The sequence below is a fragment of the Tiliqua scincoides genome, chromosome 9, assembly GCF_035046505.1.
Source record: "Tiliqua scincoides isolate rTilSci1 chromosome 9, rTilSci1.hap2, whole genome shotgun sequence".
NCBI classification, from domain to species: domain Eukaryota; kingdom Metazoa; phylum Chordata; class Lepidosauria; order Squamata; family Scincidae; genus Tiliqua; species Tiliqua scincoides.
The window spans coordinates 188,503-327,805 of NC_089829.1; the positions used below are offsets into that span (position 1 = coordinate 188,503).

The following is a 139,303-nucleotide window of genomic DNA, read 5'->3' on the forward strand; positions in this document are numbered from 1 at the left end:
GGAATATTAGGTCTGGTTGGGTGAGCTGGAGTGTCAGATCTCAGGGCTGTGAAATTCCTACAGAGCATCTTTGTGAGAACCCCAGGTGTGTGGAGGAGGAGGAGGAGGAGGCAGGGATGACATTTCTAGCACCAGTGTGAACAGATATTTAGTTGGGGTCAGAACCAGGTGAACTGCAAGGCTTTGTGATATTCAGGCTACAAAACACCTGGACTCACAAGTGAAGCAACATCTGTCCCTCCTGCCAAGCTCACTTCAGCAAAACCTAATGGGCTCCTACATCCTGAACTTGTTTTTTAAATGCACCTCTCCCTCCAGACCAGATAATCCTTTCAATTCCAGAAGCGCTCCCATCCACACAACAGAAACTGACTGAATTTAGTCTCTTACCTGGACACTGGTTATGGGCTTGGCTCTCCCTTGATCATGGGTGAAGAGAAGGAAGAGAAGAAACCCACAGATGAGTTTGGGGTTCATCTTTGCCTTGCAACACCTCCCGTGCTGGCAGAGGAGGGGCTCCCTTGCTGGTGCTCCTCTGATGCCTTCCCGTGACAAGGTGAGCCTCGCTGCTGCCCCTCCTGGCTTTTATACCTCCCTTGACCCCTCCCAGACCCACCTCCAAGAAGATGCCAAGGATTGGCTTCAGGGGGTCTTAGCCTTTGTTGGGGAGGAGGGAGGTGAGCACATCTCTCTCTCTCTCTCTCTCTCTCTCTCTCTCTCTCTCTCTCTCTCTCTCTCTCTCTGCAGGTAGGATTTTTCCTCCTGGCTAGTCAACTCATATTCTCAGTTTGGTCCTCCTTTTTCATGTTCTAGGTGCTGCCGGTAGCTATTGGTGAAGGTGAATCCTCTGCTGAGCAGCTGGCAGGCAAAATTCTTTTTGGTGGGAGAAAAAAAAATAACTAGCAGAGAAATAGCGCAAGGAAAAGGCACTAATGGATGCACAAAGAGCAGAAAATCAAGGGATGCCTGGAATCTCATTGATGCTTGCTGCACCCTGAGGTTGATCATGAGACAGATTCAGCTGCAACTGAGGAAAAGACAGAGGTCTTGTGAGGAAGAAGATGATGAATGAGCTGTGTTGGTTTGCTCTCTTGTCAGAAGCAGAAAGAAAGAGTGCAAAGGGAAGCACTGCGAGTGGCTTTGGGGGCATATGATGAATGTCTCGGAGCCTCATTGACACACATGGTCCTTAGCAGGCTGCAAGGACAGGTCCTTGCTGCAAGGAGCTTACAGTTCAATTTTTGGCAGATGAGAGGAAAGAAGGAGATGCCCAGGGAAGGGCAAAACACTCAGTTGTAGGCTTTGTTTTGGCTTGGGATGAAAAAACCAGAAGGATTATGCCAAAGCCTTGTCGGAAAAGAGGAGTTGAGTCTGGAAGAGCAACAGTCAAGGAGGGAACATAGCTGGCTAGGATAACCAAGAGGCTGAGAGGGCTGAGGCCAGGGAGGGTCTCGAGAAAGGATTCGGAGCTTGTGCTGGATTTGGATGGAAGGAGGGGTGTGGTGTACAAGTGCAGTGGGGAAGACACAGGATCTTGGCAGTGGAGTGCTGGGTGGATGTGAGGGTACTAAGATGAGCCAACCAAAGACCAGCAAGGAGGGGACAACAGTAATCAAGATGAGAGGTGACCAGAGCATGAACTGCAGTTGTTGCTGAGGGGAGAGAAAGGCAGGCCCATATTCTTGTAGTGCTGCACATTCACCTGCCTTCAGAGCAGTCAGGAAAAGGACCACTCAGAGCGGTGATTTCCAGATTGACAGCAGAGCATCCTGGGAGGCCAAAACAACCTGTTGCTTTCAAGAGTCTCATCTCAGCCATCGCAAAGCTTGACCTTTAAAATTGAAAGCCGATGTTCTGGGAGAAACCATTCAGCACCACATCTCGACTTTTCTTCCACGTTATTGCAGAGGCGCCATCAGCAGTCTTGAGCATCATCTAGTGCACCCCATGTGCCAGTAAGCATAGCAGGAGACAGACAGTTGGCTGCTTAATTGGCTGCTGCTTCCTGGGCTTTGGATGAACATCAAAAACCTGTAGATTAATTTTTCACAATGGCTCAAGAGGCTGTTGCTGTGGCCGGTTCTCTGATTAGGGTTCTGAGACTCCCCTGCCAAACCCCCAACCGCTGGAAGCAGGAACTGGGCTCCGTGTGCTGGTCTTGACATCTAGAAGAGGAATTCACTTTTGTGAACATGTGCTAACATGCCATTGGGGTGTGTGTGTGTGTGTGTGTGTGTGTGTGTGTGTGTGTGTTTCCTCTGGGAAATGCCTTAGGAGACTTTGCTGCTCTGTGTAGCTCCAAAAGTGTTTCTGCCTTGGGAGCCTTTGTTCTGCCTTTAGATCACTGCTTTTCCAATGGATTTTAACAGCTGTATAACAATCCAACAGGTGAAGTTTTTCCCAGCACAAAGATGCTGCAACTCAGGAAACTTGACCTGTTGGATTCTCTGCCTAGTAAAACAAGTTACAAGTATATAAGACTTGCTATTACCTGCACTCAGGAAAGCCCACCTGATGTGCATGCCTAAGGGCGCAATCCTAACTTCATGTTAGGAAGCACACTAAGCTACAAAGCATGTTTGCACCTCCTCAGGAGGAAGCTGTGCCAGCGCATGTAGGTGAGCAAGGAGACTGCATCCAGTTAAGTTGCATCTGCCAAGCTCAGCTGATGCAGGGGTCTGGGGAGGTGGGATGGAGGCGTTCAGGGGCAGGGGGAGACCGTGGGGCATCGGCAGGTGGGTGGGGAGCGGGAGGTGGGGCTGGGATTTGGCTGTTATGTTGGATTCCAACCCCCATTCCCAAGCAGCGCAGAGCAGCGGCAAGCCACTCCACTCTCCTCAGACTTATGCCACCTCAGGAGAGTTTCAACAGGAAAAATCCTTGGAGGGCAGGTAACCTGCTGCATTGGGAGTGAGCAAATGCTCCAAACTTAGAGGTGCAAGAAGAGTTACTCCCAAGCCTAGCAGATTACCCAAGACTGGTAAATCTGCTGCCTCTTTTTCATGGGAGCTGACCTGAATGCTGATAAGAGCACATAAACTGAATATAAACTGAAGAGTCCTGCTGGATCAGGCCAAAGGCCCATCTAGTCCAACTTTCTGTATCTCGTAGTGGCTCACCACATAGTGGCACTTGCTTTGGGGGGCACACAAGACACAACCTGCATCCTGGTGCCCTCCCCTGCATCTGGCATTCTGAGGAAGTAATCATCTAAAATCAGGAGCATGCACATACCTACCATGACTTGTAACCCATAATGGACTTTTCCTCCAGAAATTTGTCTAATCCCCTCTTAAAGGCATCTAGATGCCATCACCACTTCCTATGGTAGGGAGTTCCACAGACTAATTACACGTTGGGTAAAGAAATATTTTCTTCTGTCTGTCCTAACTCTCCCCACACTCAATTTGAGTGGATGTCCCCTGGTTCTGGTGTTATGTGAGAGGGAAAAGAGCATCCCTCTATCCACTCTATTGATCCCCTGCATAATTTGTATGTCTCAATCATGTCCCCCCAAGGCGCCTCTTTTCTAGACTGAAGAGCCCCAAACGCCGTAGTCTTTCTTCGTAAGGAAGGTGCCCCAGCCCAGTCATCTCTTTCTGGCCGCTCTCTTTCAAACTCATCTTATTTATTTATGTATTTGTTTATTTATACATACATACATACATACATACATACATACATACATACATACTTTGTATTGGCAACCTTCAGTCTCGAAAGACTCTGGTATCGCGCTCTGAAAGGTGGTTCTGGCACAGCGTCTAGTGTGGCTGAAAAGGCCAATCCGGGAGTGACAATCCCTTCCACACCGGGAGCAAGTGCAGTCTGTCCCTGGTCTGTCTCCCTGGCTATGGGCCTTCCTTCTTTGCCTCTTAGCCTCAGACTGTTGGCAAAGTGTCTCTTCAAACTGGGAAAGGCCATGCTGCACAGCCTGCCTCCAAGCGGGCCGCTCATACATACATACATACATACATACATACATACATACATACATACATACATACATACATTGTTGTTGGCATCCTTCAGTCTCGGAAGACTATGGTGTCGCGCTCTGAATGGTGGTTCTGGAACAGAGTGTCCTCTCTAGTGTGCGAAGCCTGGGTAAAGTAGGTATGGAGGATAGGCTGTTACCCATGCAGCAAATCCCCCCTCTCCACGTCCCTGGAATGGTCCAATGGAAAGGCAGAGGCCAATACGGTTGGTTCCAGCAGCGTCGCAGGAGTTGCCAGAACGTGACTGTGTTCAGCCATGAACTGCCTCAGGGACTCCGGCTCCTGATTTTGCCTCGAGGTTGACTCCTGAAGCCTTTTCCATAACTGGATGTAGCCACAAGGCAGTGGAGGTTTGGGGTCAGAGTTTTCCTTCTCTCAGATGAGCTGCCTTCCCAGGCTGACGAGTCCCATCGACCCGGTGGCTGTTTAGTCGCCTCTTACGACAAGTACAGCCAAACTGAGGGCCTATTCTTATCCCCAGCCCCCAGGGGAATGTACATACCCCCAGGGTATGTACATACATACATACATACATACATACATACATACATACATACATACATACATACATACCCTGCCTTTCTATCCTGCTAAGGGCACTCAAGGTCGCTGATGCAGGGGCAGAGCAGAGATACCTGCCCCCAGCAGTGTCTGGTCATAAGAAGCGGAGACCACACCGAGAAGCAGCAGGCGACAGGGGCATCTCTAGGCTTAGGCGACTGGTGTGAAGGCCCCGTGTCCTTCTGATTGGTGTCACCACTACCTGACCAGGCAGTTGCCAACTGTTCTTTCTCCATCCCTGTTCCAGTATACAGCAGCCTGGCTGCACTTGGGTGACTAATGAATAGCCTTTGCCAAGCACCTTTGTATTTAAAAGAAACAAAGCAAGTTGACTGCAGGCAATTCTGGAAATAAAATCACTGATGTAACGGGAAGGGGTCAGGCCGGGTGTTAGATGGACGGGCTCGTCGTTGAGCTCCACGAGGGACCTGCCTGCTGACTGGCCCTTTGTGAAACCAGCGTTTCCCCTGCTTCGGATTGGCACAAGGAGGGAGCTGCACTTGGCCCTTTTGCCACACCCCACAGCTGCACCAGGCCCCCTTTCTCTGCCAAGGCCTTGCTGCCAGCTCAGAATGGAACCTGAAGGCATCGAGAAGCCCAGTGAGCCAATTCAGCAGGGTAATTACCAGCAGAAATGCAGACGGGTGACGCTGAGCACTGAACCTTAGCACGGCCCTGCGGCCCCACAGCGCTTTGGGGCAGGTGGGTGATGCTTCAGGCACACAAGCAAGAAATGCTAATGTGCCGTAATCAGGGAGAGGGGGAGAGCCCCTGTGCCAGTTCCTGGCGCAGGCCAGAGATTCTGGGTTGACGAAAGCCCTGCTGAGTGACGTCAGTGCCCTTGAAAATAAGCCATGTGGGGCAGGTGGGGGGGCACCTGAAGGTGGAAGGGAGCAGGTGGAAGGGTGGCTTAGGGCAGGGAGAGGAGTGCCCAAGGGTGGTCGAATGATTTTAGGGGAGGTCGGAGGCGGCACTTTTTTGGACTCAGAGCAAAGGCAAGAGAGACAGACAGCAGTGAGAAACAGGCCTCCTTCATGGGAGGAGATTCCAGGAGAACTTCTTAGCACAGCAGCTACGTTGTTGGTAGAAGAGGCAACACTTCACTGCCATACCCTCAAGCAGAGGTGTCCAAACTTTTTGACAGAGGGCCACATCATCTCTCTGACACTGTGCTGGGGGCCAGGAAAAAAAAAAAGAATTAATTTATATTTCCAATTTGAATAAATTTAAATAAATTTACATAAATGAATAAATCAGAGATGGGACTTATATGACTGAAACAGCTCAAGGCTTTAGGCCTTGCGCAAACAAGGTTGGCCTTTCCTTTGCTGCTGCTGCTGCTTCACAAACGTGAAACAGCAAGCAGTGGAGGGAGCCCTCGGCCTGCAGCTCAAGCGAGAGGTTGCACAGTCAGGCCTCATGCTGAGAGCAGTTGCATCGGGCCAGTGCGGGCTCCAGCAAGTCTCCAGCGGGCCAGAGGCTCATTAGAGACTGAGGGCTCCCCACGGGCCAGATTGGGGGTTCCCAAGGGTCGCAAATGGCCCCCGGGCTGGGATTTGGACACCCCTGCCCTAAAGGGTTTACTGTCAGAGGAGGGAAAGGAAAGAGTTACTTGTCCGCAGTGGAATCCTGGAGGGTTCTGTGCAAGTTATTGTCCTGGAAGGACCTCCAGAGTGCAAGGAGCTTAGTTAGTACAGGACATCAATCAGGCAGAGACACAACACGAAGCCCCCTCCAAGTGCACATGGGGTGGCTGAATGCTGCAGTCATAGCTGGCGCAGAAACAAGACTCTTCCCCTGGCAGAGGCTGATGGGAACATCAGGGCAGAGATGTCATAGACGGCCTCCTCTGAGAGTGAATACTTTGGGACTTGCGGAAAAATCTTTTAATTATTGCCATCCTGCCTCTGTTCGTGGGGATTCTTCTAAGCTGTCGATAGACCTGTCCTCCCGTCCCTTTCAGAAGAGTGTCTGGTGGGCATCCTGTTTGTCTCCAGCATTTGATCTTTAGGTTAGACTGCTCCTGGGCCTGGAGGTTCCATTTATGAGTCACCTCCACATGCCTTTCTCTTGAACCTGTGCCTCCCTCTTCTCCATCACCGTGCAAGCCTAGTTCTGCTGAAGGCATCATCGGCCCTTCTCAGCTTTCCTTCTCTGGCATGCAGCTGGCTGCAAAGTGCCCTTGGCTCCGTGCGGTGGGGATGACGGCACTTTGGAGCTTAATAGCAGGTCAGAGGTTGTTCTGGAGTGTTGGGTTTGGACGGCAGAGGCCTGTGGATTAGGGTTGTCAGGCCCATTTATCACAGTTTGCTGACGCTAATGAAGCCCAGTGGGGAGATGGGAGGAAGGAAAAGTCTCAGGAAAGGCCAGAGACAGAGTTGAGGTCCAATAAACACACGAGTGGGCTGCTGTGAAGAGGACAGGCTGTGTGCTCAGCGTGCCAAGATGGCCCTGATGGCTTTGGGGCAGCTCAATTCCCCAAAAGGGTGTCACAGAAACGGAAAGTTAGTCAGTCACGAAGCAGGCAAAAGTCTTTGCATCAGAAGCAGAGCCCTGCTGAATTGCACCAAATTGCCACTTGCCTCGCACCCTCCTTCCCATGGTGGCCAGTTGGGTGCTCCCAGGAGACCTGCGAGCAGCATCTCAAGCAACAACCATCCACTGATGTTTGTCCCCCAGGAACTGTTCTTCAGACGTAGACTGCTTCTCTACACAGAGGCTTCATTCTTAACTGTCATGGCCAACAAGAACATAAGAATTTCCCTGCTCGATCAAAAGTTCATCCTCCTGGTTTCCACGTTGGCCAATGAGTTATTGGCATCCCGTTATCTGTTTCCGGGGGCTGGGAGTCAGAGGGATATTCCCACCCCACAGCAGCTTCTTTCCTGCAGATTTAAAAGCCAGGCATGTGGCGGCATTTGTGACTTTGGTTAAACCAAAAAACACAACTGTCCTATGTGAAATTGGCAGCCCCAAATACTCTCTGCAGCTGCTGTGTGCATGAAAGGACTGGCTGTGCACTGCCAACTGCCCTTGCATTCATGAGCAGGCACGTCTTTCACACGCACACTTGAGATGAAATGCGTCTTGGGATGGGCAAGTCCAGCACAGCTTAACTCAAGTCGAGTCATGAGTCTCCACTCCCCACAACTCGACTCGAAAACAAGTCCTAATGGGTGGACTTTCCGAGTTGCCCAGAGTGGTTTTGTGACTCAGAACGACTCATGAGTCTTTCCCCTTCAAGAAGCCAGTCACGACTCCATGGGAAAAAGTGAGGCTGCTGCTGGCTGTGTGTGTGTTTCAGAGTTCTCTTTAAACACTCCCCTGCTGTCCCCACCCTTCCCATCTCTAAGGCAGCAGTGCAGAACACACCGATTGGTTCCCTTCATACGATTCCACCCCAGCCACAACAAAATCCACCCCCCTTCACTTCAGAGGCACAGGTGGACTTACAGGGAGGAAGGGGATGCATCCCAGTTTGGCAAGGCAAGAGGTGACGGGGCAGCATGAGTGATCAAGCAAGGGGACAGAGCAGTCACAGGCAGGCAGGAGGTGTTGCTTGCCTACAGCAGCTGTGAGGTTAGCTTATGACCCACCCACTCCTCCTCTGCAGATCTACTCAGAACTCATTGCACCATTCAAAGACAGGGGCTTCCTCCTCCTCCTAGGTCAGGGGTGTCAAACTGGCCTGGGGGGCGGATGCAGCCCACAGAAGCTTTCTATCTGGGCCTTGGGCTCTCAGTTGCTGAGCAGTGCTAAGGTGTTACTGCTGCAAGGGTGGCCCACATGATATTTGGGCTCCCCCATATCGTGAAATACGATCAAGATTTGTTTTTTTCTCTTTGGTCATTTGCAGCTAATGTGTTCCTAAGCGAGAAAAAGTGCTTGTTTCTGGTTATGGCCTGTTAATGACATCACTTCCTGCCTAATGACATCACTTCTGGCCCTCAGCAGGTGTCATAAATGCCATTCAGCCTGCTGTATGAAACGGGTTTGACAGCCCGGTCCTAGGTGACTGTGGAGGAGGAGACTAGTGAGGGTGGAGGACATTCATTCATTGCAGCCTAGCCTATGGCACACAGGCTGAGCAGTGCCAGAGTGGGCAGGCAGGAGGGTGGGCTGCCCAAACCATGCCCCCCCGGCTTCCCCCTGCCTCCTCCAGCCCCTCCTGTTTGTAAAACGCACTTGTCTCCATGGTAGAAAACGCTCCTCCTATCCCCCTCCCTCTCTCGGAGACACATCCTTCATCCAATGGTGGTCTGGGGGACAAGAAGAGCCTCCCCCCCATGTTCTGTACACATACAGGACCCTCACATGGACTTTTGCAAAAGTTATTGCAAGTTCTGCAAACCAGGATCCTGCCAGTTTTAAGCCCAAGCAAAAAAAGGGTTAACCATTTTGCTCCACCTCCCCAGCCTGTCTCTGAACATAATGTACCCTGTTGCTGGTGCTGCTGTTTGCATGCGCAAAGCCCGGCTTCTGGATCAACACAAGAGGTTTTTCAAGTAAGACGGAGGAGGCGCCTCCCCTAGCCATTTGTGGGCGACTCAAGTCACCCAAACCCATGACGACTCCTGAGTCAGGAGCCCCAGACTCAGCTGTTTCCACAAGTCTTTGACACACATGACTCGAGTCTGCACAAGTCAGTGAAAAATGCACATTTTTGCAACTCGAACTTGACCCGTTCGCATCCCTGAATGTGTCCACCTTCCCACCCAGAGATGTCACTTCTGAAGATCATGTGAAGGGAGTGGAGCTGTGGAGGATGGCAATGTAAGCAGCTCACACACAAATGGCGTTTTGAGAAGGCATCCCTGAGCACTGAAAATGGGAGCAGTTCCCAGGAAATAGGGATTGTCCCCAGCAATGAAGCCAGCTGAAGTGTTCAGGCCTACTTAACCCTGCATAGACCTGGGTCCCCTTGCTAAATTTGGAGTGCCAGGGAAGAATGACTTGGGCCTCTGTAACACGACACTGACCCTTTCCTGACTCTTCATAATATGATTTTTATCCCCAGCGGGAGCTTTTGGCCCCTAACCTTTCAAAAGGATACAGTTCAGGGCCCAGCTTCTCCGTGCCCACAGTGATCTCTGCATACCCCGCTGCACACAGAAATGTCTCAGCAACAAATGGCTGGAGGTGGAATGAGAAAGTGCGCTGAGAGACCAGACGGTTCTTAGCTCCCCTCCTCCCCTCAGAATCATCCCTAAAAGGGCTAAGGGACCTGTTGGCAGGTGGGATTTGGATTTCAGCTGAATATTCAGCGTCAATGTTGAGCAAAAGCATTTATGAATGCTATTTAGGGTGCAATCCTAACCAACTCTCCAGCACTGAGGTAAGGGCAATGCAGCTCCGGGGGAAGGAACAAACATTCCCTTACCTTGAGGAGGCCACCGTGACTGCCCCTCAACTGCAAAATGCAGCACACACCACATTGGCACGGTTATGCCAGTGTTGTAAAGTCGGTTAGGTTCTGGGCCTCAGATTCACATTCCTGCAGGGTATTTACCCTTCATTGTGGCTTTCGTCAATGTAAGCTAAAGTCCACTCTGAGCATTGCAAAGTGACACAAAGCACAGCTCGGTTCCTCCGCCAATATGGTAGCTTGGTTGCACTTTAGCTGAGATTGCTCTGCTGCAGCACCGCTGCTGAAGAACTCGAAGGTCTTGCGAGCAGCCAGAATGGCTGAGCAACTTAGCTCGAAGGTCTTGCAAGCAAAATTTGCAGGGGAGCAAGGATGCAGGCAGTGCTAGTTCCCAAACAACACATCCAACCACCGATCTGAGCTAAAGTCAAACACGTTCTGCTACAACCTCTTGGTTGCAGTAGTATATCACTGGGCAGCAGCTCCCTTCTCAGAAAAGCCCTCGAAAAGTCATGTCAGACTCCTGAAAATAGCACGGTCTGCTGCACTGGAGAGCTGCAGGGGCAGCAAGTGGGCATGGATATTTTAATGGTTGGCTGTCAACACTGGCAGAAGAGGTGGTTGGGCTTTAAACCTCACACTCCGAGAGCACTGATAAGGGGCTCACAGCCCTCTAGCTCTGGAGCCTGGATGGGCTCGCAGATAAGCAGAACTGTCAGCTCTGTGTTCACACCTTGGCAGGCCTATTAAGCCACCCTCTCCCTTTCATTTCTCAAGCGACCAAAAGCCTCGGCTCAAGATGCACCTCACTCCCAACTTGCCCGTGAGCATTTAATGAGGACTTTGGAAGCATCGTCCCCTTCTGCCTCTGCTGAACTCCCCCACTGTCAGAAACCCACCATCTGTCCATGGGCTTTGGGCACTTGGGTCACTAATCCAATGACAAGTCAGGCTCGTTTTGGTCCTTTGAGGCTGGAGTTTTTGCCTCTCACAGCTACGGAGGTTTCCCAGACTGCAGCCTCTGTTTTCGGGGGGTGATGGTGGTCAGGTTTTCAGGCAATTTGGGTGATAAGCAAGCAAACCCACAGAGTTTCTAAAATTTCAGCGCCATGTTCCGTTCCTGCTCTGTGAGATGTCCTTCTCTGATCTACCAACCTTCAAAAATGCATCCACAGTTGGATTTTGCTTACCAAATAGGAACAAATTTATTTATTTAAAGAAATTTATACCCTGCCTTTCCCATGCCAAAACAAATGCCCAAGGCAGCTTACAAAGCTTTATAGTCAAGCACAGAGTATCACAACAAGTAAAACATCAAACGAGACAACAAAACATTAATTTTAACATTACATGGTGAAAAATGAATATCCAAACAGAGCACAGCTGAAGGGGAAAAGAAAAAAAAAGAACTTATTGAGCCTGTGGGGAACACAGAAGGCGAGGGAGGCTGTCAAGTCACAACAGGAAGACAGAGGCATAGAGGGCAAATATCTGCTCAGCAACCAAATGCCGGAAGAAACAGGTATGTTTTGAGCCCTCACCAAAAACCCATGAGCAAGGAGCAGTTCTCAGCTCCCTCGGAAGCGCATTCCACAGCTGTGGCGCCACCACAGAGAAGGCTTTCCTCCAAGATGCCCCCCCCATTTGGACAAAGGCAGCTCTTGTAGAAGAGCCCCTTCTGCTGATCTGAGAGGGTGGGTTGGAATGTATGGAAGGAGGTGGTCTTCCAGGTAGCCTGGACCCAGGTCATGGAGGGCATGACTAGTGAAACGGAAAATTTCCATTTTCAAAAAATTGTATCAGTGCCTATATTTGTGCTGGTGCCGTATTGCTGGAGGCCCCAGAGCAGCAATTTTCCAGTGTTTTTCTTCTCATGGCGCACGGACTTCTGTGGTCTTCTCTCTGGTCTTTGCCTTTTGTGATGTCACTTCCAGCTTCTGGGAGACTCTTCTGGGTTCTGTGGCTCTGTTTCTAGGGCAACTGTCTGTAGTATCAGATTGTCTGTCCTGCTTCCTCTGCCAGCAGAGCCAAAGGGACAAGCAATTCATAACAGTTGCCCTAGAAACAGAGCCACGGATCCCAGGAGAATTTTTCAACAATTTTCAATGCTGTGCTCCAAACTCTGGCAGTAACCTGCGGATCTTACAGCACACCAATGTGCCACACCAGTTGAAAATCACTGCCCTAGAGCAAGGCACCACGCCCAGGTGGCTGCCCCCCTCCGCCAATGGCACATTGGGCCATGAGTAGTGAGGATCCAAGGCTGGCCTGTCGAGGTGGCTCCTCGTCCAGTGTCTGACCAGCTGCCCCCGGCCCACTTATCCTTGCACATGACCCTGTCTCTTCCATTGGCCAAAAAGAACAGATGGAATGAATGGAACCCAGAGACCTGAGACCTCCTCAGATTCCTTGTCACCTTCCCAGAATTCCTTGCATAGTTGCCTTCTTAAGTGTTTCCTGCACTGTGATCTCCCCAGGGATAACGGTGCAGGCTGGTTTGGTGTTGACGTGTGGCGATGGTGAGTGCCATCCCATGACATCACTGGCCTCCAACTCAAGGAGCCCAGGAAGTGTGCCTGCAATCAGACTCTCTGAGGCTGCAATCCTATGCACACTTTCCTGCTGTAAACCTTTTGAAGGCAATGGGACTTACTTTTGAGTAGACATGCCTAGGATTGCCACTGGAGCCCAGGGCCTCTCCAGTTGGAACCAAACACTCAAGAACCTTTTCTCAGTAATGGCAACCAGTGGGATATGGATACATGGCCTGGAAAGAGACAGGCAGAGAAAGAGAGGAGTTTTTTCTCCCTTTCTCACAACACTAAAACAGGGTGGGGGGTCGCAGGTGGCAAGAAAGACTGAGCTGGAAGTTGGGGCTTCCCCGGTTCAAATCTGTGGCACAAGGAGAAAGAGTGAAATACACCTTCCCTGTGCACCAGTGTTCTGACTCTGATGAGCCACACTGCAGCTGCTATTTTAGCTAAGAAAAGAACTTCAGGTAATGTACAGTTTGTTTCCAGGGCCGGTCAATCCATGAGGACAACTGAGGCAGTTGCCTCAGGAAGCAGATGGGTAGTGGGCACCTCTCTCTGTTGGCCCAATTGCCTCCACTCTTGCTGCTGCTGCTTCCTGGATTGAAAAAAAGAGGAGGGGGTGGAAGAAGTAGTGTGGAGGAGAAGAGAGTAGTAGGCTAGAGTGTCAGAGGCAGAGACATTCTAGCCCAACTCTCTCTTCTCTCTTCTCCATCCCCCTTCTTCCTTTCCAGTCCAAGGAGCAGAGGCTGTTGCATCCCTAGATAAAGTGGGCAGGATTTGGCATGCCATTCCAGGCACTGGGAGCAATTTAATTAGTCAGTTTAGCCCTTATTAAAGTGTGTAGGAAACATGTAGAACAGAATGGAAATATAATAGATTCAGTATGCAATCCTATACACACTGAACACACTTCTGAGTAGACCTGCATGGGATTGCACAGTCAGTTATGTTTTGTGACAGATGCTTTTTTAAAATGCCAATTCTAGTTGGCTTTGTTGCTTTATCTTGCAGTTCTGGTCTGTTTTAAGGTGTTATGAGGATCATTTGATTGAAAGGTAGAAAAGATGTTTTTAAAATAAGTAGAGAGAAAGAAAACTCAGTATAGAATGTTGAAATGGTATTTTCATATATACACAGGGCCCTATATAGACTTCAGAACATAAGAATATAGGAACAGCCCCACTGGATCAGGCCATAGGCCCAGCTTCCTGTATCTCACAGCGGCCCACCAAATGCCCCAGGGAGCACACCAGATAACCTCATCCTGGTGCCCTCCCTTGCATCTGGCCTTCTGACATAGCCCATTTCTAAAATCAGGAGGTTGCGTATACACATCATTGCTTGTAACCTGTAATGGATTTTTCCTCCAGAAACTTGTCCAATCCCCTTTTAAAGGCGTCCAGGCCAGATGCCGTCACCACATCCTGTGGCAAGGAGTTCCACAGACCAACCACACGCTGAGTAAAGAAATATTTTCTCTTGTCTGTTCTAACTCTCCCAACACTCAATTTTAGTGAATGTTCCCTGGTTCTGGTGTTGTGTGAGAGTGTAAAGAGCATCTCCCTATCCACTCTGTCCATCCCCTGCATAATTTTGTATGTCTCAATCATGTCCCCCCTCAGGCGTCTCTTTTCTAGGCTGAAGAGGCCCAAACGCCGTAGCCTTTCCTCGTAGGGAAGGTGCCCCAGCCCCGTAATCATCTTAGTCGCTCTCTTTTGCACCTTTTCCATTTCCTTGGTAAGGTACATTCATCTGATCACCCTTGGCGACTGAGAATTGCCTCTTGGGTGACCAAACAGAAAATCCTTTTCAGAGTTGATTTAAAGAAAGGGAAATGTTGACCTTTTTAAAGGTAGTTTAAAAGGCAAGTTAAAAAAAAAATTGGTAGCAGAATAATGTTTAGTGAATTCTTAGAAAGAAAACCTTGGTGGCTCAAAGCCTAGCTCTGTAAAAAGCAAAAGCGCTTGTTCTGTTGCTAACTTGGAAGTTTCCTTTATCTGGGCGAACTAAGAGGGCAAACTTTATCTGGCCGCCTGCAGGCACGTGGTTACTTGACCACGTTCCAGCTCTTCCTGTTGGCCTTTCCCATGACTCCTCCTCTTCCTCCAGCAGCTCTCATTGGCTTGGCACAGAGATTGCATCATCGCCCTTGGCCATAGAAGTGCTTCCTGTGTGACATTCCCAACTTAAGAGCCTCTTTCCAAAATATGGCAGCGGGGGTGGGGGGAGCGTGGTCTCTGTTTTTAAAGCAATAACGGAGGACTAATTTTAGATCCTCTCTTCTGCTAAGAACCAACTGACACCTTCTTGAAATAGAATGTGATCTGCTCCTGATATGTGTATCTTTCCAACAAAAGCAGCACCCAGAAACCCACCCCCATTCCAGGTCCAGGTCATTAACCAAGGGATAGAAAGTGAGGTCTCCAAAGGGTCAAGGTAAAATCCAGGAAAAAGGAAGGTGACTTCAAAAGAAGACCTACAATATTAGCACAACATCTCCCTCCAAAACATTACTAGCCGGCGGACCTCTATGCCACAAGATCCTACTGTCTTCAATCACCTTAAAGGGAGAATTAATTTTGCAGAGCAAAACTCTGTCAGTGGGTATATCTCCCACATGATGTCTCCTTGGCTAAAGACAACATTTCTCTGAGTACAACACTGCTTCTCACACATTTAGCACAGGGATTCACTTTTTAAAATGAGAATCTGTCAGGACCCACCAGAAGTGATGTTCATGACCCAAAGTGACATCATCAAGCAGGAAAATTTAAAAAAATGCTGCAATCCCACCCACACTTACCCAGGAGTAAGTCCCATTTACTCTCATTGTTAAAAGAATATACTTAGTAGCTTGTTAAATGTACAGGTCTGTAACATTTCCCCAAATGCAGTCACAAACTATGGTAGCATCATCTAATATATTAAAAATAAAAGATTGAAATGAATGGGGACCCACCTGAAATTGGCTCGTGACCCACAGTTTGAGAAACACTGGAGTACAGTATTTAGGAGGAAAGTAACAGAGGTGTGGATGCTGTTGGCTTGTCTTCATGCCCTGTTTGTGGGCTTTGGTGAGGGATCTGGTTGGCCACCATTGGAAACAGGATGCTAGATCATGTGGATTCAGTTTAGTCTGATCCAGTGAGGTAAGTTCTTTTGTTCTTATTATAATAAATTAGGTAATAAATTAGGAACAGAAACTCCATGTTCAAAAGCCGTCTATTTCTATATTCTAGGCGCTGGAGACAAACAGCAGGAGAGGCTGTTAACTTTGTGCCCTGCTTCACGACTCGTTCAAGGCACTCAGCTTGCACTCCGGTTTTTTTGAGTTGCCTCCGGTTTTAGCCATCATGGTGAACAGCCATTTAGAGCTCTTCTCCCCTGATGATTTCTCCAATTCACCTTTAAAGGCATCCAAGCTAGAAGGCACAGCTCTTGGGCCTGTGATTTCCATCTATTTATTAGAGGTCAGGACAGTGACATAGCTAGCAAGGGGCAGGGGGGTGGTCTGCCCTGGGTACCAGCCTTGTGGGGGGGGTGACACCACAAATGACCCAACATCGCTAACATCGTGAAGGTTAGGAGTAACCCCATCATGCCATATACCGTTGGATGCGGAATGTCCAGCGGAATGCAATGCAAAAACCACCAGAAACCCAAAAATGCATGGAGCCCTATGGAAAGTGAAACCGAGCCATATCGGAGTAGGCGGACTTGCCTTAGTCCATCGGAAAGGGCAGGCTGACAGGAATCCAAAGACACCAGAATGGTTTCTGCCCAATGAAAGCAGCCCCCAGAAAACACCCAAGAAGAATGTCCCTCCCTCCAAGCCGAGGAATGTACTGAGCCCTATGGAAAGCGAAAGGAAGCCACACGGTCGCGTTTACTCATGAGTAGGCAAACGTGTCTTGGTTCCTGGTCAAGTTAGGCACAGGGGAATGCAAGATTGGCTGCATGGTCCCAATCTGATAAATGTGGAGCTCAACAAATGCTCCAGAAGGCAGCACCCTCCCTCCCCCAAGAATAAAACAGAGGCTTCAGCTGTAAGGTGAATGTTTACTTGTTTGTAGACATGCAAAGCTGGGTGAGTCCTGATAGTGATATGCTTACTCTCCTCCCTCCAAGCCTGGATCCCCCACAATCTCTCCCCCCCTCCAAGCCTGGATCCCCCACAATCTACCTAGTGACCAAAATTCTGGAAACTGTGGCTTTTAGGAATAATACCATCATGTTCTATACCATTTGATGCAGAATTTCATCCATTGCTTGTGGGGAAATATTCACTGCATTTATTTTTCTGACCATTATTATTATTCATTCCATGTCATGACTATTACTGTCTCTGTCTCACCTACCTTACAGGTTTGTTGTGAGGACAAAATAAGGGGAGGAACCATGTACACCACTCTGAGCTGCTTAGAGGAAGGGTGGTATAAAAATGTGAATTAATTAATTAATAATATAATAATTAATTTCCCCTGGGAGCTGTGGATAAGAATAGGTCCTCAGTTTGGCTGTACCTGAGGCAAGAGGTAGATGGGACTCAGCCTGGGAAGGCAGCTCATCTGAGAGAAGGAAAACTCTGATCCAAACCTCCACTGCCTTGTGGCTACATCCAGTTGTGGAAAAGGCTTCAGGAGTCAACCTCGAGGCAAAATCCGGAGCCAGAGTCCCTGAGGCAGTTCAGGGCTGAACACAGTAACGTTCTGGCAACTCCTGCGACGCCGCTGGAACCAACTGTATTGGCCTCTGCCTTTCCATTGGACCATTTCAGCGACGTGGAGAGGGGGGTTTGCTGCATGGGTAACAGCCTATCCTCCATACCTACTTTACCCAGGCTTCACGCACTGGAGAGGACACTCTGTTCCAGAACCACCATTCAGAGTGTGACACCATAGTCTTCCGAGACTGAAGGATGCCAACAATAATTAATTACATTATATGGGGTGACAAACTTTTATGGGCCCTGGGTGTCACATGTCCTAGCTACGCCTCCGGGTCAGGAGTCTCAGGGAAGGACTGGTCTGAGTTCTCCAACCCAAACTGTAACAAAAACATGACTTGGGGCAGTAGCATAGCTATGGGGGAGCATGGCAGATATTGCAGGTGCCCCAATGCACTGGGTAAGTGACTCCTCCCACTCACCATCAGAGCCAATTGTAGGCTGCCACAGCAATTGTGTTGCCGTTACTGTAAGCCCAGAATGACAGCTAGTGGGCCACTTACATGGCGCATTGGGGCACCTGCAGTACTTGCCACCCCACCTCCAGAGCTACGTTACTCTTTGGTGGGCCAAGCATTTGGCTCCGTGTGGCAGCTTCTGCTGTAGCCCGGGATGAGACCTGCAACCTTCCAAGAGCCGATTCCAGTTCTCAGGCTCCCACCACCTCCTCCTCCTCCTCCAGTATGTTCTGACATTCACAAGAACAACTCAAGAAGCCATTATAATGAGCTGAGTTGGAGGAACTCAAAGTCTGAGTTTCCAAATGGCGAATCTCATTAAAGAGGAACAAAGCTGACTTTGTCCCACTGCCTTTTGACTGGGAAACCGCCACTCCCATCTCTTGCGTTTCTCAAGGCTGGATAATTAACCCAGTTCTCCTTTCTGGGGGGTGACTCAATCAGCTAATGGACGACCTGCCAGCACAAGTACCATTGCCTGGACCACAAATAGCAGCCGGCAAAGCCCCCCCAGCTGGGCCTTTCACCAATTGACATTGGAAGGTCCTTTGCAAAGAGGCCTTAATGGGGTCTGCGAACAACGGCTCCGAAGATGGTGTTGAATTCTCTACCACCAGGACTCCGGGGCTGGATGACGTTGTCCCGGCAGGTAACCCTGGTGGTAAACGGCCGCTGTCTGGGCCAAGGTGAGAAGAGTCATCCAGTTAATGTCAAGACTGACATGGGCCAGTTCCGTTGCTGGAAGATTCTGCGGCAGGTGTGTGGCTGTAATGGGCGAAGATGCTGGCTGTCCCAGTGATTCACAGGGAGCCAGTGGTTTCTGAAGGCCTTGCAGGAGACCCAAGTGGCACAGGCTTCTTGCAGAGCTCCCCTGGGTAAGGGGGCCTGCAATTCCCCCTACCCCCAAAACAGCTTGCCTTCTCTTGCAAGAATACAGTGCTTGTGCCATTTACCCAACATTCCATTCCCCATGTCCTCATCTACTTTGCCCCCCCTTCCTTTTCCAAGACAGGGAGGGGGAGGAGAGGGAAACGGTGGAGGTAGGTGGGTGGACAGAGGTGAGTGTCCCACACCAGTCTGTTCCCTGAGGCAATATCCTCATGGATGGGCAAGCTCTGGCCTAAGGATATTTAAAAAGCACCAAAGGAACTCACTTGCCAAAATCCTGAAAAGGATATTCTGAACTCCCCCCACCTCAGATGTGGGTGAGCCTGAAATGGACACCTGTGTGGATGCTTCCCACCTTTCAGAATCCCTCAGCTCCCTCACCTTCTTAAGAAACACCTCCATCCCCTCTTTTGGGGAAGGGCCACAGGAGAGCAGCCTGCTTTGCACACAGGAGGTCCTGGCTTTGGCCCTTGACATCACCAGGCAGCAGGACAAGACCTCGGAGATCCCCTTCACTCCACAGTGGAGCAGACTCCCCTCTTCCCTGTGGTGGGCTGTCCCACAGAAGCCAGCGTCATCCACACCAGCCTGGCGGATGTGCCTGGGCCCATGTGGAGGTGAGCTGTCCGGGAGTGTGAACCCAGCCCCTCCAGACTTTCCTTGTAGTGGCATCATCTGACATGCAGAAGTGGTGACATATGTTTGCCTGCCTCCCCCCAGCACTTCACTTCTTTCAGCCCTTATTGGGCCTGGTAATGCAGAGAAGCGTTTGTGCAACAACCAGCCCAGAATTCCTCTGTGGCTAGCTAATGCCCACGCTCAGACTGTCCCATGGCCCAGAGCCTCCCAGAAGGAAACAGACAATATTTCCGCTTGATGCGGAAACAGTTTTTTTGGCCCAAGTGCAAAACCTCCATCTCCTTCAGAAGAAGGGGGCATGCCAAAGATTTTCTGTTTCCATGTGTGATTTTAAAGTAATTCCATTTTTTAATTGCAGTTTACAGTTCTTGCAAAATGCAGCCACAGTTCACCCGTTTCTCGAAGAAGGAGTGCCCGTCTCACTGCTGCAGTTGGAGCCTTCTGTTCAGTTTTCACATTTTAAATGTCCTTTCAAACTATGAGACACCTAGAAAAGTTTTTGTTTTTTGTCTAACCTGAAAGGCAAGGGGAACATGGCTTGAAGTACCCAAACAGGTGTGATGCAGTCATAAGAGACAAAGATGGCCCTGAAGCCCTGACCAGAGGTCTTTGGCTGTTCTGAACAGATCTCTGTGGCTACTGTGTGGAAAATGTCCAATTCATGCACAATGATCACCGATGAGCTGCTGTTTTGAAGAGCTGATATGATCCTCCAGGACAACAGTTGGATTTTCTGGCCCACTAAAAGTTGGCAACCTTCGGTCTCGAAAGACTATGGTAGAAGCCTACAGCACCCGGTATTCCCAGGTGGTCTCCCATCCAAGTACTAACCAGGCCTGACCTTGCTTAGCTTCCAAGATTGGGCATGTGCAGGGTAATGTTTAACACAAATAACAAACAGGTGCTTTGCTTGTAAATCTTTTTAGCACACGTTATTGCAGGCCCTGAGGCACCTTCAGCAATATCATCTGTGATGAAGTGGCGGGTGGGGAGTGGAAGCCTTGGGCAGTGATCTTTGGAGGAGACCAGAGAAGTTACAACAGTGTATATCCCCTGCAAAATCTGCAGAATTTTGCTGCATAGGAAATAGCCTCTACTTCCTCCTTTGGTTCTTGCTGGGGACAGGCATGAAGGGGGCCCTTCAGTAGTGGCAGCATCAGAAAGAAAATGCAGGGGCAAAGGGCATTTCTGGAAAGGAGCATGTGCAATGTGTCTTTCCATCAAAGGATTCACAGGAAGTCCTTAATGGTGATGGGGTAAACTGTATTCATTTATTCATTCATTTATTTATATATTACTTTTCTTGAAGACTCATAGATTTGAGTCTCGTAGATTCAAGGCAGTTTACATAGGCAGGCTGACTATAAACCAAATTTAAAAAAATTTTTTTTTTTTTTACAAGTGTTATTCTATGAAAGAAACTTATAGGAACGTCCATTTCTCTATTAATAATAATTTTTATTTATTTAAAAAGGATCTTCCATTTCTCCAGATGTTTACCTTCATGGTGCAATTGTCATCCTGGCTACACAGCTCTTGCACTTTCCAAGCTTCCACAGGCTGCTGCAAAACACAACCCATGCTGGTTCCCAGAATGTGATCCATTTCTTGCCAGTCCATGTTCCTTCATCTCTAGCCACCTATCTAATTACCTATCCAAAGCAAGACGCAAACTGATCCTGCTTAGCATTTTCAAGCAAGGTGCAATGACTCAACCTTTTTACTTCCCCCCCCCGCCTCCTGTCATGCCACTCCAAGAGTAGTCACCTCCTCACCTTGTCTCTTAAGGGCTCTGACTACTGTTGACCCAAAGAAACTTATCCTTTGCATCAAGGATGACAGCCAATCCAATTGGAAATAATTTTCAATTTGCTGCAAAAACAATCTGAGGTCAGAGCTTGGGTGTCACCTAGTGGTTGTTCAGTGTAAGTGCAGGACAAATGCTATCCATTGTTGGTTGCTATCAACTCTCCAACTAGAAGACCACCTAAAATTAACCTCCAGTTTTGCTAATATAAAATAGGTTTCTCTTTTGACTCCTGCTCTCTGCTTCTCAAGGGGCATGTGTTTTGACTGGTGCTCAGACAAAACCAAGTAGCTGCTAGATATCAGTGACATGCAGTCAGGGTTGGTGGGGGGGGGACAGAAACAACAAATTAAAAAAAAAATCATTATTGCTCCTCTGTCCCAAGAGCCCTGGGCACATCCTGAATTATAAAACACACATTTTTGAGCTTTTACACCATGACTGGTTTGCCTCTACTCTCACCCACTCCCCCATTTACTCTCTGTCAGAAAATTCTGTGGAACTCCGGAGTTTGCTGCCCTTCCAGTGGCAACCTCACAAAACCTTCAGCAAACTGTGACTGAAATGAAAATCATAAGCAATAGAAGGACTGGTGACCTTATCCAAACAGGCACTTTTTAAAATCTCCCTACATTTTCTAGACACAAACACACTTTCTACATCAGTTTCTTCAAATATTGGTGCTGTGGGAAAACTAGTGTCTCCCATTCATACTTTGTCCACACATCCCGGGAGGCTCCCTGTCTTTTCCAGAGATGGCCTCTCACCACCTGGGTGGTAGCAGTGGTGAGCCAATAAATCAGGTCCACTTTCTTCTTCTCTCAGACCTGGGGGTTCAGGTTGGAGGAGATGACTCCTCTCGAGGCCGTCCTGGAAACCAGGGTCATTGCCTGTAGTGTGGACAGCTGTGCCAATTGGATTCATTCCAGCATGGCTGATGGAGGCCAGTTGCTCAGGAGACATGATGGTGGTTTTGTCACGTGCTAGCATGCACGTAGCGCCTGGACTGGACTGTAAGACACAAAAGGGGAGACAATAGAGAAAACCAGAGTGTGTGAGCATTTGTGGGAAGAACACAAGTTTTGCTGCATCCAACCAAAGATCAATTGAGTGCAGCATCCTGTTTACTACATAAGCCCACCAATTGCCTCGGGGAAGCCCCACAAGCAGGACATGAAGGTAACAGCCTCCCCTCCACCAAGCCTTCACTGAATCCTCTTTAAAAGCTGTCTAAAGCCAGTGACCTTCACTGTATCTCATGATGACAAGTTCTAGGAGCAACACTATTTGACCAACAGCAGCCATCTTTTGGTCTCATGAAAGTTTGAAGAACCAAGAAACATTGCCTCTTGCTTCTGTTGGCAGGCTTGATTTGCTGTTCATTGCAATGCCCTCTAAAATACATTTTAATGAACGGTCAATTGCAGCAGAAAGGCACTTCACCTGACCAGTTCAGTGGGGATTGAACCAGCTTGGTTTTGCTGAACATATTCCTGAAATTAGCTAGAAGCAGTGGCATAGCTAGAGGGGGTGCAAAGCACTAAGTTTTGCAGGGAGCCTCACTGAAGCATGCAAGTGACTCTCCCCCCTCCCCTTCAGAGCCATTCCAGGTGGGGGGAGCAAAATGGAGGTGAATATAGGATGGAGCGCAGTCAAGGCAAATGCCTCCATTTTGCTCCCCCCACCCAGAATGGCTCCAAAGAGGGGGAGGGGTCGCTTGCATGCTGCTCCCTGCAAAAGTCCTCTCTTCAACCCTCTATTTCAGACAAATACACACCTGCTGAATGGAGGCAAGGCTGTTTTCCATCTTCTTCTTCCTGGATATTGCTGGGTTCCAGTGGCACACCAAACTGTCATTTTGGACACTGTAATTCTTGTTCCCAAGCAGCCAATAGGTTTTCATTTTTCCTTTGCCCTGTGCAGAAAGGGAGAGAGGCAATGCGAGTGCACAGAACCTCCAATCTAGCCAAGGTTCTGTTTGTTTGTCCATATGTTTGTTCAAGTTGCCACCTCTTTGGGAGATAGTCCTCCTGTGCCTTTAAATGCATAACAGATAGATCCCCCCCCCACCCCAAGCACAGATATGTAATGATGGACAAGGCTTTCGCCTGCTGAATTTCTACCTGCCCTGCAGCTCTTATATGCACAGAGGATCTGCCAGAAAAAAGCTGGCAACTCCCTGTGGGCCCTCTTTAAATGGTGTGGAATTATAAACCACACCACAAATAATGATAATGTTGATGGATTTCACAGGTTAGGTCGGAGAATAAAGCTGATTTGGAATGGATGAAAAACTACAGCTGTCTCCTGATTAAATACAGCTTAGTCAGTTATTCATAAGAGTTTTAGTCCATCTATCAATTTCAGACAGTAACAAAAAAGAATCCAAGATCAAATGGCCTGCTGTCGTTGCTTTGAGACAATAAATGCGTGTCCAAGGATTCTTAGGAGATGCATTCCCTCCTGTGTGAGAGTGTGTGTGTGGGGGGGGAGGGAATGCCTCTTTTCAGAAGGCACCAGCCACCCAGTAACACTGTGTGCTTTCTCCTTCCCCAATTCACCCCCTCCACACTGTCAGGATGATAGATTGTGAGCTCCTTGGGGCAGGAGCCCACATTTCTACCTGTCTTTCCTTTCCTCTTTCTGCTTCTCATTTTGTTCTGTAAAGTGTCATGTATGGTGAGAATAGTTAACAAACTCCTACAACAAGCAGCAAGAACAAATAATAACCTTCACTTCAATCTCCCCTCTCAATTCGATGTCATAGGCGTCCTCTCCGAGCAGCGCGAGATGCGTTGCAGAGCTGATGTGGATCTTCTGAGCTGGAAATAAGTTAAGTGTCATTTTACTCAAACTGGGTCCGATTCCCTTTCTGAAAGCCCTGGGGATCAAGCCCTGACCCACTGAGCCGCCTCCTGGTCAAGTGGAGGAACCCTGGGCAATTCATAGCCCACAGTCTTCCTGGCCTTGGTACAAGTCAGATGATACTAGTGGTCCACTCCAGTGCCACTGGCTGGTATAAATTTGCCCAGAACTGCTGCCTTCCTCCAGTCCAATTTGTTGCTAATGATAATGATAATAATGTTGCCATTTGTCATGGCCTCATTCCGTGCCGCACTACTAGCTTGTTACCCAAGATATTACTGCCCTAAACACCCAAATCAGCCTTCTGTAAGCGGATGGTTGTGTATACAATTGTTCTCTGCACATGCTCAGAGGAAATCTTTATTTTCACATTCCAAGCCCATTTCAAGCAAGGAGGAATTGTATAGTAATATTGTATAGTAATTGTATAGAATTGTATAGTAATAGTCCTGCCTTCCTCTTCCCTGTGCCCCACTGCCTTATGGAATGGGGAGTAGGGGAAACTCACGCAAACTGGTAGACTCCATACGCGACGCTGTGTTCACCGTGTCTCCAAAGAGGCAATAGCGAGGCATTTTGTATCCAACCACACCAGCCACACATGGACCTGTGAGGGAGGGACATATCACGGGAGGTGCAGAAATTGTGTGGCACGTGGGAGGGGGGGAACTGGTCTCAAACTAGCAATCAGGCCAGTGGAGTCCAGGAGCACGAGGTGCGAGGGAGGCTAGAAAATGGCTTTTTCCAATCCATACATGTTTAGGTATGAATTGCAGTGCCACGAAAAGAAAATGGTGGCCAAAATGGCAGGCGGGGTCAGGCGAATGAATGGAGCAATCTCGCTGCCTTGCGGGGATGGCCTCCCCTGTGACTTGCCCACCTGTGTGAATCCCAGCACGTAGCTGCAGCTTGCCTGTTGGCATGTGGGGGATCACGACCTGCCGGACGGCTGCCACCAAATCCAGAGACATTTTTGCAATCTCGTCAGCGTGCTTTGTCCCATTTCTCTCAGGTAAGCCGCTCACGACCATGTAGGCATCTCCGATGGTCTCCACCTAGCGCGGCCAACAAAAAGAGGAAAGAACAAAGTCTCTTTGGGCTCCAGGTTTGCACCCCTGGCCGACCATCTCAAAAGCCTTTGCGACAGCACACTGGAGGCAACAAAAACCTGAAGGCATGCTTAAAGGCCCTCCAGAGGCTTCAGGCTCTCTTCAGGGGATGGTGCATGAGGGTCCAAAACTGACTGGCAAGGGGAACAGCACTCTCCTGGGGATGACGACGACGCAGCACTCTGTGGCCCTGGCCCCAGGCAGCACAAGGACCACAAGTGATCAGGCAGAAGTGCCTATTGCTGCAGCTCTTGGGGTTCTGGGGGGAGTGATTTTCTAGAGCAGTGGTTCGGCCTTTGATCAAGTGAGAACTCTGGCAAGATGCTGGAAACGATCAAAGGCACTCCCCCCACGGACCACCAGAGGGTGGAAAATGGACTGCTGCCGCTGGTGCTGAAATGACTGCAGCTGTGGGCAGTCTGTTTGCCATCTGCTCTGACAGTCCATGGAGTAGCACTCACTTGGGAGATGCTCTCCCATGAACCACCAGAGAATGGATGTCCACAACCTACACTTCCAGCATCTTGCAAACTGCTCCCTCACAGACTATTGTAATTGCATTTTTTTGTGTCTAAAGGGGTGGTGGGTAGGGGTTTGCATGTGGTCCATGACAATTTCAATTTTTGCCTCAGTGGTTTGCTGGCTCCTAAAGGTTGGGAACCATGTCCTAGTACAGGGGTGCCCAAACCCTGGCCCAAGGGGCACTTGCAGCCCTCAGGGTTAACCAGTCCAGCCCACAGGGAGCCTCCAGTCTCCAATGAGCCTCTGGCCCAACGCAACTGCTCTCAGCGTGGGGGGCGACCATTTCACCTCTTGCCTGAGCTGTGGAACGAGGGCTCCCTCCACTGCTTGCTGTTTCATGTCTGTGATGCAGCAACGGCAGTGAAGGAAAGGCCAGCCTTGCTTTGTGCAAGGCCTTTTATAGGCCTTGAGCTATCGCAAGACTATCATTCATTCACATAAATTCTATCTCTAATATAGTCATTTATGTAATTTATGCAAATTTATGCAAATTTGAAATGTAAATTCTTTTTCCCCCCAGCCCCCAACACAGTGTCAGAGAGATGATGTGGCCCTCCTGCCAAAAAGTTTGGACACCCCTGTTCTAGTGCATGGAGGAATCAGGAAATTGACTCGGCACTATTTGGTTCACTGCTCTTGCACACTGTGGTGCCAGCTGGCTAGTGTTTTTTGTTTGTTTGTTGTTGTTTCTGTTTGTTTTACATCTTTCTGTGCTGAGCTTAGACTTCAGTAAGCAAATTGGTGGTTCTTTGGTCCCTTTGTGGGACCCAAGGGAAGCACAAAGGGAGGCTCTGAAACCAACCCAAAGGGTTGACCAAAGTGATGGTCTGGTGGTCCGTGGGGGACTGCTTGCTTGGCAAGACTTGCTTTTCCTTTCAGGAGATGCTCCAACCGTTTGGTCATTGGGGTTATTGCTTGAGCATTTTTCCAAGGCCTCCCTCAATGATGACTTGGCTCTTCTGTAGAATGCCACTCACTTTGTAAACCCCGTAAGACTCTATTCTGGTATCAAAGCAGATGTAGAGATTGTTGAGCATTTCTACAACTTGTAACGGGGTGCAGGAGGCGGCGATGTTAGTGAACCCCACAACATCTGAGAAGAAGATGGTCACCTGCAGGAGGGAGGGGGGAAAACAATTAGATAGTCACGTTGGCCCATTAGAAGAAGAAAGAAAAAACATCCCAACATTGCCATCTGGTAACGCCTTTCTTAGGATCAAGCAAAATCTTAAGCAAACTTTCAACTTCCACCCAAGTCTTTGCAGGTTGAATGACAAAGCAAAAGGGGAAGGTGCAGAGCATGGCGGAAGCCCCCAGAGTCTGCAGTGAGCTCCTGTCCTGCAATGGAGCAGAGGAAACATTAAGCAGATTGGCACCACTTGGTGCTTTTCCCCAGAAGCCTTGAATGCAAACTGGGATCCTGTCTAGAACACTGCGCAGCTGATCCCGTTTCAGCTGTCTTTTGTATTCATTTTGATTTCCAGGTGGGCTTTCTTCAGATTCCCCTCTGTGTGGGTCAGGGTTGCTTTGATGCCCTGGACTTCAATCTCTGGAGACATAATTGCCCAATTAAGGACCTTTTTCAAGGTAATGACACCTCTCAATCACATGTAAAAGATTCAGTCCCTGGGTGAGTTGAGAGGGTCCCTTCTGCACCCCAGATGAAAACTGCTCAAGAAAAAAAGGAGATCTGAAAGAGAGACAGGATGAAAATGGAAATAATTGCAACCAGGTGTGACAGCTTTGATGATGGGCCAATCAGGTGTAAATGGAGTCATTATTGGGTGTGGGGGGGACTGTTTGCAAGGCAGAGTTCTGGGGAGGAGGAGACGGATTGCAGAACTGCCATTCACAACTAGGTTTGGGAGCTGAGACAAGGGGCCTTAAACTGGACCTTGTGTTCCCGCCACCAAATCTCACTTGCTTCCTGTCTCTCTCTTCCATCAGCTGTCCAGTATAGCATCAAAAGAATAACAGATACAAACCTTTTCTCTTTCAGATGTTTTGAATGAACAGCTTCCAAGAGAAAGGCACTTGTTAAAGAGTATCTGCTTGGGGTGGGGACTGACCGGGAATCTGGGGTTCATTAGGAATTAATCTGCAAAAGAAGAAGTGCAGAATTCACCTGGTCGTAGTTCTCTGCCTCCACATGGCCACCTTTTCTCAGTTGCTTGGCCACAGATTTGGGCAACATCTGATGAAGAAGGTCCTCAGCCAAATGCCTCTCCCTCTTCAACTCCTCTGTCCTTTCCTTGAGACTCCTGGCATAATTTTGGATCCAGTCCGTCATTTCCTTAAAGGACACCAGGACGATGGGGTAGATGAGGCTGGCAATGGCCAAGAGGCTGATTTTGAGACTTACCAAAGAGAGGATATCTTTGGACTTCTGGCTGAGTGTCTTGTGACTTTTCTCCAGCAAGCAGGCCTGGAGGAAATCAAGCTCCTTCTCCAAACGCTTGATGGATTGTAATGACGAGAAGTCCAAGGAGGGGGTGAAGACATGCTCACCTTTGTGCTGGGCAAACAAGACGGAGAGCTCTGGATTTTCCTTCCAGCATTCTTGGACACTCTCTGTTGGAAAAATGGAGTAAGTGAGGATGATGGATACCCAATACCAAAGTGCTCGAAAACCTTCAGATGATGGCAGCATATCATGGGACTTCAGGGTGGCCGCCTTGATTCTGAGGATCAGTCTGAGAGAGGCCACATCAGCCCAATCGGGGTTGGACTTCATCGCTTGGAGATCCTCTTCAGGTCTTCCAAACATGGCCAGAAGTTCTGAAATCAGCCTGGAGGGCCCTGCCCTTTGAGTGCTGTTCAGCCTCTCTCTCATCTTATTGACTATAATCTCGCACTCAGCATCTCTCTCTTCCTGGCACTTCGGGTTTGTGCCATGGATCTTCTCTCCGGATTCTTTGCAGAAAACAGCCAAGTTTTCCAAGGTGTGCTCCAGCAAAAATGTGTCCTCAAAAGCATCACTGCCTCCATTTTCCTGGCAGCAAAAAGGCCTCCCGTGATCTTGGAGATAAGCAATGAGATGAAAAGCCAAGAGACTCTGACACGATGGCAGGCCTGCAAGAGCCTTCTCAGCATTTCTCCATGATTCCAGGGTTTTGCTTAAATCGAGAGAGATGTTCCCCATCAAGGTCAGCAAGGAGATCAGGCAAGCAGCCAGAATTCGTCTCACTGTCTTATTGGTACTGCAGTTTGAGGGGGGTAAACGAAAGGGGGAGTGGTTAGTTTGGCCCTATCTGCAAGGGTTATTTCCTCATTGTGGTGTAGATTCACATGTGTGATAGAACCCCAAATGCATTACAGTGGTAACTCTTGAATGTAGGCAAAATACTTCAATAGTGGGAACCCATATCTGCCCCTTCCTTTGACTCCTAGAGACATATGCCTTTTTCCAGACCAGACCATTTTCATCTAGCTCAGTACTGTCAATATTTTGTTGAAGCAGGTCTATAGGGTTTCAGCCCTACTTAGAGATTCTGTCAGAGACTGAATAAGAACCTTCTGGATGAAAGCAGGGACTCTGCCACCAGCCACTAGCTTTTACCTCACTTCATTGATAGGAAAACAACCAAGAGTTGTGCATCCCCGTAAAGGTTAACCCATTTATTTCAGCATAGGTTTTCATGGACTCCTCTTCAACTGATGCAAAGCAATTAATGGAGACCATTACAATCATAAATTTTACAAGATTACCAGAAATCCCTCAATTCATTATAGTGCATTAACATGAGCTACTGTCAAATTCAAGAACAGTGGAATATTTTTTTAAAGAATGCTCCAACAAACTTATCTCACTCATAGTCTTTTATAATGAGGTTACTTCCTTCTGAGTGTAACAAAATTAATAGGTCAATCCTTATAAATGCATCAATTGTCAATACCAATAATATAGAGACAGATGACTGCATTTAATGTTTTGATATGTGGAAGGAAAGGGTGAGGCTAGACACCTGGTACGGGGCTGTTTTGCAAGATGTGCGTCTGATATTTGTTGATTGACAAAAGATATCGGACAGAGTGGACTGCAGTCCGTGAAATATTCTGCTATAATAAAATCATCTTTCTGCTACCACAAGACACCTTGTTGTTCTTAGTTAAGTTTATTGTTCCTTGGCTTACTAGAAAGTCACTCCTGCCCAACGGATGGAGAAAACATTTGGAAAAACATGAAACATGTCCAGCAGGTGAAATCAGAAGAGGCTCCATTGATGTGAATTGGGATGGAGATTTAGTTCAAAGTGGAGGCCATTTTAAAGTAAACTTTAATTTTAAAATTAAAAACCATTTTGAACTACACTGTTAAAGAAGAATCTTTGGGGTGGGGAAGGGAAATGGCATTTATCTGTGGTTTTCATTGTCTGTTCTTGAGGATGTTTTCTGCTTTTACCACAGTTGTGTAAGCTGGTGATTATAGATTCTAACAATGTGTTGTTAAAACGCACTAAAGACCACCTCATAATCTTGACTTATTGTAGGCTTGGAGGAAAAGTCTTATTGACTGTCACAGTTTCTATTCTTTTGCCATCCCTTCCATGATTTTTACCTTTAAATCGTTCCTACATTATTCCATATTCATGTACTGTATATATATTGGACTGGTGAAGAAATGAAGATGAGGTAAATCTAATGAAAAACACTGTATAACTTGACAGTTTCTCTCCATCTTTAATACAAGCAGATTCCCCTCTAGTCTCTTTATTTTTTAAAAAACTATTATAAAATATTTATCACTTTCTAGCAAGGATGTTCATAAAGCAACTTATTTTAGATAAGCCCATTGAGAAACTGAATTTCACAGTGAACATATTGCATTAATCTTTACTTGATAATTAAAAATATGAAGTTATAAACAATTAAGGAATAGTAGAATGGGTAAAATAAGAGAAACAAACTGATAAAGTCACAAACTAAACAAAAATACAGAATGCTAACATTATTGGATCAGGAAAAAAATTAACTAATGTATGTTAAATAAGAACAGTAAAAAGGCCACAAACTGCAGGTGCTTCAGGTATTGCACTTTTTCACTAAAAAGCACTATATTCATAATTAGTATTAGTAATAATTTAATGTATAGTGTTTACCTGTTCAGGTACAGATCTTGGATTGTTCTTTTAGAAAAGGTTTGACAAAATTGAAGAAAAGGGGCTACAAGAAAATGGTTACTTACTTTACTCAGAAGTAAGCCCATTGTGTTCAGTAAGACTTAGGGCCCAATCCTATCCAATTTTCCAGTCCTGAATTAGCCATGCCAATGGGGTGTGTGATGCACCTTGTATTGGGGGGAGGCAGTCCTGGAGACCTTCTCAAGGTAAGGGAACATTTGTTCCCTTACCTTGGGGCTACATTGCAGCTGCATTGGCGTTGGAAAGTTGGATAGGATTGGACCCTAAGGCTGTAATTCTATCTTACCCTATATCCTATCTCAATAATCGGTTTCATAGCCTTCGTCAGTTTCAAGATTGCTGTAGAGATGGTGTGGATAAAACACTTTTTGTTAGAAGAAAAATGTCTGCACGCTGAATGCATTTTTCTCTAAGGCAGCCCAGCACATCCCCAAAAATTTCCTATCCAAAACTTCCAAGACCTTGAGCATTTTTCTCCTCCGTGGCTATATCATTTAGCTCCACCTCCTGCTTTTCTTTCCTCCCATAAAATTCTGCTGAGTTTTTTCACTGTTTCTTGTTCCTTTCTAGCTCATACCTGCAAATTAAGGTGGTGTTCTGAGAGTTCTCCTTCTCTAAGATCTGGACTTCTTGCTTACTTGCCTGCCTTCGGTGGTGTTTCTCCTTGAGCGAATTAGAGGAGAGGAACAAGAGCTGGCTGTCTGCCCCTGACATGGGATCCTTCCTGGCTCAGGATCAGACAAAAAGAGATGGTGGAAGAACCCACAAATGTTTGTTCAGAAGCTCTTCAATTGCTGGTGCCTGAAAACAAATCTTCCCCTCCAAGGGATTTCTTTCTCAAAGGACAGCATTGATAGAAACATGGGGCGTTGGAGACAACTGGAGATGGTGATAACCCAGCAAGATGCTGTGGAACCAGAAGACTGTAAAATCACTGTGCTGCTGTCCCACTTTTCCCATATCATTGAAGTCTTCTTCCCCTCCCATTGCAATTTCCAGGCCACGTAGGCTTACCTCCACCCCTTTTGCTTACATAAGTAAAAACAGAATCACCAAGCTGGGGAAGAGAGATAATTGGGTATCAAACGCGTTTGAAGGATGGATTCTGATGCAAACCATTTGGTTTGTTTTTAGATTTTTAATTATTTGTAATTTGTTTTAATTATTGTTTTTAATGTTGTATTTTTAATTGCTGTAAGCCGCCTTGTGTGCCCTTTGGGCATAAAGGAGGGATATAAATTAATAAAATAAATAATAATAATAACAACCAGTCCCAGCTTGTTTTCTTGCACATTTTGAATGTATTCTTCTTCCAGTTGACTTTTACCATCCAGCACTCCCAAGTTAAGGGTGCTGTTGGATTTAGGAATACAGCAATACCTTGACTTTCATCCACTTTACTCTTTCAACAGTTTTCAATTATAACTATATTTCACATTTCGTCGACATGTTTTCCTCTTTCGTCCGATTTCATCCAACCTTCCACAAAGTTCACTGACATTCTTATGCTTGCTTTTCTTTCTGTTTGTTTAGGTTTCACAGGCATTCACATGTGTTATACAGTTATTTTGTGTTTTTTGCCAGCCAAACTAAATTTGCAAGCTCAATCAGGTTCTGCTTTGACATTCATCCATTTTTTACTTTCGTCCAGACTCTGATCCCTAACCAGATGAAAGTGCAAGTTACTGCTGTATAAAGGAAGGGGGGATGTAAACATTTTTGAATGTGGCAAGCTGATCTATACAATTTTCTTAAAATCAATTCAAGATTGACAATTTATGAGTTTTAAGGAGAGCTTCAACATTTAGTCAATTCATCCTTTAGGTTAATTGGATAAAAAACTTCTCAAATGACTAAAAGGTACTCTGGGAGATTTTTTTTTTTTTTTAACTGCTAAGTCAGCCCCTGTGTCTGTCTGAAGCTTGATTCCCATAAACAGCTTCACTCAGTATACTGTACAGGCGGCCCTCGTATGTGCGGATGGGTCCACACGACCTCCCCCTCCACTGATGCGCCCCTCCGGTGAGTGCCTCTGGACAGTACCCTGAGCCCAGCAGAGACTACAGACATCCATTCACCGCCTCTGCTGGGCTCAGACCGAGCCTTGGAGGCGAGAAAAGTGCCACTTTTTCATAAAACTGGCTTTTTTAAGGCCTTATAAGTTACTGGGAGGACTCGGGCCTCCAGGGCTCTGAAGGGTGGGGGTTAGGCATCCTCTCATATCCAGGGGTGGGGGGTTCCGGAATGGAAATACCACAGATAAGGGGGCACACCTGTACCTTTAAGTTACATTTTTAAACTATCAGCCCTGCTGGGAGTCTACTAAAGCTAAAAAGCACAACATAAACATCATAAATGGAATGGCCTGCAGGCCTCATTAAAGCTTGAGATGTGGGTTCCCTGTTCATTTCAGAAATCCAACGCATTCGAAGAGCACACTTGACCCAAGCGAAGCATGAAACCAAACTTCAAAAGCATATCCACAAAGCCAGGCAGTGTAGATTTGAAAGGAATTTATTTCTTTTAAAAAACAAACAAAACCTTTGGTATTTCAAAAATCAAAACCCATCGTATTCTAATCACCAGGAAGCCAGTATGTTTCTCAGTATGATCCAGAACCTTAGAAACAGGCATTGAAACAAGTTTGGAACAAGTCAACCCCCCAATAACCACTTTTATTAAAGTTGACTATTTTGTACATTAACCTCACAAAAGGCTGAAAACCTATTATAACCACCACTTAATTAATTAATTAATGTGTGTGTGTGTGAGAGAGAGAGAGAGATCTATATATACATTCTTTCACTGGCTGTTAGTTACTCTCAAAGTAGCATTGTAGTTAAAGAATCAATGTCCCAGAACCACCAACAATAAATTAAACGTACACACAAGAAGTGAGGCAACATTCAATTCAAGGGAGGGAAAATAAAGAAGGATTCTCCAGTTAGACTGAGGACCAAAAAACAAAACAAAGCAGGGAGAATTTGCTGCTTACTTTTTTTTAAAGAAACATTAAGCATCAAAACAAAAAAATTATAATTTTCAAGTATTCTCCACAAAAAAAGAGTAAATTTTAATGGAAGCCAACAGATCTTAGGCAAAGGTGGTTAAAAAAGAAAGAGATGCCAAGGACACAAGTGCTCATATAAATTCTTGAACCACCAGAATTTTTCCATTTCCCCTCCCAACAAGGCACAAAAGGGCTGTGTTGCTTTCTCTAGCTGCAGGCTAATTCGATACTCTTGTCACTTTGCACAAAGAATGTGAGAGGCCATCACAGGTCCAAGTAAGAGCACAGAGCATCCTGGTTCCAGACCATTCCTTCTGGAATGGCAGCAAAAGCCATGGCAGCACTGGCAGCAAAGACACTCTGTGGACTCCCCACCCCCACCTGGCCTTTTAACTGGTCTGTATTAGGACGAGGTGCGGCAAACACAAACAGAGCCTCAGCTCTCAACTATGTAAACACTGGCAAACTGATCTCAACAATTAAATAGAAGGTCTTGCAATATAAACTCTTTGTGTGAAAGAGAAAGGCAGGGAGAGAGGCCGCGGGAGGCGCAACTCTTTCAGGGGCTAAAGGGCAGGCACACCTATGTGCAGAGTAACTAAAAGGAGACACAGAGAAAGTCCAAGATTCCAGTAATGCGCACACTCTCTGCAAGGGACTTCTAGATACTTGTTTGCATTTGGAGAAAAAAAATGAGCAAAGGGCAACACTGGATGTTGCTGCTCTCCTGCACCCCAGATCTGCTGTCTTCCTTTCCTTCCTTTTACATGGCATTTGCTCCATGCAGAAATGAGGAAGAGGACAGAGGCTGACAGGATCTGCAGCCTGGCTGGGTGCCAAGGTCTAAGTCTACATGTTCTGCAAGCATTACCTGCAGATAAGACAAGAGGTTTGGGGGACGGGGACGGGACTGCTGGGACGTGGGAGGGGAAAAGGCCTCTTTCCAAAACAAATGCCATCCAGATGACAACCCTAAGCCTCTCCAGCCTACAACTTCCAGCACACTTCTCTGTCCTGGGTTTATTAAACTATCACCAGACACTGAACGTCTGATCCTGGCTCACGAGTGAAACTTCCTCCCTTAACAAGAATGCAACAGAGGGAGAGGCAAGGAAGACGACACACACTGCACACTCAATTGCCAGTCTTCCTGCCTCCAAGAGTTGCAGCAAACCCAGATCCCCCACTCCACAGCCAGTTTCCAAGGAGCGCACAGCCACACACTTTCCATACAAGTGACACACCTCTGCCCCCTCAGAAAGTGAACTTAATGCAACCCGAAAGAATTGCCAGTGGATGCAGGATTTGTGTGCTTCTTCACACGCACCCCTTCAGAGCTGGACATGGGGATCCACCAAGAGGACAAACTGAGCTGAAGAACACCCCCAACCCTGAGTGTTTTTGTATAGGATCAAACAGCAAAACTTCTAAAATGGATTATTTTGGGTTTCTCCTTTACCACCCAGATCTGGTTGTCGTTTGTGAAGACAGACAACTCACAGCAGGTGCGTGTGCACACACATACGCAGGCACACTTTGCTTGTCCGCAGGACATTCAAAGCCCCTACACGGACTGCCAGCTTGGGGATCACACCCCAGGTCTACCCAGCACCACCTGGTTCACACCTTGCTCCGGAAAAGCGGCTTGGCCCCCGGCCCGCAGTACTCGTTGTAGATGAGCTTGAAGAGGAACAGGTGGAAGAGGGTGATGAGGGAGGCAACGCTGAACCAGAAGAGGAAGGGCAGGCCGGGGTCCTGCTTGGCCATGTGCTCTTCGTGGGCCAGGATGGCTTTCAGGTGCAAGGTGCGCCGCAGGTCCTGCAGGTGGATCAGGTCCGTGGAGATGTACAGCAGGGGCGTGATGGGCTGCGTCACCATGACAGGGAAGATGTGGCCCCGCGGCTCCGAGGTCAGCTCCACGGGGTCGTTCGCACAGCCCCCCTCGCAGCCATACAGCTTCACAGGCTTGTCCTGGAACTTGACGGAGACGTGGAGGAAGGGCTTCCCCTCGGCGTCCAGCAGCACGGCCAGATTGATCAGGTCCTTGTTGTAATGAATCCCCCGCAAATGGTAGCTGTTGTGCAGCACCCCGGGGTCGGCCTGGAACTGGAGGTGGTTCTCGGTGAACTGCAGCCCCCCAAAGCTCAGCACCAGTCCCTGCATGAGGCCATGGGCCCCAGCGGCCAGCAGGCCCCTGCAGCCCCGCTTCTGGAGGGTCAGCTTCCACAGGTCTGAAAGCTGCAGGATCTGAGGGACGCTCGTCAGCTGCCCCGGCCACAGGTCCTCCGCATGCATCGTGGCGTGGCCACTGAAGCAGTGGTCCGCGTAATTCAGGGTGGCCTCCATCTTCTCTCGCTCCTCGCTGCTGATGCCAGGGTCCAGAAGTGGGGACGGCGTGGTCGAGAGGATGTAATAAAGCGTCATGTTGACTGTCTCACTGGAGGGCGTGTGGGCATCGGTGATCTTCTTCATTTCAACCCCTGCAGACCAAGAAACATGAATTACACTTCTGTCCTGTTTCCTCTCCTCGTCCAACAAAGCCAGCAAGGAAAACCAGTGATGAACAAACAGCCTTTACTCAGCAGTGGCACTGGTTTCTAGTCTGTTCCCAGGTGTGCTTCAAGGTGCTGGTTCTGCCCTTTAAAGTCCTAAATGGTTTGGGAATACCACCAGAATATTGCCCCCCACCCCGGATCATCCTGCATGTCCCACCACTGACAGGGATGATGGTGGTAATGCGCAAGAGGGCATTCTTTGCAAAAGTATTGTGGAACTCCTTGTCACTTGATGCAAGGCTGGCTCCAGTACTCCCATGGCCTCACAGAACAACTTTGCTCTGTTCTGCTTTCAGGGCCCAAGTTTACACTGATCTGCTGACCTTGTTTTCTCCTCATTTACTGATCTGGCATTCTGATTAGCTTGTGTGTTCAATGTTTTTTGTGTACTGAATACAACATAATTGTATAGTGTTAGCCATTTCAAAAGCTTCCCTAGTAGCAGAGAAAGACTGGATATAGAATATTCTAAATACATATGGGGAAGTAGATGGCATGTTGGACTAGGATTAGGGGAAACCTCGGTTCAAATCCCTGCTCAGCTTTGAATCTCACTGCATGATGCTCAGCCTGCTGCTTCCTAACCCACCTTAAAGGGTTGGTGTGGGAAGGGGGGAGGGGGGAAATGGGAGGAAGGGGTGTGGGAAATGGGAGGGGGGAAGATCTGTACATGGTGCCTTCAGGTCCTTGGAGAAAGGGTGGGATAAACACAGATAAAGGGTGGGATAAATACAATAATTTATACGTAATGCAAATTAAATCCCTGTAGGCTAAAACACTATACACACTTATCTGGAATCAAGTCCCACTGAAATCAACGGAGATTACTTCTGAGTAAACAAACCTAGAACTGTGCTGTTCATTTATTTTAAATTAAACTAAAAGACACCTTAAAGGTGGCAAAGAACACAAGCTGGGTGCACATCTCACCTCTACTGTGGACTCTTGTACAAAGACTAAGACCATAATGCGAAGCGTCATAACACAAAGTGTCACTTTCAAATGACTTTTACAAGTATTCAAACCTCTTTTTTATCTTTAAAACAGCCCTGCAAAGGTTTTTCCTGACTGACAGGAAGCGACCTACAAAGGTCACATAGCCAAGATCAGGGTGGACCTTGGAGTTCCCCCTGGCTAACTGCCCCATTCTCACCCAAACAGTTGCCAACTCATACCAGCGAGGAGACAAGATGCCTGTCTTTGCATGTGATCTCAGAGAGCTTAGTCATTAAACTGGTGGGGAGGCTGTGTTGGAAATTAAAGGGAATTAAAGAAAAGTCACCCAGGAGCTGCCTCTCAAAAGACAGATGCCTCCCATGTTCACCTGCCTTGCAATACACCTAGATCAACCAGGTGCCCCTCTGACTCCAAGCCACAGCTTTTCAGTTCTTAAACTGGAAGACAAAGAAAGAAGAAAATATAATACTCTTTTCCAGGGGTGTCAAACATAAGGCTAGTGGATTGAATGTGGCCCCCCGGAAGTTCTTTATCTGGTCAGCATAATTGTGCTGTCCCAGCACCACCCTTTTGGCAGCAATGCTTCTGCCAAGGCTCTGGGAGGGAGAGACGAAAGGAGGCCTCAGAACACAAAGAATGCTAGGGGGTAAAGGGCAGAGCCAGGGCTCGTGAGGAGGTAAAGGGAGTAATTTGTGCCCAGGTCCAGGGTCAAAAAGGGGGCCCAGGAACAAAAGAAGGGAACCCAGAAGTTTCCTGGCATTTTATATTTTCCTATCTCACCTGGACTCACTGCCCACATGGGATGCTGGGTGCGCAGGTGCTGCTGCTACCGAAAGCCATATGTGCAGCTAGGGCAAGGAATGCTTACATGATAGTCCTTAACACAAATCAAATCTGGGAGGAAACTGGTCTGCTGCAGTCGCTCTTTGGCACATAGATCTACTTGCCATGCAGGAGTGTCGAGGAGCTCAGGGACTCAGCTACAGGGCTACAGTTGCTGCAGAAGTACGTTTTGGTATACTCTGGACACTTTCCCTTCCAGTGGGAGCCTAAATACAATGGTGCTCATTTTCTGCAATGATTTTCTACATTTAAAGATTTTAGGGAAACTTGGGAATGTGTTTGATTTTCCATATTACTGTATCTAGCTGCCAATGCTGCTTGGGCAGGTAGACCTAAGAACATAAGAAGAGCCCTGCTGGATCAGGCCAAAGGCCCATCTAGTCCAGCTTCCCGTATCTCACAGTGGCCCACCAAATGCTTCAGGGAACACACTAGACAACAGACACAACCTGCATCCTGGTGCCCTCCCCTGCATCTGGCAATCAGAGGCAGCCTGCCTCTAAAACCAAGAGCTTGCACATACCTATGACTTGTAACCCATGATGAACTTTTCTTTCAGAAATTTGTCCAATTCCAGCACTGGAATTCCAGCACTTTCCAGCACTGACATCAAGGCAATGCAGCTCTGAGGTAAGGGAACGAACATTCCCTGACTTTGAGGAGGCCTCCGTGAGTGACACCCAACTGCAGGATGCAGCACATGTCCCATTGGCACCGCTATGCCAGTGCTGGAAAGCACTGACATAAGGGGTTAGGATTGCACCCCATGTGTTTTAAGATTTTATCTTGGATGAGGCATTCCACCATCTCACCCGGTATAGATTTAGGCTGACCAGTCTATAGTTTCCCGGGTCCCCTCTCCTTCCCTTATTAAAGATAGGTGTGACATTTGCTATCCTCCAATCCTCTGGCACCGTGGCCGTTTCAAGGGACAAGTTGCCAAGATGGTGTAGTGGTTTGGGAGGTGGACTTAAACCTGGAAGATCCAAGTTCAAATCCCCCCTCAGCCATGAAGCTTCTTGGGCCAGTCACTTTCTCTCAGTCTCACCTACCTCACAGGGTTGTTGTGAGGACTAAAGGAGGGGAGCAGCTGTGTATACCATCCTGAGCTCTTTGGAGGAAGGGCGGTATAAAAGTGTGAATAAATAAAAATAAATAAGTTGCATATTTTAGTCAAGAGATCAGCAACTTCATACTTCAATTCCTTCAAAACTCTTGGGTGGATGCCATCAGGGCCCAGACTTATTGGTCTTTAATTTGTCAATTAGGTCTGAAACATCTCTTTTAACCTCTATCTGACTTAATTCCTTGGTCAGGAGGGGCCATTCGGGCAGCGGTATCTGCCCGAGGTCTTCTGCCGTGAAGACAGATGCAAAGAACTCATTTAATTTCTCTGCCATCTCTAAGTCTCCTTTTATCTCCCCTTTCCCTCCCTCACCATCCAGAGGGCCAACCGCTTCTGGCGGGTTTCCTGCTTCTAAAATATTTGAAGAAGCTTTTATTATTCTCCTTAATGCAGCTGGCCATGTGTTCCTCATAGTCTCTCTTGGCCTCAAAGCACCTGGGCACCTCACCTGGGCACCAAAGACTTCTCCAGCTGTCACCACCCTCCCCCTGCCCTGTTTTGCCCCCTCCCCACCCCTGTTCTGTCCACCCTGGTCACCTCCCGTTTCATCCACTGCCCTTCCCCTTTGGGAAGGGGCCCAAAAGAACCTGTGTACCACCTGATAAAATTCCTCTCTGAGGCTTTGGGCAGACCAGGAGGGCTGAGAGAGAGAGATGCTGCAGTGGTGCTGAGGGAGCCTGATTATCATGCAGGCCGCCCTTTCTGTGAAGGTGTCACTTCACAGACCACATCTCAGCTGCTGAACTTGCAAAGTGATACACATTTTTTCTTTTGCAGCTAATGAGCTTCTATCCGAGAACAAAGTGATTATTTCTGGCCATCTATGTGATCAGTTTCTGCTTAATGATGTCACTTCCGGCCCTCAGCATGTGCTAAACATGCTATCTGGCCAACTATATGAAACTAGTTTGGCACCTCTGCTCTTTTCATCTCATTTTAAAGCATGTTTTAAACCAGATGCAGCCAGGGAGGAAAGAAAAGAGAGAGATGGGAGTGCCCAGTATCCAAAGACATGATTCTGCAGCTCAGAGTGGCAACAGACACCTCTTATTTCATCTCACTAACAGAGGAGCTATGGGGCATCATTTGGTCTTCAAAGAGCAGTGTAGCAAATTTGCAGGGGTGCCCACCTCTGTTGGAAAGGGACATGAGAACAGAGCAGAAGAGAGAAGGGCATCCGGCACATTCATCACTCTCCTCTACACTTCCTTTCCCGCTGCACCCCCGTCCAATCCAGAAGTCGCCAGGTGAGGAAAGGCAGTCTTTGACCAGCTGCCCTCAGGCACCAAGAGGCCTTGAGCCAGCCCTGCACACACTCACTACAAATACTCCATCCCAGTCCAGAGTCCAGATCAGAGCCAAGCTCTCTGGGATGCCCCAGCATGATGTTGGCCACGCTCCTCCTGGGGAAGAGGAAGTGAGCCGGTGTTGCTTTTGCATCAGCAGAGACTAACAGGCCGGCCAACAACTGCGTAGCAAACCTTCCAAGCCTGCCAGCCTGTGGCTCGGTGGCAGAGAACAGCCAGTGCCTGCAGAAGGCCCTGGTCCAGCTCCAGCCTCTCCAAAGGCCTCTGACCTCGGGCAGCTGCTGCCAGTCTAGGTGGACACCACAGACTCCGCAGGAAGTGGGTTTCTGCCCTCGGGAAGGAGAAGGTGCAGCTGGCGGCGCAGAGCGGCCTGGGCGCGGGGCCTTGGCAGTGCAGTCCCCGAGGGCGCCAGCCTCACCTGAGATGAAGAGGTCGGCCCAGGCCTGCCGGTGCTCCTGGACCAGGTCCTCGGTCCGCATCTCCATCACTTCCAGGAGCTCCTTCCTGGCCGCCTCGCGCAGCCTGCCGAAGGCCTCGTCCAGCCGGGCCACCTCCAGCACCTCGGAGGTGAGCACCACCGACAGCAGCGTCTCCTCGAACTGCGAGCGGGGCGCCACCTGCACGCGGCCCAGCAGCCTCCTGGCCGCCGCCACCACCACCGCCACCGCCGTGGCGCCGCCGGGCTGCAGCACGCGGCCGCGCGAGAGCAGCAGCTGGTGCTCGCCCGCCTTCTCCAGGCCGGTGGCGAAGCCGCCGGGCGCGGCGCCCGGGGCCGGGCCGGCCACCTCGAAGGCCACCAGGCGCTCGGTGGGGTTGGCCACGGCCAGGCGCTGCAGGAAGAGGTGCGGCCGGCCGCGGTGCGCCAGCAGCTCCTCGCGCACCACCACGCAGTCCCCCGGCCCGGGCTGGACGCAGCGCGCGCTCCGCACGGCGCCCTCCCGCAGCAGCACCGCGCGGGCCTCTGCCTCGCAGAGGGCGCCGGGCGGGGCGCGCAGCCGGGCCAGCGGCGCGTGGTCGGTGGGCAGGGCGGGGGCGCCCCCGCCGGCCGCCGCCACCCACAGCCGCCCGCCGGCCGCGTCCAGCAGCAGGTGCCCGTTGCCCGCCAGCGCCGGGCCGCGCACCAGCCGCGCGTCGCCGCGCTCGGCCAGCGCCAGCCAGGGCCGCGTCTCGGCCTGCAGGCAGCGCTCCGCCCGCGCCGCCCCGGCCGGGCCGCGGGCCCAGGGCAGGCGCAGGCGCGGCGCGGCGCGGCCCAGGTACCAGCAGGCGGCCAGCAGCACGCACAGCAGGCCCAGCAGGCGCCGCGCCCACGAGCTCGACAGCAGGCCCGGCAGCCCCTTCAGCCGCTGCTGCAGCCACATCGGGCCGGCCGTCCGGGCCCAGCCAGCAGGCGCGCCTCGCTCCCTCGCTCGCTCCGCCTCGCGCCCGGCCAGGCAGGCAGGCCGCGTCCCTCGGCCGGGAGGGGCGGGGCGGGGCGGGGCGGCAGCTGAGTGACGGCGCGCCCTCCGGAAGAGCCTCCCAGCGCCTCCCGCGGGCAGCCCGCCTCGGCACCGGCAGCGCGTCTCTGAGCGCGTGCAGAGTGCCTAGAAACAAAGTCTGTGGACTGACTGTCTCCAGTTCCTGATGAGCGCCTGCTCTCTGAGCAGTGGACAGCTTTGCCCCTGAGCATGTGCAGAGTTCCTGAGCAGAACAAAAGGGGACAAAATATCTCTGAGCACCTGCAGCGCGTGCAGAGTGCCTAGAAACAAAGTCTGTGGACGGACTGTCTCCAGTTCCTGATGAGCACCTGCGGGGCGCCTGCTCTCTGAGCAGTGGACAGCTTTGCCCCTGAGCATCTGCAGAGTTCCTGAGCAGAACAAAAGGGGACAAAATATCTCTGAGAAACGTCTCTTGTGCTCTTGGAGCCGGAACTCTGCAGGTGCTCAGAGATATTTTGTCCCCTTTTGTCCCAGGAGCAAAAGCAAATGTTGTTTTCTCAGACCTTAAGACCTGAGTGTTTCTGAGAAAGTGCAGAGTGCTTTTTCCTTGGAGAGCCGTTTTCAAAGAGCCGGTGGCCGTTTTCTGTTTAAAATTAACCCTTTTTAAGGGCCTGTCTTTGTGGTCCTGCAGGGCGGGCTGTGCAGGACCCAGAAAGCTGCGACCGGCTCTCAGGAAAGGCAGGCGCTTCTTTCTGAGCAGAGCGGGCGTCCCTTTTGGCCAGAAAAGCGCCAGACCTCTGGGAGGGGAAGCGGTGCCTCGGAACGCCTTTGGAGAACTGCAGAAGGCCGCGTGCTCAGAGAGGAAGAGACGAAGGGGCCGGACAGGACGGGCCCGGGCTCGAGGGGGGAGGAGGAGGATCGCCCCTCGAGGGGCGTGTTCATTGCGTGGCACAGCAGCCCGGGGATGGCTGGGAGGGCCTCGAGCGGAGCGGAGCAGAGCTGACGTCCCGGCTGCCTCCGGTCTCTCCGGAAAGCTGGTTTTGCCCCGAAGAAAGACGAGCCTGCTGCAGGAGCTGACCCCAGGATGCCTCTCTGCCTGCTGCTGCTGCTGCTGCTCTTGCTGGACGGGGGGAGCTCCAGCGCCAGGCAGCAGGAAGGTAAGGCTGGCCAGAAGAACTCCGAGGGTGCCCGGGGCAGGCGTGGCTCCCTTGCGTGGCTAGAGGGATCCATCACCCATGGCTGTGCCTTTTGACCCCCTTTCAGGTCACCTGGGGTCACTGCCACCAGTGGCCCCATATTTAGCGTGCGCACACGTCTGAAGCTGTGTGTGTATTTGACAGTCAGTTCTCTGAAAGTGGCCGGGACCCCTTCAGATGAATGTAGCTCTGTCTACTAGTCAATTGTAAAAATCCCTACGGGGGTTTAGAACAGCCTGCCTTGGATTAAAGTCTGGGGAGAAACCTGACGACCAAAGAAAAGCGGTATATAAATACCTGTATAAATAAAATAAATAAATAGTCTGAGGTCTTGGGAAGGTGGCTTAACACAGAACAGTTGCTTTTTTAGACTTGGGGTGTCTACGGATGCAAACGGTGGAAACGGAGTGGTAAAAAGGATGGATTCATGCATCCATGTGCTGATTGTTTTAAATGGGAGTACAGGACTAAGGGGGTAGTATATATTCCATGTTAATTAGCACAGAATACAAAGCTGTGATCCTTTCTCTGTGTGTGTCTGTGGGGACAGACTGGAATCCTGCCCTCCACCCATTGTGGAATGTAAGTCAAGGTGGTAATTTTGTCCAAAGAATGGAATAAAAATCCTCTACAGTTTTTTCATTCAGTTTTTTGTGTTTTTTGGGGGGGGGGGGGGAGGATCCCACAGCTTCTTCCCATCTGGCACAAAGGAGCATGGGACAGCTGCTGTCAGGGCTGCAAAAATATTTTAACACCCTTACAAATATTTTTAAATGATGACTTTTTCCCAGCTGCGTCGTGGCCTCAGCATTTCACAAATCGGCTGAATGCTAAAGGAAGCAAAATGGCAGCTCAGTCGGGCTGGAGAGATTATTTAATGCTTTTCACCCGGGGGCAGTAGATTTTGAAAGAAGCCTGTTCGTGCATGTTTGGTGTGCAGGTGGGCAGCACTTGGGCTGAGTGCAGGATAAGGACCTGAGGCACCCATTGCCACCTCCTCTGCAATCACGCTCCACACGTCCGCTCTGGAAAGCAGCAAGTTGCGTGGCCAAAAAGTTTGCCATGCAAGGTTTTTTTTTACCGATTTGACTCCTCTTTGGAGTCTAAAATGTACCTCCTCCCAGTCGCCTGTCCTCCACCCCCTGCTTTGGAATTGAAGGGATTTATTGCACGGGGCAGGCAGGGCCTCTCCACTCCAGCTTTTCCTCATTCCAGCCTTTGGCAGGCTTCACAGTGAGACCTTCTTTCCCTGACTCAGAAATCTGATACTCCCATCTGCCCTTCAGAGAGGCTGCAGATCTCATGCTGTAGCTACACATCACAGAACTCTCTGGTGTTGCATTGAATGGTCAGCACCCCAAACATGCCTTCCCAGCTAATTGGAAAACAGTTGTAAATTATTTCTTTTTGCACTTGCTGCCTTCTCTTGTCTCAGACTGAGAAGCAGGAGGTTAAAGTTCATACTTTAAGACACACAGACCACAGTGACCTGGCTGAACCAGGCAGGTCCATTTAGAACGTTATGTTTCCAATCAAGGCCCAGCCAGATGCTTGGAAACTCACAAGCGAAGCACAAACAGCAGCAACAGCGGATGTGAAAATAACCTAACGTAGACATAAACACATCCCCCTAAGCAGCCCAGCAGCACTTTCCTGGCATCCCGCCTGGCACATCCGGTGTCTCTCAGTCTCCTGATGGACACACCAGATGTCTTTCCTGGACCTATAGGGACCAACGTCTGGGAGTTTCGAAGAGTCCAGTGTCTGAATGGGGCTGTGTGTGTGCGCGCAAAGTACTATAAACAACCAATAATCAAATCATTTTGGAATAAGGAAGAAATTCATGCATCAGAATTTCCCAGAAAGAATAAAGTTTCCTGGATCTTTTTTAATGTCATTAATATTTAGCTCCAGTGATGTCTGGGCCTCAGATGGTCTGCTGCAGATGATCAGCCCAAGCTGCAAAAGACAAAACATAATCCCACAATATGCATGCCTTGGGCCAAGGTCCCTGGTCCCTTACTCCTCGTCAGAGTCAGGGAAGGGTAAACAGGGAACGACAGGTCCTCTACGCAAAAGCTCAAGCCAGCTGGCATGTTTTTGTTTTCATTCCAAGTGCAGAGGAAGAGCACCATGGCTGAGCAGAGAACTCTTCACTCTTTGCATGTTCGGTTTCTGACTTCTCTTTGTGTCTTTGAAAAGCTTTTATGCTCCGTTTACTCCTTGAAAATCCTTAGCGTTGTTAAAAATAACTCTTCTTGTGTTCAGCCGGGAGAATCTGGTGGAGGTCACCAACCAGTTTGGAAGTGCTTCATTCCACCTTTATTGGCATAAACAATCCAACAAGAAAACAAAATTAAAACATTCAGGGTAGCCACCAATCATTGATCAGGCAAAGAAATACAGAGGAATTTACGCCTTGACAGTACCTTAAATATATATATTTTGCTACATTTGATGAGCGGCACTCATTTCTCCCGTCTAACAAGTACCAGACCAAGTCTGTATCTGAACCATGAAAGCTTTCCAGAAATGGATATAGAAATCGATGGTGTAAATCAATATAGTGGGTACAGTACAGAAGTACATGGGTCAAGGACTCTTTTGAGGTCAGGTCGCAAGAACATGACTGGGGACCTTCCAATGGTCTATTAAATCTTGCTTAGTACATTTGTAGGTAAACCTACCCAGTGTAAAGGCTCTACGAATCTGAGGTGAACACATGAACGATAGATAGCTTGAACCCAAATTAGAGGGCCATGAAAGACCAATATATAGAGGCGAACAAGACTTACGGGCTGCAGCTTGCAAATCCTGTTTCTCTATATCAAATAATCGGGTCCGAATAAGATTGTAAGCTGCAGACATGGGTAATCCTCCTATCAGATCAGTTGATAGACCTAGGGTGGAAGTGCTTCAGTGGCTGGGTGTGCTGTAGGTTTTCCAAGTGGTGAGGGATGGTAAAGCAAATTTTATTTGTTCTCTCCGTCCTTGGGAATATACCTGCTGGGTCATACAAAAGGTTCATATGTAGCTTTCTGTTTCTTGCGTCTAACCAGATGGTTCAGGGAAACTCCTAGGTAAGGGGTAAGGTAGCAGCGCTCCCTTGTTATTTGTTCCCCAGTACCTAGAACTCAGGGGTAGATAGCTCCTGAACATGGAGGTTCCACTTAACTCTCATGGCCATAAGCTGCTGCAGACCCATCCAACAGCATGAGAATTGTCTTGCCAAATCAGGCCAAAGGCCTTATCTCCCCCAGTGTCCTGATTCCAGCAGCAGTCACCCAGGTTCAGCCAGGAACCTCACCAGTTGTTCTCATCTTGCATCTTGGTCCTAGGAGAGAAAGAGGCTGGGGCACTCCTCTTGATCCAAACTGTTGATTTAAGGAGGGAGAATTAGAACATTTAAGCAGCACTGGCTTTTCAATGGCTGAAAAGTGGGTGTGATGCCACCCACCTGCCTCTTCCTCCCATTCCCTGCATTTAAAAAAAAAAAGAGGGACCTGGAGCAGAAGAGGAAGTGTAGAGGAGAGGGAGGTACTCTGGCCCCCTTCTCCACTGCTCCACAGTTCCTCTTTCATTCAATGAAAGGACAAGCAGTGGAGACAGTGGGGGGGCTGCCTTTGGAGGAGCTTCAGAGGTGGGGTGCAGCACTAAACTTCTTGCCTCAAGCTCTGAGAGGTCTTGGTGGAGAATACAGTGAACACATGTGACTAAGTTATGGAAGGGGAATTGTCAGAGGTAGATGATTTTCCCTGTCCAGAAGTGTGCCCTATGCGGCATTGTTTGGAGAAAGGGCAATCACTCTGAATAACCAGAGCATGGTTACTAACTATCTGTTTGGTTAAAAATGCACTACAGTTTGAAGCCTGTTAGCCTCCTGCATTTAATGCTATCGGAATTTGATTCTTACAAATGGGCCTTATTGGTGAGGGAAAAAATCAAAACAATTCAATTCTCACTCAATTTCCTGGGCCTGCACATTTATCCAGCGATTTATAAGACCATTCCCCTGGGGGCTGGGGATAAGAATAGGCCCTCAGTTTGGCTGTACTTGTCGTAAGAGGCGACTAAACAGCCACCGGGTAGATGGGAAGGCAGCTCATCTGAGAGAAGGAAAACTCTGATCCCAAACCTCCACTGCCTTGTGGCTACATCCAGTTATGGAAAAGGCTTCAGGAGTCAACCTTGAGGCAAAATCCGGAGCCGGAGTCCCTGAGGCAGTTCATGGCTGAACACAGTCACGTTTTGGCAACTCCTGCGACGCCGCTAGAACCAACTGTATTGGCCTCTGCCTTTCCATTGGACCATTTCAGCGACGTGGAGAGGGGGGATTTACTGCATGGGTAATTGCCTATCCTCCATACCTACTTTACCCAGGCTTCACGCACTGGAGAGGACACTCTGTTCCAGAACCACCATTCAGAGCGTGACACCATAGTCTTCCGAGACTGAAGGCTGCCAACTTGTAAAACAAAGAATGCTGGATACTGATTTCCAAAACCTCCATGAGAAGACTTCGAGAAGTTGTTCCCCCCCTTAACTTTTCCATCCCATTATATCACGCTCATGGCATCATAGCTCTCCTTTATGACCAACCCAATCGAGCAACATGCTATTTCTCTAGCAAGATTTAATCTGCTGCCGTCCACGGTCACAGAGGGGAGGTATAGCAAGATCCCCCCTGCAGAACGTATCTGCCGCTGCAAGCAGGGTCAGATAACCATCCAATATATTCTGTTTTACTGTCCCCGTCATGCTAGTTCCTGCTCCATCTATGTGGCACGGTGGATACTTAATAGAGAAAGGTTTTCTGATTTAGAGAATTTGAAACTTTTCCTCCAATCGATATAATGGTCTCTAAATTCTTAGTTTCAGTGTCCTCCAAGTACACCTAGACCCAAATCCTAACCAACTTTCCAGCACTGGCCAATGGGACGTGTGCTGCATCCTGCAGTTGGGTGTCACTCACAGAGGCCTCCTCAAAGTAAGGGAATGTTTGTTCCCTCACTTCAGAGCTGCATTGCCCTTATGGCAGTGTTGGAAAGTGGGTTAGGATTGCGCATTTAGTCTCTCTGCTACTACAGATAATGTTCCGTATCCCATTTTATTTTATCAATTCTATTTTTAACCCTACCCTATTTGCCCTCTATGTTTTCTCTAGTAACAGGCTGCTGCCACATGTATGTATGTAAAGGGGATTGGACTGGATTCTCTTGTATGCATCTTAACTTTCTCATGGGATTTCTCCTCTGCATAGATAATTTAATGGTCCTGACTGTGGCAACCAAGGAGACAGAAGGATTCAGGCGCTTCCGAAGATCAGCTCAGTTCTTCAATTACAACTTCAAGGTGAGGCTGGCAGGTTGTCTCCAAAAGAGAAGTTTTGCTGAAATATAAAATAATAATAATAATACAGGTATTTATATACTGCCTTTCTTGGTCTTTATACAAGACTTTATTCAAGGTGGTTTACATAGGCAGGCTTATTTAAATCCCCGTATGGATTTTTACAAATGAAAGAAGGTTCTTTCTTTCAAGAACCACAACATTCAGGTGTTTCTATCTGATCTGGCTTCACATTCTGGCCTCCATCCTCCCACGCTCAGAGCAGATGGAATACCTCGGCTTCAGCTTGTCAGCTGCTTCAAGGTCGCACGGTGCCGGTGGCCTCAAACTGGCGACGTTGTGGATGTTATCTTCAGCCAAATGGAGGCTCTACCCTCTAGACCAGACCTCCTGCCTATATATTTATACTTTATACTAAATTGGATACATTTCCCCAATTCCAGAGTGACACATCTTGAGATCATGTTCCTGGAAATGCTCCATTTATAATGTGATTGAAAAAGACGGCTTTTCACATATATGTTTTATTTTAATCCATGGGAAGGCTCAGCAGTTGTTCTAACAGCAGTTATTTTCTTTCCTTGCTGGAGAATGAAAACGACTGCTGTTAGAACAGCTGCTTAGGCTCCTTTATCTTTGTGTTTGTTTTAAAATATGCCACCACCACCTCATTGAGACAGAATGAAGGCTTTGTCACAAACCTGTTTTAACTCACTAGGTCCTGGGACTAGGGGAGGACTGGCATGGTGAAGATACCAAGAAAACAGCAGGAGGTGGCCAGAAGGTTCGTCTGCTGAAGTCAGCTTTGGAAGAATATGCTGATAAAGAGGACATGGTGATCCTCTTCACAGAAAGGTACACAGACTGCTTCTGGTTCAGAAATCATGTGTATCTGGTCTGATGCAGCCATAATTCTAGTTCCCCACAAGTCAGTTTGAAATTGGGAGATGGCTTCCAAATAATGGGCACAACCTTCATCTTTCACCTCTTCTTTCTGGAATGAATGCTCTCCTGTTTAATAATAAAAATAAAAAATAATAAAACTTTATTTTTATCCTGCCCTTCTCCCTAACGGGACCTAATGGGAAACCTAACTGTTTCTTATTAGCTGTAATGACAGCTTATCATTTCATCTGCATGGACACTGACCATGCTTAATAGTAACCATGGTTTGTTAGTATTAACAGTACTAACAGTAGCTGTTGCAGTATAGGGACTGGCAGCGTGATCACAGACATAGCTATTCAGAAGTAAGGTCTGTTGAATTCACTTGCTCCCAGGAAAGTGCACATGGGATTGTACCTTAAGAGGCTGAGTTGTGAATCAGGAATCCTTGGTTTGAATTTCACCACCTCTGCTATGAAGTTATTTGCCTGCTGCTTAATCGATCCCTCGAATTCACTGTCATTCACTGTCACAAGATTAGGTGACTGATGGCCACTGGGTTAAAGTGCTTTAAAAGGGGGTCAGGCAAATTCTTGGAAGACAGAATGCCTTTCTACATGCTTTACTGACCCTTGATTTGATTCAGCAGGGCTCTTATACTGAGTGTACCCTAAGCAAGGTGTTCTCTGTCTTGGCCTCAGTCTTCCCCATCTGCAGTATGGGGATTATAATACTAGTTTATCAAACAGGTGTGTTTTGAAATTATGAAGCCTGAATAAGAGCATTTGCAAAGCTCAGCATGAGTGCTAAGAATGAGTTATTACTCTTGCCTCAAGTATATTTTTGTAAGTGCAAAGGGAGATGGAGGAAATGCATTCTGTAAATTGTCAGAGGCAATTCCATGTCAGAAAAGTCACATAATGCTCCTGGTCTTACTGATAGTGTACATTCCTCCCCCGCCCCAAAGCTGCAAATGCGTTCTAGGGCTTAACCCCGGCCATTAAACCCTAAACAACTCTTACCCACCAAGGCTCTCCAAATAGCAGGCTGTGTTGTTGAGTGTCTGTCTGTCCATCAAACCCCTTTAGCTTGCGGCACAGTGAAGAACTAAGTTGTTAAATCAGCAAAAGTTGTGCTCAGCAAAAGCACCTCCTTGTGCCCTTGCTCTTGCTTTCTCACCTCAACTATTCTCCCTTTTTCTCCCTTGTAGCTATGACGTCCTCTTTGCATCAGGTCCTGTGGAGCTGCTGAAGAAATTCAGGCAGGCCAAGTCCAAAATCGTTTTTTCAGCGGAGACACTCATCTACCCTGACCGAAGGTTGGAAGCCAAGTACCCCCAAGTCCATGATGGAAAGCGATTCCTTGGATCTGGAGGTAAGAGAGAGGAGGCTCTTGACACAGAAAAGGAGGAGTTGAGCTATTATAGGACTCTGGGTGAGCAATCCTGAGTCATAGGAAGGCAGTTGGGATCAAGTTTGGGAGCTGAGGGGAGAACCACTATGGCTGTTGTGACTTCTTCAGACCCTTAGTTTCGAACAGAAAGCACTAATTTTCTCTTTTGATGCCTCAAATAATGATTAGAAGTTTATAGTACTTTTCTTTTGTTACAGTGAAGAATGGCTGCTACTCTGAAATGACTCAGCAGCCCTTTGGGATGTTGATTTCATAGAGGCCACTCCTTAGGGAGTAAAAAACAGGGGGAAATCTGGTTTTTCACAGGTAGAATTTAGAAATCCTCAGGGAAGGCGAAGGGAAAGCACACAGGTTGTTTGCTGATATGTCTGGAACACAAAACATGGTTTAGAGTCTGAACCATGGTCAGCACAAACAGTGGTTTGGTGTTGCGTCTGAACTGACTCCCTCTTTCCTGCAGCCTTCATGGGTTATGCTACACATCTCAGTAAGCTTGTGGCAGATTGGGAGGGACTCGACAGCGATAGTGACCAGCTGTTTTATACCAAGATTTTCTTAGATCCAGAAAAGAGGGTAAGTACAGGGTTGGCTAGCGGGTCGCTTGCGTGGTTTGGCCTTGTCTGGAATTGGACTCCTGCACTCCCACTGGTCCATCTGAGCAGCAGCTTGCCTTGGCATCATTTAAGGCTATGGAAGCTGCACTGGGACAACCCACATGGCTCCCATCTCTGCCCACTCATTCCTCTGTGGTCAGGGGGATGGAGTCAGGTCCCGGGGAAGAGGAAGGGGTGAAGCAGCCTCTGGGAAGCAGGCACAGTGGGTGGCAGGATCAAAATGCTCCATCACTGGCTCACAAGGAAGGGCGGAGGCAGCTGGGCCCTGAGGGACAGGCAGGTCAGCCTAGGTTGGGAGACGCTCCCTGGCATGTGGAAAAGGGATGTAGCCACAGCCTCCTTTCCAGAGACACTGTGACACGGGGGGGGGGGTGCCCCCCTAGGTCTGAAAGCTTCTGCCCCTGCATGCCTCAATGGATGGTTGGAGGGCAGTGTCCATCCCCCTGCACCCATCCAGGTGGCTTTTTAACTTTTCAGATTCTGTCATTTTATTGTTCACCTCTACAGGGGAATATCAACATCACTTTAGATCACAGGTGTCGGATCTTCCAGAATTTGAATGGAGCTCTAGGTAAGGAGTTGGGAAGGGGGGAGTAATGTCCTCCCCTTGGGACCATTGAAATGGCTCTGTGTTCCCTGTGAGATAGGTCAGGATGGGAGAGAGAAGTTGACCCCAGGCTGTCCAGTGAGCCTCACAGTTCAGTGGGAATTTGAGCTGGAGGCTTCTGATCTTAGCCTATACAGCAAAAGGCGCCAATCATGGCTAAAGCTTATAGATGAAGATCTAAAGAACCAGTGAATGCCTATTGATACAACCAGAATCATTGCCATGGATTGCAAGGCGTTGTGACTAATGCATCGAAACCTGCAGCACCTACAACAGCGTATTGGCTTAGAAGACGACCCGTCGTCCCAAACGCCAGCTAAAGGAATAAAGAAAGAAGAAAATTTTAGCTTGGTGCTGAATGCATGTGCCACACTGGCTCATTCCACAAAGTAGCCTTGTCCTGGAGATCGGGTATGAGAGAGAAACCCCCAGAATCCTTTGCATTCACACCAACACCCCAGCCCAGTCCAATGACCTTGTTCCATCAGGCAGAGGGGTGGGTGTGTTTTTCCATTGTATTGCTGCCATCCTGCCTGGCCTTGCTCATTGCACAGATTGAACAGAGAGAGACAGCCAGTGCTAGGTGTGGCCAGTGGGTGAGGTGTTTATGCAAGTTACAACACAGCTTTAGCCAGAGCAAAAACTGGACAAAGGTTTGCAGGGTGATCAGGGGAGAGGAGGAGGAGAAGGAAGGGAATCTGCTTTGTATGGTCGAAATGTTATGAAGTTGGGCAGCATAAAAATTAGAGAGATCTAGGGTAGCTGCCACTCCAAATCAGACCTTTGGTCCATCTAAGTCAGTATTGTCATTCCAGACTGGCAGCAGCTGTCCAGGATTTCAGAGAAGGCATTTATCTCTGTCCTACCAGGACAGAGAAAAATCAGGGATTGAAACTGGAACCTTTTATATGTAAGCAGGAACTCTTGCTGAACCATGGCCCTTCCCCAGAGATGCCTTCAGTTGACCTGCTCAGTTGTCTGTTTCAAACCATATGTTTTACTTCAATGTAGAGTACTTTTGGGTTTAACAAAAGGTATTGGAAAGTAGGGGGTGGTGGGTCAATTATCCACAAAGCGAAGGATTCTGTGTTGGTGATATACTGCTCCTAGAAGAGGTTCCATTTGGTGATTATGGCTCACAGACACTAGAGAGGAATGCTGTCTCTGCACCTGGAGGCTGTCTTGTTTAAGCTGTGTATCTTCTGGGTCATGAATTCTTTTTAAAGCCACATAAGCTAGCTTTCATTGCACCCGTATATTTGTAATCACTGTTAACAGCTCAGACAAATGTGGCAACATGTTGAACCCATTCTCTCCCCCCCCCAAAAAAAAACCCCTTTCTCTCTCTTTTAAGATGAGGTGGTTCTGAAGTTTGAGAACAAGCGAGTGAGAGTGCGGAATCTGGTGTTTGACTCCCTCCCAGTCGTCATTCATGGCAATGGCCCCACTAAAGTAAGCTCAGAACCTTCTAAATCTATCACAGAAAGTAACTGCTCCCAAGTAAACATGCTTGATGTTGTGGCCTTCGTGGTTAATCTCTCTTTAGAACAGCCTAAATGCAGCTCAGGGCAAAAGGCAAAGCCAAACATTTCTTTAAGAAAATGCTTTTACCAGAGTAGAGTTGGTAGCTTTGTGGCAAAACATACAGGAGGGATATGGCTCAGAAAACCAACATTAGTGCTCTAAAAAAGTAACATTGACTCTTAAAAGGGTCAGCATATTGCTGACATTTGCAGATCTAAGATGTTTCTTCCTGCTAATCTCTCAAGCCACCATGTCTCCATGTCCAGAGGCAGTCTGCCCTTAAATACCAGCTGCTGGCCATAGCCTTCATCTTCTGCATGGAAAAGCTTGTGGGCTTTTCCAGAGGTTGCTGTTGGGCCGGTGGGGGAAAGAGGATGCTGGATTCTCAATGCTTTCTTTCTGATCCAGCAAGGAAGGGCTTCTGTAAAAGTATTTCTGCTCCCTTCTACTTTGGTCTGATCCTTCTCTTCAGCTTTCCCCAGGCAGTAGAGACAATGTGATTGCTTGGGGGGGTGTGGAGGCAGGGGGGGGTCACATGTACAGGGGAAATAGCAAATGTTTGCATTCAGCCTCATGAACAAGGTTTTGTGCATCTTTCTCACCTCAAAGCTGCAGCTGAACTACCTGGGAAACTACGTCCCCCAGACCTGGACCTTTGAGTCGGGTTGCTCTTTGTGCAAGGAAGGCTTGAAGAGTCTCACAGGCTGGAAAGTAAGGGTTCCTGCTGATTGGGGCATTTTGGGTTTTGGTTGAATTGGGAAAGGAAGGCTTGGAATATTTTTGTTCTTACTGTGCTGGCTCTGAGCTCTTTATTTATGACTTGGTCATAAATCCCTCCTGGGATTTGTGGCCCTTGATAAAAAAAAAACTGCTGTCTAGAATTATTGTTTGCTAAACCAATATAGGCAATAGCAATCATGGAGTACTTTCTTTAGAGAGGAACTGAAAGCGATGCCATCGCATCATTGCAAGAAATATTATACAGTTGCCGCGGATCCTGAGACTTGGGTGGTTTAACCACTACAATGTTGCAGCTTGTTCTGGGGGCGGGGAGGTTCTCTCTTGAGGCAAATGGCAACTTGTGGGAAGGGTTGACAGGGCTGTGATACAGTGGGAAAGTCCAAGCCCCCCCCCCCCCGCCTACATGGTGGTTCAGATCCGAGCCGCTCTTCTCCTGCTATTTACAAAAAGGGAAACCTCAAGAGGAAACGACCCACTTTGAACAGAACATGTTGTTTGGTCTTAATAGCTGTCATGGGGATCAGGCAAGTTTATGGTGGTGGAGAAGCCTGCCAAGCAGCTCGGGTCAGAGGCAGTGTACCTGAGGACGCGGTTGCAGGAGATAATCAGCAGAGGCAGGGATGTTGCTTTTGTGCCCGGCTCATGGGCTTGCCAGAAGCACCTGCTGGCTGCTGTTTGGAAGCAGGCTCCTGGTCTAGAGAGTGATTTGGGTCTGATCCAAGAGTGCGTCATCTGCCTTTTGTCGTGCCACTTCTTCCCAAATGTAGGATGACACACTGCCGCTGGTTCTGGTTGGCATCTTCATCGAGCAGCCCACTCCTTTCCTCTCCCAGTTCTTCCAGAGGCTACAGGCTCTCCACTACCCAAAGAAAAGGATCCAGCTGTTTATCCACAACCACGTGAGCGATGTTACTCGTGGTCGGGAAGGCCTGTGCACCTTCCCAGAAACTTCTGCTGCTTCCTCCCACATGACCAGTCTCCAAGGGGTTGGGCTGACTTTCAGGTTTTGGGCACTGTGGACAGTAGCAGACCTGCCATTATCAGAAAGGGGCAAATGCCCCAGGGGTGGAGCCTCATTTCTAGGACCATGTAGTAGCCTTACTGAGGCTCCCGACATGGTCAGAAACTGTGCTTCCAGTTTCCTCAGGGAAACCTCAGGCGGGTTCTCCAGTTGGTCCTGGAGTTGTGTGAAGCTCCGTTTCACTCCAGGTGAGTGGGGGAAGCGGATTCGTGCACGGGGGGGCAGCATCTCACAGGGAGCGCCGTGACGGACCTTTGCCCCGGGCACGGGGTTGGGAAAGTCCGCCATTGACTGTGGGAGCTTTTGTGCGATAAGCGCAGGCAGGTGTTGCACTTGTTTGGCATCCCGAAGCCAGCCTGGACTCAGAGCAACTGGCTGTGTGACTCCCGTGAATCACAGTCCACTCTGCTTCATATTCAGGAGGAGCATCACCTCTCCCAGGTGGATTCTTTTGTGGACGAGCATGGACAAAAGTATCGCTCAGTCAAAGTGATTGGACCCAACGACCATGTGAAGAATGCTGATGCTCGGAACATGGGCGTGTAAGCACCGAATCTGCCATTGCAGAGGGACAGCAAAAGCAGGAGTATTGCAGCTCCTTGAAAGATCGGTGCCTCAATCTCATTTTCACAGTTTTTCTTCTCTTTGCCCCTCTAGAGATCTGTGCAGACAGGACCCTGTCTGTGAATATTATTTCAGCCTCGATGCCGAAGTGGTGCTGAAGAACCCGGACACCTTGAGGAATCTGATTGAACAGAACAAGTGAGTTCCCTTTCCTCAAGCAGGCTTCAAGGAGGAGGCCCAGGCTACAATCCTGTACACACTCACCTGGGAATAAACCCCACTGAAGACAGTGGCACTCAGTTCAGAGTAAACCTGCATCAGTTTGCACTGGCTGCCATTCTGACTCCAGGTCTGACTGTCACTTATAGGTAGCTACTTTTTGAAAAAACTTGGAATTCAGTGCAGGCTCTGGATTATTCCTGATCTGAGTTTTGGCCTTCTGTGTTGTACTTCGCAATTTCAGAATCCCAGAGAAGCACGTGCAGAATTTAGGCTGCTCAGAATATCTGCTTCTGTATTTTAAATAGAAAGAAGCAGGTTCCCAGCTCTTGGGGAAGACGAGGAGTATGCTTGGAACTTCAGTGCCTGCTAAAATAAATGGCCTGTGGAGGCAACCATGGCTGACAAAGCTGCTTGCTGCATCTCATGGCTGGCATGAACAGAATGAGCAGTGCTTGCTAAAGGACGTGCTTGTAGATGTGTTTTATGTGCTTGATTTAGACAGGGAATTCTGATTTCCTGGAGCAGAATTTGGTGGTTGATTTTGATGCAGATTCAGCAACCCCCTGAAAGCACCCCATCCTTCACCGCACTGCTCCCCAACTTTTGTGTAGCCAGGTTTCCGCTGAGATCTGTGCCTCTAGCAACCCCCTCCAGCAACCTGCAAACATCCAGCTTTTCTTCCTTTGTGCCTCCTCCTCCCAGGTCTGTGATTGCCCCGCTGGTGGGCCGCCTTGGGAAGCTGTGGTCAAACTTCTGGGGGGCCTTGAGTGCCGAGGGCTACTACGCCCGCTCTGAGGATTACGTGGATATTGTCCAGGGTCGGCGGGTGTGAGTATTGCACAGAACCACATGACTAGAAGGCCGTTCTAGGAGGAGCCTTCTTTTGCATCCATACAGAGATGCTTCTGAAATTCCCCACTGCAATTTGCAGCTTGAATTCCCTGACCTTTGTTCTGAAGTGGAACTAATGCTAAATCCTTAAAACAAAAAATCTGAATTATACACTGCAGTGCCTTAGTCTCCATTCCCTGCTGAAACACAGTGGAAGTGAGTATAATGGAAACAAGCTTCTGTGTTTTTCCTGTGGACTTCTGGCTCCATCCCTCTCCCTCATCTTTTTCTGTTTCTTTATTTGGGGGGATTCAAACCATGCCTTTCTGTCTCTGAACAGACTGTGAAAGTGGCTCAGCCCTGCTAGTTTTATACAGAAGAACTGTTTAAAATGGATCCATGCATTCCTGTGCCACCTTTCCACAACTGTCTGACGATCGACTTCTCTCTGCACCTAATCCTTGTGCCCTCTACTTTCTTAGCGGCCTCTGGAATGTCCCATACATCTCGAGCATCTACCTGATCAAAGGCAGCATCCTGAGAGGGCAGCTTGCTCAGACCAACCTTTTCCACAGCGGCAAACTCGACGCAGACATGGCCTTCTGCCACAACATCCGGGAGCAGGTCAGTGCGGCATTTTCCCAAAGGATGCGGGAGGGGGGAGCCTGCTGGAAATATGGGAGCCTAAGCCTGTGGGGTTCTGCAGTTTTCCTTTTTCTCCACTGTGAGGAAGTTGTGGTGATCCAGAAGCTTCCTTTTAACCAGGGAGACAAACTCTTGCACTTGTGGGCTCCCGTTCAGTTCTGGCTCATCCGTATATTTTCTCTCTCTACTTCAATTCTGGTTCAGACCCAAACTTCAGAAGTGGCGGTGTAGATGTGTTGCACATAAAATTGTCCCAGACCATCTTGCTTATAGTTGCAACTCTCCTTCATTTCACAGGCATCCCCCCGAATCTGTGAATCCTATATCCATGTGAAACAAATCCATGATTCACAAATCCCCCCCAATCGCGCAAATTACCTACTTGTGTCAAATTGCAGCGTTCCAGTAGCTGACTCCTGTGCCTGTCTGAAAATGTCAGCAGGAAGCAATAACTGGAAGCAGGTTGGAGGGCTGAAAATAACATGATGCTAGTGTCATGTTCTTTTCAGCCCTCCAACCCACTTTCTGTTAGCATTTCCTGCTAGCATTTGCAGCCAAGCACAGGAGACAGTGACAGGACTGCAGTCAGACAGAGATGTGTCATGTGTGTGAGGGAGGGGGGATTCTTTGTGGGGTTTGCTGCTATCCAGTCTCCAGTATCTGTGGTGACAGACGGAATCTATCCCCCATGGATATAGGTGGGATGCCTGTATTATTACTGCACCACCAGCCTATGTGGCACTTTGCAACAAATGAGGGTACAGGTCCCTGCCTCAAAGGGATCACTATCTGGAAACAAAGTGATGACTTGAGGGAGGGAAAAATTTATATTTTGTTTAACCATGTATTTTTGAGGTTTTTGGAATACATTCAACAGGACAATAAAACGTCAATCCCACAATCGAAAGCTGAGCTGCCTGATTATTGAGCCTCTTATTTTGAACTCAGGACCACCTTTTGACTTTGGTTCAGTTCTGGTTCTGCTTCAAGGCAGACTAGAGAATGTGGGTTTGGGTTCAGTTTACTGAACACACTCCACCCATCCCATGAATTGGTTTTTAGGTTCAGTTTGACTCCCTGCTCTTAACCCCTCATAAACAGAAGTGAATAGCAGATCAGCTGCAGGTTATCATCCGGCTGGACGTGCCCTGGGAGGTGCCCGTTCTCCGTGTCTGGTCTAAACCTGGAGGGCTCTTTCCATGTGTGTCCTACAGGGAATCTTCCTGTTTGTGACAAATCTGCAGCCGTTTGGGCATATCCTCTCCCTGGAGAACTATCAAACCAGCCACCTCCACAATGACCTCTGGCAGATCTTCAGCAACCCTGAGGTAAGATCTTCCCTGGTGGTTTACATCAGATGTCGTTGCCTTTTGCAAAGCTGAAGGGCCAGCAAGATTTTCTCAGAGCCAGCCTGGAAGGGGAAGGAGATGGGAGACCCAGGTGGACCAGTCAGAGGGGAACCTGCGTTCTGGTCTCCCATCCTCCTCACTCCAGGCGCAAAAAAGTGAGACAGATTCTATTTTTTAATGTAAGAAAAACACCAGTCCAGCAAAGGATACAGCATTCCATTTTAAAGCAGAAGAACCGTCTGTTTTAGTATTCTGACATTTGGGATACCTGAAACTGGTGACTTCCTGTATGTCTGGGGCACACGTCTGACCAAGTTACCAGGCATCTCCAGTTAGGCTGCAGGGCTTCTTGGTAGACTTGGACTTCGACGCTTGCTCTTTTATATTTGTAAAATTAGTAACTTCTTTTCCAGAGAGAATCTTGCAGCTCCCACAATTCCACGTTTTAGGAAGAATCTAAAAATATTTCTGTTTGGCAAAGCTGTCAATGGCTCTGTAATTTTAATGTCGTTATAGCATTTATAGATATTGCAGTAATGATGTGTTTATTATTTTTTTAAAAACTTCTCATCCTTTTTTAACAAACTGCTATGACGCCTCTGGGAAAAACACTCTAAAAATTAAGCAAATAAATACGCTTAAATTAAATAAATTAACTAGCTATAGCTACACCCCATTTTTTCCATTGTATTTTTTTAAAATTTCTTCCCAATGCAGGACTGGAAAGAGAAATACATTCATGAAAACTACACTGCAGCTTTAAAAGGGAAATTGGTAGAAACGGTAAATAGCTGTTATCTCTTTTGAAAGTGACTGTTGACTTGGGGAACAGCAAGACATTACAGTGGGGCAAGGAAAAGCTAACCTGAACGGAGGGCTGCTTGCTTCAGGTGCCACAACTCTGGGGTGTTGGCCTTCTTGGTGAGCGCACGCCATTTCTGGAATTCTCTCTCCAGCAACACTCAATGGAGCTGTTGTCCTGGATTGCTCTGATTTACGTTATTTTGTTTTACATGTTGATTTTAAGGGAATGGAGGGGGCCGGGCTTGGATGCTTATTATGGTATGGCTTTTGCTGTTTTTTTGAAAGCAGCATAAGTGGAAAGGTGGGTGTGAAAGACTTGCCTGTGCTTTCTTTGTCTGCATCCCTCTTCCCTCCTGCTGTTGTCTGCCTTGCATCACTATCTAGATCAGGGGTCTCCAAACTTTTTGGCCAGAGGATCACATCAAATATCTAGTGTGGTGTTGAGGGCCAGAAAAAAATTAAATATAAATTTTAAATAAATAACTTAGAGATGGAACTTAGATGAGTGAATAAATGAATGGATGGGTTCATTCATTCAACTTCTCTGGCCCTCAGAACACCCTCAAGACACCCTCAGTTGAGTGGGCCAGAGGCTTTCAGGGGACAAGAGGCTGGCTGTGGGCCAGATAGAGGCTTGCCACGGGCCGCATCTGGCCCCTGTGCCGGGGTTTGGAGACCCCTGATCTAGTTTGTAAGCCCATTGGGGCAGGAACCTGTGTTTTTAGTCTTTGTTAAATTCCACGTATGCTGATAGCACAATATTTGCATCCTTCACCTGCCTCTCTTGTATTGCTGGAGCTCTCACTACTCCTTCTTTGTTTCGCCAGCCCTGCCCAGATGTTTACTGGTTCCCAATTTTCACCGACACAGCTTGTGATGAACTGGTGGAAGAGATGGAGAACTTCGGCCAGTGGTCCAAGGGAGACAACACGGTAAGGTGACTTTGCCACACAAATTTCTGACCAGGCCACTTTTCACCCACACATGCCTCAGATGTAGTATGCTGAAGGCCTGACACTTACACAGTCTTATTTGCTTGTTTACCTGGAGACCATTTTGACTCACCCTAGCTAGACAAGTGGCAGTTTCTAAGCCTGTGCTGAAGAATCAAGGTGTCCTTGTGTGCTGTTAATTGTTTGGTGAGAGCTGCTGCCTTCATCATTGCATTTGATTATAGAATAAATCTTTACTCTCCCCAACTCTCTCTCTAGATCTGTCAACATCATCGTGCCCTGTACCCGTCCTCCGCTTGGCCAAGCACATGGTGTCAGCATCACCTTTGATTCTTCTCTCTCCTCTGCTCACTCTGTTCCAATCAGCCATGATTGTGTCATTGTTCCCTGAACAATGTTGGGGGGAAAAAAATCCATCTATTCTTTTCCACCCCTGAGCAAAAACTCTGGTTTATTCTCCGGTCCTCTCACCTTCACTCTTACAACCTCCTCTCTGACTTTCCTCTTTCACACCTTGCACCTCTGTCCAAAACTCTGAAGCCCAAAATATCTTCCTCTCCCTTTGTTTCAACCCTCCTCTGCTCCTTTTGCTGGCTTTACATCCTCTTCCATATCTAGTACAAGCTCCTCGCATTAGAATCCTAAAATGCTAGAGTTGGGAGGGATCTTAGAGGTCATGTAGTCCATCCTCCTGCTCACTGCATGCAACTGCACAGCATCCCTGACAGGTGGCCATCTTGCCTCTGCTTGAAAGCCTCCAAAGGAGCCCACAACTGCACAAGGCAGTCTGTTCCAGTGCCAGGTGGTCATTACAGTTACAGACTTCTTCCTCACGTGCAACCTACAATTACTTCCTTGTCATTTTACCCATTGGTTCCAGTCCTTCTTCAGGAGCCTCAAAGAGCAGGTCCTCCCTTTGTTCTGCCTGATAGCCCTTAAGATGCTTGAAGGTGCCCTTAAGATGCTATTGCAGTTCTTCTTAGTCTTTTTTCAAAATTAAAAATTGCAGGACCACAGAATCCTGGGGGGATACGAGAATGTGCCGACGATTGATATCCACATGAATCAGATCAACTTTGAGCGTGAATGGTACAAGTTTCTTGTGGAATACATCGCCCCTATCACGGAGAAGCTGTATCCCGGATACTACACCAAGGTATGTGCAGAATTAACGATCTGGATACCTTTGGTAGGAGTCAGACCTGGATGCAGTGGCATAGCTAAGGGAGTGCAGTGACCAAAATTGTGAAAATCTTGGTATGTATGAACAATACCATCATGTTTCCAATGATATATCATTGGAAAGGTAATTTAATGCTGAATGCAGTGCAACAAACTGCACTGGAATATCTGTATGTTATGATACAGCATGGAACCAATAGATTTTTATTTAATTAATTAATTAAATTTGATTTTGTCATGTAGGGGGGGCTACAAAATCTTTGACCTCAGGTAGCAGATAAATGCTTTAGCTATGCCACTGACTGGGGGGAGGCAAGTTGGTGGTGAGCTGCTGGGGGGACGAGGTGGGTTCCTCCCAATTTTCATTTTTAAAAAGCCCGGGTATGATGTCACTTCCGGTTGTGACACCACTTCCAGAGCAACATTTTGATCAATAGCTACACGATCAATAGCTACGCCACTGCCTGGATGCTATAAGATTTGAACTCAAGACTCCAGTTTTCCTAGACAGGGGGCTTTGAGCCACTATCCAGGGCTGCCAAGGACAGCAGCTGCAGAGAGTGAAGGGATGTGTAGAGATGTGTGTTCTAAAAACAGACATGTCTATTCCTCTCCAAGTTCAAGCTCAGGGCTTTGCACAGCACTGATTGGCTAGTGATTGTCATGTTACAATTACAGCTCTCCTCCAACTCCAAGCTTTACACCCTTTTCAAAATGTATTGTGCTTACTGCACAATATAAAATATATATTGAATGGAAGCAATGTTGAAGGAAATCCCATGTGAAGCATGGATGGGGGAAGGGCAGATGGATCAGCCTGAATCCGCCCTGAAATCACTGGTCAGCGAGAGAGGCTCCAGGGCATATCTTGCCCTGCCAAAGTGTGCTGAAAATGCAACTTCAGCCTCCACCATATTTTGCATAGGGAATAGTCCTCTAACGTACACACACATACACAATATTATTATTATTATTATTATTATTATTATTATTATTATTATTATTATTATTATTAATAATAATAATAATAATAATAATAATAATAATAATGAAATACAGGTATTTATATACCGCCTTTCTTGGTTGTCAGATTTCTCCTCAGACTTTAATTCAAGGCGGTTTACATAGGCAGGCTGATTCTAAATCCCTGTAGGGAATTTTACAATTGAAGAAGGTTCTGTTTTTCAAGAACCACATTTCAGATGGAACTTTTATTATCTGGTATCACATTCTGGCCTCGTTTCCTCCCACGCAGGCTGACAAGCAGCTCCTTCATATCTCACTTGAAGGGCAGCCAAAAGCAGGTGGAAAAACTCGGCTAGGTTTGTCAGCTGCTTCAAGGTCTGGCCGTTCACGGTGCCGGTGCCTCGAACTGGCGACCTTCGGATGTTATCTTCAGGCAAACAGACCCTCTAGACCAGACCTCCTGCCCAAGACATAGACATACCCCACACACTGACGACATGGCTAGTTGCCTTGTGATTATCAGTGTGCCACAAATGGTGGATCCTGTTCATGTGTTTTCTCTTCCTGCATAGACCCAGTTTGAGTTGGCCTTTGTTGTCCGGTACAAGCCCGACGAGCAGCCATCCTTAATGCCCCACCACGATGCCTCCACCTTCACCATCAACATTGCCCTGAACCGTGTTGGAATCGATTATGAAGTAAGTGCTGGCGCGACATCTTTTGGCCACACTGGCAGGAGAAAAGCTTGTCATACTGTTCAGGCTGACAAGAGGGATGGTTCTCCCCATGGGGAGAGGAGGCGAGTGTGAGAACCTGAACAGACATCCTTAAATGGCAGGCTTGTCATGGCTCAACTATACCCACTGCTGTAGGAGACTCTCTGGTTGAAGATTCCACAAAGGAACAGCTAGCAGGAGAGTAGGGGTGGGATGGAGAGTTGTTGAGCCAGGCAACATTGAACCAGTGTTAGCTTGTCATTGTCCACAAAAGCAGCTCTTGTCTTCCTTTTCCCTGCAGGGCGGAGGCTGCCGGTTTTTACGCTACAACTGCTCCATCAGGGCGCCCCGGAAAGGCTGGACCCTCATGCACCCGGGCCGCCTGACGCACTACCACGAAGGTCTCCCCACCACCAGTGGGACCCGTTACATTGCTGTGTCTTTTCTGGACCCTTAGAGCAGCATCTTTCAAGAGGAGACTGGGTGGGGAGGAATCTTTCCCAGCCGCGGTGACGTCAGTGTGAAAACTCCACTGGGATCCGTTGAGTTACTAAATATGGATTTGACCAAAGACGGATTTGTCACAGACGCCTCTCTGGTTCCAGACTATGGCCTGATCTGCCAAAGACATAAAGGCCCAATAGTGTTCGTAAATTAATTCTTGTTGCCAAAGAAAGGGACTCCCTGTGGTTTGCTATGAGATGTGGCACCAAAGTAGATGTTCAAATGACTCCTCCCACCTTGGAGAAGAAGACCAAGGTGTGGGGAGGGGAGGATACACGCTTCATGTATCTGCCTGCAGCATGACATGCGAGCCACCTTTACACCTGGAGGAAACGTGGAGCTGCCAGAAGTTCAGAAGCATTCCCAGCTACACAGGGTCTCTCTGATCATGAAGAGCTGCTTTTCCTCTGAGTGGTATACAAGTATTTTTCTGTTGCTTTTATTTTGAAGAGAAACACACAAGACCCATATGCAGAACACTTCTGAAGGGGAGCAGTGCCTTATCATCCAAGAGGAAGCAGCTTATTAAAGTGATGTGTAAGGATATGATTCCTTTGAGCATTTGCAAAGTGCCTTTTTCTGTACAAAGAAAACTCAAGGGAAAATTCCAACACTTACTACAGTTTTTTTTCTGGCAAGTCGGTTATAGAAAGGAAGTCTGGCTGAGTCCACTTAAAACGTTATCAGGAGTGCAAACACTTCCACCCGTTAGGCGCACATTGGCATCATCGGCTTTGGCGAAATGTCCAAAACCAGGCACTGGCAGTGAAAGGCTGTCCAAGAGCCAAACGTATTTATTCAGTAGAATTGGCCCCTCTGTTAGGATATCTACTTCTGCACAATGTGTACAGATTTCAGCAAGAGATGTTTACATTAAACGTTTTACAGAAATGAAAGTCTGCATTGATTTATTTGAATGTGCCTGGACGCTTGCTTAAGATCACAGTGAGTGGCCCCCTAAGCTACAGCCCCCTCTGCTGGAAAGTGCTCCAGAGGCAATGCCCCAAAGGAATGCCTGGGCCCTAGAGATCTGGGGCTGTTGTCTGTGATTGCTTCCTTTCTCTTCTGCAGTTGCAACCTGGGGTGGTTTATTCTGCCGTCTTTCTTGGTTCTGTTCATCTGATGTTTTTAGCTAGATGTGCCCAGGTGCTGACATCCCAGAGGAACAGCTACGTGCCTCTGTTGCAGCCAGAACCACAAAATGTCTCCTGACTCCTTGAAGGTGAACGAGTTGCGCAGGCTCCTCGGCTTGGCAAGGACCAGTATTGATCCCCCTTGCAAGAAATGTCTGCAGATTCTGATTTTCCTCCAGCTTGACTCCCTTCAAGCATCTCAAGCAGTCAAGGTCCACCTCACAGGTTGTTGTGAAGGGAAAAGGGGGAGGAGAAGCAACTGCGGCACTTCATGCTTCCCGGGAAGAGTGAGCTCAAAGCGCCTGTTCAGCCTCCAAACGACTGACGCACCACGTGGCAAATTCCTGCCTGCTTTTGGCCTGATCCTGTTGACAGGATCCAGCTGGATCGGGCCAGAGGCCCACCTGTCCAGCCTCCCGTGTCTCCCAGAGGCCTCCCGAGGCACCAGGAGGCCTGTGCCTGCGCCAGGCATTCCGTGGCGGGTCTGCTGCACACCAAGCCTGCGCCTGGGTCGGCCTCTGAGGCGCTCAGGCCTTGCGCGCGTGGAGCGCCCGAGCGGCCCTTCTGCGCCCAACCGCTTCCTTCGCGCGCGGGCAGGAGGCGCAGGCTCCCGCCTCGCCCCAGGCCGGGCTGCGCTGGGCTGCAGGCGGCGGCTCCGGAGCGGGCTGCCCGCTCGGTGAATGCGGCTCTGCCTGGAGGGGCCGCGGGAGTGGGCGGGCGCCTGAGAGGGGCCGCTGGCGGGGCGGTCGCCGGGGGGTTGCGTTCCCGCTGTCCCTTGCGGGGCCGGGCGCGGCGTCGCTCGGAGCTCGGCAGCGGCGTCGGCGCCGCCCTCCCCTCGGGGCCGCGCGCCCCCCGCCAGCCGAGCGCTGCCGCCGACAGCCCCGCGAGGCGAGCAGCGCGGGCGCCCTGGACGCGGCAGTGCGGGGCGGCCCTGCGGGCAGCGCCCCGCCCCCGGACGGAAGCTCCTCCCGGCAGCGGCGCGGCCAACTACGACTCCCGTCGGGCAGCGGGGCTCCCGTCGCGCACTGGCGACGCAACGCGCCGACGCGCTCCCGCGGCGCAGCTGAGAAGGTGAGGCGGAGGTGCCCGGAGGAGAGCGTTGCTCCGCTCCCTGCAGGAGGCTGTGCGGGACGAGGCTTCTCTGCAGCGCTCCCGGAGCCGGAGGGAGGCTCCGCCCCGAGGGGCGCGCGGTTCGGCCTGCGCGCGCGGGAGAGGCGCTCCTCCTCGGGCTCTCAGCGGGCAGGGCGAAGGCGGGAGGCGCGGCGGGAGCCTGAGTGCGCGGCGCTGCAGGCGGGCCCGGCTCTGCGGGGGCTGGAGCGGGCCTGGCCGGGCGCGCGAGGCGAGGCGAGGCGAGGCGAGGCCACCCGGCCGGCTCTTCGCAGGCGCCCCTGCGGCAGCCCGAAGGCTCGTCTCCTCCCGGCGCGTCTCGCGCGCTCGCCGCTGGGCAGGAGGAGGCGTCTGAGGGCGGAGCCGCTGCCGGTCCTTCGCTTCGCAAGGGCCTTGCCGGGAGCGGCGGGCTCGCCCGTGGCGGCAGAAGCGGGTCTCGCCGAGCCGCGGAGAGGCTTCCCTCTGACTTCTGCTGCGCTGAGCAAAAGTGCGGTCGAGGCCAGGAACGGGCGAGCAGAACCCCCGTGCCTGCAGCGTGAGTCTTCTCGCTTGACTGCGAGTGACGGGCGGGGAGTGGAACGCGCCTAGGCACAGCTCAGGGAAAACCAGCGGTGGGGGGAGCAGGTTCGGGGCAGCTGGTGCGGGGCAGGCGAACCCCATTTGCGGTCCTAGCGCTCCTGGAGCAGACCTGCAGGGCGGCTGGAGCAGGTCCTGCGGTCGGCCTCATCCAAGTTTCTTTCTCCTTCCAGCAACTGGGGGGAGCTGCGTTCGGCCCCTTGGCAGCGGCTGTCGTGAGTCCGTTCCAGCCCTTGAGAAGATGCTTCCTAAGCTCGGGTTGTGAAAATCCAGCCTGCAACTTAAAAAGTAAGTGGTAGCACTAGGGGAGTGTGTGCACGAGCAAGAGTGCGCATAACATTAAAAAGGTGGCAGAGCAGCTTTTAAACTGATCCCTGGGGGAAGGCCGACAGGAGCCGAGGGGCATCCGGTTCGGGACTCCTCATCCCTATGGGATGAGGATGGGGAGGTTAGAGAACAACAAGACAAAGGCAGGGTAGGAGAAGAAATTGGGAAAGGTAGGGAGATGGGATGTGATAGACGGTTTGGCACAATGAGAGGATGCGGGGACAAAGGAGCGAATAAGCAGCCCATCCTGGGGCATTCCGTGTATAAATGCTTTTATGCGAATGCCCGAAGTCTACGAGCAAAGGTGGGAGAACTGGAATGTCTGGTGACAAGGGAAAATATTGACATAGTGGGCATAACGGAAACCTGGTGGAATGCGGAGAATCAGTGGGATACCGCAGTCCCGGGCTATAAACTCTACAGGAGGGACAGGCAGGGGCGTGTTGGAGGTGGGGTGGCCCTCTATGTTAAGGAAGGGATAGAATCCAGCAAAGTAGAGATTGAAGGTGGGTCCGACTCCACCGTAGAATCTCTGTGGGTTAAATTACCAGGCTTGTGCAGCGATGTAATACTGGGGGCGTGCTATCGTCCTCCAGACCAGAAATCTGATGGGGACCTTGAAATGAGGAAACAGATCAGGGAGGTGACAAGGAAGGACAGGGTTGTAATCATGGGGGACTTCAATTATCCTCATATTGACTGGGTCAATTTGTGTTCTGGTCACGATAAGGAAACCGGATTTCTTGACGTGCTGAATGACTGTGGCTTAGATCAGCTAGTCACGGAGCCCACCAGAGGACAGGTGACTCTGGATTTAATTTTGTGCGGTACGCAGGACCTGGTTAGAGATGTAAACGTTACTGAGCCATTGGGGAACAGTGATCATGCTGCGATCCGTTTTGACGTGCACGTTGGGGGAAGAATACCAGGCAAATCTCTAACAAAAACCCTTGACTTTCGACGGGCGGACTTCCCTCAAATGAGGAGGCTGGTTAGAAGGAGGTTGAAAGGGAGGGTAAAAAGAGTCCAGTCTCTCCAGAATGCATGGAGGCTGCTTAAAACAACAGTAATAGAGGCCCAGCAGAGGTGTATACCGCAAAGAAAGAAGGGTTCCACTAAATCCAGGAGGGTGCCCGCATGGCTAACCAGCCAAGTTAGAGAGGCTGTGAAGGGCAAGGAAGCTTCCTTCCGTAAATGGAAGTCTTGCCCTAATGAAGAGAATAAAAAGGAACATAAACTGTGGCAAAAGAAATGTAAGAAGGTGATAGGGGAGGCCAAGCGAGACTATGAGGAACGCATGGCCAGCAACATTAAGGGGAATAATAAAAGCTTCTTCAAATATGTTAGAAGCAGGAAACCCGCCAGAGAAGCGGTTGGCCCTCTGGATGGTGAGGGAGGGAAAGGGGAGATAAAAGGAGACTTAGAGATGGCAGAGAAATTAAATGAGTTCTTTGCATCTGTCTTCACGGCAGAAGACCTCGGGCAGATACCGCTACCCGAACGGCCCCTCCTAACCGAGGAGTTAAGTCAGATAGAGGTTAAAAGAGAAGATGTTTCAGACCTCATTGATAAATTAAAGATCAATAAGTCACCGGGCCCTGATGGCATACACCCAAGGGTTATTAAGGAATTGAAGAATGAAGTTGCAGATCTCTTGACCAAGGTATGCAACTTGTCCCTCAAAACGGCCACAGTGCCAGAAGATTGGAGGATAGCAAATGTCACGCCTATTTTTAAAAAGGGAAAGAGGGGGGACCCGGGAAACTATAGGCCGGTCAGCCTGACATCCATACCGGGTAAGATGGTGGAATGCCTCATCAAAGATAGGATCTCAAAACACATAGACGAACAGGCCTTGCTGAGGGAGAGTCAGCATGGCTTCTGTAAGGGTAAGTCTTGCCTCACGAACCTTATAGAATTCTTTGAAAAGGTCAACAGGCATGTGGATGCGGGAGAACCCGTGGACATTATATATCTGGACTTTCAGAAGGCGTTTGACACGGTCCCTCACCAAAGGCTACTGAAAAAACTCCACAGTCAGGGAATTAGAGGACAGGTCCTCTCGTGGATTGAGAACTGGTTGGAGGCCAGGAAGCAGAGAGTGGGTGTCAATGGGCAATTTTCACAATGGAGAGAGGTGAAAAGCGGTGTGCCCCAAGGATCTGTCCTGGGACCGGTGCTTTTCAACCTCTTCATAAATGACCTGGAGACAGGGTTGAGCAGTGAAGTGGCTAAGTTTGCAGACGACACCAAACTTTTCCGAGTGGTAAAGACCAGAAGTGATTGTGAGGAGCTCCAGAAGGATCTCTCCAGACTGGCAGAATGGGCAGCAAAATGGCAGATGCGCTTCAATGTCAGTAAGTGTAAAGTCATGCACATTGGGGCAAAAAATCAAAACTTTAGATATAGGCTGATGGGTTCTGAGCTGTCTGTGACAGATCAGGAGAGAGATCTTGGGGTGGTGGTGGACAGGTCGATGAAAGTGTCGACCCAATGTGCGGTGGCAGTGAAGAAGGCCAATTCTATGCTTGGGATCATTAGGAAGGGTATTGAGAACAAAACGGCTAGTATTATAATGCCGTTGTACAAATCGATGGTAAGGCCACACCTGGAGTATTGTGTCCAGTTCTGGTCGCCGCATCTCAAAAAAGACATAGTGGAAATGGAAAAGGTGCAAAAGAGAGCGACTAAGATGATTACGGGGCTGGGGCACCTTCCTTATGAGGAAAGGCTACGGCGTTTGGGCCTCTTCAGCCTAGAAAAGAGACGCCTGAGGGGGGACATGATTGAGACATACAAAATTATGCAGGGGATGGACAGAGTGGATAGGGAGATGCTCTTTACACTCTCACATAATACCAGAACCAGGGGACATCCACTAAAATTGAGTGTTGGGCGGGTTAGGACAGACAAAAGAAAATATTTCTTTACTCAGCGCGTGGTCGGTCTGTGGAACTCCTTGCCACAGGATGTGGTGATGGCGTCTAGCCTAGACGCCTTTAAAAGGGGATTGGACGAGTTTCTGGAGGAAAAATCCATTATGGGGTACAAGCCATGATGTGTATGCGCAACCTCCTGATTTTAGGAATGGGTTAAGTCAGAATGCCAGATGTAGGGGAGAGCACCAGGATGAGGTCTCTTGTTATCTGGTGTTCTCCCTGGGGCATTTGGTGGGCCGCTGTGAGATACAGGAAGCTGGACTAGATGGGCCTATGGCCTGATCCAGTGGGGCTGTTCTTATGTTCTTATGTTCTTAAGAGAGAGCCTCACCAGAACTCCATCGAGCCCAGCAGACTGTCCCATCAAGTTATTCTCAACCAGATGCCTTTCCCTGCTGATATTCAGGGATAGACTGCCCCTGAACATGGGGTTTTGAGAGGAGGAAGGGACCAGATCTGGAAAAGGATTTCAAGCCCACAACTGTCAGCACCAGTTTGTTAGGAGATATTAACTTTTTAAAGCACTAATCCTGATTTACGGGCCCTGTGCACGCACAGCTCACACCTGCCTCCAGCCTCCTCCCTGATGAAAAGAACTGCGTACCAAGGTGCTCTGCTTCATTCTTCACTTTTGGTTGAGCTTGGGTTGTGCTGGAGATGGGAGGAATTAGTGGCAGCAGCTGTTGCACCTGTTCTGGAAGTGTTGCCTTGTGCTGGTTGCATTCTTTGCTTCTTGCCTCAGCAGGTTTTAGGGTTGCTAATCAAGCAGTCAAAGGCTGAATTTTAGGTGTCATTGTAAGGGGGGAGACCTTGTCCACATTATATTTGAACCTGAGTTCAGGAACGCGATGCCAGGCTTCAGAGCCTGGGGAAAAAGGGAATGTGCTAATTTGGAATCATACTTCGGTCTGGCTTATTTTGTGACCTCCCTCTATAAGTTAACACCCTGTTTCCGCCAGTGGCCAGTTTAGATGTGTGTGTCTTCCATTGTGTGATGACAATGGCCTTTCCCTGCCATTTGTTCCCAATTCTTGAATTTCAGCAGTAAGACTGCCTCTGAACAGGAGTACTGCCCTGCTGAATCAGTCTAAGGCTGCATATATCGGAATCCCACATACTCTTTCCAATGGTGACCAGCCCAGTCTTACCAGGAAACCCACAAGCTCCTCCCCATCTTGGTTTTACCCTGCATGGGGTGTTTAGAAGTGAACTGCCACTACGTATGGAGGTTCTGTCACCAGCCGAGCATAATCACTTTTTAAAAAAATCCCACCAGGGTCTATCAAACCAAGATCCTCTGGGATGCTTCCCGAGCAGGGAGTGAAAAGAACAGCTTTTCGTTCTTTACTGCCCTGTCCATGGAGGCTCCATTTAGCTATCTTGTTTTGTAAACCTCTGTTGACCAGAAATGGCTTGCCAAAAAAACCCAAAAGTGAATTAGACAAATTGGAGACAGGAAATTGTTTCAAGAACTATGCGCAAGATCTCTGCCTGTGCCTGTTTACTGAGTTGCCTGACAGTTTCTCCCTCTTCCCCCCCTCTAGCGAAATGTCCCTGTTGTTTTCCCGCTCCAAGTCGATCGTTGCCAGCAAGAAGGACAAGAGACACATGGCTGAAGTCAACGCCTCCCCGCTCAAGCATTTTGTCACTGCCAAAAAGAAGATCAATGGCATCTTTGAGCAGCTGGCCGCCTATATCCAGGAGAGCTCAGCCTTTCTGGAGGGTAAGTGGTTCTGTAGTCTGTTCCACGCAAGGCTTGGACTGGCAACAGCTCCCCAAGTCTCTCTCTGCCCCACTGCCTGGGAGTGTTTTCACAGGCAATTACTGCTCCTTTGTTTGCAAAAGCAGGGGCCCCATCCACTGAGCTGCAGTCCCACCTGCTGTCTGAACTTGCTTGGCCTCTGGTTTCAGAAACACACAAGAATGGGGAGCTAGACCCAGTCACCACAGAGGAGCAGGTGCTGGAGGTCAAAGGCTATCTGTCCAAGGTCAGCGGCATCAGCGAAGTCCTGGCCCGGCGGCACATGAAGGTGGCATTTTTTGGCCGGTGAGTCAGGTGCTGGGTGGCCTCCTTCACGGCCTGATAAGTAACTTGATGCTGGAGAGAGTGAAGGGTGGGGGCAGCTGCTTGTGGGCAGGCCCTTGCCTGGCTTCAGCCCAGAAGCACAGCTTGTGTCTGCCAGCAGATACCAAGTGGATTTAGTCACCCTCTCGCTGATTATCTCAGCCAGTAAAGCAGACTCCATGTGGGAGAGCCCAGAAGCTGGTTTGGGGAGATGCCACCCAAGCCTGGAAGCAAACTACATATACATAGGCAAATCAAGTCCTTGCCTCCTGGAAGCTGGCATCAAATATCATCTGAAGGTTGTCGGATATCTTTAAAGCACTCTCCTAACTCAGAAAAAAGATTTGTATTTTTAATGCTAATAATTTCTCCCCCTTCTGCAACTAAGCTCAAGTCTGAGCAACTGAAGCAATTGCATACTGTGTTCTGCCTTCATCTTCTTTGGCTTCTTTTGCTATCGCCTTTGCACCTGTGTCTAGATTGTTTGCCCTTTGAGCCAAGGGCCCTGTCCTCTCATTCCTCGTTAAGCACCATATGTAGTGACATCTCTTAGCATGACCTTTGTCCAAGGAACTCAGGATGGCATATAGTCTCCCCTCCCAATAAACTCACAACAGCCCTGCAAGGTGTTCTTGAGAGACAAAAACCAACCCAGGGCACCCACTGAGCTTTGTACCTGAGTGAGAATCCAAATCTGGATCTTGCCACTTCTAGTCCGACTCTCTAATCATGATAGTATATGGTCTCTGAGTATTTATTTAGAAGGTTTATACCTATTTTTGATTAAATAATCCTCAAGGAGGCTTAGACTAGATTAGCAGATAATGAACTATAAAAAAAATTTTTCATGATGAGTGCCATTGTCTGTCCTAAAACTAAATGCTAAAAGCTAGAGACTAAAAATTCTGAAAACTAAAATCACACTCGAAGTTAAAAACAAAGGATTAGAACTAAAAAGTCAAGTAAAGACTATAAAGTAAAAAGGCTTGAAGTAAGAACTAAGAACTATAAAGCAAAGAACTAAAACCAGCAACTAAAACAAAGATTTTCAATCTTTTTCAGCTTATGGCACGCTGACAAAGCACTCATTGTTAAAGCACACCATAATGTTTTTGATAATTGGCAAGGCACACCATGCTGCCAGTGCGGGCCTCACATTCCTGTTGGCCCTGCTAACAAATGACCTTCTTTCAAATTCCTGTGGCACACCTGTGGACCACTCTGGCCATGCCACAGCACAATGGATGAAAATGGCTGAACCAAAAACTGAAGACTTAAAACTGTAACCTTATGTTTCACCCACAATTTTGGTGGGCTTCCTCAGAGGCTACAGCAGCTTTCTCAGAACCTAAAACTCAGAATGCACTTATTTTTATATAGATTGTAACTGATTGCCCACAGGCAGCCCAAACCTGAGCTGCCTGGGCACACAGCTGTGGCGGCATCGAAAATGGCTGCCGCCACATCCTGCATGCCCAAGGCAGCTGCTGGCAGTCTCTTGGGAGAAGGGGACTTTTGCCCCTTTTCCCTGAGTAAGCGCAGTAGCCCTACAATGGGGCTACTTGAGTCAATGCCAGCCCAAAGGTGGGTGGTGAATCAAGAGCCTCCGTGTAAGACGGCGAGCCCTACACAGAGGCTTTGGATCACGTGGAGCAAAGCTCCACCGGTCCCACCTCCCTCCATCCCCACTCCGGCATGCCTCCCCCACCCTCTCCCCACCTCCCTGACACACCTCCTGCCCGCCCTCTGCGCACCTCTGCCCTCCCCAGAACACCTCCTCTCCGCCTCCCCCATGCCCCTGCTTACCTCTCCGCTGCTTGCTGTCCATGCGACCACCAAGCGGTGGAGGTTGGGTGCCCATCCAGCGGTAGCCTGGTTCCGGCTAGTGCTGGGCTACTACTGGTGCTTGACTGGCAGTATGATCCACAAACATGCCTTATGGCACGTTTGCAACAGTGCCCGCCAGTAGTGAGCCGGTGTGCCGAGCCCAGGATTGGGCTCTGAGTTAGGAACATCATTGTCAGGTGTTGGCTCCAGCTGGTTCATTACTCTCTGTCTAGCATTCTTTAGAGCAGGTATCCACACGTTCCTCATTCTCATAGTTCAGTGTTTCTCAGACTGTGGGTTGGGACCCACTAGGTGGCTCACGAGCCAATGTCAGGTGGGTCCGCGTTCATTTCAATATTTTACCTTCAGTATATTAGACTTGAGTCTCCCATGGCACGTGGTTGCATTTGGGGAAATGTTACAGACTTGTACTTTGAACAAGCTACTGTGTATATTCTTTTAGCAATGATAGTAAATGGGACTTACTCCTGGATAATTGTGGGTGGGATTGCAGCCTAGAATTGTTAAATTGTCCTGCTTGATGATGTCACTTCCGATCATGACATCACTTCCTGTGGGTCCTGACAGGTTCTAATTTTAAAAAGTGGGTCTTGGTGCTAAAAATGTGAGAATCACTTTCATCGTTTTTCTTCTTATTCATGTTGTTTTGCTGTTTATATATTTCAGTTGCTTTTCTGTATATACGTGTATGATAGCGGACCGTGTTAGACAACACCTCAGTGTTGTCAAAATTTTCCTTATGTGCTGTTGTCACCCAACTGCTGACTTTTTCAGTTTGTTTTAAACAGTGTCTCCTGTGTTCCTTCATTCAGGTCTGTACGCTTCTTTTCGTATTACGAATGTACACCTTCCTACAATAACATGGGATCTGGTGTACCTCTGCCTGTAAACATGGATCTCTTTCATCTTTAGGTAGTTGCAGAATCTGCTGCAGCTTTACTGTTAGTTTTTATGTTGTCTTGATATTTACAGCAATTTTCCAATGCGATCTGTAACATGTTTGATAGAGGAGAGAAGGGCCCTGGCCTGTGCTGGTGACTCTCCTCCTTTTTAAGATTTGTTCCTCTGCCTTTGTTGAGAAGCTCTTCTAATTGAACTTGGCATTTCTAGGTACAAAGGAGGGGTTCCACCTCTGAGCTGTGTCCCCTCATATCACCTCCGTCTTCACATACGCAAGTTTCCAGTTAAGCCCCTCCCTCTTCTGGTCCTACCAACTCTGCTCATGTTTGCCCAGTTCCAAAACAGCCAGGGAAGTGTTAAGCCTCTTCCCTTCTCCTGCTAAGCAAATCCACCTGTTTGCAGGACAAGTAATGGAAAAAGCACAGTGATCAATGCCATGCTATGGGATAAGGTCCTCCCCTCGGGCATCGGACACACCACAAACTGCTTCCTGCGTGTGGAGGGGACAGACGGCCACGAGGCCTTCCTGCTCACTGAAGGGTCTGAGGAGAGGAAGAGCGTCAAAGTGAGTGTGCCTGGTTTGCAAGTGGTAATTGAGATTCACATGTTGCTTTGTGGGGAGATGGACTAAAGGAAGTGCTTTTTCACAGTATGTGTGATCAGTTGGTAGAACTGCCTGCTGCAGGATGCTGTGATGGTCGATTTGTGTAGGCAAATTTAAAAGAAGGTTGGACAAATTCACAGAGGGGGAGAAGTCTGTCGATGGCAGTTAGTCCCATAGAGGCTATGTGAAACTCTATGTTCATCAGCAGTCTACGTCTGAATACTGGTTGTTGCCATCCTTTTTGGCTGTTGCTGTGTGTTGTTGGCAACCTTCAGTCTCGAAAGACTATGGTATTGCGCTCTGAATGGTCCTTTTTGGCTACAGTTTGTAATAATAGTATGTATTGATTTAGCAGCCAGCTAATTGCAGCAATTTTGTAATTTTTAGCTGTTGTAAAATCTTCAGGTTGGGGTTGGCACAGAAATCTTCTAACTTTCTCACCCTCCCTTGTCTGTGTCAGACTGTCAACCAACTGGCTCACGCGCTTCACCAAGATGAGGTCTTAACAGCTGGTGGCCTTGTTAGTGTGATGTGGCCAAACTCCAAGTGCCCTCTCCTCAAAGATGACCTGGTTTTGATGGACAGGTGAGAGGTCCCGCCTTTCCCCCTCCTTATTCCTGTTAAGCTGCAGGAACTAATTTGTAAGCTGATGCTAAATTCTCCAGGATGCTAATTAAAGCTGGCTTAGCCATCTGGAGGCTGTGATTTTAGCTAATTGCTTTTACTCTTTCTGCTTTATAACCTGCATCTGTCTTAAGGGCAGTGCCCCCCCCCCAAAGTCGCTAAGCTTATTGTGTGTGTTCTGTCAGAGGAAAACACCTTCCCTATTGGAAAAGTCGACCACATTTGGGACTTCTTGGCTTAGAAATAAGATGGTGGACGGGGAGGGAGGCTATACAACTATGCATATGATGGAAAAAGCAGTACTCACTCTCATAATAGAATTTGGAGCCACCCAATGAAGTTGATTGCTTGGCATTAGATTGGGGCAGATGCAAGGAAAGACTCTGGCCCATAACTTATAGTTTAGTATTTGCTGCCCCAGGGCACGGTAGGTGCTATGAGGCAAAAGTCCTGCTGAGCAGGACAAGGTTTGTCAGTGCCTATTTATCAGGCATTTGAACTTCCATCCTTGGAGGCAGTCTACCTCTGAATGCAAGTTACTAGTGGCAAAGCAACAGGAGTGTCTTGCTTGTCGGCTTCCTAGAGGCATCTGCTGTAAAGAGAATGCAGGGACTAGATGAGTGGTTCCCAACCTTTAGAAGCCTGGGGACCACTGAGGCAAAAATTGGAATTGTCATGGACCAGTTGTGGCTGTGGAGAGTCTGATCTCCACCCCTTCTGGGGGTCCGACTCCCAAGCACTCCCCCATGGACTATCGGAGAGGCTGGAGAATGGCCTGCCCACAGCGACAGCTGACACTTTAGTGGTTGTAGCTGTGGGCAGGCCATTCTCTGCCCTTTTTGGTGGTCCACAGGAGATTGATCACTTTCAGTGTCTCGCTGTGCAAGGAAAGGTGATTTCTTTCCTGAGACCCCAAGGACCACCTGTGGCCCCGGACCACAGGTTGGGAACCAGTGGGCTACGGACCTTGCAGTCTGTTCCATTCTTTTGTGTTTCTCCTGTTTTTAAAACAGACTTTTGGTTAAAGAGATCTGTGGAAGAGTCTGTTAATTGAGGAAAGGTGTTTTTTGAACTGAGAGGCAGCTGTTTTAATAACCCTTTATTTCCCTGCTGCTCTGCATGCATTTAGCCCTGGGATCGATGTGACCACTGAACTGGACAGCTGGATCGACAAGTTCTGTTTGGATGCTGACGTGTTTGTTCTGGTGGCCAACTCTGAATCCACACTGATGCAAACGGTAATGCACCTCCCCTTTGTTCGCTCATCCTGATTTGAATTACAGCCCCTCAAAGACACAGAACTAAAACCTGTGTTTTAATAATACATAGAACCCTGCAATTTGTCCAAGAATAAGCAATCCTTCATGCATATATTCTTGTGCAGAAGTTGGCCTGCCTGGGTTGCTTTCTCAAGTCTCCAAAACAGCCAATGTTATCCCTTCCCTTGGCCTCACCCTCTCTCACCAATCATGTCAATTATGGGCAAGGTTGCCTCTCCTGCCTTTAATTCTGAGTTGCCTGTCAGACAGCCCCACGCTGGCTTTTGGGGTTGCCCATAATTTGTATCTATGGAACACAATTCTTGATGGACTGCACAGTGGTGAAAATGTGGGGGTTGAAGTAGGTCCCGGATTCGACACTCAGCTCTCTGCTTCAATGCCAAAACCATTGTATTGGTCACCCCTGTTTTCAGGAAAAGCAGTTCTTCCACAAAGTGAACGCCCGCCTGTCTCGGCCCAACATTTTCATCTTGAACAACCGCTGGGATGCTTCAGCCTCCGAGCCAGAATACATGGAAGAGGTGAGACATCCTGGGAAAAGGGGCTGGTCTTTCTGTAAAATGGGAACATTTTTGTTGTGAGTTGGATAGAACCAGCAGTGGGTGGGAATCCTGAGTTTCTCTACTCAAGGATCCTGGATTATTTGCTCTTTGGGATTGGGGAATAGGGAGGAGACTCTGTTCAATGTTTTAAGCAACTTGGAGGAAGGGGGTGTGGAAATCTACCAGTAACTAATGTACAGTACTTCTGCATTATCCGTGGGGGTTTTGTTCCAGGAAATCCATGGATAATAAAACTTGCAGGTTTTGGGGGCCCTGTAATCCTCCCCTCGCCTCTGGAAGATTCATGTGGGTCCAACCTGCAGATAACGAAATCCACAGGTCCAGAATCTGCAGATACAAAGGGCCTACTGTAATAATGACATCCTGCATCATATGCCTGTCTGCGTGTCCTTCCCCTTAGGTGCGGCGTCAACATATGGAGCGCTGCACCAGCTTCTTGGTGGAGGAGCTGGGGGTGGTAGACCGTGCACAAGCTGGGGACCGGATCTTTTTCATCTCTGCAAAAGAAGTGCTGAGTGCCAGGATCCAGAAGGCTCAGGGGATGCCTGAAGGAGGTAAGCAACCTGGCTCTTTCAGGTATAGGATAGAGCAGAGGCTGCTTCCTCCCCGTTCACCCCGCAGCGCCAGCTGCCGCAGCATCCAAGTGCTTCTGCCTAAAACAGCAGCTGAAAAGGGACCTCGCTTGTTCATCTTAAATTTGTTGGTCTTGCAGTTGTTGGCGATTCCCAAAAACCTTGCTCTTGATGCTTTCCCCGTTAGGTGGCGCGCTGGCGGAAGGGTTCCAAGTGAGGATGTTTGAGTTCCAGAACTTTGAGCGAAGATTTGAGGCGAGTGCTCTGATCTGTACAGATGAGCCCCAATGAGGAAATGAAGCTGTTTTAATAAATGGGGTTAAAACATTGCCATTGGCCGGGCCCTCTGAAATGATGCCCTCATTTCTGAACAATTGGAGAATTTGGTGGGTGGGACTCTTCCTTGATTGAACTTGATTTTAAACAATTAATGCTCCAGCCAGTACAGCCTTCCAAGGACTGAAGCTGAGTGAACTGTTACAAGGCATCAAGGGGGCTGTGCCCTTACCCTCCTTCCTCACCCCTCTTGTGAGCTCGTGTCACAGGATAGGAGTTCAGGCTGTGCACCTTCCTGCAGGGGTGTGAAGTCCAGCATCGTGTAGCTCTCAGTTTCATTTTGTGTTTTCAAGTTTTAGCCCTTCACCTTTGCAAAGATAGACTGGAAAAATATATGGGCAATTTATCCACCCGTAGCTTATGTCACCTTCACTGGTTTAATTGGCATAACCTACTGCAGGGAGCAGAGTCTTAGTTTTTTTTCTCCATCTCTGCTTGCACAGGAATGCATTTCACAGTCTGCGGTGAAGACCAAGTTTGAGCAGCACACGGTCAGAGCCAAGCAAATCGCAGAAGAGGTCCGCCACATCATGGACTCGGTCCATGTCGCTGCCCAGGAGCAGAGGTGAGTGCCTGTGGGAGTCCTGCCTGCAGGTGTGCAAGAGGAAGCAACGTGTGTTTTTTCTAGAGAAACTGTGGAGATAAGCAGAGACACAGCAAGTTCTAGAGCTCAGTTCTAGTTTGAGTAATAGAGTGTGTCCTCAAAGCCATGGCTGAACTCATACCATCATGAATGAAATGGAACCATTGAGTGTTTGGGGGCTGACTTAGAGCTACCAGTGGTAACGGTTAACTTAAGGCTGTTGCCTATTTCATCCCGCATGATTCATTGCATAAGAACAAGAGTATCTTGGGCAGGAGGTCTGGTCTAGAGGGTAGAGCCTCTGTTTGCCTGAAGATAACATCCGCAGGTCGCCAGTTCAAGGCCACCGGCACTGTGAACGGCAAGACCTTGAAGCAGCTGACAAGCTGAGCCGAGTTATTCCACCTGCTCTTTGGTGTGAGCAAAGAAGCTTCTTGGCTGCCCTCCATGTGAGAGATGAAGGAGCTGCTTGTCAGCTTGCGTGGGAGGAAACTTGAGGCCAGAATGTGATACCAGATCAGAAAGATCCATCTGAAATGTTGTGGTTCTTGAAAGAAAGAACCTTTCGATTGTAAAAATCCCTATGGGGATTTAGAACAGCCTGCCTTTGTAAAGTGCCTTGAATAAAGTCTGAGGAGAAATCTGAAGACCAAGAAAGGTAGTATATTATTATTATTATTATTATTATTATTATCCTACTAAGCGCTTCAAAAACCTTTGTTGCTATTGTGGTTCTCTATACAGTGGTAATTCCTTTTGCCCATCCTTCAAAGCTGTTACAGGAGCCCTTGTATCCTTGCTTAGTCTTGCTGGCATTTCTTTGCCTGTGGATCTCCAGGATTCCAGTTGGTGGAGGAAGTCAGCTGCAGATGAGGTTTGTGTGTTTCTGCCATCCTAATGTATGTATCATCCTTCTCTCTCCTCTAGGATTTACTGCCTGGAGATGCGAGAGGATAAGCAAGAGCGCTTGGGTTTCATTGACAAACAGCTGGAGCTACTAAGTCATGACTACAAGCTGAAAATCAAACAGATCACAGAAGAAGTGGAACGGCAGGTGAACAGAGGGAGTAAAAATCCAGAATGAGTTCTGTTCTGGGGAGCAAAATTGGGGAAAGGGAGCTGGGTGCTTTTACCGAGGGCTCTGTGTGCCTGGTGTCGCACAGAAGCTGTACAGCCCTGGCCACAGTTCTCAAGCTTTCACTGTCCACCTGGGCAAAGGGGGGAGGGCTCCAAATCACAGGAGCAAAAGGAGAGGAAACCTCAGCATTGCACAGAGGTTATTTCACATCTCCCTGACCTGCAATTGCACTTCCAGGTGTCAAACGCGATGGCAGAGGAGATCAGGCGGCTTTCAGTGCTGGTGGATGACTTCCAACTGGACTTCCACCCATCTCAAGTGGTCATAAAAGTTTACAAGAATGTGAGTGCTGGAGCCTTGCTGATCTCTTCTCATGTCCATTTGTTGGAGCTGCAACCTCTTGTCCAGTGTTGGCGCATTTATGCTTCCTCAAGTGCAGATTATGGCTTGGTTTCAGAGGGCATATACTATGTATAACTTTACTTTCTACAACTTTACGTTCACATATTCGAGTCAAAGCCCTGTGTCATTTAGAGAGTGATAAATTATTTTTAAAAAATCTTTTGCGGTTCAACAAGAAGCTTAAAGCTGGAATAAGAGCAAAGTAAAAATGGGAGCTAGGCAGAAAGGTTGCCTCTCAATTACAGACTCTGTAGTCAATTTAAGGCACTGTTCAGCACTAGGGCTGGAACCTTGCCTGACCTGAAGGGCTGATTTAGGGTTGTTGCTGCTTTCATCCTGTGTGCCTGTTCATAGGGAAGCAGGAGCTTCCATGTGTTGGTCACTGGTTTTTGAAATCTGTGTGTTTATAAATTGTGTTATTCTAAATGACTGATTTAGGGCAGTTGTCGTCATCCTGTTTGTGTGTTCCTAAAAGAGACTTTCTTGCTCCCTGACAAAGGGGAGGAAAGTCCTGGTGTAAAGATGCCCTTGTCTGCCTTTCAGGAGCTGCACCGGCACATCGAGGAAGGTTTGGGCCGGAACATGTCAGATCGCTGTTCCAGCTCCATCACAACATCCCTGCAGACTGTGCAGCAGGAAATGATAGGTGAGCACCTGCAAGGGAAAAAGCAGCTACTCGAAGTCAGTTGCAGCCTGAGCCAGCTGTTGCAGTCAGACTTCATTGCCTCCCATCTAAATTAAAATAGCGCAACTGTGTGTGAGCAGGACAGGGTAGGCACATTGTGGCGAAGGTGAGTGGGCTCAGGGACCTATTTCTGGAACTCTTGCCCAGACAGTCTGCTCCCTTCTCATTCAACTTCTCTTCTCCATTCCGTCAAGATGGCTTAAAGCCCCTCCTTCCCGCCTCAATCCGGAGTCAGATCGACATCTTGATCCCCCGGCAGCGCTTCACCCTCAGCTACGACCTGAACTGCGACAAGCTCTGTGCCGACTTCCAAGAGGACATTCAGTTCCACTTCTCTCTCGGATGGACGATGCTTGTGAACCGGTTTTTAGGACCAAAGAACACCCGCCGAGCCTTAATGGGGTACAGTGACCAGGTAAGAAGAGCCGTGATGGATCAGACCAAACCATCAACTGGTCCAGTATCTGGCTACACACAAGCAAGTTGCTGTGTCCTGGCCCTTGGTTTGCCCAGTCTCTAAAATGGGTATAACAAAACCCTCTTGGTTTCATTATTTGAGTGAATGAAATCATAGATTTTGCATTGTGTTGCAGAATGTCCTCCATTTTTATTTCATTTTTTGCACCTCTGTCTCCTATCCCTGCCCCCTTCTTTCTCATTAGGCTCAGCGTCCTTTACCTTTGACACCTGCAAACCCAAGCCTCCCTCCTCTACCTCAGGGATCCTTGACTCAGGAGGAGCTGATGGTCTCCATGGTGACAGGGTTGGCCTCGCTTACATCCAGGACTTCTATGGGCATCCTTGTGGTTGGTGGAGTGGTAGGTTTTAAAGATAATCTTGAGAGCCACACCCCCATTCCATGATCTAAATTGTACTCCTGTGCTTTCAGATTTTATTGTTGGTGACTTCAGTAATTCAGTTTCGTTCAAATGATTGAACATTCCATGACATCACAATGACTCAGCCAGTGAGGGGGTAGGTGGGCAGTTGTTGGCCACATGCATCAGTCTATCTTCTAGGATACGAAACATATCACTTGTAACCCTTAGGGCGCAATCCTTAACCCACTTTCCAGCACCGGAGCAGTGCAGCACCGAGGTTAAGGAACAAACATTCCCTTACTTTGAGGAGGTCTCCGTGAGTGACACCCAACTGCAGGATGCAGCACACGTCCCATTGGCACCGCTATGCTAGTGCTGGAAAGTTGGTTAGGATTTGGGCCTCAGAGCTTTCTCTCTTCTCTCTGGTGTAACTTGCAGGTGTGGAAAGCTGTGGGCTGGCGGCTAATAGCTCTTTCCTTTGGCCTGTATGGGCTCCTGTATGTCTATGAGCGCCTCACCTGGACCACCAAAGCCAAGGAGAGGGCCTTTAAGCGGCAATTTGTGGAATATGCCGGCGAGAAGCTCCAGCTCATTGTCAGTTACACCGGCTCTAACTGCAGCCATCAAGTCCAACAGTGAGTTCCTTTGTTCACGTTCTGCATTAGATGGGAATGAGAATGCATTGACATGGCCCATTTCTCCAACTGGTTTGAAACCTATTTAACCATTGTGGCTTGTTGACAGAAGACTGTTGGGAGGTGTCACGCCTGCAAGTGGGTCAAAAATTACCTGGAAAATCTCAGTGTGGTTACAGCCCCATGCCATTGGTTGAGCTGCTATGACATCACTTAATGTTCATTAGCATTCATACTTTTGAGTGCTTATGGCAGATTAAACCTAATTAAAAACAGTTTCATGAATTTGGTATTTTGTACATGGCCATTTTAGCACTGAAAATGCATATCGCATAAGTGAGGCTTCAGATTGCAAAGATCTTCTACCTAAAGAAGCAGGCTTCTTTGGACACAATACCCAACATAAGTCCATAGTCCTTTTTAACATGCTCAGTTGAGGTAGGACAAAAACAGTATGCAGAATATACTGATTAATGCAACTTTTCCTTAATCTGCATCGTTATTACAATACATATAAAATTCCCTTTCTGTGGTGCAAGATTTGTAGTGTTTTCTACAAAGAGTAAAAACTCCAAACTGGTCCTTAGACTGATACAATAAGTTAGTACTTGGATGGGACACCGCCTGGGAATACTGGGTGCTGTAGGCTTATACCATAGTCTTTCGAGACTGAAGGTTGCCAACCAAAAAAAATAAGAGGTGTTGAAACCTGTTCACTGAGGCTGAAAGTCCCCAATCAAGCTGTTAAAACAGCTTCATTGTGTCACAGGGCAAGAAGTTATCTCCTGTGGTCCAGTTTTAACTGGGGAGAGGGGCTGCTACTGGGCCTGCATTACCTTGTTGCCTTTCTCTTTTGTGTGCCTGTCACTGAAAATAAAAAGGGAGCTCGCAGGAACCTTCGCTCAGCTCTGCCAACAAGTTGACGTCACAAGGGACGATCTTGAGAAGGAAATCGCTGCCCTGAATCAAAAGATTGAGATCTTGGACTCCTTGCAGAGCAAAGCTAAGTTACTCCGGTAAGGGATTTCCTTCGCAGTCTTTGTAGGGAGTAATTTATATTCTTACTCTGCTCTTGGCATAAAAGACTTGACTGGTTTGCTCCCCTAGTGTAAGAGTACCTGGTGGGTATATCCTCTCTACTTTTAAAATAAAATATTTTATTTCCTGAAGAATTTCTGGTGGGTAGAATACACCTTTGACATGATTGTGTTGAGAGACACTGATACGGTGCCCAGTGGTTTCATCTGCTGCCTTCCTTGTTTTTTATAATTCCTAATTCAGCAATTTTCAGTATATAGCTTCTCATGGCACACTGATGTCAGTGGTCTTCGCCTCTTGTGATGTCACATCTGGCTTCCAGGAGACCATTCCCAGTTCAGTGGCTCTGTTTCTTCTAGGAAGAAGGATAGACAATTTGTTACTACAGAAAGTTGTCCTAGAAACAGAGCCTCAGCACCCGGAAGAATTTTTCAGCCATTTTCAACTGCTGTGCTCCAAATTCCTGCAGCACACCTGCAGACATTTCACAGCACACGTTGAAAGTCGCTGTCCTAATTGTCCTACTTCATACTGTTTTTTTTTAATTGTTGTGAACTGCTTTTGAAGGGGCTCATAACTGCTCATTATGGTCGAAAAGCAGCATGCAAATATCCTAAGCAAATAATGAAATATTATTGTAAATAAATAATAATAATAAAACTTTATTTTTATCCCGCCCTTCTCCCTAACGGGACCTATTGTAAAATAGTTACCCAACTAAGAGCTCAATCCTGGGCTTGGTGCTGTGGCTCCATTCTGTTGCACACTGTCACAAATGCGCCGTGAGGCACGTTTGCGAGACTCACAGCCAGACTACTGCCCATGCTAGCCCAGCGCCGGCTGGTGCTGGGCTAGCGCCAGGCGGGTGCCCAGCCACCACTGCTCAGCAGTCTCACGGACCACCGAGCCGCAGCACAGTATGCGGGGGCAGGCAGGGAGGCTGGCAGGGGGAGGTGTGACAGGGAGGGGTGCTGGGAGAGGGAGACTTCCCTCAAATGAGGAGGCTGGTTAGAAGGAGGTTGGAAGGTAAAAAGAGTCCAGTCTCTACAAAGAGCATGAAGGTCGCTCAAATCAACAGTAATAGAGGCCCAGCAGAAGTGTATACCGCAAAGGAAGAAGCGCTTGACTAATTCCAAGAGGTGCCCACATGGCTAACCAGTCAAGTTAGAGAGGCTGTAAAGGGCAAGGAAGCTTCCTTCCGTAAATGGAAGTCTTGCCCTAATGAGGAGAATAAAAAGGAACATAAACTGTGGCAAAAGAAATGTAAGAGGGTGATACAGGAGGCCTAGAGAGACTATGAGGAACACTCAGCCAGCAACATTAAGGGGAATAATAAAAGCTTCTTCAAATATGTTAGAAGCAGGAAACCCGCCAGAGAAGCAGTTGGCCCTCTGGATGGTGAGGGAGGGAAAGGGGAGATAAAAGGAGACTTAGAGATGGCAGAGAAATTAAATGAGTTCTTTGCATCCGTCTTCACGGTAGAGGACCTCGGGCAGATACCGCTGCCCGAACGGCCCCTCCTGACCAAGGAGTTAAGTCAGATAGAGGTTAAAAGAGAAGATGTTTCAGACCTCAATGATAAATTAAAAATCAATACGTCACCGGGCCCTGATGGCATCCATGCAAGTGTTATTAATTAACTGAAGAATGAAGTTGCTGATCTCTTGACTAAAATATGCAACTTGTCCCTCAAAACAGCCACGGTACCAGAGGATTGGAGGATAGCAAATGTCACGCTGATCTTTAAAAAGGGAAAGAGGGGGGGACCTGGGAAACTATAGGCCAGTCAGCCTAACCTCTATACCGGGGAAGGGGGTATAAGATGGTGGAATGCCTCATCAAAGATAGAATCTCAAAGCACATAGACAAACAAGCCTTGCTGAGGGGGAATCGCATGGCTTCTGTAAGGGAATCGCATGGCTTCTGTAGGGTTGTGCAGTGAGGTGGCCAAGTTTGCAGATGACACCAAACGTTTCTGCATGGTGAAGACCAGAAGTGATTGTGAGGAGCTCCAGAAGGATCTCTCCAAACTGGCAGAATGGGCAGCAAAATGGCAGATGTGTTTCAACGTCAGTAAGTGTAAAGTCATGCACATTGGGGCAAAAAATCAAAACTTCACATTTAGGCTGATGGGTTCTGAGCTGTCTGTGACAGATCAGGAGAGAGATCTTGGGGTGGTGGTGGACAAGTGTCGTGTCCCCAAGATGAAAGTGTCAACCCAATGTGCAGTGGCAGTAAAGAAGGCCAATTCTATGCTTCGGATAATTAGAAAAGGTATTATATAAAGGTATATAATATTATAATGCCATTGTACAAATCTATGGTAAGGCCACACCTGGAGTATTGTGTCCAGTTCTGGTCGCCGCATCTCAAAAAGGATATAGTGGAAATGGAAAAGGTGCAAAAGAGAGCGACTAAGATGATTGCTGGGCTGGGGCACCTTCCTTATGAGGAAAGGCTATGGCGTTTGGGCCTCTTCAGCCTAGAAAAGAGAAACCTAAGGGGGGACATGATTGAGACATACAAAATTATGCATGGGAAGGATAAAGTGGATAGAGAGATGCTCTTTACCCTCTCACACAACACCAGAAGCAAGGGACATCCACTAAAATTGAATGTTGGGAGGGTTAGGACAGACAAAAAAAAATTTTTTTTACTCTGTGTGTGGTTGGGCTGTGGAACTCCTTGCCACAGGATGTGGTGACGGCATCTGGCCTGGATGCCTTTAAAAGGGGATTGGACAAGTTTCTGGAGGAAAAATCCATTATGGGTTACAAGCCATGATGTGTATGCGCAACCTCCTGATTTTAGAAATGGGCTATGTCAGAATGCCAGATGCTAGGGAGGGCACCAGGATGCAGGTCTCTTGTTATCTGGTGTGCTCCTTGGGGCATTTGGTGGGCTGCTGTGAGATACAGGAAGCTGGACCAGATGGTTCTATGGCCTGATCCAGTGGGGCTGTTCTTATGTTCTTAGGTCCATGGAGCTCCACTGCACCGGATCCAAGGCATTCCAAGGGATCCAAGGCTTGGCTCCCTACACAAATGCCTTTACTTTATCATTGACCTCTTGGTCGGCCCGCAGTAGCCCAGGGCACACAGGATCCGGCAGCAGCCATTCTTGGTGCCACTGAGGCTGGGTGCCCCAGGCAGCTCAGGATTGGGCTGCCCATCAGTCACAACTGATTAACTGAATAAGCTGTAGTGATTGGTTGGCTTGTTAACTAATTTAAATTGGCAGGTAAGTTAAAGCAATAGGGAAAAAGTGTATATGGATACATCTGTGTGTTGTAGCAGGTGTTGTATTAGAGGAGTGGCTTCTACCTCTATGTTTCTCACAAAGAATGCTTCACACATTTTTTTCTCTGCCTCTTACATAATGTCTCTTCTGATATACCATCTGTCCTTTTCATACCACTTGCATTAAATATGTATATATTTGGGCTTGTTTCTCAAGTTGCAAGGAGCCACGTTAGTCTATCAAACATGTCTTTTAATGAATAACTGATCGGTTACTCACAAATGATTATCATGTCTTCTCCTCAGGAATAAAGCTGGTTGGCTGGACAGTGAACTGAACATGTTCACGCACCAGTATCTGCAGCAGAGCAGATAAGTGGGGAAAGACAGAGGAGGATGGCTGCCTGCCTGCCTTGCACCCTTCTGGGAAAGCTGTTCCAAGCGGGGGGAGCCCTCTTGGGCCTGCACAGAAGCTCGTTGCTGCGTCTCCTGTGGCGGAAAGTGGAGGCGGAGAAAATCCCACTTCAGTTCTGCATGGTTAACATTCTCACCTCTAGGATGCTCTTCGTTCTTAGAATCCTCTCTCTTCCCAGCAGTGATCTTAAGCTAACACTTTAGCAAGAGAAATGCCTGTGTTTAGGCACAGCGGGATGGGAAATCTGCTACCTGTCCTCTTTTTAAACCAACAAGGAATTGCCCAGAAACACCTGGACACATTCTGCATAAATCCCTTCCAGTGGCTTTGGTTTGAAATATCCTCAGATTCATGGAAATGGATTATCCCTTCTTGTATATGGTGGGCATGATCCAGCCACACTTTTAAGACTTGTTAGTTTTGCTGGAGGAGAAAGTCCTGTTCTCTGTTCCCTCCTTGTTGAAATTGAAGGGGTGTGCTTAATTGTGGATGGAGCGTGTCTGCTGTGAATGGAAGGCCCCCATCAAGTCAGGTTGTGACCTTTATCTGCACCAATTCGTACACAAATCTATATGGAGGTCCAAACAATTCTACACAGACCCTTCCCACAAAGCCACCCACTTGCAGTCCAAATATTTCAACTCCTGAAATTGGGCAGTTGGGCTTCTGGGCTAACATGCAGGGATCGTCCTTGGTTGTGGGATCCAGCCGCCTTCTTTTTAGCTAAGCTCTTTGTTTTTTTTTAGAAGGGCAGGAAATACACAAACCACTTCCTGGTTTCTCAGTGGCCCACCAAGACCTACCTTCTGCCCCTCCACTCTTGGCAAAATCCACAACTAGGATTAGTGTGTAGTGGTGGGTGCCCAAAGATTTGCAGGGAAGAATGCCCAAATTGGAAAAGTTGGGTTGGTTGCATAGATCCCCAGCCTAGGATTACTAACTCTGTATGGTCACCTCTTTTAATTTTATAGAGGTTGTGCTCATGGCAACTAATGGCAATGGATGGATCAACTTCCCTTGTTCTTGAGTAAATTCCTTTTTGTTCTTGCGCATGGCTCCATTCCCCTATTCCCTTATGCCACCAGTCCTCTTGGAGTCAGCAGAACTACATACCCTTGATGAATTTATTAAGAGCCTGGCTGCTGACCCTAAGAGTCGGAGGTACACATATGACTATGTAATGAAATTGTAGAAGAACCCCGTTCCCGAATTGATTTTTTCAGAATGTGGTCCTTGAGCATCCTCCCTTTAGCACTTCGAAATGCAGCCTTCTAAGATGGCATGAACAGACTACAGCCTATAGCAGATTTTGATCCCTTTTATTGTCTCCAATTCCATGTCAAATGTATTATTTTGGTGCACTGATATGCTTGGCTACCATTTCAGAATGCTGAAAAAAAGTTCTATGTTGTGGCATCTGCAGAGCAGGTTTGGTTATATTCTTTTGATCGTCTACTTGATTTTCTTCCTTTTTTTAAAATCAATTTAAAAATACAGTAGTGTTTGAAAGGGAGAAGAAATGGAAGCTTGCCAGTTTCTAGAGGGTATCCCCCCCCTTAATTTTTTTTTAAATCTTCCTACATAAACTTTTACAGGAAAGACCAAATTTCACAGGAACAGTTTCATGTGTTCATACACAGAAGGCATTTCATGTTGGAAGGAACACGTGTATTCTGATGATATTGGGTGTCATATCCACATGCCGATTGCAGCTTCTCCTTCAACTGAGGAGGATCTCCTGGATGGGTTATGCTTCTCACTGGCTGTGTGTAGATTGGCATTGGACCTGCCACACATGTGACTAAGTTTGCAACAACAGGACAAACCTTGATTTGTTTCGTGCAATTGTGCAAAATTTTGTGCACAGTTCTGCTTTTGTGGAGCTTGGGAATTTGTCCTTCTAAACCACAGGTACAGCCATGAAGTTACAACAGTTCCCTGACCTCACTAAGGTCACCCATCTCTTTTGTGAGTGATCCCCAAACTCAGCCCAGTTGCCAAGGAGCTAGATTTCCCCACCACCACCAACTTGAATGAATATTTTTCAGTTTCCAGCTGATGCATTGCTGGGAGAGTGCAGTCTTTTTCTTTGACTAGAAAATCAGCCATACTCCATTGAACAAAAAGCTCAATTTTTAGAGAAAACAAGTCTAATGAAATGCACTTTATTATTTTTTAATTGCTGCTAACGTCACAGTTACTTAGATTATTGGTTTTCCTCCTTGATCGAATGCGAAGTGGGGGCTCTTTGAAAATCCGAACTACAGACTGTGTCCTTCTCTGCTGTGTTTACCGCGGCCAGTTTTTCATTCTGCATGAATTTCTGTTTCCTGCTGTATTGGTGCAGTTAATATTGGAAACCAGAATTAAAAAGAAACAAAAAATGAATGGATCATCTCTGGTGTTTTTTTGAGGGGGGAAGGGGAATTCTCTGCCTTGTTGGTTATTTCATATACCAAAAATGGCTCCCTCTGTTTTATGAGTCCAGCTTCTGTCAAGTAGGAAGTGTGAAGAGAACTAGGAAGAGCTGGCCCAAGGCTTCCTGGAGCATGCTAAATACTGTAGATGGAGTGTTATGCCAACCTCTGTTCCTCCGATACCCTGGACTGGAAATGGGAGCGGAGAGGAAGTGTGGAGGAGGTGAGGGTGATGAATGAGAGCAGTGTCCACAGCCCTCTTCCACATTTCTTTCCTCCCTTTCCCAATCCAGGCTGTGGGAGGAGCAAGTAGGTGGAAGAAGGTGCCTTGGGTTGTAACCCCAGTTGCCTGGCTTAAATGGGCCAGCCTGGTCTCGTGTAAGAGATGCACACAAATACACAGAAAAGTCTAGGAAGAAATGTTTTGGGGTGGTGACAGTACATGCTGTTCTTGGGGAGACTAGTGAACCCTCCCCACTTTGGGATAATTGAGTGTAATTTTATTTTTGTGAACTGCCAGAGGGGTTGCCAATGCAAGTTCAGCCCAAGTCATTTTCTGTGCCAAAGTCTTCAACTGCTGTAACCACTCTACTCACTGGCCAGGATTGCACCCTCCTCCTGACATGTGCTTACTTGGGAGTAAGTCTGTTACAGCAAAAGCAACTTGGTTGAAGTGGGGGGTGGGCGGGTGTCATCACCTTCTCTTTGGACATTGTCTCTACAAGAACAGCCCTGCAGGATCAGGCCATTGGCCCACTGAGACCAGCTTCCTGTGTCCCAGTGGCCCATCGGATGCTTCAGGGACACAAGAGGCCTGCAGCCTGGTGCCCTCCCTTGGTAGCCCGTTTCTAAAAGCAGGAGGCTGCACATCATGGCTTGTGACCCGCAAGGGACTTTTCCTCCAGAAACTTGTCCGGTCGCCTTTTAAAGGCATCCAGGCCAGATGGCAGCACCACTTCCTGTGGCAAGGAGTTCCACAGACCATTACACGCTGCGCAAAGAAACACTGTCCTTTGCCTGTCCCGACTCTCCCCACACGTCTCAGCGGAGGTGCTGCTCTGCCTGCGAGGCGGCCCCCCAACTGGCGCGTCTTCCTCGGGCCTCCCCAGGATGGAGCCTTGGCGAGCGTGCACGGGGGGGGGGCGCAACTGCAGCGCGCGGCGGGCCCTTTAAGGGGCGGGAGGGGCGATGCGTGGCGCGCCGGGCGGGTCTGCCCGCTGGCCAATCAGGGCGCGTTCGGAAGCTTCTCTTTGCTACAAAGTAGGCAACCGACCAAAGGTGAATGAGTGAGTGGGGCGGCGAGGGGGCTCTGAAGGTAGCTGGGGGATCAGTTGGACGTGGGGCTCATGTTTGCGCAGGCGGGGGTGCTGTGGCCCGAGGAATGGAATCAGTGGGGTTTCTGGCTCCGCTGGGGCAGGGAGGGGGCAAGGGGATTCCAGCGCTGGGCTGTGGGGTGGGTGGATGAGCAGCTGGCTGGTGCCCGCAGGTTTTCCCAGGTGTGGGGCCAGTTGGGGGGTGGGTGCAAATGGTAATTAGAAGAAGGGTTAAACCCCCTTTCTGCCAGGGCTGTGGTCCTGATTCAGCCCCCACTGCACACTCACAGAGCTCTGATTATGTTTTTTGATGGGAGGGGGATGGTCAGCAGCCCCCTGTTGCGCCCCCAGCAAGCCCACCGACTTAAAGTCTGCCCCTTCTGACCAGTGCTTAATTTAACAGCAAAAGGCCTAATAGGTGCTGAGCTTTGCCAATCTGTGTTGCCCCATCTGAGTCTGATGGGGGTTCTCCTTATTGGGTGATAAGTCAAATGCACTCTGCCTGTGCTCAGGAACTCTGCTCCCATTTTCTTGTGTAATTTTTTTTTTATTTGGGAAAGCAAAATATGTTGTTTCCTGTAGCATCCCTGTAAAAGTACGGAAAACAGATTTCATGCAGTCTGTGGCTTTCAACTAGTATTGCAGACATGCTCAGACCAAACCTGGGAGTGAATTAACCCATTTTTCCCGGCCCGCAGATGTACACATTTGGTCCCTGTTGCGTATATGCAACATTGAGCAGAAATGGCTTGAGTCCACCTGACTTAATAAATATAAAGCTTCAGTCTTGCGAATAAGTTAATTGAGTTACTGTTTTTTGATAGTCTTTAAAAAAGAAAGGCGGAAATCCTTCAGATGTGCACTGGGGCAGAATCCCTGTTGCTCCTGTATTGAATAGTTTCTGATACCAGTGTGAATGCAAAGTGGGTGGGGAAACTCCAGTTTCCTGAAGGAAGCAGCTCTGTTTGTAGGGATTTAATTTCTGCATCCTCTGGACACTAAGGAGTCTGGTACAGAACAGTCAAGCTGAATTAATCACACAGGAGCTTTGGGCTTAGAGGAGGGAGGGCCAGCTTTGGAAATACAAATGTCAGCTGTTAATTATGGTTGTTAAAAGGAACGTGTCTAGCTCCAAAGTTTCATGGAGATGTCATGACAAGACTCCTTCTCAAAAACTCAGTAACAGCAGGCATTCTTTCCAGAGCATCAGTTTACTTTAATGCTGCATTTAAGATTAGACAAGTTTCTAGTCCTGAAGCAGTTTTGCTGATCTCTGCTCCTAAAAAGCATTCATTCCATAACTCTCAATGAGACATAAGCCATGCCTAACTTTGAGTTTAGTTCTGGTGCATAGGAAGACATAACAGAGTGAGCGTATGCAGAGTGGATTTTCCTTATCCCAACCATGTTCACCTTTCATAGGGATTTGATAGTTCCAGCCTGGAGAATGCGACTCTTCTAGACAGATCTGAACCCTGAAGCTAGTGAACCCTGGTGTAAAATATGAAATTTTATTTATGGTAATCTCTCCTCTTTTGAAACAAGAGATAAGAAAATGGACCAGGAGCAACTAGAGAGGCTCCGTTACATGAACCAAGATTTGCTACAAAGACTAAAAGCAAACCAGGAGGAATTCAAGAAACGGATTCCCATCAAGCCTCAGTCCCATTCGTTGCTTCTCAAAAAAGCTGCCCCTAAGAACCGGCAAGTTCCAGATGCCAGGAATGGGGTATGTCAAATGCTATGTTTGCCTGCTGGAATCTGTAGTCATTTTCTCTAGATGGAGTCAGGCTCTGGGATACCGGGTCCTTCTGTTGACCTTTGCCTCTGTCTCCCTCTTGCTGTGTCTAACTTGGATTATAAGATGCTCTGGGCTGACGCTTGCTGACACTGTTATGATGGTGTTCTTGTTTCAGAAAGAGAACCAAGGGCAGTTTCCTAAAAATGTAACATCAGTGTCCATGGAAGGAGAGCCCTGGGTGGAGAGATTGGACCCTGCAAAACCCACTATATCCTGCAATGAGTCGGTGAGGGAAACACACCAACAGGGGCATTCATGCACTGACGCGCCTGGGGGCAAGGTGATCTTTGTACCCTTTGCTGCAGGAGAGGGATCCACCAGGGAAACCTGCAGAGCAGTGAAAAATGGCAGTGCCCCGAAAAGCTCGAGGAAGCCACGTGCGCCTGCAGGCCATGGAGAGGCGAAAAAGCATTCTGCGAATCTTCGTGGAGTCTCAGAGAGGGACCGGCCAAAGACCGGAGTGGAGCCAGGCCAGACACGGGCCAAAGGGAGTGGCAGGCCAAAAGTATCTGCTCAGATGCTGCAGACCCCCAAATCGATCTTGCTCACACCTGGTGGCAAAGAATCCAAAGAGAAAACGAAGGTGGGTGCATGGCCTTCTCTGAAGGCTTGGCAACTGGCAACCCCTGAGCAAAACCTAATAATAATAATAATAATAATAATATTGGTATTTCTGTACCGCCTTTCTGGTCATCAGATTACTCCTCTGACTTTATTCAAGGCGGTTCACATAGGCAGGCTATCTCTAAACCGCCACGAGGATTTTTACAATCACAGAAAGGTTCTATCTTTCAAGAACCGCACAACATTTCAGATGGATCTGTCACAGTCTGGTATCACTTCTGGCCCCCAGTTGCCTCCCAGGCTGGCTGACAAGCAGCTCCTTCATCTCTCACTTGGAGGGCAGCCAAGACGCTTCTTCAACCTTTGCCCCCTGCCCGGCTGCCGGGTTCATCTCTCCCCAGAAAATGCTACCAATGTTCGGCTTTTGTTCTCAAGTTTCCTGCTGGAAACGGGACAATGTTTTTTGTTGCAGAAAGAGGCAGGACGGGTGACATTTATGTCCAGCCCTGAGGAGTTTACGATCCCAGCAGACGACTGGTCAGTTCGCCCTTTCTTGGGCTACGATTGGATTGCAGGTGGGTCCATCTCCTCGGTTTGCAGCGAACTCAATCCAACCACTTTGTCACACCAGCACTGATGTTGATTTGATATCATGTTGCAAGCTGCAATTTTTTTATCTACCTTTTATTGTTGGCTAGCTTGGCGTGTTCTTAAGTGCCAGGTGAGAGAAGTGCTGATAATTTGTGGGGAGGGGCGGGTGGGTGAGTGGAGCTTCCATGTCCAAAGACAGTATATCAGATGCTGAGGAGGCACAGGGGCATCTATTTTGACCTGACTTATCCCAGACATGTGCTTCCTTATTTTCTTAGGGCTGCTGGACATGGATTCCTCGGTGTCAGAGAAACCGGACCAGTACTTCTCTGAGCTGCAAGACTTCCGGCGGGTGAACAAAGAGGCTTGCATCTATGACCAGCGTGCACAGTGAGGGCCAGGAACAAGCATAGATACTGTGGGTGGGTTTGGGGTAGCCTGGAAGATCTTAGAGGGGAGAAGGTGGGGATGGCATTTGAATGATGAATGAGCCAGGAGCTTTCAGTTACGAGCATCTCTCCTGCAGTTGTCAGGTCTTTCATCTGTTCTCCTGCTCCAAATGTCAATCATAAGCAGGGTTGCGTGCACACGTAAAGAAGACATTTAAGTTCTATGTCGAGGGAAGCCAGATTCTGCTGTTTGTTTCAGCTTTGAATCATTGAGCAGATATGAATAATTGATTGTCTTGCACAATTCTGCACATTTTTGCCAGCTTGCATAACAATCTGGTTTTGTTCCTTGGGGGACAGCCAAGGTCCCTGAAGGACTGATCATCTTTTCTCAGCCATCTTTTGGCAGCGATGGTCTGCATGCTTCCAAGCTGATTTTCACATGTTCATGTGGTCTAGAAACCTGCTTGTTTTTGATTTTCTAAATTCTTAATTTGATTCTTGAGATCCTTAAACCATGTCCTCTGTGTGTGCCCTGTTTGTTTTTGTGCAGGTCAGTGATGTCGGGACCCTTGACTCTTGATGAAGAATCAGCTGCAGATTTGGCTTCCCATCAGTGTACGATTAAACTCCCTCTTCAAATCTACCTGCAGTGGGCCAGCAAACATTCCTCTGGGGCAGTTGCTTTCATGCTGCCTTCCAGTAATCTCTGCAGGTTTTTGGGAGCTTGTTCAGGGTTCCTTAGTGGGACAAGATCTGGAACAGCAAGAGATGTGCCACTTGGGGGCAGTGCAAGTGGTCATATCCTGGCAAAGGAAGGCAGGACATCCTGGCTGCATGGAGGATTCAAGAGAGATGGGTTTTTGTACTTCTCCGTGCTATGTGGAAATGAATTCTATTTCCTAAATGAATTTTATACCATTTATTCTGTTGCCCTTGAGGGGGATTTAGCCTTCTGGTGACCAGCAGGGGCCTCTCCTGCCACCGTTTCATTCTCCTGCTCCGTTTGTTCCTGGCTCGTGAGATTTTATGTTGCAGCTGCAGCATTTTCTGGTCTTCCTCACAGGTGTCTTCTGCTACCGGCTGAACAAGCGCCTATTTACGGTGCCCATTGATTCTGAATCGGCCTGTCCCATTTGCAAAACCCCCAGGGCCAAGCAGCCTCCAGAGAGCCTTGTGGAGCCAGCTTTTGTCAGGTGAGCATCTCAGATTCCTGTACTTGCTTCTGTATGAACCAGCTCCTTTCTGAACAGTGCCTGGGAAGGAGGCCTGGCCTGGTAACCCAAAGGACAAGAAGCACCGAAATCCCAAGAAACGTGTGCCTCTGCCCTCTGCTTGTGGCACACAAGCAGCAGGCTTTGAAACGGGTGACTCTGGTACCATCCACCAAGGGTGTTGCTGGCACAGTTACCAAAATACAAAAGGTTGGTCTCTGCCCCGAGGGGCTTAACGTGCAGAGCTTAACATGGGAGGCAACAGAGGGAGAAGAATAAAGGAAGAGGAGGAAACTTGCATTGATTTCAGAAACATGTGAATTAGTGTTTGTTGCATTTGAGGAGGGGGACAGAGGTATGTGCTGCCAGCAGTTCATGAGGAATTGGGTCTCCTCAGTCTTTCCAGACTCTGCTTAGACGTGACATTCTTCTCGCAGGGTCAGCATTCCCCGGTCCACCTTCCTCCCAGCTTACAAGCACAAAATTCATCGAAGGAAAAGCTACGAGCCAACTGATAACCTGGCATTGCCCACGGTGAGATGCCAGCTTCTGGTCTGATAGAGGATCGGAGCTGGAAGGGAACCTCCCCTCCCTAGTTTCTAATCCCATGGAGAATTTTACCACCCCCTGGCAGGGGAGGGCACCAAGATGCAGGTCTCTTGTTATCTGGTGTGCTCCCTGGGCATTTGGTGGGCTGCTGTGAGATACAGGAAGCCGGACTCGATGGGCCTATGGCCTGATCCAGCGGGGCTGTTCTTATGTTCTTAACTACAATTCCCAGGAAGCCTTGCAGGTCTCTTGTTATCTGGTGTGCTCCCTGGGGCATTTGGTGGGCCGCTGTGAGACACAGGAATCTGGACTAGATGGGCCTATGGCCTGATCCAGCAGGGCTGCTCTTATGTTCCTATGTTCTTAGGGGCCGTGACAGAGATGTGGGGCCAGATCAAGAGAGGGGGCATGGGGAAGCTGCAGTGGGGGGGGGGGTCACACAATAATGTGTGTGTGTGTGAGAGAGAGAGAGAGAGAGAGAGAGTCCTGAGGATCCCCACCCTTGTACAACCAATGAGGATCTGATTGGAGCCAAAAAGCACTCACGCTTACACCCGTGCTGTCCACCTCTGTCCCAACAGCACTGCCTGGCTGGGTGGGGGCACCCCGTGCAGCCATTCAGCCCCACACTCAGCAGCCTCGACCTGCGTTCCTCTCTGGCCTCCAAGTCTCATGGCTGTCTGTGCAGGGTAAGGACCCAGAATCAACAGAGGCAGGGGATTAAGAACTGTTCAAATATACAAATGGTAAGCTTTGGTTGGGGGGCTTTGGGGGGGTGCAGATGCAGGATTCTTCCCTGTAGACTCAAGAATTTATAAGCCTTCTGTATCAATAAAGCATTTTCCCTGAATAAGACTAAATAAAAAAGTGAAAATGGTTCTCCTGGACTGGAGTCACCGGTCCTCTCGACCAGTATTCTCCTTCGCTCACTGGCCTCTGGGGAAGCCACAAGCTGAGCATTGAAGCAAGTTTTATTTTCCCTGCTCTTTCACTCCCCCATCAACTGGCATTCAGAGAGTATTCACCCATCATGCCCTGAGCAGGGGGGCTTCGCAAGACCCATCATGCCTCACCATAAAGATGAATAATGATACAGCACAGCCTTGCTGCCTCCCTGATATCAGTACTCCCATCTTGCATTCTGACTTCCAGACTTCCAAGTCGAGAGTGTCTGGCGGAACCAGGACTGATGAGCTGCTCGACCTTTCCCATGCCACGGAATTCGAACTCGCCAACGGGAGTGGGCTGTGGGACCACCCTAAGAGGCCAGGCTGCAGAACAAAGTCCAATTAAAATTCTTCTCTCTCCTTTCTCGCCTGCCTGTTGATTTTAGTCCTGGGTGGGGAGCAGGAAGTTTTGCATTTTAAGGACTGGGACTCCCACCCACCTCCCCAGGAGAATATATATATTCCACCTTTTTCTTCATCTTCCAGCCAAGGTGGCTTCTACACACACAAAAGCAAAACCACTATTTTAAAAATATGTTATGTCTTTAATTGTTTTAAAAACGGGGATGAGCTTACAAACTCTTTTTTTAAATAAAAACTGTTTTGACTTGTCTGTGGGAGGTGTTTGAGTGCTGGCACGTTTCTTGTGGCAGGGGGTTGCCTGGAGAAGGCCCTGCTCCTGTAGGTGATGTTTGGCACAAGCATGTGTGGTTTGCCCTGGATCCAAATGCAGAGGCAGGATCTGAAATATCCCACCAGAGTTGCTCTCGCCACCAAACCATGGAGCTGTGATGGTGGGCAAGAGAAGCTCAAAGGAGGCTCTGGATGGAATCTCTGGAATGCTGGTTGGTTCCTGGCTTGTTGCCACAGCAGCAAGTATGCAAGCTCTGTTCCAGTGGTGGGGCTTCTTGGCTCCACAGAACTCTGTGACACAGACCTTACTGTGACCTTTCTCCGTCCCACAGCTGCAAAAGATGCTGGCCAGGCTGTTATTCTTCAGTTATGAACTGTGGTTTCTGGGATATGGCAGTAGTGCCAGTCTGCGGCGGGATACTGGTAAAAATCTGCAGCTGCCTGTGCTTGTCAGTACCGGGTAGTAAATTTAATCACCCAAGATCTTCCCTCCTTTATTTTGGTCAGAGCCTTGGCAACTGCCTGTGCGAAATGGAGATTTGGGGTGGTGGCACCTGTGTAAAATGACAGATTCTCAAATAATCTACATTTTTACTTATTATTTATACTCTGTCTCAGTAATGTACTCTTCTCAATGTTCTGTCCATGTTGTAAACAAGACTGGGATAGAACTTGAACCAGGGAATTGGACACTAGAAAAATAAATTCAAACTAAGGGGGCAGAATGTTTGGGAGTTACTTAGCTCATGGTTGGAGTTACCAGCAGCTTCAGGGTGAACTTTTGCCTGCCCTGCCAGGCATTGAAAGTGTCAGGCTCGAAGCAGGGTTCAAATCCCCCACTCTGCCACAAAGTTCCACAGGTGCCAGTTGCAACCGCTGGGTCTAAATCACCCAATGGGGTTGTTAGGAGGCCGAAGGAGGGGAGGAAGAGCCCTGGGTGCCAGCCTGAGCCCTTTCTGGGGAAGTGCCAGAGAATGCCATGTCAATGATTTAAGTATTTTGACCAGTACAGCTGCCAGTTGCATTCAGAAGGTCCCAGATTCAAGCTCCACCAGCACTGCCAGATAGTACTGGGCAAGAGCCCACCTGAAGCTCTGGAAAGCTGCTGCCAGTCTGTGCTGCCAGTGCTGAGGTAGAACTTGACTTTGTAAGAAGCAGCTTCTGGTAGGATGGGGTGTACCGTGGACCTGGTCCAGTTGCGAGGCCATCTTGCCCTGCTTCCTTCCCTGCTCCCTGCTTGCAATCCTGGGCACCCTTCCCTGGGAGTAAAAACTGTTGGGCGCAGTGGCATGGACTGCTGCGTATGCATGCATAGGGTTGCAGTGCAGATCCTCCATTGCAGCCATTCCATTGTCCCAAGGGGGAGGCTGCGGCTGGAGCTGGTGGCGTTCACAAAGGTAAGGTGGGGGACTGGGTTGATCTGGGACCACCCCTACTTCTCAGTGTCCTGCTCTCTGCAGGTGAGCCACGTTTCCACTGGAACAGCTGGCAGCCCTGGGTGTGCATGTGCGACTTGCACAAGCAGGCCCGGATCCGGCACTTCGTGGTCTGGGCTGCAAATGTCTCCTTGAATCTGAAGGTCAAGGAGTTCTGGCAGGAAAAGGCCTGCTCGCTGGAGGACTGTGACACGTGCACTCCCCAGGAGTGCCCAGGCCAAGCCCAGAGGTCCAGCTTCATCCCGCAGTTCCAGAATCTCCTGCTGCCACCCGAACCTCCCACTCTCAAGATCCCTCTTCCCTTCCGGCTGGGCCTCCCGTCATACGAGAACCTTCCCGTGGTGGACGATGCTGGTGAGAACTGAGGCTCCTGCAGGTGCAGAGGCGACAGGTCGGCCAGGAGGGGGCTCCACTGCGCTCTGGTAGATCCAGGAACATGACCAAGTTGCAAGGAGCGTAAAGGACCTGGATGGGAGATGAGGCAGCTTTGACAGTCCAGGGTGGAGAACAGTTGCCTGGCCTCTGGCCACAAAACAGCTACACCAGTCTTACACAATAAAGCTTACCAGCAATGCAGTCTGTTTGTTTGTTTGTTTGCAGTCCTGTTTGTTTTGGGGTGAAATGGCTTGCTTGCCTGGACCGGCCCTTTAGCCAGGTGAGAGAATTGGCTCCTGGGAATTACTGCAGAACAGCTCAGATGTAATTATAGGCAGCCCCTTTTTAAGTTATTTTTAAAATAACAATTAGATCAGATGATACATATTATTTATATGAAATGAGGTGATGACATTTGCAACCAAAAGTATTAGAGGATTAACAGGTGAGCTCAATACTAAACACACAATCTAGTTTACTAGCAGCTCAGAGAAATCAATGAAATTCCTGCAGAGGTGCAAACCATTAAGGCCAGTCTCAACTCTTCTTGACAGAGGGAGTGTGCCACCCCTTTGCCTGGTGCGGTGCAAGCCTCTGCTTCTCCTACTTCCTGGCTTGGAATAGGGAGAGAAAAATGGAATGGAAGTGCGAAGGAGAGGAGAAAAGAGTGGTGAGACAGAGCTTCTCTCACCCACTGAGGGCAGCAGAAGCCTGACGTGTTTAGAGATAAGTGTAGCCCTGCACTGAACTGGAAGTGCCTTCCTTCAAAGTTGGCTTTCCCCTTATCTAGCCAATATGGTTATTATGCCAGGGCTACTAGATGATTCATTTTGTTTTCTCAAAGCAAGAGAGTGATAAAGTAGCATCAAGATAAACTGTAAGAGAGAAATACTCAGAAAAGCAGGAGGAAGGGAAAGGGGAGATAAAAGGAGACTTAGAGATGGCAGAGAAATTAAATGAGTTCTTTGCATCTGTCTTCACGGCAGAAGACCTCAGGCAGAAACTGCTGCCCGAATGGACCCTCCTGACCAAGGAATTAAGTCAGATATTGGTTAAAAGAGAAGATGTTTCAGACCTCATTGATAAATTAAAAATCAATAAGTCACCAGGCCCTGATGGCATCCACCCAAGAGTTATTAAGGAATTGAAGAATGAAGTTGCAGATCTCTTGACTAAGGTATGCAACTTGTCCCTCAAAACGGCCACGGTGCCAGAAGATTGGAGGATAGCAAATGTCACGCCTATTTTTAAAAAGGGAAAGAGGGGGGACCCGGGAAACTATAGGCCGGTCAGCCTAGCATCCATACCGGGTAAGATGGTGGAATGCCTCATCAAAGATAGGATCTCAAAACACATAGATGAACAGGCCTTGCTGAGGGAGAGTCAGCATGGCTTCTGTAAGGGTAAGTCTTGCCTCACAAACCTTATAGAATTCTTTGAAAAGGTCAACAGGCATGTGGATGTGGGAGAACCCGTGGACATTATATATCTGGACTGATTGCTGGGCTGGGGCACCTTCCTTATGAGGAAAGGCTTCGGCGTTTGGGCCTCTTCAGCCTAGAAAAGAGACGCCTGAGGGGGGACATGATTGAGACATACAAAATTATGCAGGGGATGGACAGAGTGGATAGGGAGATGCTCTTTACACTCTCACATAATACCAGAACCAGGGAACATCCACTAAAATTGAGTGTTGGGAGGGTTAGGACAGACAAAAGAAAATATTTCTTTACTCAGCGTGTAGTTGGTCTGTGGAACTCCTTGCCGCAGGGTGTGGTGCTGGCGTCTAGCCTCGACGCCTTTAAAAGGGGATTGGACACGTTTCTGGAGGAAAAATCCATTACGGGGTACAAGCCATGATGTGCATGCATGTGCAACCTCCTGATTTTAGAAATGGGCTATGCCAGATGCAAGGCTAGGCACCAGGATGCAGGTCTCTTGTTATCTGGTGTGCTCCCTGGGGCATTTGGTGGGCCGCTGTGAGATACCGGAAGCTGGACTAGATGGGCCTGATCCAGTGGGGCTGTTGTTATGTTCTTATGGTGAAGGAGTTTATTGCTTGACCCTGACTGGCAGATTCTTCTCAGTAAATGTCTTAGGGCACAATCCTACGCATATCTACTCAGAAGTAAGTCCCTTTGCATTCAGTAGGGTCTGCTTCTAGGAAAGTGTGCATAGGATTGCAGCCTCACTGACACAGAGCACATGCAAAATGTTCCTTGTTTCCCCATCCCCTCCTGGCACAGCTGCACGGGAGTGTAGAAGGAGTCGTTTTCATGCAGAAGCTTCCTGAGAGGCATGCCAGGCAGTACAGCATACCAGATATGGTGATCTGACCACTAGTAACCAGCAAACCCAGCTGGTAACTGGCAGTGCTGCAGGGTTGTGCTCACTGCGGCTCTCTACTCCCGCAAATCATGAATCAGAAGCCTCTGTTTGATGTGAGGGATGTGGAGAAGGTGTAAACCCGCTGCCCTTTCTCCTGGGTTCCTTGAAAGGGCTGATTCAAAGCAGGGCGAAGGAGGAAGAGAAGGTTCATCTGATCTGATCATTTTTCAACAGTAATTTCAGCTGCTCTTGTCTCACGAGGAATCTGACTTTCTCTTGATCATGCTGTCACGCAGTACGCCTTTCCTTTTGAGTGTTTGTGTCACTGTGGATCAGGCCCTATAGATGAAAATGTCATGGGGGGAGGTGCTCAGGGCACACTGAGGACCCAATCCTAGCCAATTTTCCAGCACCGGTGCAACCGCAGTGCAGCCCCAAGGTAAGGGAACAAATGTTCCCATTCCTTAAGGAGGTCTCTGTGACTGCTGCCCCACCACAAGATGCAGTGCACGCCCCACTGGCACGGCTGCTTCGACACTGGAAAACCGGATAGGATTGGGCCCTGAGATGGCAGGGGTGGGGGCAGGGAGCCAGATAAGGACACTAGGATGTGTCCTTGGGAACAGGGTCAGTCTACTCCTGAGTCTGGGCATGTGGCAGGCTGGAAGGAGGGGTGAACTGCCCACCACCAGACCGCAGCCTGGCCAGTTGCTCAACCTGCCCCCCATTACTGCAGTCCACTGTGGGCCCAATCCTATCCAACTTTCCAGCACCAGTGCAATTGCAATGCATCCCTGAGCTAAGGGAACAAACGTTCCCATACCTTGAGGCGGCCTCTGTGACTGCCTCCCCACCCCAGGACGCAGTGCAGGCCCTATGGACACAGCCGCACTGGCGCTGGAAAATTGGATTGGGTTTACACTCTCTGGGGGAGGATCACAGCGGCAGTGAAGAGGCAGGCTCAGGCACAAACATCTTTTTCCTTGCTCTGCTTCCTTTAGGAAGGAACCAAAAATCTCTTACACAGAAGAACATTAAATGTACATTTTTTTCCAGTGAAGAAAAATGGATAAATAAGAAATGCAAAGGTGGAGAGGAAGGGGGAAAAGTGGAGACAGGTTGGAGAGCTAATAGGGCTAAACTACTGTCTCAAATGGATGCCACATGTCAGGTTTTTGGCATCCCAGGCTTGAGATTGTTATTAGCCAGGAGGCCCTGATATCTGGGCCCGGTGTGAAGCAATCGGCAAGGCAGCACTGCTGATGCAATCAGCTGCACCTGTTGCGGGTGGGAGTCACGTGACTGGGAAGATGTGTGCAGAGTCACGTAGGCTATGGTAGAGAGGTGCAATGCACCACTGGACAGCCAATCAGAGTGGCTCACAAGACTGTCTTGTGACTATGAGGTCACCCTACTCTGATTGGCTGGCCCCGGTATATATGGGGCAAGCACAGACAGCAAGGTGTGGGTTGTTGTGGTGCTGGTTTGTGTACTGATTTGGACTGCCTTCTCTTGACTGTGACCTGCCGTATCCCTAACTTCTGGACTGTTTGACTGACTACTCTTCTGCCTGCTCCCTTTACCAATACCTGCTTCTGCAACAAACAAGCCTGTGTCTGCTTCTTTGGCTCTGCTTGGATCACCTGCTTCTTTTACTATCTCCCTACGCTCCCGTGCCATTCTGCTATTGGGAAAGCAAGGGCTATCCTCCCCTGCTGACTGGACACCATAAGACATGTTGCATTTGCTCTTGGGAAGCTGAGTCACATAAATTGTATCATGTTTCAACATTTTTGCAGCTGCCCAGAGTATTATTAAAACAATGGAAAGAGAAGGTTTGAAGAGATGTTCAAAATAAAAAGAAAGGATAGAAAGTCCAGCTGCAGACTTAAGGACAATTAAACTCTGGTACCACAAAGCTGCAGCAGGGAACAACTGTGCACAAGATTAAGATGTTCTTAAGCAATCAACAGATCATCAATCAGCCACATTCAAAGCCTGGGAACCACTCCGTAAAACAAAGTCTGGTGTAGCCCAGCCCTTGAAAATGAACAGCCGGAGCTGCTGGGTGTTCCTTGCATGTTTGGGTTTGGGGAGGTCATTAAAGTAAACAGTTAGTGGATTCTTGGTTCATATGAATTGTTTGTGAATTGTTCAATCTTTGGGCAAGGATGCTGGCCTGAGATGTTTCATTTCACAAACCAACACTTGGTTTGTGTACTGTTGGAGAGGTTTTCCCCATGACAAAATCCAAGCCCACCTTTCACATTGCCAGGATGGCCAACAGCTGTATGTTAGAGCCCTCTTGTGCTTAAGGGACCATTCAAATCAAAAGATATCCACCCAAAGAGAAAGCTAATCACCAAGCTGTCCAACAGAAGAACAAAAGGCCCATTGGCCATCTTAAAATAATTCACCACCATCACAAAAACCTGACATCTTTGAAATTAGGAAGGCAGGAAATTCCTTTGAATTTTGATATAGATTTTCCTCGTGGTCTGGTTCTGCTGTTAGTATTAATAATTTGCTTTTCTGTGTGCAGAGAAAGCCATATACAGGTGGAGCCTATTTATCCTCGTTAGTTCTGTGACTAACTAACAAAAAACTGACAAAAAACCATGTTGTATATTGTATTGGCAACCTTCAGTCTCAAAAGACTCTGGTATCGCGCTCTGAAAGGTGGTTCTGGAACAGCATCTAGTGTGGCTGAAAAGGCCGATTCGGGAGTGACAATCCCTTCCACACCGGAAGCAAGTGCAGTCTGTCCCTGGTCTGTCTCCCTGGCTATGGGCCTTCCTTCTTTGCCTCTTAGCCTCAGACTGTTGGCCAAGTGTCTCTTCAAACTGGGAAAGGCCATGCTGCACAGTCTGCCTCCAAGCGGGCCGCTCAGAGGCCAGGGTTTCCCACTTGTTGAGGTCCATCCCTAAGGCCTTCAGATCCCTCTTGCAGATGTCCTTGTATCACAGCTGTGGTCTACCTGTAGGGCGCTTTCCTTGCACGAGTTCTCCATAGAGGAGATCCAAAAAACTGACAAAAAACCATGAGCGATTAACAAAAAATGTGTTGTGCTAAATTCCATAGAATTACGCAAATACACTGCAGCCTGACACTTCTGGATGGAAGGAAACTAAGGCAGCTGTTATCAATCCCCTCCACTCCATACTCAGCCCTCCCTGTTGCCAGCTGCCCGGCTTCTTTCACATGGAATGCTGATCTTTTAAGAGTCCAGCCCTATGTGTTTCTACTCAGAAGTAAACCCCATTGTAGTCAATGGGGCTTACTCCCAGGAAAGTGTGGAGAGGATTGTAGGCTCATGCTTTGCTTGGGAGGAAGGCTTGCTTGTGTCCGTGATTGCCTGCACCATGGGGGGGGGGAGATTGCTTGTGTTGGCGATTGCCTGCACCATCTCAATGGGGGGGGGAATTTGGCTAACACTCCCTGGGTTTTTTAAAGCAATCCCCTCTGTTGCTACCACACTTGCCCCTTTGTGTGTGTGTGTGTGTGTGTGCGCGCACGCGCACGCATACGTGAGAGAGAGAGAGCGCTCTACCTTGCTGCACATGTTCTGGCTACAGAGATTTTTGGCCCCCCTTCCCCTCTTCAGCCTCTTTGCTGGCTCAGGGGCTCCAGGAGTGCTACTGTTCCTTTGCAAGGGAAATCTCTTCCAGGGCTATTTCCCTGCCTGGGTGAAGAAGAGCCTTTTTACAGTGTTTTGGGCTGCCTGGAGCAAGACGCCAGTGCAGGGCAAAGGAGGCAAAGGTGTGTGTGACTTTTGGTTTCCCCCACCTCATTCCCATTGAGACAATCCAAAGATAAAAAATCCGTGGATAGGCTGCACCTGTATGTGGTATCTTAGTGAGGTCCGCCGAACAACCCTGTGAGGTGGGGAGGAAAAGCAAGACTTAGCATCACTTTTTGCAAAAGGCAGGGCTAGGTCTATGGAGTCAAAGTAGAATGGGGAGGGATTTGGGGTGAACATTAGGAGAAGCAAACAGGAAGAGCAGCTCAGCAACAGAACCAGTGACCCAGAGGGGCCGAGTTAGCAGGAGACAACAAATCCTGATCATTCAGGGAAGGAGTCTGGAATCTCCAAAGAGGGACCTGCCATCCCCACCCAAAGGGGACTGTCCCGGGCAGCTGACAGCCCTGAAAAGATCTGATCAGACTCAATTTAAGTCACAAGACATGAAAACTAGAGAGAAAACAACCCCCCCCCAGCTCACCTGCAATAATCCACATCAGCCACAGAGATCCAGGTGTTTTTTTTTGAATGAATGGCTTGGCCTTTGGCTACAGCTATGCTGCTGTTTGGCATGAAAAGTGCTCCCCAAAAGTGTCTTGTCTTTATGGTTTTGCCAATGGAAACTCCCACCTGCCCCCCCCCTTCAAGGTGTGTGTGGGGACAGGGTCCATGATTTGCAACAGGGGCATTAGCCCCCCCCCACTTCCATGTGCAGCACCTCTGCTCCCCACCCCACAGGCTGTTTATAAAAGAAGCCACTCCACCCATGGGGAGGGCACCTTGCATGTCTAATCTGCCCTTCAGTCACACGTGAAGGTGAATCAGAGCGAGAGGTCCTGCAGAGACTTGTGGGGGTGGCCCGCTCTCAAAAGCCTTCCCCATCATGGTTCCTTGGAAGAGAAGTGGCCTCTTTGGTGTCATCTGTGGTCATTTCTCTGCAGTTCCTTCCATTCTTGGACAAAATGTGGCCAATGAGATCACCAAGAGGCACCTGTAAGCTTTGTGGGAGATCAAATGCAAAGGATGTTTCCTCCTGTTGGAGGACAGCGGGGGGGGGCACCCCCCATCTACCCACTTGCCTTCACTGCTCTTCCTCCCAGAAAAAAAAGAGGGAGGTGGGGCGGAAAAGAAAGCGTGAAGGAGAGGAGAAGGATGGGCTAGACTGGAGTCTCTGACTGCTGCCAGAGGCACTTCTTTTCTGTCCCCTCTGCCTCTTCCACTCTGAGGAGGAACAGAGGGTGGCGCATCACCAGATCAGAGGGACAGCATTTGGCACCCAACTCAGATGCTGGGCCCCTTCTGACTAGGATGCCTCTAGGCTGTGGTTGCCCAGTTCTCTGACCCGTCTTCCACAGAGCGGCAGAAGCCAAGGAGATCCCCCTTGTCTTCTCAATGACCCTGCAAGGCTGCTGCCCAGAGGGCTTCAGGGCTGAGTGAGGAGATCGACCAGAGACACACCCTGGCCCTGGCCTGACTCTGCACATGCTCACAGGCATGGAAGCCGTTGGTAAACGTTGTTGATGATAACAATACAATACTAATGCAAGATAACTGACTGCAGCGCTGCCACCGTTCATCCAGAAAATCCACTGGGCAAGTTCAGTTTGTCTGCTTTTCACTCTGTCTGCCCAGCCTACCTTACAGGGTTGGTGTAAAGCCAAAACACTACTTTTAGACTCCTGGAGGAAAGAAAAACTACACTTTTTCAACCATTCATTTGCAGCATTTTAAAATCTTACACCAGGGTGTCAAACTTGTTTCTTACAGTGAACCAAACAGCATTCATGCTGCCTGCTGCGGGCCAGAAATGATGTCATAAAGCAGGAAGTGATGTCATAAAGCAGGAAGTGATAAGAAATAAGCACTTTTTCACACCTAGAAACTCATTAGCTGCAAATGACTGAAGAAAAAATGTGCAAATTTTGATAATATTTTCAAGATAAGGAAGCCCAATGATCACTCATGCGCCCCTCTCAGCAGTGCCATCTCAGCAGCTGAGAGCAGCTGGTGGTGGTGCTGAGAGAGCCCGGGCCGGATGAAGAGCTGCCGGGGTGCTTCTGGCCTGCAGGCCTTACGTGGACCCCGGGGGTGGGCAGGCGGGCAGGCAGGCAGTCTCCCCAGGGCTCTCAGCCATGGCAGTGAGGGAGGCCTGCTGATTCCAGGTGCAGGGGCCAGAAGCAGAGAGGAGGATGTGGTGTTCACAGTGCACTGGCTTTGACTGGCAGCCCAAGCCTATCCACACTTTCCTGGAAGTAAGCCCCATTGGCTCTGATGGGACTTACTTCTGAGTAGACATGCATGGGCTTGGGCTGCCTGCTAGATAGGAGTTGGGCTGCATCTGGCAACAGCAGTCAATGGAGTCCCAGCCTCAGGAAACAGCTAAGATTCTTGGAAAGCAGAGCTGGGTTTGGGGCTCCTCTTGCCTTTTGAGAGCCTGCCTGGTGCTGCCCTGGAGCAGGGGGCTCTTTGAAATCCCCCTCCTGCAGCTCCGAATGAGCTCACTGCCCCCCCCCCGTCCTGTTTTTACACACAAAAAATAACAATTCTATCAAATCGCGCTTTTCTTCAGGGCTGGTGTTTTCCCCACTGACACAAAAGAAAACGACACAATCACAAACTCTTTCACTTCCACACAGATAACACAAAACGACCCTGCAGTGTGGAAAAACCTGTCTGCCCTGGGGTTGCCAACTGACCACACAAAATCAGGCCTGGTTTGCTCTCGCGCAGAGCGCAGCTGAAGAAAGCCACTCCGGGGTCTGCAGGCGAAGCTGCCGCTTGAGGTGGCGCCCCTGCTCGGGCAAAGGCGAGCCCTGGCTCGTGGGAAAGGGGGCCGCCCGCTCCGCCGCCAGGCACAGGCTCTCCGGTTATTACTGGGTCGGGGTTTCTCGGGTGCGCGCAGCCCCCTCGGGGCGGAGCTCTGCGGCTGGCCACAGCCCGGCGGCGCTGCGCCTGCACAGACCGGGCCAGGCCGCGCTTCTGGGCGCGCAGGGCGGGCGAGCTGCTGGGCTCGACGGCGGCGGGGGTCTGCGCCTGCCATGGGGAGCCCGCGGAGCCCTCCTGCCCGCCCGGCGCGGCTGCTGCTGCTGCTGCTCTTCCTCCTGCCGCACGGCGCGGCCGCCCCGTCGCAGGTGAGCTCCTGGCGCGCGCGCGCGGGCGGGCGGGGGCGCGGAGTTGGGCGACGTGCCTGGCGGGCGCCCCGCGGGACCTGCAGAGCAGCCCGGCAGTGGCGTGGCCGGAGGGGGCGCAGCGCTCAGTCTGGCGGGGCGCCCCCTCCCCTCCCCTCCCCTCCCCTTGGAGGCGACTGCCGCTTGCGCGCCGCCACCCCGAGCGCTCTGCCCCTCCGGCCGGGGTCGGTCAGGCTCCGCCCGCTCCCAGGCGTGCCGCGGTAGAGTGCCGCTGAGCAGGGAGGCTCCACTCAGCCAGGAGGAGCCAGGCGAGGCCGCAGTTCCCCGGGAGCTGTCCTCGCGATGCCCTTGGCCCCCCGGGGACCAGGCGGGCCGGGTGCCGGCAGAAGGCGGCCGAGTCTCGAGGTGCTGCGCACGTGCGCTGGGATCGCCACCCGGCTCTGGGTAAATGTGCTGCCTGTACCGGGAAATGGCCGGCTCTCCCCAGAGAGCAACGAGAATTTCTGGAGAGCTGCGGTAAAACCTCTCTTGGAAAGCCCCCCCCTTTTGCTTTAGCAGCCGTTTGACAGGCAGGCATCTGAGTGGTAGAGCTTTTCCCAGGATGTCAAAGCTTCTGCCTTCCTGCCATGCAGCTGTTAGAGGCACAAGAGCCCTCTTGGGGAAAATATATGGCAACCCTACAGTGAGTCAATGCTGTAATTTGAACTTGATTGCTTAAACCAGCATCCTGTGGAGAAGAGTGCTTCTGAGCATGCACAGAGTTTCCGTTGCCACTGAGCAGCAACCAGCAGCACTCGAACATGAGGCGTCTGGATTCCTGGGAGGAGACACAGAATGTGACTCAGGCATGTGGGAGAGGCTGCCAAATCCCAAATCTGTGGGGTATCAAAAACTGGGGGAGGGGGAGAGATGAAGCTAATGACGGCCTGATTTAGAGAAGGCTGTAGCTCAGTGTGAGTGACCCTGCTACGCATGCCAGATGGCCCTGGGTTCAGTTCCAGGCAGGATCTCCAGGTAGGGCTGGGGTCAGAACCCACCTAGAACCCTGGGGAGATACTGCCAGTTTGTGTTGACAAGACACAGCTGAATAGACAGAGGATTCGGTGCATAGAGAGCTGGCCCAGGCAGCAGATGGTGGGGGCCCCCCTCTCTCCTTGCCTTCCCTGCTTCTCCTCCCATTCCCTGGACTGGAAAAGGAAGAGGGGGGCAGAGGGGAAGGGAGCAGTGAGCTGAAACAGTGGCCAATGGGGGGAGCAGAGGCTGGCACTCCATTGGGTAAGGGGGGCACATTGAGCATGCTGCCTCAGGCATCAGAAAGTCTTGGGCCAGCCCTGTATACATGTTTACTCAGAAGTAAGTCCATTGTGTGCAGTGAAGCTTACACTCAGGTCATTGTGTATTGAGGACTGCAGCCCAAGTGTCTATTCCTATGTAACTTTTTTCTATGTTCTTCTAATATTTGAGGAAATGTAGGACCCCCTATGCTAGAGATTGTAAGGCTGGTGGTGGGATGCGGGGGTGATTTAAACCACTCAGTAATTGCAGCCAAGACTTGAAAGAAGAGCTTTTGGTCCCCTTAACTGTATCCTGGCTAGTGACCATTTTTGAAAAGCTCCCCTTCCCCTTTGAACTGCTGTCTCAAAGAACAGAGAAGGGGGATGCTCACTTTCGCAACTGGCTTCTGAACAGTAAAGGCAGGGGGAAGGACGTGCCATCAGTGCCAGACCTGCTCAGGTCTCTGTTGGCCAGTCTAGTCAATTCCTGCAGCCTCTGACACTGGAATGGGGTGTGATTCAGCCTTTTCTGGGTCTCGCCACTCATCTCGAGCAAACGGCCTTTTTCTGAATCAGCATCCCTGGTTTCAGGGGCCTCAAAAGGATACCCACGAATGAGTCATTTTGGGGTGGCTGAATGAGAAGAGTGGCCTATTTCCTGCACTGAAAATGCTGCTGATTAGGAGGTCTTGTGCAAACCATACATCGATTATCTCCTGTGACACTTGCAGACACGCAGCTGGCCGGCCTGCTGGGAAGTGGAGGCTGCAACGTTGGAGGCGAGCAGGTTCATTCCATGGTGTGTTAAGTCAGCCTTCCCAGAATCCAGGAGGTTTGGTAGGATTCAGCAGTGATGTAGGCCTCCGAACATGTGCAGGATAAGAATAGAATTGGCTGCCATAACCGAGTCAGGCTCTTGGTTTCTCCAGCTTGGCATTTTCAGCACAGATGGGCAGCATCGCTCCAGGAAATTAAGACAGGAATATTTCACTGCAGTATCCAGAGATTGAACCTGGGACCCCTGGCCTGCAGAGCAGAACACAAGTGGCTTAGCTAAAGCACCCTAGAAAAGAGGCGCCTGAGGGGGGACATGATTGAGACATACAAAATTATGTGTGGGAAGGATAAAGTGGATAGAGAGATGCTCTTTACACTCTCACAACACCAGAACCAGGAGACATCCACTAAAATTGAGTGTTGGGAGAGTTAGAACAGACAAAAGAAAATATTTCTTTTCTCAGCATGTGGTTGGTCTGTGGAACTCCTTGCCACGGGGTGTGGTGACGGCATCTGGCCTGGATGCCTTTAAGAGGGACGTTTCTGGAGGAAAATCCATCACGGATCCCAAGCCATGGTGTGCATGTGCCACCTCCTGATTTGAGAAATGGGCCATGTCAGATGCAAGGGAGGGCACCAGGATGAGGTCTCTCGTGGTCTGGTTGCTCCCTGGGCATTTGGCGGGCCGCTGTGAGATGCAGGAAGCTGGACCAGGCGGGCCTAAGTGCGGCGGGTGCAGAGTCCTTTGAGAAGTGGCGGGTGGGAGGCAGGGCAGGCCCTGGAGGGTAGACTGCGCCCGCCCCCGGAGGCTCCAAAAAGGGCGTCCCCGGAGGCCCGGCCTTCGCCGTCCCCGCCCCTAGGGGAGGCTGGGGCCGTTGCAGCCTCTGCAAGGCCTCCGGTTCCTGGCTGCCCACGGCCCGTCCTTTTGCTCCGCCCTGCCCCTTGAGGGCGGAGATGGGGGCGCTTGGCCATGCGTGGACCCCAGGGCCCCGCCCCCGAGCGCCCGGGACGGGGCTACCGCGGGCTCGAACGCGCGCCTCCGGCGTACCGGCCCAGGCGCTTTGACAGCTCCGCTACCCGGTCGGCTCGCGGAGGGCTGCGCGCGGCGCGCTCATAAGGCGGCGGGGCGGGGCCGCCGAGCGCTCCCAGCCCCGCCCCGCCAGACAGCCTGGCGCTCCCGCAGCAGAGGCGCAGCCGCGCCTGCGCCCTCCTGCCGGCCAGGACTGCAGTGCCTGCCCTGCCGCCTGGGGGCGCTTCCGAGGGGGCTGGCAGAGGACAGGCACTCACAGGCCTCCCACCAGCCCTCCCGCTCCGGCTGGTGCTGCGCAGGCAGGTGGAGGCAATCGGGCGGGCCCTGCCCTGCCCTGCCCGAGAGCTGCGGTGCCCTCAGCTTGATGTCCGGCAGTCCTGCCGCCCGACCCTCCCAGGCAGCCGGAGCGGCGGGGTCGGCATGCCTGGAAGGGCAGCCCGTGGCTGGAGAGGGCAGTCGGATCGGCCCACTGCCAGGACGCCCTGTGGCCACCCTGCGGAGAAGACCCACAACCAGTGGCTCAGAGCTTCAAAGGCCAGCAAGGCCTTCTGGGGCAGGCGGTCTGTGGAACTCCTTGCCACAGGATGTGGAGACGGCGTCTGGCCTGGATGCCTTTAAAAGGGGATTGGACAAGTTTCTGGAGGAAAAATCCATTACAGGGTACAAGCCATGATGTGTATGTGCAACCTCCTGATTGTAGAAATGGGCTATGTCAGAATGCCAGATGCAAGGGAGGGCACCAGGATGCAGGTCTCTTGTTATCTGGTGTGCTCCCTGGGGCATTTGGTGGGCCGCTGTGAGATACAGGAAGCTGGACTAGATGGGCCTATGGCCTGATCCAGTGGGGCTGTTCTGTTCTTATGTTCACCCAGGGGCACAAAACTGACCAAAAGCTGACCTTGAGCAAAAAGCAAAAAGCTACACAGTTGTGTTTGTTCATGAGTAAACAAGCATGCCTTGGCTCCCGGTCAGGCCAGGCAAAGGGGAATGCGAGGCCACCAGAATGGTCCTGATCTGATGGAAGTGGAGCTCAACAATGCTCCAGAAGGCAGCCCCCTCCCAGTAAAAAGAATAAAGCAGAGGCTTGAGCTGGTAAGATGATTTTTTTTTCTCTTTTAGACTTGTAAAGGTAGTTGGGTCCTGATAGTGATATGGTTTAAATGTAAGGACTTAAATTGTACTGGGCACTGGGTAGAGCTGCAAATCTTACTGATTTTTGTGTGTGTGTGGGGGGGGGGTGTTTTTGCAGCCAGGCTACAGAGAAAATTCACTTGGTGGAACAGGGCTGGCTTCCCCTTATTTATTGGTTTGACTTTAACGATTTATAATTATTTATTTTAATTTGCTTGATGATGTTGCTTCCAGTCATGACATCACTTCCGGTGAGTCCTGGACAGATTGTCATTCTAAAATGTGGGTCCAGGTGGCTAAAAGTTTGAGAACCACTGTTTTAGAGGGCTCCGAAAAGTGCTTCCTGTTGTCTTTCGGAGGCTTCTAAGATGCCCCCAGAGGCCTTCTGAGTGCAAAGAAACTGCTGACCTTCTGCCCATGGCCTGGGAGGGGACAGCTATGAAGGCCAGTTGGGTCATAGATGCGCAGTAGGTAACCAGATGAAGGAATCTGCTGCCTCTTAGAGGCCTCCAAAAAGCACCCGGTTTTTGGCAAAAACCAGGAGTCCAAGGCCTTTAAGAGGACTTCTGAGGCTGGGGTGGCTGCAGGTGACCTCCCTGGGCCTCAAACAGCCTCCAGGGATGTCTCAGAGGCCTCCAAATGAAAACTGGAAGTACCTTGTGGAGACCACTAGGACACCCCCGAAGACATGGTACCTGGAGCACTGTACCTTCCTGACCCCCTTAGCTACTCCACTGCATCCCACAGACCCACAGCTCTTTCCCAGTAATCTGTTCTCCAGTACAACTTGCTTAATTGACGAAGCCTCTACAATGGTGGAACCAGCCGGAGTTTGCCAAGAGCAGTTATGGCTAACAGCTGCTCACTGGAGCTCTCCTCCTCTGTAAACTGATTTAACCCCCTTTGATTGGCACCGGTGACCTTTCCTGTGCCTTGGGGCACCCAGTTACCTTTGGCCAAATGTATCCCTCACAGACCAGGCAGCAGGGACTTGATGTATCTCCTGGATTCATCTGACCAAAGAAGCTGAGTCGCATTTTTCTGGATGACTAGAGAAGTTTTGATCTGAATCGAAACAAGAATTGCAGTCAAGAGATGAAAGGGGGGAAAAACAGACTGACATTTCAGAAAAAAGACTTCAGACCTGTTAAGCCACAGACCCGGTGCTGGTTTGCATACCGTCTCTCTGAGCGCAAGTGTTTTTTGAAAACCCTGGGGGCTCCTTCACAGGAGGGGAGCTTTCTGTGTCCCTCTGGGCAACTTTCCATAGTTAGTGACCTTTCGCTCCCTTCTGTCCATTCGCATCTCCTTCTCTGGATCAAGTTCAAGGAGAACCGGCAGTTCAGCCTCAGAGAACTCTGGGTTTGTACAGTGTTGATTGGCCAGCTGTTGTGTCAGTCACAAAGCTGCTTCCCCACTTCTCAAAGCAGGGTTGTGAGCAGTGTGGCCATTGCTTGTGCCATGAAGACAGCCCCCCTTCTCAAAGCAGTTTGCAGACTGTTTAAAATGCTAAAGAGTTAAACTTTTGATCGGATAACCATATTGGCACTTGAGGGAAAGACAGGACCTCAGGCGGCAGCAGGGAAAGGCAGAGTGGAGGGCGACAATAAACTTTCAGTCTGGAGCAGGAACATGTGTCAATACAAGAGCAAAGCTCTCTGAGGCAAAACAAAAGACACCCTCTCCCCATGTTGCTCTCTTGCTTCCCTCTGTATGTCTGTCAGCCTTTCTCAACACCAGTCTCCCTTCTGCTGTTAGAATGTTCATGGACATTCCATGATGTCACCACAGCTCAGCCAATAGCATGGCTCGCAGGTTTTAATTTTTGTATGAGCAAAGCAGGTTCACAGGATGGTTCCCTGCCAGATAAGTGTGGGGCAGGGCTGGCTTTTACTTTACCTCCAGTCAGGAAACCTGGAACCTTGCTTTTAAAAAAAATATGTTTCATTCAAACGCTGTTACCAGTTTTCATTGCCAATGAGGCAAAGAATAAAAACTTGAAATATGCTGGCATTTGCAGTCAAGGCATTTAAAAGCCACAAGACTTTAAAAATGTGTGGGCCTCTTAATTTGGAACCTGCTCATTCTCCACATCACCTGTGCACCATTATTGTCAGGATTTAATTTCTACTGCAGAAGTGCTGAAAAGTAAGAAATCACATTCCTGGAAGTCCTTCTCTCTCAGCTCAGATGAGGTGGGGGAGTGGGAGAAGTCATTAAACAGTGCAAAATATGCACGCTCCAGAGCAGTCACTAGGGTTTGCCTCACCTGGTGCAAGAGCTCATTCCATCACCCCCATGATGAACTTTCTCCTGTACTGGACTATACAGAACAAATTACAATATCATACGAACAGCCTAAATGCAGTGGCCCAACAAATCAGTAACTGACAAAAAAAACCTGTGGCCAACTTGATGACACTCACGCAGCTAGTGTTCTAGTGTTAGCCCTGATTCATGGAAATGAGAGCTTACTTGTACTAACACCTTATTGGTTCCCTGCTGTGTCATAATAACACTTCACTGGTTCCCGGAACAATCAGTCTCATTGGTCAGTTCTGAGTTAAGAAAATCCACTTTTTGTTACATAAGGTAGTTGTATTTTCCTGTTCTGGTTATGTGGCCATAATGTTTGATAGAATACAGATAGTTCAACACAGTTTGTTTCATTGCATTCTGCATTAAATTAAGCATTGGATGATATATAGCTGATGGTATTATTTGAAAATACCAAGATTTTCACAATTTTGGCCAGTAGTGGTGTCACCACCACCCCAAGTGCGACACCCGATGTGGTCCACAAACCCCACAACCCCCTAGCAATGCCACTGGCACACTCTGTACATGTTCAAAGGTTTTAAGCAACATTTCCTGTGTCTTATTCAAAATAGGTTATTAGAGCATTTCGCTCCAACTAAAAATGAATATTGGTGGGCATTTCAACCCCCAAACTGCAGCCTGTTTTGAAGATACTGCAGTTTTTTTCCCTTTCGCTTTCTCGTTGGAAGTTGCGCTGCAGTGAGTCAGCCAGCATCAGTCCATACAGCCCAGCTGGAGCTCCAGATAGTTTTTATGGAGGAATCTTAACCTTCATTTCTAAAGAGGGGGCCCTACTCTGCCTAAAAACTGGAGGCCCATGACTCTGACAAACATCGACTATAGGGTTTTAGCAAAGATTTTGAATGACAGACTTTCCAAAATAGCCCCTAAGTTGATTGGGAGGACCCAGACTAGTGCTGTCCCAGGGAGGAAGATGACCGATTCCTTAGTTCTGGTTAGAGAGATCTTTCAGATGGTGGAGAAGGGAGAGTGAGTGGAAAGGGAGACTTCTACAAATGGACCAGTCTAAGGCCTTTGATAGAATAAACAGAAAGTATCTCTGGCAAACGCTGATGGCAAAGGGTGTCCCAGAGGTCTTCATAAACTATATAAAAACTCTGTATGAGCAGGCATCGGTTATGCCGCAGGTAAACGGATGGAAGGGGAAAATCATACCCACAGAATCAGGGATACGCCAAGGATGCCCACTGAGCCCGCTCCTCTATGTTTTGGCGTTAGATCCATTGCTGGCCATACTCCAGGCGGAGCCCAGAATAAAGGGAATGGCCATGGGTGGGGAAGGGAATAGCACAGAGACTGGGAATGCCATAAAAACGGTAGCCCACGCAGATGATGTGTACGTTATGGTTAGAGACGTGGGTGAGATGGAGACATTGAAGGGAATAATAGATGAATACAGCAGGGCCTTGGGAGCGGTGATAAACGAGGATAAAACCAAATGTTATTCTCTTGGGTCGAGGGGGGAAAACATAGAGGTGAGGGCCATGGGGGCTGTTTTTGAAACGGATAAAAGGAAACGAGGTTCAAAAGGTGGAATCTGTAAAAATTTTAGGTATAATTTTTGGACTGGAACAAAGAGGGTGGGAAGAGAACTGGAAACTGTGGGCCTCTAAGGTGGAGGAAAAACTGAAGAGGTGGAAAAAATGGAACTTGAACCTGTACCAGAGGGTGCGTTAATGTCAATGTGTATTGTGTTCCGATGGCGTCCAATTTGGTGGCGATCTATCCCTTGCCGAAACAGGTGGTGGACAAGGTTACCCATCAGGTTTTTGTTTTCTTGTGGGGCACTGCCTTCTTCCCTCTTGCCCGAGCGATGGCATATAAGAAAGTGAAAGAAGGAGGACTAGGGGTTTGGGCCCTGGGACCTTTGTTCTTGGTGACCTTTGTCTCCTATAACTTTGGCAACTGGGCAAAATGGAGGCAGAGGCCGCAGGAAGGGGGAGTCTTTGCATCTGTATGGGCCCAATTTGGAGACACTTGGGAAAAGACGACCTGGGGACAGAAATGGTGAGCGAAGGAAGAGACGGGATGCGTACTCACTCAGGCGTGAGGGAGGTCGTGACTCTGATGAAGGAAATGGGGCTCTCGGCCAAGCCGTATAAAACCAGCATGCTGGAAGGGAAACAACTCAAGCATTACGTGTATGAAACGACAGTACAGGAGTTTATCATGAGGCCTCGCCAAGAGAAACAGCAAAGTAAGACGCACCTTTCTGTGTAACTCTTGCAGGAGAAGGTGGCGCACAGCGCCTTTAGCGAGAAGAGAATCTCGCTTTAGTTTATGGGAATTAAGGTGGAGGGCTTTCCATCAGGTCCTCAGGGTGGGAGCGGCAAACCCATGGTTGCAAGAAGATCAGAAGAGGTGCAAGAGGTTGACCTGTTCAGGGTCGGGACCCTCTAGATCGGTAGGTGCCCCCCGCTGATAGAAACGGTAGCCCATTTTGTCCAAGAGTGTATGCCGGCGAAGGAGTTGTGGGGGGGTGTAGCGAGTGCCTTTAAGTGGCCCAAACTGGCCCAACAGGCCTGGGAGACTATCGTCTCTGGGAAGGAGCCGGCAGGAGGTATGAGGGGACCCAAGAGGACAAGTAATGCGGGACAACAGAGGGGAAGAGACGATAGGTGGGAGGTGCCATGGTCTATGGTAAGACTGATAAATCTGTATGTCCTTTTTGCTCTGGGCATCCAAAGGGGCAAAGGAATAAAGGAGAAAAAGTCCACCAACACGCTATGGGGCCACTTTGTGAGCTCCAGAGTATTCGGTGTCGCGGCTTACGAATGGGTGAAAACCGGTAGAGACAGGTGGAAAAATGGTGGGAGTGGTTAGATGGGGTGAATCCACCTGTAACATGACGTCTCTGTGTTCTAGTTAAACAGCTGATGTAATGTGACTGTAGTTGAAAATGTAAAATGTGATTTCTTTCCTTTGTATTATTTATTGTAGTCTGAAACTTTCTAAATAAAAATCTGTGTTTCCCAGCTGGGACTCCTCTGACTGAATGCAGCTCCTGCAAGTCTTGGGAGGAAGTGTTTCCCAGGCTGGCCGTCTGGTATCCTTCTTTAAAACTGGAGGTGCCCATTTCCTGCATGCAAAGTGCATGGTCTCCCACGAACAAGAGGGCCTCCCCTTTGTGGGATCTGCAGGGGGTTTTCCGGCCCTCTTGCCTCATTCTCAGAGCTACAAATTATGCTCTTGCAGGCCACTGTTGAACTCACGCTCACGTCCAGTAAGCATATGATTATTATTAACCAAGTGTGACCTCAATTCGAAATGAGAACTGGCCACTAGAGCTATTAATAGTCACCTTGATGTTGGGGTAGGCGGTTAACCCTTGTCAGAACTGAAGAAAGTCACCCACTTGTTCTCTGTTTCTCAATGCTTCCCGCTACTCTTGGCGTCTTTCCCCTGTGCCCTCGTTCAATCAGCCCATTGCATGATGGGACCTATTCCAGCACTCCCCATGCAAGGAAAACAGCCAGTGGCCTGGAACTTCTCCCTGCTTGCAAGGAACACCCCCCCCAAACCCCTCCCCCCAAAAAAAACTGGGAAGGCTGATATATGTTTTGGTGGATCGTGAGGTGAGCAGGTCTAAAAGCATTGCCGGCTTCCAAACCTGCCTCTGTAACTGCGTCACAGTCGGGGCTGTTTGACCTGCGACGAACAGTAGGGGGTTGTGATGAACCAGGAAAATCTCCACCTGCAAATTTAGGCCGATCAAATGTGTGTTAAGTGCAGAAAAGCACACTGGGTTGGTTTTGTCGGGTCGCATCTGTTCTGACCTTGTTGGACATTTCTGGAGGAAAAATCCATTATGGGGTACAAGCCATGATGTGTATGCGCAACCTCCTGATTTTAGAAATGGGCTATGTCAGAATGCCAGATGCAAGGGAGGGCACCAGGATGAGGTCTCTTGTTGTCTGGTGTGCTCCCTGGGGCATTTGGTGGGCCGCTGTGAGATACAGGAAGCTGGACTAGATGGGCCTCTGGCCTGATCCAGTGGGGCTGTCCTTATGTTCTTAACTACAATTCCCAGGAAGCCTTGCAGGTCTCTTGTTATCTGGTGTGCTCCCTGGGGCATTTGGTGGGCCACTGTGAGATACAGGAAGCTGGACTAGATGGGCCTATGGCCTGCTCCAGCGGGGCTGTTCTTATGTTCTTAACTACAATTCCCAGGAGGCCTTGCAGGTCTCTTGTTATCTGGTGTGCTCCCTGGGGCATTTGGTGGGCTGCTGTGAGATACAGGAAACTGGACTAGATGGGCCTATGGCCTGCTCCAGCGGGGCTGTTCTTATGTTCTTAACTACAATTCCCAGGAGGCCTTGCAGGTCTCTTGTTTATCTGGTGTGCTCCCTGGGGCATTTGGTGGGCCGCTGTGAGATACAGGAAGCTGGACTAGATGGGCCTATGGCCTGATCCAGCGGGGCTGTTCTTATGTTCTTATGGACTGTCTCTCTAAGGGAGGGTCTCTACCTGTAATCAAACTGTTTTTGTGAGATATTGCCTCTTGGCTTAACTGGGAGACGTAATAAGGAGAAAAAAAATCTCTGCGTGCTTAAGCCATTTCTGCCCAACGTTGCATATACGCAACTGGGACCATACCTGTGGGCTGGGCAAAAATGGGTTAAAGCGAGTCACCAGAGTTCAGTGATGTATTTTCCTAGAAGCGTTTCCAGTGAGAGAAAGAGAGAAGGCGCTCTCTTAAAGCTCTGCCAGGCAGTGGCAATGGACCAGTGCCAGGCTTGGTGCAAATCAGCTTCCTTTGCAGACACTTTCTCTCCACCATGCACAGTGTCCCCTGCGCAGCAGCCCTGTCTGCAATGCTCCTTCCTCAAGTTGCTGCTCACTATGGAAGCAAGCCTTTCGGTCACAAATGGTGTGCAGTGGGGAGGGGAGATTCGAGCCCCAAATTGGGGCTCCTGTGGCTGCTTTGGAAAAAAAATAAATACAATTTCGTACGCTGCAGAAGCTCCATGTTGCATCTCTCTCATTTGTGGTCCTCTATGTTGCATTTTTCTAGTCTCTAAATCCCCACATGCTTAGCCATGCTTCGGTCATGTGCTGCGGTCCCCAGACCCCCCTCCGGCAAATGCATGTGTTTGTGTCTCTGGGTCTGGTGCACGGACAGAGATGTGCAACTGCAGTGCGCAAACTTGAAAATCAGGTATCGATGTCAGAATCATTGGGAACCTCTGTCCACGTGTGGGTTTGTGAAGAGGAATTCTGCCTTGCTGTCGAGTATTCTCTTTTAATGGTGGCTTTGGCCTCTCTGTTCTTCTAGGGATTGGCTCTCTCACCCCAGTCTTGTAAGGCCCACGAGAACCAGTACTACGATGCCAAATCCCAAAAATGCTGCTATCGATGCCAACCAGGTCAGTCTCTAGATACAGTTGTGGAAGAGCCGCCCTGGGAAGTCTCCAGGGGGGGACGACACACACACTGACCTGCTTGTCCACCCAGGCTACTTACTGTGGAGGCCTTCTCTGTGAGCAAAGAGGCGCCTGCAGCTTTCTGAAGTTTTACAAGTCATGCATTTTGGTTATTGATTGCATGTATTTATTTTCTGCATTTACACCCCACTCTTCCTCAAAAGAGCTTGGGGGTGTACATGGCTCTTCCTACCCCTCCTCACAGCAATCCAATGAGGTCCGTTTGGTGGAGAAACCATGCCCGGACCATTTCATGTTACTGGAACCATACAATGGGTCCTTGGTGTCTGCAGGGGATCTGTTCCAGGACCCCCCACAAATAACAAAATCTGTGGATATTGGAAACTGCCTGGGGGCACAGCACTGCAATTACTCACCTGGTGTCCATGCCCAGTACTCCAGAAGTCGTGCTAGCCTCCTAACCTCTTCAGAAGGCCTCCTAGACCCTCAGAAGCCACGTCCAGTTTGTGTTGGCAACTTCTGGTTGTGTCCAGGAGGACCTCCCCACCTCCACCTTCAGAACACCTCCTTGGCATAACCAGAAGCTGCCAGCACAAAAGCACAGAAGTGGCTTCCGGTCACGTCCAGGTGGCCCCCTGCCACACAGGTTCAGCATCCACAGATGCTCAAATCCACAGGTTGAGCTGGTGGATAAGGAGTTCCAACTGTACAATGCATTAATATATCATACAGCATATATTTACAATGACTATGTGCTTGCAAAAGCTGCAAGAGGCAGGCAGACTCTCGGGGCCCAATTCTATCCAACTTTACAATGTTGATGCAGCCATGCGAATAGGGTGTGTGCTTCTCCCTTGGGGGGGGGGATCACAGAGGCCTCCTTAAAGTAAAGGAACAATTGGCATTGTAGCTGCATCAGCACTGGAAAGTTGGATAGTATTGGATCCTTACAGCCCAATCCTATGTATGTCTACTCAGAAGTAAGTCCCTTTAGCGTCAATGGGGCTTAGTCCCAGTGTGGATAGGATTGGGCTGTATGTCAATAATGACGATTTTGGAGGAGATCTTCCCACTCCACCCTTACTGACTGCAGCCAGTCCTGGAGGTTCAGGAGTCTTGGGTGGTCCCATAACTTGCCCATCTCCTGCCAGCCCTTCTAGATTAATCTGATCCCTGGAGCTTACTCCCTGGTAGCTGTTCAAAGAACTTCAGCTGCAGTCCTACACGCAATTACCTGGAAGCGAGTTGCATTGGACTTAGTGGGACGCAGCTTCTGAGCAAACACACACAGGTTGGTGCTATAAAGTGGCACTCATTGCCCCAGTCACAGAGGACGTCTCAGGCTTTTTGGATGGGGAGAAAACCGCCAGACATTCCATTTCAATGGGACGGGGGAGGCAAAGAGCTCATAGCAAGAAGAGGGCAAGTTGAGCGTAGCTGGTTTTCAGAGCTACACTTAAACATAAGATTATTTGAACCTGCCCAAACCCAGCCTGTGCTTTGCAGGGGCCTTTGTTGTGGTTCCTTCACAATAACCAGAGGCAGAGGCATTTCACTAGCATGTGGTCTGAAACACAGGAAAGGGGGGCTTCCCCTTTGAAAGTAGTGCCCTTGGATACCATCTGAGGTTGGCCGGTGATTCACCAGGCTGGTGGTTCAGCTCGAAGCCCCAAAAGCCCCCTCCTTGGTTTAGAAGAACTCTGTGGGTGGGGCTGTTTTTGTTTTCTTTTGGAGAGGAAATTTCTGACATTTGAAGAACAGGTTATAGATGTGACATGCTGGGGCTTTTTGTCCATACAAACGGTGCAAGCGTGATATGATCTGTTCATTATTGCCAGCACTTGAAGCTCTCCACGCAAATGGCAAGAGAGGCAGTTGGCCGGTGCCTGGACTGTGCCACTTTGGGCAGTGGATGGAGGCTCACACAGAACAAGGCTCCCCACTGTGATAAAAAGGTGTCTGCACACACGCCCCTGCTTATAGAGGCACCCAGGGCCTGTCCATCCATGAGGCAGACTGAACCAGCTGCCTCAAGTGTCAGACGGACAGTCCTGTGTCTGTGTCAGCCTCAGTAAAGACAGTTCCCCCCTTCTCCGCAGGATCCGTTGCAAAGAAAGAGTGCCCCACGGATCCCCACAGTGATTGCAGAAAGCCTTGTCCTCCAGACCAGTTCCTGAACCGGAAGATCTGGACACCACGGTGTGAGTCCTGCACATCCTGCCCGTCAGGTACTTGCTTGCAGGAATGACTGTGTTTTCAGTATCGACACAAGTCCTTATCTCCGTGCCCCTCTCTGCTCCCTGGCACCTCCCACTCACCACAGAACCATCACCTTTGACGTTTCTGTGTCGCCAGGTGCTGCTTTTGCTGCAGCCAGACCTGCCCACTGAGAGAGAAGTTCCTCTCTCCTCCCTTTGGACCCTCTCCAGCTCCTCTCTTTCCTCTGTTCCTCCTTTACAGTCCGGGATCTGGTGGAGAAAGCTCCTTGCACCAACTTTTCTGACCGGGTGTGCATGTGCCGACCTGGGATGCGATGTCTGTACCAGTCGCCCAATGCATGTTCTTTGTGTGTCCCTGTGACCCCCTGTCAACTGGGCTTTGGTGTCAAAACTGGAGGTAGGAGCAAAGAACTTCCACTGTGTTGGATGTGGATCTTCAGCAGCTGATCAAAACTGCATGCCAAGGGACTCCCAATTCTGCAACTCATAGAAGGAATCTACATTCATTAGGGGGTCATCTAGTCCAATCCCCTGCTCTGTGCAGACAACTGCTGCAGCATCCCTGATGGGCCACCATTGACAGAGGCTTGGTTGGTGGGCACAAGAGACAAGGCCTTTTCAGTGCTGGCCCCACTTCTATGAAAATCTCTTCCTGGAGAGGCCAGCCCAGCTCCCACACTTGGAAGAAGCTGAAAACATTTTGATTTGAGAAGGCCTTTCTGGCCCCTTAACTTTTTTAAGTTGTTTGCAGATAGAGAGATATTGCATTAATGTTATTTTTCCTTTTAAAAATAAAATAAAATTCTGGTCAATTTTTGTAAATCAGTTTGATCTGAAGTGAAATGAAGTAAATAAAAAACTCCCTATAGACAGGGAGCCTGCCTTGAAATCCCCATCACTGGGGGGCAAACAGCAAGGGAGGGCTGGCTTCTCCATGCCATCTGGTGGGTCATTGTGGGAAACAGAATCACACTTTTATGGGCTTTGCCCTTCCAATTTCAGTTTTTTTTAAAAAAAACTGCATCTTTTGTTCTCCTACCAGGTAACTCCAATGGAGAAACTATCTGTGAAGAATGTCCTCCGGGGACCTTCTCTGATCAGGAGTCGAGCATCAGCGCCTGCAAGCCCCACACTAAGTGAGCACCCCTTCCTTTGTGCCAGTTTGTTCAGGGCCTACTTGTAGTCCACACCATTGCACAGATGTCGGGTGAGCTGTGGGGATTTCTTAGGACAGGGACGGAGTGATTGCTGTTCTCAAAGGAATCAGATGCTGAGCAAGGGGTGGAGGAGAACCAAGTGTGAGTAGATACTCCAAGTGTAGGTTTCTTTTTCATTTTGTGCAGTAGCATGGCTGTGGGGTGGGGGTTGCAGACAGCACTGGGTGACGTACCCACCAAAACTGTGACAATCTTGGTATTTTTTAACAATGCCATCATGTTACATATCATTCAGTGCATAATATACTGCAGAATGCAGTGAAACAAAGTGCACTGGAATATTTATATTCTATCAAAAGTTATTGCCAAATAACCAAAAAGGAAAACACAACTGCCTCATGTAACCAAAAATGGATTTTCTTAACTCAAAATTGACCAATAAGACTGATTGTTCTGAGAGCCAATGAGGTGTTACTATGACACAGCAGGGAACCAAGAAGGTGTTAGTATGAATCAGCTCTCATTTTCATGTATCAGAGCTAATACTAGAAGTCTTAGGGCCAACAGTCTTATCCAATTTTCCAGTGCCGGTGCAGCTGTGCCAATGGGGCATGCACTGCCTCTTGCAGTGGGGCAGCAGTCACAGAGGCCTCCTTAAGGTATGGGAACATTTGTTTCTTTACCTTGGGGCTGCATTGCGACTGCACCGGTGCTGGAAAATTGGGTAGGATTGGGCCCTTATTTAGTTGTGTGAAGATCCTCAAGTTGGCTACTGTTTTGTTTTTTGTTTTTGTTGGGTAAAGTGTACTGTTATATTTTAAAATAACTAAGGTGCATGGGGGTGACACAGTCCTAGTGATGCTACTGCATTCAGGGTATGCATATGATATTGTCATTTATTCTGTATAGTTTGGTCCAAGAGGAGGTCCGTCACGGGGTGACATAATGACGCACCTGGTGATGCCTCTAATTTTGTGTACTGGATTTTGAATAGAAAAGCACTTTTCAAATAAAGATTCTGCGCCCCCATGGAATTGATGCAGCATTCCTTAAGTGCTCAAAGCACTTAGTCCACATTCACTGCAGTAACAACAGCCCTGTTAGGTACTTACTAACCTAATGCCATTTGCTGGGTTCCTGGTACAGGTGAGACTGGAATCAGTCTTGGGGAAGGACTTGGCTTTACCTGCAGCAGGTAACCAGTTCAGTCTTTACTTACCACCTCGAGAGACATGGCTCAGAGAACAAATGATGGGAATGAACCTTTCTTCAGATATAGGGTCACCATATGCAAATGGGGACAGAGTGCAGCTCAACATGTAAAGGTTTAAAAAGCCTCACCTGCCAAAATTCCCTCTTCTATACAATGGTTAAAAGTATAGGCACTCTGTCCCCATTTGTATCTGGTAACCCTAATCAGATGCCCTGTGCTGTCTGCAAAACCTGTGCTGATGTAAATAGGCTACAGGACTCATGTAGCGTAGTCTTATGCATGTCTTCTTGGTAGCAAGTCCTGCTGAATTCATTTGGATGAACTCCCAGGTAAGTGTGACTAGGACTGTAGCCTTGGTTGTCTAGATCAGGGGTGCTCAAACTTTCAACTTTAGGGATCCTGGACCTTTAAAATTGTGTAGGAGCGATAATTTCAGCAGGTGCAGCTTGTCATCTGTGGGATGACAAGTTAAACCTGCTGAAATTCTCTCTTCTATACACTTGTTAAAGGTCCAGCATCCCTAAAGTTGAAAGTTTGAGCACCCCTGGTCTAGATGAAGCATAGTTTCCAGTCCCCAATGGAATTTTACCCATTTGAATAGGTATTTCTTTGCCATTTGATCTTCATTCCCTTGCACAGAACTATCTCTTTGGTCACCACTGGCAGACAGACAGGGCCTAGTTCCCTTCCTAGATTCCACCCCCTCCTCCAGGTCAGATCTGGGGTACATACAGTGTGAACACTTTTGCTGTCCCTTTCCTGGCTCCCAGTGAAACTGAACAGGTCAGAAGAATGCCTTGTCATTTACCCCACCCACCTCCATTTTCCACCTTCCTTTCTCTCCCTGAGGCCTGTGAAACTGACAAGGTGGCCTTAGGGAAGCCGCCCTCTTCCCGTCTACAGTATGGGGGCAATGATGCAGGGCTGCCAAACAGATTGCAAGAAGGTGCTCTGAACACATACAGATTGTATGAAGTGCTCTGAACACTTGAAAATACTGCATTCTGGGGTGAACAGCACTGGACTGCAGGGCAGGGTTGTCATACGCCATTGAGAGCCTGATTCCTGCCCACATCTCCAGTAGTGGCACGACAGCCAAATGTGGAGGGATTCGAGCTAGAGAGTCATAAAACTCCCTACATGATCCTGGGTTAGTCCAGGGGTGGCCAAACATGCTTGAGAGCCACATATGAAAAATTTCAGATGTTTGAAAGCCACAATACTTAAGAACCATTTAAATTCTTAAATATATTAACTCACCACGAACATTAAACTTGTGTTTTCATCCAATGGACTTTCGGTTTATACCTGGTAAATAATTATAAAGCTTGGAAAAATTACATTTACCTTTTATATTAATTGTGATGCAAAAAGGAGCTCAGTGAGCTGCACATTATATGTCACTCTGTGTTGTGAGCGCGGTTTGGCCACCCCTGGACTAGTTGCTCTCTCTTAGCCTGAACTATCTCAGAAGGTGCACCTTGCCTACACTGTACTCAGCTCCTTGGAGGAAGATTGGGATGTCGAGTCTACAGTGGGCTACCTTACAAGCCTGTTGTTACACGGTCTTCTTGCTGTTTCTTCAGTTGCAGCAAGATGAACAGACGCACTGCACGAAAAGGGAACTCCACACATGACGAGCGTTGCGACGACCACCTTTTGAGTGTGGCTTCCCTGCAATCCATCGCCACAAGATCAACGGCTGCTTCGAGTGTTCCCCTGGACACAACACCTGCCAGTGGCCTGAGCGTGACCACCAGAGAACCCCTGGATGAGTTCAGCACCAGCCACTTTGCTAGTATTTTGCCTGTTGAGAAACCTTCAAAGGAAGGTGAACAAATTGCATCAGTACCATTGGGGGGGGGGAGGAAGGGGCCCTGCCTTACTCTTTCCTGTTATTTGCAACTCCCCCACTTCCCCCAGAAGTAGGACGTTTCTGGGCCCACGTCACTTTCCTGGAGAGTAATGCAGACTCTCTGTGGCTTTGTGAAATATCTATTTCCTGACAAAGGCTGCTTCCTCCTCACGAGAGCTGACAGAGCACTACCAAGGCACAGTTCTTCTGAAATTTGCTGGAAATTTTAATTGAAACAAAATTGCCCACAGTCCCTGGTGCCCAAAACAGTGCGATCTGTGAAAAATAACCCTACTTGTAACTGTTTGCAGAGTGATAGGACACGGATGACAGGCTTGCAGCAAACCCACACTTTTTGTGTGCTGGCAAAGGGAAAATCCATTCATTTTGCCTTTATTTCAGTGGAGATCTGCCCTTTCTTCTGAGACCTATAATTTTGAAGCTTTCCAACCAAACTGCACAGATTTTTCAGGCATTCTGCCATCCCTTAAGGTAGAAGTTCCCAAACTTACTGCTACTGCGATTCCCTTAGTTCACAGTACTCAGTCATGGCAGCACCATTGCTCCAAATACCTTGTGAGAGCTTGCATGATTCTCATGTGATTTCACATTATCACAGCCCAGCAAGCCGGGAAGAGGCTGCAGAGCACGTCACATTGTGAGTGCACCGTGGTGCCGTTGGACATGCAATGCGCAGTTTGACAACCACTGCCTTAAGGCATCATAGCTGACAAATTTCTGAGATATTGGAGACAAGGGACCTGTTTTGCAGGCCATTCATGACAAAAGGCGCACAAAAGTATAAGTTTTCCATTGATGTCATCAAGTGACTCAGCAGCTTTTATGCTCCTCCCAAACTCTTGTGTTTCCCGTCCAACTGGCATGAAACATCCAGGGGTTCAACTTCTTTGTTACCCTGGAGAACTGGAGAGGAACCCATTAGCCAAACTAAACGTTTTTTCCTCCTCCAATGGCCAGGACAACATTGTTTCAGCTGTTCAGTCTTTCCAATCTGGAGTAGCCTTTGGGCCGGAAGGGAGAATTTAGACCAGCGCTTTGTCATTCCTGCAATCCCAGAATGATGACAAGTTGCCCCTTCCCAATTTCTCCTCATCTACATAGTTACCAAAGGTCCCTCTTGCATCTGCATCTGACCAACTGGAGGAATTTTTTTCAACGATTACAATATTCGATTTAGTTTGGTGGTGATGCTCTTTTTGCTGTCGCCTCCTCCTCTTCTCTGACCCTGCTTGACTTCTCCATGTTTCAGATGGCCACGATTTCACCCTGGTGGGAGCCTCCATTCTCTGCTTCTTCGTCCTGTTTGCAGCCTTGCTGATCTTGTGGCAGAGGAAAGCGTGCAAGAAGTGGATCGTCCCCCACCAAGCAAAGCGTGAGTGCATCTGCCTTGTGGATCCCCCCCCCAGACTCTGGTCTACATAAACTTCTGCCACAACAACTTAGTGGCTTTTTACGGGCCTTGGCCCAGGACAAACATGATGTGGAGGAGATTCCAGGACTGAAAACCCCTGGGGCTCATTTCCTTTCTTGAAAAGCAGCCATGGGAAGGGGGCCAAGATTTGGATCAGGGTTATGGCTGAGAGGGAGGAGGGAGAGGGTCCCCCTTCCTCCCCCCTTGGCCCTGCAGTGCCAATCCAAAACGGATTCAAAATGCAGAGGGAAAGATGACCTGCGGGGGGGAGGGAAATGTTTGCCTGTCAATTTCCCCCTCAGCAGCTAATAGCAGCTTCAGGGGGAGTTAAATGGAGGAACTGACAGAGAGAGAGTTAAACTGGTCCTCTTGTAGCACCACAAAGGCTGATTGCTTGCTTGCTTTCTTGCTTGCCTACTTGTGGAATGAATTTGCTAACTTTTACGGTGTTACAGAAGACTCTGCTGCTCCTGCTCTGACTGGTAGCAGTCCTCTGGAGTTTCGAGCTTAACTGCATTTCTCAGAAATATCTGGAAATGCACAAAGGATTGAACCCAAGACCTTCTGCACGCAAAGCATTTCAGTCACCAGACTCCCTCATCTTTGGTGGCCTCAGGAAGCCAGCAGATGGCACTCTCCCCTTTAATATTGGAAGCCTGGATGTGGTTTATAGGCAAAAGGGTTCTATCTCAACACTTAAAGCTTAGTGTCCATCTGTTGATCAGGGGTCAGAAAGAATAGCTGAGAGTCAGAATTGGCACCGTACATTTAAGAGCTTTGCAGGATCGCTGTAGGCCCTTCAAGCTCCACATTCTGGGTTCAACATGATCAGTTAGATGCTGCCACAAAACCCATGAGTAAGACATGAAGGCAGTAACCCTTCTGTGCTCTTTGGCCACCCAGCGACAGGTGTTCTGAGGTAGACCACCTCAGATTTTAAAGGGGATTAGGCAGATTCACAGAGAGGAGAGGCCTGCCAAATGGCTGTTAGCTGTACTTGTTGAACAGAACCCCCAGCATCTGAGGCTATCTTAGAGCCAGGGGCCATTCCTGCGACTAGGGGCAGCTCAGTGGTCCCGAAAAGAAGACAACACATAATGTCAAGACACTCCTTTGGAATTCAGTATTAGCCTTAGATATTGTTGCAGAAGTTGAGTAATATGTTTTTTAATCTCTCTCTCTTCATTTGTTGCAGTCTCTAATCAAGCAAAGTTTTGTGTGGTAAGTATGACCCCTGCCTTGTAAAATCCCTCTCATCATCGCCACAAAGTTCAATGAATTCTTGGATTTTCTCTTATGCATTATTATAATGGCCCAATGGCCATTATAATGGCCCCAATGGCCAAACTGAAGGCAGGACTTCACATGATGTAGAGTTAAGTGCGTCATCGGCCTTGGCAGACAGAATATTTGGTTTTGAGAAAGCAGTTGTGGTGGGGGCGTGGAGATGAAGATCAGGACTGGTGGAGGGGGAAGGCTTCTGCTTTTGCTCCTGTTACAGTTCCATTCTGAATCAAGCTGTCCATGGCTGCTATTTGTAGGGAAGCATGTGTGCCTTTGCTACAGAGAGAAAAACTCACATCGTAGTCTACGGGTACTGGAGAGGCTAGAGAGATGTGGGCATCCACAGAGACTGAAAGCCAAGATGAAGGATGTGTGTTTGTTTATGCAGACAGATCTGCAGAATTCATTCATTGAGCCATGGAGGAGAGTTCTATCCATCGCTGTAAGTCATGATGGCTGAATGGAACCTCCTTGTTCAAGGACAGTCTAGCTGTGAATATGGTGAAAAGGTACAGGGCCCTGTGACAGGCTTCTTCCTGCCCTACCCCCACATAGGGAAGAATTGATCAGCAATCATGCTTTTAAATATTGAACATTTCACATCATTAAGGTTGTATTACTCTGGCACTGTCATTTTGTGGTTCTAGCTGTTGGTTTTGCGGATTTGTATTTCTGGGTGTGTATTAACTCTTGCAAAGGATTATTGTTTTCTATTTTGCTTTTATTCGGTTTTTGTTTGCTTGAAGAGTTCTGAGTAGAATACCTTTGCGGAAAAGCCAGGTTTGCAAATTGAATGCTTGATGACAACATAACAGCTGTGCTGGTTTTCTCTCTTTGCAAGAAGAGGATCAGGAAGCTGAGCCTTGAAGAGAAAGGGGAAGGAGAGGGAGATCTGAAGCACCTGGAGTCTCTTGTGGGATCCCCTGATGAAAGCTCCCTTTTAGAAACAGACGCAGCTCCTTTCCTGGATCCTGGGGGGGCTTTGCTGAGCCAGGCAGGCAGTGGAGTCCTTGTGGAGCCTCAGCATCTGAGCCACACCAGCAATTGTATTGGTGAGTGTGGGGTTTGTCACAAGAGGGCAGGGCTTGTTGCACATCCACAGCTGGGAGGAAATGAACTCTGCACACACTCAGAGTCGTTCAGTCTGGCTTGGCCATCAGCTAGCGTGAATTCAAGAATCAAAGCTGAGTGCTCAGTCTGGGGTGGAGAGAAACCTGGGCTGGGGGAGGGAATAACACAGAAGGGGCCACTGAGGAGGCTCGCTGGACGCTTCACAAAGCACCAGGCGCAGGTGGGGTGCAGACAACATCTGCAGAGTACACAGCCCTCTTGACTAAGCAAAGAACAAAGGCCAGGCCCTGGTGCTGCTGTAATCCCAGAGCTGTGGCTCAAGAGTTCAGCAGCTGCTTTGCATCTCAGGGTCGCTGCCTGGTGTCCCCAGGCATTCAGAGATTCAAATTGCAAAATGGTTTGGCAGATACCAGATTCCACGTGTGCAAAATAATCCTGCATCTGTGCAGAATCCTTGGCCATGGACACAACGCTGTCCCACACTCTGCATTCTGATCAGACCGCATGAAACCTGACTTTTGCTAAAAATGTCCAGGGAGGGGAAAACTTGAGCTAGGAACTCATTTTCTGAAGTTTCACTTTATGTCAGGCTAGGACGACAAAAAAAATTCCTAAGAGTTCGCTGCTTCCTCCCCTAGAAAAAATATATATCATGAGAGCCGACACAGTAATTGTGGGGTCCGTTTCGGAAGTGCCTGCTGGAAAGATCTGCTCTACTCGAGATGAGGATGGAAGCTCTGGTGCCCAGGAGGAAGTCAAGGAAGGGGAACTGGTGGCGCACTACCCGGAACAGGAAACAGAATTCTGTCCAACCAGCAGCGTCACGACTCCCGTGGAGGAGGAGTGGGAATTCCCCCCTTCCAGCGAGAAGGCATTGGCGGTCTAGCAGGAAAATGACAGCAGTACCTGCTCCTCTGCTATCTACCCATCTATGCCACACTTTTAATTGTGCAAAATGCTGCACGCACAGAGTTGAGTTTTGCCCTCATATTGGCGCTAGGAGATGAGTATCACAGGAGAGGAAATATTTTGCTCCAGATATAAAAGCAGGAGATGATCGAACCAACTTCATATATATATTTTTAGTCCTTTACAAAAAGATGCATTCGGTAGTTTCTTTGCAGTTTGGTTGGAAATGACAAACTTCGTTTTCGCCCAGAAACAAAACAGGAAATAGTTTGGGTGGGGAGAAGATGACCATGTTGTTCCTCTCAACTCAGAGAATTTGCTTGCGAAAGTTCAAGTGTCTATTTTCCTAGTTATGTCAGACTATATTTTCATATTTAAATACGACAGATTTGAATTTTCCCCACGGCACTGCCAGTTTACAAAGCTGCGAGACCCAAGGCTTTTCGGTAAGAGAGATCCTGCCCCAGTATTTCTTTGAATTCCACAGGGTTACTGTGGATTCCACATTTTCACTGTAGAATTCACTGACTTTGAAACTATCTCTGACTGCTGGATTTCAACAATAAAATCTCAATCTGAAAAGAAGGAATTCAAAATGGAAATCTTGAATTTGTACAAAATTGTTATTATGGGGGGGGGATCCACCCCACATCTGGGAGCCTTTGCAATAATCTCCAGAGGGCACTGAGTTTCTTGGACACTGACTTCTCCTTGTATGACAAGCTAAAGCTGCCTTCTTAAGTTTTGTTTGCAAACTATAAAGAAAGGTTTGTTGTGTTGACCAGAGCAGCCTGATGGTGTCATAAAAAGCTGAGGCCGTTGGAGTTACTGATTAATGCTGATCCCCATCTTGTAAAAAAAGAAAAATAAATGCAAACGTCATTTCTCTCCCCAGTGGGCTGGGATGCTCGAGCGCAAACAAAGCGATCACTCTGTCTTCTGACAAAGAGCCTTTATAAGGAGAGCCGACCAAAGCACAGAGGCAATTTGCAGAGTGCTGATTGAAGCAATGGCCTCCTCTGTGGAAGGCTCTGTGGACACTTTGCACCTTGAGAACGAGGCCGTATCTGCTGCCGGGGGGACGGGCCAGCTGGGAACTGCAAAAGGGAAAGCCGTGCCAGTGGACCAGTGGCCAGAAGAGGCCCCTCCAAAACCGGACAGCAGTGCAGAATACGAAGATTCTTCTGCTGAGGAAGGCAGCGGCTGTTGTTCCCCCTCTGCAGATATTCCTCAACCAGGAGATGCAGAAATGGGGCACCCAGCCCCCCTGGAACCAGCCGTCTCAAGAATGGTGGGCTTCTCAGATCCTTCTGCAGGCCCCCCAGTGCGTCTGTCCAAAGTCTCCATTGCAGAAATGGACTGCCTCATCTGCTTCAACCGGTACAGTCCCTGCAGGCTGCCCAAGCTCCTGGCCTGCCAGCATGCTTTCTGCGCAGTCTGCCTTAAGCTCATCCTGCGGAATGAGGAGCAGAACTGGGTCATCACCTGCCCACTGTGCCGCAAGGTCACGCTGGTCTTTGGTGGCCTCATCTGCAGCCTCCGTGTCAAGGAGGACATCTTGGGCCGGCTGGAGGACCCCAACCCAGATGCCGAGGTGCCCCGTCCTTCCGAAGCTCCTGGCCAGAGCCAAGCTGACCACCAGGCGGACCCCCGAGGCCAAGAACACACCAGTGATGAGACCAACCGAGTGACCACCAAGAGACTGGTCTTGCTGCTGCTGCTGGTCGCCATGCTGATTGCCCTGGTGCTCCCGTTCATGTACACCGGCCTGCTCAAGTGGGCTCTCTGCTTTGTCGTTGCTCTGGGGCTCCTCGTGTCAGGAGTGCTTTGTTGCAACCCCAGCTGGAACTGCTCCAACCTCCGGCTGCCTCCCTGGAGGCGAAAGGAGACCCAAGTAGAGTCGGTGGCCTGACAGGACCTTGGTGTCTGCTTTTGTTGGAAGCCTGCATCGTGCATTCCATGTGCATCGCCAACTGCCAGGGTGGCCAAGGCACTGGTGGTGGGGCCCTCTCCCAGTCAAAGAGGGAGGCTCCAAACAGGAGCTCCAAAGGCAGCGGCTACTGGACGGCCACATCCTGGACTGGTCTGCCAGCTCAATCACATGGGCCTCATTCAATGCAAGAGGCAGGGGGTGAGGAGGACACTCCACTGAGGTTCTGTGCCAAGGAGGGCAGCTTCCATCCTTGCCTGCTGCTCCCTCCCAGTGCGGACTGAAGTTCACATGACACAGGACGTCTCTTTTCAGGAAGCAATGTGGCCATCGGGACTGTTGGCTGACGTGCCTTCAGAGGGGGTGAGACCAGTCCGATCGAGTGATGGATGGACAGGACCTCTGCTCTGGCATCTCTCGGTCCCCTTTCAGTGCCTTCCACCTCAAACTGCAGCCTGCAAGAGGGGACTTGACTCGAGGCCAGTAGCACTTGGCTGCTGGTTCCACCCAGTGATGCAGTGGGTGATGCACCCACAGCTACAGCTCTCTCTTTTCTTCCAAGCCAACTGGCAGGAGAGGAGGATAGAAGATGGGGGTGGAGAGCAGAGGGTTGCTGTCACAAGGGGCAGCAGGCAAATGGAGTCAAGGGGGGTTCTTGGCCAAGGCCTCAGGTGGGACTTGCCACTTCTAGGACCCCCAGCCCTGGAATCTCAGAGCAAATTAGTGGCTGCTACACAGCCATGACCCACCTGAGGCTGTGCCCCACTTCTGTTGAAGGCCCTCGATCTAAGCTGTGTGCTGCCACTTGTTCTCCAACAAATTCCCAGAGGAGGATGGAGCTTGTTATGCCAGTGGCACTAAATGAAGCCTCCATGTCCAGAGGCAACAAATGTCTGAATAACCAGTTGCCAAGCAGGAGAGCTGTTCATTGGCCTTCATGCCCTGCCCATTGGAGCAACTGGCAGACCACTGGGGGAAGCAGGATGCTGGACTGCCTTCTTTGGTCTGATCCAGAGGGGGTCTTTGCAGGGTCTTATGGAACCTCCATGTTCAGAAACAGTCTACCTCTCAGTGTCAGGTTCTGGAGACAAAGAGCAGGAGGCGGCTTTAGCTTTCACATCCTGTTTGTGGGCTTTCCAGTAGCGCTGGGGGGCAACTGGGAAACAGGAGGTCGGATTGAATGGACGTTTTGGGTTGAGGGCTTTTGTCATCTTCTTTTTGAAGTCCTGGAGGCCAGTGACTGAGGGCCCAATCCAATCCAACTTTCCAGCACCAGTGCGACTGCAATGCAGCTCCGAGATAAGGGAACAAATGTTCCCATACCTTGAGGAGGCCTCTGCGAATGCCTCCCCACCACAGATGCAGTGCATGCCCCATTGGCACAACTGCACTAGCACTGGAAAATTGGGTAGGATTGGGCCCTGAGTCTCCAGGTCACAGAATTGGGTACGCTGCATGCGGATTGGCTCCTTCCCATTGCACCCACACTCAGGGTGACAGAAGTTCTTTTGCAACGCACAATTCATAGATGAAGGGGGACTGTAATCTGCCTTTGGGGACCAAAAAGCCCAGCCAGCGGTAGTTTCTGCAAAACAATGTAATGCAAAGAGTTTGTCTTGTGCCTCTGTTCTGGTTGCTGTTTTGTGGAACGAAGGTTCGCAGCCATAAAGTCACAAGAAACACAGTTCAGGGGTATACTACCTGGAATCAGGATGACTGCAACACACAGCACTAAAATGGTATTATTCAAGAGAGGGATATGTACATGTGATAAGTTTTGATGTGGGAAGCCTTGTATAAAGATTTCTTCTTGAGATTCTGGCTTATGTCCTCTGATTATTTCTTCGTCCCTGCTGCACCCAGTTCAACCTGCTAACTAGTTGATGTCATAATGGGATTTGTTGCCAGAAAGCCATGGAAATCAAACAGGTAATGCTCTCCATGTCAAGATGATGGAGAAGCTTCACCTGTTGATTTCAGCCTGTCACGCAGCTATATATGACAATGGTATGGAAACAGAGTGCACAAGAGCTATCATGCTACTAGGATACAAATTACACAGGCCTACAAAATTGAGGGTCAGAAAAGTTTTCCCCAAACTTTATGGTGGTTTGATATGAATTTGGGATGCCGATTCCAAAAATGGCATCTGTTTTGCCCTATCATGTCTAGTTTTGAAGATATAGTATAACCTCATTAGTAAATGGTTCAAGTAGCTTCCTCATGAGGAAGCCATGGTGCAGGCTTCCTCATGACAAAGCTGCGTGAACCATTCACTAAAGAGGCTATACTATATCTCCAAAACTAGACATGATAGGGCAAAACAGATGCCATTTTTGGAATTGGCACCCCAAATATACCCAGGAATTGGTGTAACGTTTAAGGAAGCAAAATGTGTGTTGGCCTGTGTTACTTGAGGTGCAATTGCCAACTCTTTTATTCTATGCCTTTAACCACAGGGTCACCGACAGATGTTAGCCATGGCCACACTTATCTCCATGTGTGAAACTCTACAGCTTACGCAGCTGTTAAAAGCACAAGAGCAGGCCACTCCATCCTTTTTCTGGTCAGTTGGCAACTTTCCTTTGACATCTAGAAGCAGGTGTCTCTGCCATATCTATTTTACTTATAGCATGCTCTTGTGCATGGTTACTCAGACAAAAGTCCCACTGTCTTCAAAGGGGCTGCTCCCTAGAATGTGCATCGGGCTGTCATGAATTGAGAAAGAAGTAAATTCCTGTTCCTCCTCACCACCCTTTTCAAAAACCTCTTTGGCTGGAGCTCTTATATAAACGCCCAGCTTCAAGTGATAGTCTCTAATCCTGTATGTAGAGCCTCCTTCAACACGTCTCAGGCACACTCTAGTAGTTGGCAACCTTGTCTCGAAAGACTCTGGTATTTCTGACCACTCATAAACACACTCTGAAAGGTGGTTCTGGAACAGCGTCTAGTGTGGCTGAAAAGGCCAATCCGGGAGTGACAATCCCTTCCACACCGGGAGCAAGTGCAGTCTCCCTGGTCTGTCTCCCTGGCTATGGGCCTTCCTTCTTTGCCTCAGTCTGTTGGCCAAGTGTTTCTTCAAACTGGGAAAGGCCATGCTGCACAGCCTGCCTCCAAGCAGGCCGCTCAGAGGCCAGGGTTTCCCACCTGTTGAGGTCCACTCCTAAGGCCTTCAGATCCCTCTTGCAGATGTCCTTGTATCGCAGCTGTGGTCTACCTGTAGGGCGCTTTCCTTGCACGAGTTCTCCATAGAGGAGATCCTTTGGGATCCGGCCATCATCCATTCTCACAACATGACCGAGCCAACGCAGGCATCTCTGTTTCAGCAGTGCATACATGCTAGGGATTCCAGCTCGTTCCAGGACTGTGTTGTTTGGAACTTTGTCCTGCCAGGTGATGCCGAGGATGCGTCGGAGGCAGCGCATGTGGAAAGCGTTCAGCTTCCTCTCCTGTTGTGAGCGAAGAGTGCATGACTCGCTGCAGTACAAAAGTGTACTCAGGACACAAGCTCTGTAGACCTGGAGTGTGTAGGCACCCTCTACACAATCCCATTCTGCACAAAACTCATGACTTCTGGAATTTACAGACACAGATGTAGTGATAGGTAATTTGGCAAAAACATGGGGGATGTGAAGTCTATTGATGGCTGTTAGTCATTATAACAAAATAGAAGAACCTCCATATTCAAGAGCAATTTACCTCTGAACACCAACTGCTGGGAGGAGAGCAAACTTCCTGCCATGCCTTTGTGACTTGATTACTGTTTTCCTGAATGTCACTGGACTGGGGTCATGCTTTGAAATTCATTGAATGTTTAGGACAGATGAAAAGACGTACACAGCGTGGAAGTCATCTGTGGAACTCACCACTACAGGATGAAGTGATGTCTGTAGCTTAGATGGGTTTTAAAAGGGGATTATTCGACATATTCATGGCAGGCAAGTCTTAGCAATGGTTTCTAGTCAGACCTCCAGGTGCAAGGGCAATCTGCCCTCCTACTCCAACAGAAGCCAACTAAATGCGTTTTGGGCCTGATACAGCAGGTCTTTTCTTGTGTTATTATGCTCCTGGCTGGACCTTTGCTTTGCACTGGTAGGGCTCTTACACAGCAAGCACACATGATCCCCTCACCACATGCAGCACAATTTGTAGAGATAATTTTCCAGCACAAAATCCACAAAACAATAATCTTAAGTACCTTTTGCTTGCGGAGACTTGAGATTTCAGCTCTTCATAAGTTTTAAAATTCAAGACGCAGACCTCATCTCCAGCATAGGCACTGAAAAAAGATGGACTGATGTGCACTATCTAGAAATGACATCTAGGCTGCCCTTGATGTGAAAAGCTGCCCTGAGATTTGCAGCACAGGCCCTGGGGGCCAGGCCAGAACTAACTGTGAATTTCTCTCTTTTCTCCCTCCATCAACAGGCAGCCTTGTAGACATCAAGAGGAAAAACATGCCTTGTTCTCCCAGAATATCATAAGTATACTCTGTGCGAAAAGTATACTCTTTCAAAGGCATAAGTCATTCCTTGGTGAAACTGCAGGTTTGTGCAGGAGACAATCTCTCCCACTCACACACACTCAATGAAAAGACTAAAAATAGAGCTTCCGAAGAGGCCAGGAAACATGTCAGTTATCTGGTGACAATAGGTGCTCTGTGAAAATAACTAGACCCATTCCCACAATGCTTTGCCATGCTTTTTCACCTGAGTTTCTTTGCTCACACTTCCCACATTCAACAGCCTTGCTGGTTTTAGAGTAGCAGAATGGGCCAAAGCGCCTGCAAAAAGCTTCCAATGCATGGAACAGATGAACCCCTCCTGGCGTCATGATAAGGCACGCATCTCCTGTTGGCAGCCAGGCTTGGAGAAACATTCAGGAGAGCTGTCAGTGTTCAGAAGCGATCACATCAAGCTAGAGAGACTGCCAGCATGATTCGTGGGAAGCAGGGATTACACTCAGTGGTAGAGCTGCAGCTTTGCAGGTAGAAGGTCCCAGATGCAAAATCCACTTGTGCTGAATAGGGGGTTGGACTAGAGGCCCTCTAGGACCCCATCCAAATCTACTGTTCTACAATTCTGTGAAACCGCAACATCTCCAGTTAGCTAGAAAAGGCTTACTTTGACTTCCTCAGTATTTTGACCACTTTTCCAAGAGATCTAAGTGGTTTTGGAAAATTGATGAG

General features: G+C 48.9%; 7 protein-coding genes across 10 annotated transcripts in view; 5 read left to right on the forward strand and 2 right to left on the reverse strand.

Annotated features, from left to right (window-relative positions):
* The window catches only part of LOC136660569 (C-type natriuretic peptide 1-like), a 12,411-nt gene extending 2,828 nt beyond the window's left edge, over window positions 1–9,583 (reverse strand). The window contains exon 1 of the mRNA XM_066637829.1: window positions 8,997–9,583. Coding sequence (XP_066493926.1) covers window positions 8,997–9,125 — 129 coding nt within the window. The 5' untranslated portion in view covers window positions 9,126–9,583. The remainder of the gene's footprint in view (window positions 1–8,996) is intronic.
* Window positions 9,584–33,111: 23,528 nt separating this feature from the next.
* Window positions 33,112–41,853, reverse strand: KIAA2013 (KIAA2013 ortholog). Its single transcript, XM_066637881.1, has 2 exons — window positions 40,830–41,853; window positions 33,112–36,103 (listed from the first exon to the last, which is right to left on the reverse strand). Exons 1-2 carry the CDS (start codon window positions 41,767–41,769, stop codon window positions 35,244–35,246), a joined length of 1,800 nt encoding a protein of 599 aa, XP_066493978.1. The 5' UTR covers window positions 41,770–41,853; the 3' UTR covers window positions 33,112–35,243.
* An 883-nt stretch (window positions 41,854–42,736) lies between these two features.
* On the forward strand, window positions 42,737–63,884 carry PLOD1 (procollagen-lysine,2-oxoglutarate 5-dioxygenase 1). Its single transcript, XM_066637345.1, has 19 exons — window positions 42,737–42,983; window positions 48,283–48,374; window positions 49,090–49,226; window positions 50,467–50,630; window positions 51,130–51,242; window positions 51,791–51,854; window positions 53,245–53,342; window positions 54,024–54,125; window positions 54,923–55,054; window positions 55,597–55,718; window positions 55,834–55,938; window positions 56,665–56,790; window positions 57,276–57,417; window positions 58,653–58,766; window positions 59,505–59,570; window positions 60,419–60,523; window positions 61,554–61,700; window positions 63,265–63,390; window positions 63,710–63,884. The coding sequence occupies exons 1-19, from the start codon at window positions 42,911–42,913 to the stop codon at window positions 63,863–63,865; spliced, it is 2,184 nt and encodes a 727-aa protein (XP_066493442.1). The 5' UTR covers window positions 42,737–42,910; the 3' UTR covers window positions 63,866–63,884.
* A 2,175-nt stretch (window positions 63,885–66,059) lies between these two features.
* On the forward strand, window positions 66,060–90,070 carry MFN2 (mitofusin 2). Of its 2 annotated transcripts, none has more exons than XM_066636955.1 (19): window positions 66,060–66,116; window positions 66,902–67,016; window positions 71,539–71,717; window positions 71,906–72,041; window positions 75,210–75,372; window positions 75,872–75,996; window positions 77,165–77,273; window positions 77,729–77,836; window positions 78,279–78,432; window positions 78,638–78,705; window positions 79,230–79,351; window positions 80,297–80,423; window positions 80,685–80,789; window positions 81,393–81,495; window positions 81,729–81,949; window positions 82,197–82,352; window positions 82,794–82,990; window positions 83,872–84,006; window positions 87,574–90,070. In XM_066636955.1, exons 3-19 carry the CDS (start codon window positions 71,543–71,545, stop codon window positions 87,641–87,643), a joined length of 2,274 nt encoding a protein of 757 aa, XP_066493052.1. In that variant the 5' UTR covers window positions 66,060–66,116; window positions 66,902–67,016; window positions 71,539–71,542; the 3' UTR covers window positions 87,644–90,070. The 2 variants fall into 2 exon arrangements, with proteins under 2 accessions (XP_066493052.1, XP_066493051.1); XM_066636954.1 differs by lacking the exon at window positions 66,060–66,116 and adding an exon at window positions 66,396–66,687.
* A 1,235-nt stretch (window positions 90,071–91,305) lies between these two features.
* On the forward strand, window positions 91,306–97,827 carry MIIP (migration and invasion inhibitory protein). Of its 3 annotated transcripts, none has more exons than XM_066637714.1 (10): window positions 91,306–91,377; window positions 92,958–93,141; window positions 93,329–93,796; window positions 94,250–94,352; window positions 94,647–94,758; window positions 95,311–95,375; window positions 95,824–95,953; window positions 96,409–96,505; window positions 97,102–97,266; window positions 97,673–97,827. In XM_066637714.1, exons 2-10 carry the CDS (start codon window positions 92,968–92,970, stop codon window positions 97,811–97,813), a joined length of 1,455 nt encoding a protein of 484 aa, XP_066493811.1. In that variant the 5' UTR covers window positions 91,306–91,377; window positions 92,958–92,967; the 3' UTR covers window positions 97,814–97,827. The 3 variants fall into 3 exon arrangements, with proteins under 3 accessions (XP_066493811.1, XP_066493813.1, XP_066493812.1); XM_066637716.1 differs by having other exon boundaries at window positions 97,102–97,209; XM_066637715.1 differs by lacking the exon at window positions 91,306–91,377 and adding an exon at window positions 91,385–91,414.
* Window positions 97,828–112,975: 15,148 nt separating this feature from the next.
* Window positions 112,976–132,177, forward strand: LOC136660121 (tumor necrosis factor receptor superfamily member 1B-like). Its single transcript, XM_066637153.1, has 10 exons — window positions 112,976–113,282; window positions 120,937–121,027; window positions 123,145–123,273; window positions 123,506–123,661; window positions 124,307–124,400; window positions 127,221–127,465; window positions 128,760–128,882; window positions 130,117–130,142; window positions 131,047–131,257; window positions 131,915–132,177. Exons 1-10 carry the CDS (start codon window positions 113,178–113,180, stop codon window positions 132,160–132,162), a joined length of 1,428 nt encoding a protein of 475 aa, XP_066493250.1. The 5' UTR covers window positions 112,976–113,177; the 3' UTR covers window positions 132,163–132,177.
* Window positions 132,178–133,194: 1,017 nt separating this feature from the next.
* Window positions 133,195–134,412, forward strand: RNF186 (ring finger protein 186). Its single transcript, XM_066637883.1, has one exon. It carries the CDS (start codon window positions 133,195–133,197, stop codon window positions 134,095–134,097), a length of 903 nt encoding a protein of 300 aa, XP_066493980.1. The 3' UTR covers window positions 134,098–134,412.
* The last annotated feature ends 4,891 nt before the right edge of the window (window positions 134,413–139,303 follow it).

Coding starts and splice junctions, on each gene's coding strand:
- KIAA2013 (XM_066637881.1), bottom strand. CDS start 41,769: ATGTGGCTGCAGCAGCGGCTGAAGGGGCTGCCGGGCCTGCTGTCGAGC. Junction 36,104..40,829: donor GGCCGACCTCTTCATCTCAG/GTGAGGCTGGCG, acceptor CTTGGTCTGCAG/GGGTTGAAATGAAGAAGATC.
- PLOD1 (XM_066637345.1), top strand. CDS start 42,911: ATGCCTCTCTGCCTGCTGCTGCTGCTGCTGCTCTTGCTGGACGGGGGG. Junction 55,939..56,664: donor AATCTGATTGAACAGAACAA/GTGAGTTCCCTT, acceptor TCCTCCTCCCAG/GTCTGTGATTGCCCCGCTGG. Junction 58,767..59,504: donor AGATCTTCAGCAACCCTGAG/GTAAGATCTTCC, acceptor TTCCCAATGCAG/GACTGGAAAGAGAAATACAT.
- MFN2 (XM_066636955.1), top strand. CDS start 71,543: ATGTCCCTGTTGTTTTCCCGCTCCAAGTCGATCGTTGCCAGCAAGAAG. Junction 81,950..82,196: donor TAATGGGGTACAGTGACCAG/GTAAGAAGAGCC, acceptor CTTTCTCATTAG/GCTCAGCGTCCTTTACCTTT. Junction 82,991..83,871: donor TGCAGCCATCAAGTCCAACA/GTGAGTTCCTTT, acceptor GAAAATAAAAAG/GGAGCTCGCAGGAACCTTCG.
- MIIP (XM_066637714.1), top strand. CDS start 92,968: ATGGACCAGGAGCAACTAGAGAGGCTCCGTTACATGAACCAAGATTTG. Junction 94,759..95,310: donor ATCTATGACCAGCGTGCACA/GTGAGGGCCAGG, acceptor GTTTTTGTGCAG/GTCAGTGATGTCGGGACCCT. Junction 95,376..95,823: donor AGATTTGGCTTCCCATCAGT/GTACGATTAAAC, acceptor TCTTCCTCACAG/GTGTCTTCTGCTACCGGCTG.
- LOC136660121 (XM_066637153.1), top strand. CDS start 113,178: ATGCGAGGCCACCAGAATGGTCCTGATCTGATGGAAGTGGAGCTCAAC. Junction 113,283..120,936: donor TAAAGCAGAGGCTTGAGCTG/GTAAGATGATTT, acceptor CTGTTCTTCTAG/GGATTGGCTCTCTCACCCCA. Junction 128,883..130,116: donor CGTCCCCCACCAAGCAAAGC/GTGAGTGCATCT, acceptor CATTTGTTGCAG/TCTCTAATCAAGCAAAGTTT.
- RNF186 (XM_066637883.1), top strand. CDS start 133,195: ATGGCCTCCTCTGTGGAAGGCTCTGTGGACACTTTGCACCTTGAGAAC.